General features: G+C 38.7%; 3 long non-coding RNA genes across 4 annotated transcripts; 1 reads left to right on the top strand and 2 right to left on the bottom strand.

The window, feature by feature from the left end:
* Positions 1–55,605: 55,605 nt before the first annotated feature.
* On the bottom strand, positions 55,606–102,197 carry LOC311443335. The gene is made up of 3 exons (XR_014697228.1): positions 102,117–102,197; positions 59,251–59,428; positions 55,606–57,113 (listed from the first exon to the last, which is right to left on the bottom strand). It is a non-coding gene; the product is annotated as an uncharacterized lncRNA (long non-coding RNA).
* On the top strand, positions 81,133–96,950 carry LOC311443331. 2 transcript variants are annotated; one of them, XR_014697223.1, is made up of 4 exons: positions 81,133–81,232; positions 83,477–83,557; positions 91,935–92,053; positions 96,902–96,950. It is a non-coding gene; the product is annotated as an uncharacterized lncRNA (long non-coding RNA). The 2 variants fall into 2 exon arrangements; XR_014697224.1 differs by lacking the exon at positions 96,902–96,950 and adding an exon at positions 92,990–94,094.
* Positions 102,198–105,174: 2,977 nt separating the features above from the next.
* LOC311443159 lies at positions 105,175–113,632 on the bottom strand. Its single transcript, XR_014697103.1, has 3 exons — positions 113,367–113,632; positions 113,170–113,208; positions 105,175–105,754 (listed from the first exon to the last, which is right to left on the bottom strand). It is a non-coding gene; the product is annotated as an uncharacterized lncRNA (long non-coding RNA).
* Positions 113,633–118,311: the final 4,679 nt, after the last annotated feature.

Below are 118,311 nucleotides of genomic sequence, written 5' to 3'. Positions count from 1 at the left end.
CAGAACAAAGGGTTGTCCAAGGTTATAAGCTTAACCTGACCAAGCTGAAGTGCATAGAAAAAAGACAACCTAATTCTTGTTTCTCTTTTTCAGTGATTAAGCAGCTACATGATAACTTCCTAAAGTCAACTTGCATGCGTGTTTTTAGTTTTTGCATGGGTTTTTGAGATGCTGTGACCACACATGTAGGTGCATTCTGCTAGCCAGGTCCCAGTGTGGCTTGCCTGAGTTTACCAGTAAACACCCACATGGATCTACACCTCATAAGATACTAGCATACATAACTCCCAAGGTCATTCAAGACAGAGTTTTGTCATGTAAATGCTAGATCTGCACATGTAAGTACTTCAGGAAAAAGAAATGTGGATTAGTTTCTTCCTTGTGACCTGCTTTTTTTTTTTTTTTTTTTAAGAAATATGAAGGTTGCTGGTGACAATAGCAAGATGCCAGTGATCCATCTGACTATGAAGTTACTGTTGGGAGGAACAGTAGAAAGATGAAAATAAATACATCTGGCCCACGAGAAACAGTCATACCACTGTCAAAAAGTAGGGCATGACTCCAGCTGGATGTTGCATAAGCCAAAATTTCAGAGTGAAAACTTTTAAGAGTGAGATCACAGAGTCAGAGAAAGCACAATCTGTGGTAAAACACAGAAGCAGACCATAGACTCAGAGGAATCTGCAAGACCATTCCCAGGAAGAAGAGAAAGAAGTCCTTTAGACCTCTTACCCCAACAAACTATTCCCGAGCACACTTGATTTTTTTGTTTTTGTTTGTTTGTTTTTCTGTAGGAATGAGTAAACAGGAGTTTTGGCAAAAAGCACTCACACATGAAACTACTTTCAAAAGATGAAGTTTTTAGGTTTCCCGGGGTTTGAAGAATAATCTAAGACCTTCTTTTAGGATACCATATCTTATCTCACAGCTTAGTGCAAGGATGAATCATGGTTTACTCTGGAGAAACTGCACCTGTAAGACAAGCCTCTAAAGATTTTACTGAATCCTGAAGAATGAAAAGCAATGAGCAAGGTAAATAGAAGAGATGCCAAAGCTCTCATCATGGTTCCTGCTGGAAACAGACAAAACTGTGCAGCAGTTACTTGTCGAGTGCTGTGTAGCATGACTGCAGCAACCTGATACATAACCCTAAACAGTTATGATCATTAATGACACATACTGTCAACTTCACCCATACAGATTCCTGGAGTCCTCTGGACTCTGGGTGTCATCGTACTTTTAAAAGAGGCAATCCCTGTGTGTTCCTAGGAAAAGGTTTATCAGGACGCAGGCAGCACTACATATTTCACTCCAGATACTTTGCACGGTTTATTATGTTCCATTTTCTAAATAAAACTGCCTGCTTTATTGTCACTGTCATCGTAGTGCTTCATTGTATTCCCACTGGCTTTGGGGTAAAGAATGACTGAAAAGGATAGCCAGGCCACTAAAGCAGAATTGCCCCTGTGCAATAACTACATAAATCTAGTTATCTGTGAGGATAGTTCTCTTTTGTAATCTGAGTCTTCTTAACCTCTTTAACTAACTGTACATATATATTGTTTTCCTCCTTTTCCCTTTTTCTGCTCCTCATACACAGTGACTCTGGAATAGTGAGGGTTACTTGATACTAACCCAGACACAGTCAATACTGCATCCAGTACTATTTTACCTTTTCAGCATCAAGTAGTCAGAACATTTTTCTAATGGGCTAATTTCCCAATACCATTTCAGAATATTTCTTGATATAAAACTTTCTAGATAAACACCAAAGCTGTTGATAGCAAAGTTATTGCACCTGCACATTTTAATTGGCTAGGGAGGCATATCTTCATAATTGGCATTTGCTGCCTTTCAAACAGAGGACTTTTCAATACAATGAATTTGGGAATTAATTCACACTAAAAATGCAAACATTCCGTGAAGTGAAATGTAGACAGAAATGATTAGCCAGTTGGGTTCAGCTCATGTGAGTGTAGAGGAGTCTATTTGTAACAGGGGTAAAACAGTCTGTATTGTTTCCATCTCTTCCCCAGCAAACACATCTGCATGATTCAGGGAAAATACATATGATTAGATGGCCATGAAAGAACACAGTCAACACAAGAAAACTTTTTTCTTTTTTCTCCTCTGTCCACAAGATTACAGTCTGGGGAGGCAATTAGTGCATTCACAGAATAGCACAAATACCCTGACTGCAAATTTCTGTGTGTGGTGTATGAGAGCCCAAGTCAGACAGACCTGGGAGGAGCATGTATCCAGATTCTGTCATTGTAGTGAGGCTCCTAAAGAAGGCCAGAAGGGTTTTAAACAAACACCACATTTTATTAGCTTAGAAGGAGTCTTGGAAATCTATTCAAGGGCTAGATACTTCTTTAAAATGAACCCTAATTCTAAACTTGCAGATGATCTATTCAGTATTCATGGACAGCAGCTAGCTAACATCATACATTCAAGATATCTTATGATGACCTTGCTTTGCTCCTGGCTCTATTCAACCAAAAGAGACTACTTTTACTCTTTTTGGATTCCAAAAATGACCTCTTTTGAAAAAAATATATAACAGCTTTAAAGGATTTATTTTGTATATAATTGCTTCATATATTGGTTTTTCCCTTTAATATTTCCTTTAATAGTGCATAACCAAAATACATTAATTCTGTAAAGTCATTTTTAAAACTATCAGGTCAATGTTCCTAACTCCAGTTGTAAATGTTCAATTTATAATAACAAGACTGAATATCACACATAAATAACCCCTGTTTCATAATGATTTGGTGGACAAAAATATAAAATTTTCAGATTATATTCATTCAGAGTTTACGTGCATTAGAAATAGTTCCCTTTTCTACTAATGCAAAGCTCTGCTATTAGATTTGATGAAAAAAGCACACAACCAGGAGAGGAATAAAGATGACACAATGAAAGCAAGACATCAGTTATTCCTCCTGTTATCTGTGCACTGCCTTGGTCATGTTAAGTCTCTGAACACTATTTCACAGAATCTCTGTGCAACACTTCTTGTGCACTGGCATTTTGGGCAGCTGTTCCCAGAACTTTAGAAGGCTATTTATGTTAAAGACATGTTTTCTGTAACTCAATTACATAACAAATTTGTTAATACCTAATTATTTGACCCCTTATTGTCACACACTTGTATGTCAGCTAGTCAGTATCGGGATAAAGCAAACTTATCTTGAATACTTCGCATTTTATAGTATGATACATCACTTTGTGATATTAAACAGACAAGTGGGGAAAAATGGAGATATTTATTATTACAAAGCATCAACGATGATAGATATGTATATTTAAAGAAAACTCTGACAACCAACCAGTAACCATTAAGCAATCTCTTTTGTGTTAAGTAGGTCACAGCTTCCACTGCAGAGAACCAGGAATCCATAGCAAAAAAAGAGAAAATATATCATTGGCACATTCCCCACATAAAATGATGTTTTTCTACATGTGGTACATGGACGGAGTGCAAACCTTTCTAAACACACCAAATTCTTGTTGCTACACATAAAACTTAAGTAAAAAGGATAGATCAGATGGTAAATGAATAATGAATCTTAGTCTTCCATATTTTTTCCCCTCCCATGGCTGCAAATGAAAAAAAAAATCAATGTGTCAATACTCTATGTTAGTCCCAGTTAGTCCATAATCTTTTCCCCCTCCTCCAAAATGACCAGGAATACAAGTCTGATCAGAAAAGATGCATAAAAACCAATCTAGAAGCAGGACGCTTCTCTTCATTGATAAGTTTGTATTATTTTGCAACCTTCTCACTGTTGTAGTGATTTGAATGGAGGACAGTCTGTTCTTACTTGATATCTATGCTGTCAGAGCAGCAGAACTTTCTTAAATAACGATTTATAACATTTCCTTAGTCTTGCATAGTGCTTTACAAAGGAGAGCAATATCATTATCCTCACTTCACAGACTGTTACATGCACATAAAGTGTTGTTGTTGTTGTTTGTTTTCATTGTTAAAAATAAATAAATAAGTAAATAAAGAGACATTAGAAAGCCCAGAACAGAACTGGAGGAGCACTGCAAGTTTCAAAATGGAGCGGGGCCTATGTTGCCCTATGTTATGTCTGCAGTCATAGAAATCCCACCCTGCATGTTTCTTGCATCTGGTCTTTCTCACTTGTATCATACTGGCTGTGATATTTTCAACTAATGTCAAGACCACATTAGATTACCGAACAGCACTTCTCTTGATGTAGTCAACATAAGACATAGGTGAGTACACCAGACAGCACATATCCCAGACTGTCTGTACCCTATAAAAACCAGGGACTTATGTTTATGCTCAAATCAGTGTTTTAAGTTAATCATAAACATCTGCAGCTCATGTTATATTTTCAGATTTCTTTAATAGAACAGACACATTTTGCAGGTAAGGTTTATGTAACAAAGAAAACTAAAATATTTAAGAGTTTAAACCCCTAGCCAGAAAGTTTCATCTAAATAACCTAGAAATATTGAAATGTTTATGGAGGGTTTTCCAAGGAGGACAAAAGATATTGCTTTTTTAAAGATACAAAACAAAGTACATTTTTGTGTCCCCTTCCCTCTGTTCACCCCCCCCCCCCCCCTTTTAAATACTTCTTGTCTGCATGCCCCAAGCCATAAGTTTCACACTACTTCTTGTCAATTCCCCTCCAAAACTAGTACTAGAACTTAAGTCCAAGATCTTGCGGGGCAAGAATCTGAGAGCCAGAAATACCTCAGCAAAATGGCAATTTTAGACAAGTTAGGACATATAAGTGGCTTTGATTTTCTTTATACAACATGTGAATTTACTTCAGCAATAAGAAAGTATGAGGCCTTTGCTACAATTACCTTCTCACATCCAGAGTGTTCCAGGGAAAGTCCTCACCAAGTCAGCCCTGATGCCAGGCTCAGCTTGTGGGACCTGTTTTCTCTGGAACTATAGAAAAGAGCCAATGTCTGAAGGACTGAAAGCCAAGGTAGAGGTAATCCAAATGGACACAACTTCCATTTGATCCATCCTTTAACATAACAGGGTGCCAACATGAGAATATTAATTCCCCATGAACAAGGTGAGGTCTTAAGTAATACATAGCTGTAGTCTCATGATTCATTTTAGGGAGGATAAGAATGGACAGTGTGAAATAACAACATGGGAGAAGCAGACAGAAGATTAAAATTTTTTGGCAAAATGGAAGAATCGGGACACAGGCAGGTAGGGGAAAACAGATTTTAGCAAAGAACTTTAAAGAAACAGATTTGAGGAGTACCTTCAGGAAGGTGACACATATTTGTGATGGAGAACGCTGAATCAATGGAAACTCAAAGCAGTATGGCACGAAGCAACAAAAAAAAATTTCTCAGTGACTGCAAATAGTGTGGGCATATATTCACCTGAGCCTCAGAATATATCATAGGAAAAAGGAAAAACAGTGAGTAAACCACAAGGAGAACATTGTGGGTTCTTGGATAACTCTTGCACTGCACAAAATGCAAGAAATAAATGTACCCTGGGCTGGCAGGAATTCTGTGGGAGAAGAGGAATGAATATCTGCAACCTGCTCAAAAACAGCTAAAGAACAAAACTGAAGAAACGTCAAGGAATTGGGAGTATCTAAAGGAAAATGCAGGACACTAATAAGGGTCACTGGGTTCAGAACAGGTCAAGTAAGTCATAATGATACAAAGAATAGATCTGTAGGAAATTCTTCAATACTGAACTAAGGCTATGCTGAACACTATTAGGAATAAAGTTTTTTTTGTTTGTTTGTTTGTTTTTAAATAAATAAACTACTAATACTTAAAATGCTCTTGACGCATACCAGAGAATTGAGAGAGAAATCTCAGTCTGATGAAAAATGTTGCCTTAAGTGTTTTGTGCATTTTACTATAGTATCTAGCATTTTTAAATAATCCAAATATAAAACTTCAACAAACAGAGATAGAAGGCTTACAGTACCCCAAATTTCCATGAAAATACAAGACTTCTGCCCATAATCAGCAAAATTATGAACAAATTTATTCAGATAAACCATTTTCATTCAAAATGACATTCCACTAAGTATACAAAGAGATGATCTTTGCATGCCATTCTGAATAAATTCTATTCAAATAAGTATTTGATCTGAATATAAAAGTTACTATGTATAACCAGCTGCAAACTGAATATTAACTTAGTGCTTAATACAGCACATGCCTTTAAAAAGGGTTCTGTTTGTTCTTAATGATGTATATACTGTCTTCTTCTTAAAATAATGCCAAAGACTAAGGTCTGATTGTGATCTCAAAACAAAACAACAGCAACAAAAAGAAATATGAAACCTCCTTACACATGTAAGTCAGAATCCATCCTCTTTTCTTTTTAAAAATTCATAGATACACACAATCATGACAAATTCTAGCCCTAGGGTTTGCAACCCTAGTGGCATCAAAGGCATTTGCATGCTTTGTTCATCTAATATTAAATATGAAAGTGTTTTTCTATATCTTCAGTCGGATTGATCATACATTTCAGAACAAGAACACTCATGAGAAGACACCACAGGTATTGTAAGAGATTACACTTTATATAAAGGTGCATTTTCACTTCCAGGATTGTTTAGTTTCTGTTTAGCTCATACCATTTGGGAGGACAGACGTGGGCTGTTGAAATTTTTGTAAGTGCGGCTGACATCTTCATCAGTTGTATCATCGTATCGAAGTGTCCATCAGCAAGAGTGCTGCAAAGAAATACTAAAGAAACCAAGAAGAATCTTACTGTACCATAGCCAGCTTAATTCCTGATTTATAGACGTACAATCCACAGATTTCAAAGACTGAATATGGTTCTCTGTTTGCATGTAAATCTCAATGAAAGCTAGTGTCACTATGAACAGAAGTACATTAGCTTCTATACGTAGTCCAGCCACTCAAGGGAGAAGAAATCCTCAGCTTTAGCCAAGTTACATGGACAACTAGGACAGATTCTTCTTCTTCATGTAAGTAAATCTACAGGTCATTGCTGGAATCAACAAGAGAACTTCCATTTTTGCCCAGTCAATCACGTCACTTACAGCAGTTTCCCATTCCCAAAGCCAAATTCTGTGTCTCCATTCAAAGAAAAGATTTCTAAATATAAAAAGCACACTTTAGTGGCTTCAGACATACCAGTTAAAGACAAAGATTTAAAAAAAAAAAAGTTATTGATAAAGAGAACTAAAAAAACTTTCTCATAGCAGAATAGAACAATACTCTTCTCAAAAAGTGTAACATGGAAAAAATGTTACAAAGATTTTCCCATCTCTGAAACATGCAAAAGTGGAACCAGATAACCAGATTCTGGTCATAAGCTAGTTTATATTGATCAATTCATTTTGATTTATTTTGGTTTCTAGAAAGAAATGAATAAATGAAGTATTCAGATGCTACAACACCAATGAAAGAAACGTCTCAATTTTCAATTTGAAATAATTTTTTCCTTTACTAGTGAAGAGGTGATTTTGCACCTCCTATTTTGAAGCTTTTTTTCTCCTAAATAAACGGAATAGGACTAAAATTTTAGACATACACAGTTCTTCAATTTCACAGAATCACAGAATTGAAGGGGTTGGAAGGGACCTTGAAAGGTCATCGGGTCCAACCTTCATGCCAAAACAGGTTCCTTAGAGCAGGCTGCCCAGGTAGGGCCTAAAATATCTCCAGATGAAACTCCACAACCTCCCTGGGCAGCCTGTTCCAGTGCTCTGTCACCCTCACAATGAAGAAGTTCTATCTCAAGTTGGTGCAGAACTTCCTACGCTCTGTCTTGTGGCCATTACCCCTTGCCCTGTCCCCACAAACCACTGAAAAGAGGTTGGCCAAATCCCTCTGTCTCCCACACCTCAGGTATTTATACACATTGATGAGATCCCCTCTCAGTCTTCTTTTCTCCAGGCTGAACAGACCAAAGGTCTCTCAGCCTTTCCTCATAAGGAAGATGCTCCAGGCCCCGTATCATCTTTGTGGCCCTCTGCTGGACTCTTTCCAGGAGATCCCTGTCTTTTTTGTACCGGGGAGCCCAGAACTGGACACAGTACTCTAGGTGAGGCCTGACCAGGGCAGAGTAGAGGGGGAGGATCACCTCCCTTGACCTGCTGGCCACACTCCTTTTAATGCATGCCAGGATCCCGTTGGCCCTCTTGGCCATCAGGGCACACTGCTGGCTCACGGTCAACCTGTTGTCCACCAGGACCCCCAGCTCCTTCTTCTCAGAGCTCCTCTCCAGGGGGTTGCCCCCCAGCCTGTACTGATACACGTGGTTGTTCCTTCCCAGGTGCAGAACTCTACACTTGCTCTTATTAAACCTCATTTGGTTTCTTCCTGCCCATCTCTCCAGCCTGTCCAGGTCTCACTGAATGGCAGCACAGCCTTCTGGCGTCAGCCACTCCTCCCAGCTTTGTGTCATCAGCGTACTTGCTGAGGGCAGACCCTATTCCCTCATCAAGGCCGTCAATGAAGATGTTGAACAGGACTGGACCCAGCACCGACTCCTGGGGAACACCGCTAGTCACAGGTCTCCAGCCAGACTCTGTGCCACCGATCACCACCCTGTGAGCTCGGCCAGTCAGTCAGTTCTCAACCCACCTTACTGTCCACTCCTCTACCCCACACTTTCTCAGCTTTGCTATCAGGATGTCATGGGAGACAGTATTGAAAGCCTTGTTAAAGTCAAGGTAGATGACATCCACTGCTCTCCCCTCATCTACCCATTTCATTGACATTGAGTCATGCTTTGAAAGGTGAAAGCAATTCTTGTTCCAAACATATACCTTAAAACTCTTCCACCCCTATTTCTATTAAATATTTTGATAAGACTTGCCCTAAAGACTGTTAGGACAGAAGCTATGTCACAGAATCATAGAATATCTTGAGTTGAGAAAGACCCAGGATGAATTTAGGCTGTCTAGAACATGGTATTTCAGCATGAAATGCTATGTAAAATAGTTTATTTTTAGAACTTGACAGAATTAATTGATCAACACATCATAAGTCTTCACAAAAGCAGTTAAACAGTTGCAAACCATGATAATATATGATAAAAGTATATAATATTTTCATAGGCAATAGAGATGACCTGGAGCAGAAACAGCTACTACTCAAATATAAGCATCAGCAATGGAAAAGTACTGGCTTCTAATGTGTAATCTGACTTGGTAATTGCTATTTCAGGTAGCAATCATTAAACAAGCAAAATAACCAGCCCGTAGTATAAAGATAAATATCTGTCTATATACAGTACACAAACACATAAAACTATATGCTGCATATTATTAGTTATGTGCCCTTCAACAGGACCAAATACCTCCGAAATTTCTGTTTCAAAATGATCTAAAAAAATTCTCTGGAGCTCTAAACATGATCATGTTATTTTCTGAACGTCAGTGTTACTTGGCAATATTACATTTTCTAACATTTAGTTTTCTAGCATTTTTCCATGACTATCTGTGTAGATTAGAAAGGTTCTTAACTGTTATCTGTAATAGATTTCGCCTGTAGCAAAATTCATGCAGGCATAATAGAAGAACAAAGTGTACTGTGATGAAATTGCAACCATAATTTCCAGATGCCTGACATTTATTGCTTATTGCTATTAGAATTCAAGTGCCTATTTGTTTTGTACTTTGCTTTTATTCTTGCATCACAAATGTATAATGGAAAAAAGATATTTTAAATGTTGGGTTAAGTATCACAGATCAACATGAGGCACCAGCATAATCAATATTACTTAAACACACTCCTAGGCAATTAATTCTTAAGGAATCAAATTGTTGTACCACATCAAAATTTACAACAATACAATAAAGGTTGTTACAGTCTTTATTGTTTAATTAAAAGCAACATTTAGCACGCATGTAGCTAACTGTTCACACATTACGACATAAAGTGTCCTGTTTGTCAGTGAGATATACAAACAGTACTTACTGTACATTTTATTACACAACGTTAATTAGACTTTATTAGGTTTCACATGCTTATCAAATTATCAAACATAAGCCTTCAGAACCATAGAGAAATGTGCTACTGTATGCCAAATATGTGTAACGCTTCAGCTTCTATGTTTAGTACAAAATAAGTTTTATTTACAGTACTTCAGCACACTCATAGAATCATTATGAGGCTATGTGCACTTGAAGAGATGGCCAGTACAGAAGGATATAAAGTACATGCTTGTTTTTTAAACTTAGGGAAAATGCATTAATTATATAAGCACCACCTCCTATGTATGCTTTGATTTTTATAGATGAACACAAGTGAAACTGCGGCAGGCTAATGCTATGGTAGGCCCAATACTCGTGTGCAACAACCACCTAACAGAAAAAAATTGTTCATTGCAGATTCTTGTCACACGTCTCAAGTGCAGCCTTTGGCCTCTCCCCCACTTTTCAGGCTCTCCTCTTGAAGTGTAACAGGGAATTAGGAAGGAAACACTAATAAAATCAAAACCAAACCACACCACACCACCGCACACAGAAGTAAACCCAGATCCCATTTCTGGCTCTGCCTTGAACCTTCAAGAGCTTGTGAGCTTTAGCTCTTTCTAATTTAAGTATCTGAAGCAAGGTCTGGCCTTTCAGAAGACTAATTAATTAATTAAATGGCAAGTGTTCTAGAAGCTTCAATACGTGACACCAAGAGTATAGTCAGGTTTACTAGTTCAATTTTTTCATGTTTTGTTAGGGGTCAGTAAGGTGCACATGCACTGAAGTTACTTCTACAACACCATGCTTATTTTTGCCCTTGAGCTGTTTTGGGCCCACATTCTCTGAAACATTCTCACACTAAGTGAATATCCTGAATGGGTATTGCTTTAAATAATTTTCTCAGCCCTCTGTAGTATTGATTTTTCATTTGTAGATTATTTAGGAATGTTTGATGAAACAAATTCACTCATATGGCATACCAGCAAACAACCCTATTCAAAAAAAAAAAAAAAAAAAAAAAAAAAAAAGCCTTGATCCTCTGCAATATACCAAACAAAAAGAAAGGAGATAAAAGTTTCTCTTGCAGGATTTTATTTTTCACATGCTTATTGGAGAAAGTCAGGGTCCCTTGATCAACATGGTGGACAAAGTAGTAGTGTTGTGCTGGTGATGCAACAGTGGCCTTTCATGGCTGAAAAAAATAATATCCATTCACAGACTAGTTTGGGCTTGGAGAGACCTTAAAGATCACATAATTCAAGGCCCCTGCCATGAGCAGGACACCTCCCACTAAACCAGGCTGCAAAAAGCCCCATCCATCCCTTGAACCTGTTTGGGGATGGGAAATCCACAGCTGTAACTGCAGCATTTTCAGCTACAGTAATCATAATCATTCTAAGAGGGTAAGAGCTATAGTAACTTACGCGTTTTTTGAATACCTGAATTATTTCCAAATCATGGGGCATATCTGTAACTCAGTATGTTCTTTGTCTACTCTTTTTTTGCAAAAGGAAACCAGAAGCAACCCTGTGCTCCCTGCCTTTCACCAAGCTGTGGGGGTGGTGTAACACCAAAGCAGATCTGTAATCCAGAGCTAGATGGGCATCCATAGTGTGAAAGGGTTTGTTCATAACTTGGGCTTTTCCTCCTGTCCCAAATTCCAGGAAGGACTTAGCCCTTCTCTTTGTACAGAAATCATATGTTTTTATGTGAAGAAAACCTCTACGGTTTTGTTTTACTTTGGATTGAGCACTTAATCCAAAAACCTTCTCTAGGTTCATTCTAGAGGCACTTACTGGGAGGTGAACAGCAATTCTGACTTTGGCCCTGGAGAGAGATGCCCTATAGCTAGAATGAAATAGCACACTCCTTCAAACATGAAAGTGCATTGTAAAAGCATAGTCAATCCCTGACATCTGCCTCTAGTCTTAGCAATAATTTGCAATCAGTGATTTTTAATTATTTCTCTTTTAAATAGAGGACATTTTATTCCATGTTAATATTCTACGTATATAGAGAGAAATATTGCTCCCCCTCTAAAAGAAACATCACCAAAAAAAAAGCTTGGGACAGGTAGGAAGAGAAAGTAGCTTATGACAGAAGCAGTAGCAGTCCTAGGTTTCTCAATAGGCTGTTTTTAAAAACATAAAGAACTGTAATGCGTCAGCTGTAGTAGTCACATTTTCCTGACAGATGGTTGATTAACCCTGAGGTATGGGTATGGAAAGTTTTCTTACTTTTAAACTTATAAACTTATCGGGCCATGTGTTAATACACAATTATTTTATCCAGTGATAATGCCTCAAAAGTGAGATGTCTCGAGTCAGCTCTGTTATGCAGTGCCTAACACCAAAACCTACCTAGCTCTACTTGAAAGCCATTACTCGTTTTCCTCCCAGCGGAAACAGATCAGTGGCAGTCCCCTTGGCTACATGGTACCGTGACCAAACCCAGCCTCTCACCCAAGTCATGGCTGTGATCAGGAGAGCACCCTCCACTGGTCAAATTCTCACTGCTCAATCTGATTTACTATTGTCAGATGCAGTCTGTTCCAGCAAAAGCAAGTACCAGAGCCAATCAAAAAGTCTGAAGTTTCTACACATCTCTTTTACCTCTTCCACTAACACCCCCCCCCCCCCCTCCCTCCACACACACAAACTTAGGACCAATAATTAAAACAGGAAGGGGTGAAACAACCCCTGCAATCCCTGAAGAGCAATAGCAAAGAGTTGCAGTCTTACAAGTTCTACAGAGGACAGACACCATCCCATCACATGTTATCAGGGCACAAAACAGGATGGGGGGAAAGACTGGGTGAGAACAACGTACTCTGTGCAAGTATGTATTGAATACTTCTATGTAGAAATTCAGAAGTGACTGACAGTTTGGAAGCCTTAATCTATAATTAATGCTCCTGCGATCTGAGTCAGAAATATGCTTTTATACGCTTGAAATATTGGCAGGTTATGGTGTAGTTATAGCTGTTATAGTGCACTTCAACCCCAAGTTGTATGCAAATGTATGTTCCTACCTTATAAGTAAAGGATAGAAATCTATGGTCTTTAAAAAGGGAAAGGTATAGCCATACCTCAGTGTAAATGCTGAGGCACGATCTACTGTCAGCAGAGGACGAGCAGTATTAGTAACTGCTGCCTCTAGGTGTAGGAGGTTTAAAGACCACCTATGGAAGGAAGTAAAAACTCTTTCACCTAAAGGCTGTGAACTGTGGAGGTGCCAGGGCAAATGAAACAGTCTTTGAGCTTTCTCTTCACTGAGGAACTTAGAACATTTTCATGCTATTTGTAAGTTCTTTGATCCTTTTGTATTAAAGATCCAGCTCTTGGAGGCAAGCAAATCTTATCCAAAGTTTCAGAACCTCTTTAAGAACATTGGTAGAAACAGGAGGATTTAAACTTGTTTTTAATATTAAATTTCAACACATGATGAAGTTCCACTTTCTCCACAGGTATTACAGTGGTCTGATTTGCAACTTGCATAAAGGTCTGCTTTAAGAAGGAAATTAAGAGCCATGGGAAATACTTTATTGCTACTCTATTCCTCTGGGCTTCTACATGAATGATGTTAAAAACCACAAGTTTTATATACTAAAATAGCAAGGTATAATAGCTGGAAGTCCAGCTAAAACTTCAAGCTCTATTTCTTTCAAGAGGCTTAAGAAAGAACCACATAAAACATAGTTCAGAACATTTTCTGCTGTTATTTTTCCTCAGTGCACAGAGTATATGAGGAGGCAATGCAAAAACCTAATGTTTAACAATATGTTGTGGACATTTAAAACCTTGAGCACTACCTCTAATGCCATGGCTCTTTAGAAAAGATACAGGCAGAAATGTAACATTAAAACAAAAGCCAGTGATAAACGCAGCCTTAGAGCTAAAAAAAACTTACTTGACAAAAATTAGAGTTACTCCACTAGTTAATTTTAATAAGTCTTGTATACATTATATGAAATATATATATATACACACAAATATATATATATATATATATATATATATATTCACACACACACACATATATATATATAAAGAAACTTCTCCAAAGTCAACCTAGACCACGGTGGATTCTAGTCCAAGCACACCTACGATGTCCAGATTTGATTCTCTCGTTTGCAATATTAGTCCGGCAGTGTATCTGTTTCTGTCTCTTCAGGTAAGCCTTGCCCAACCTTTCCCAATTACAGCACCAACCAAGTCCCTTCCTTCTTCCCCAGTGCTTCGTTCTTGTTTCCATGTCAGGCAACTGAAGGGAACACACCTCTTCTCCACCAAAATGCTCCCACAAAGCAGCTCAGGCTAAGTTTGGCTTTACCATTGCATATGTGTGGTAAGTTGTTACCTGAGACTGATCAGAAATGTCTTCTCATCAGCAGGAGCAGCTTTAGCCCACCAAAAAAAGTATGCAAAGCTGAAGCTCTAAGAAGCATACTCCACTCTCATAACATACACGAGACATTCTGAAAGCACTGGAGAAATATTATTCTGTAACGTACTCAATAGACTAGTGAGTTTTTGATCCATTCAATTAGCAGCACTCAAAATCATTAGTAATTCCTTTCTTCCTTTCTACCTAAGTTATTTTTCCCAAAACAAAACAACAACAACAAAAAATACCTCCTGAAAAAACATAAAGGTCTTTTCTCTGACTGGTAAATCATAGTTATTAAGCCATGATGTCTTTCTTTAAGACCAATTTTAAATCAAAGATCATGTACCACTGCCACTTACACAAGGTTGCTCATAATTGCTCCATGCAATGCTTTGATTAATTAAATTACTCTAGAGATTGTTTCTTGGTAACACACCTGGTACATTCTTTGTTGTTGGTGTTCATTAAAACACTTTTTCATGCTGCAAAATATCCTTTCATGCAAAACAGCATGAAAGGATATTAATCAGCTAAATTACCATTAAGAGTCATATCAATATTTGCTGCACACTGATTGTTTTTCTAAATCTTCAACAAAGGACATTTCACTGAAATCTCAGGTTGCTAACTAGCCATATGACAGTGAAGTCAAATTAAAACATTTTATTTTCTCTAGAAAAAAAAAGTCAACTAAAAAAATGAAGGGCAAAAATATTTTGCTATTTGTTTTGGACTGCTACTTTAAGGCAAGGAGTGGCATATTGAACAGTCTAAACATAATGTGTAGGAAAACTGAAAGAAAATAAAAAAGCAGCTCTCATTAATGTCTGTACCATTCCCTAAGCAGAAAAGGCTCCACTTTGTAATGCAGCATTGGTAATTAGGTTCGGTTTCAGAGCCTGAGCTGAAAAAGTGCCCAGGGAATCAAATGTTACTTTTCATTATTAATGTGAATGAGAAAATGTTTCCAAACATATATAAACAGCCCGTTGCTAGGAACAAGAAATATGATCAGCAAACGCATTGATAAATTGAAGGTGAGCCAATAAGAAAGGGAGTGGCTACCATGCTAATTACTTTTGCTTTCTCTATGATTTGCTATTAGATTCCTGCTTTAGTCAGGTCTCACTCATCAGCAAAAATGATTCTGTATGCCATTTACTTCTTATGTGCTGCATATTATTGCCATAAAGCATAGTCTAAGCTTTCTTATAGTCTTCACTACCTGTTATCAGAGAGCATACACACCTAGACAAGGCTGCTTCTGGAGCTGGCTCCTGGCTAGAAGACATGCTGTAGCAGTGGGAGAGCTCCAGTCTGCACTGGACTGGCAAGACCCCATTGATGGGCAGGAACATACCAATGGAAACAACAATTTGTTCCAAGCCATTTTCTTCCTCTAATTATAAAATTTCAAGGGAAGGGAAACACCCATTGTCCAACCTATCTTCTGAAAGAAATAAATTACTCAATAGTTAAAAGTTTTTCTGATCCAGAGGTCTCTTTTAAAGCATATTCAAAAAGATCGCAACACACCAGAATAATTCAGACATGTAGCTGTGAAAAATAATCAAGAAGTTATTTCAGTTTTATTATTAGTGTTTGTCATGAGCTTAATCTGGTTATTTTTACTGTGTTGTATTTTTTCCCAGAGCACTATCAGTATCTGTATGCTGATCGGCAACTGCACCACCTGGGATTGATTTCATCATTCCTGAAAGAACAGGAATCACTACTCTCCACAACAGGTCCACAGTCACCCTCTGGAACTGAACCTTGTCTTAATTCAGACAAAGTCTCCTGCTTCCCCTCCCCATGCAATTTAAATGAAAATTGCAAGTATCTGAAAGATATTTGCTCACTTCCAGCAGGTTCAAACTTCCAGCACAGAGCTACCTGCAGTTCCACACCACCCTGCTACCACTATAGCGATAGAACAGACAAGCTTAGACCCTCCCCTTGTAGCAGGGTCCCCAAGACTGAAAAGACTGAGAAAAAAAAAAAAAAAAAAAAAAAGTTTATTTCAGAATCAATTTTATTAGACTTGAACAAGTTAAGAGAAAAATCCTGCAGCGGGTAGGTCATGCAGAACAGGAAGATGTATGCTAGCATTTCACTCTCCTTCTGCACCCTCTCACATACACCCTTCTCTCCAGCCACCTCACCAGCATTTGAGATTTTAGGAAAAAAGAAATAAATCAATTTTAGATTGCAGAAAAATCCACACAGACACCTATGGGAAGTTCATTCTTCATTGAGGTCTTCTCTACTACCCTCCTGGTGTTGGAAAGAAATCCATAAAGTTCAAAAAGAACCAAGATAAGAGGTTTTTTGGTGTGGATTAAAGAATAGAACTCAGGATTCTTCTTCAACAACTGTACCTTATATAATCCAAAATCACTCGTGCCCTCCAGGAATGACCTTTTCTTTTGGGATCATATTTTATCACAGTTAGATTTCTTTGTTTCTTTAGAGAGAAGACTACTGTAAAGAGATGTCTTACACAACAGTGAGGAAGTCTATTACAGATAGATTTTTGTTAGATTTTAAGTGTACTTTTTTAGAGGTGTAAAAAAAAAAACCTTAAAGTTTTAGGGCTGCAACTTTGTTAAATCACAGCACAAGTAATAGAAAGGAAAGTTAGGAAAGTTAGAACTACCTACAATTCCAAAATTAACCAAATAATTAAATAAAGGGGACAATAATCTGACACTATATTGCCAAGTGCTGAAGCTCCCCACTTCCCAAAGGAGAAGTACTGTTTTCTACCCTTCACAGAGAATTGCTACTCATCTGTTTTCTGGCTTTTCTTAAGCATGTGAGTCAAGAAAAGTCATTTAGCTTGTAAAAATAGGTTATTATTTTGCAATATGATTTATATTTAGGTTGATTTAGTTGTAAATCACCAGTCTTGGAAAGTGTGTTCATTTTCTGGTTTTTAAAATATTCATAAACAACCCAAGCATCTTTTTATTATAAATAGAAAAAATGTAGACACCATCAGAGTTTTATATAAACCATGCAGAAAATAACATGTCTTCATAGCACTTTCTGCTTGCTTTCTTACACATGCCAGTTTGTTCTGCCTAGTTGTTTGCAGGAAGCAGCATAGCCACTAAATGATGAGGCATGCTTGAATTAGGGCTTGTAATTTCTCTTGCTGAAAAACATGATTGTGTCACTGACATTTATGAACCATAGTAAATACTGAAAATTTGCCCTGAAATGCAAATTCATTCTAAGAACTCCCACTACCATTCCTGGAAAAATATTTTGAAATATCTACAAATTCTAATGTATATGATGTTTTTACATCAGCAGAAAAAAAAAAAAATAATATATATATATATATGCACACACACACTTTAAGTACAGAAAGATAGAAATTATTTAGTAAACATTAAAGTTTTTGGAACATGAGGATGCTCAATTGTGGCTAAGAAGTAATTTTTGTTCACCTGGCAAAAGATTCAGGTTTTAGCCAACAATTGTGACCATCAGCAGCAGTTATTTATGTTTGGGCTGACATTAGAGATGCACAAGTTCCATGTACATGTGCTCTGCAATACGGCTATAAGAGAATTAAGCAATTCTCTAGGGTATTCTCTCCTTGGAGAAAGTATTTCTAGCTGGATAGTTTGTGGAAATCCAAATATCCTCAGTGGAAGCTGTATAGAGCAGAGCAATGAAAAGACTATGGTACACATTGCATGGTGTCCAGCATCCATTTTTACCTTTTCTCAAGAAGGCTACCAGTAGCAGAGTTTACTGTATCTCCTTCATAAGGCATATCATCAGTAGACACCCATGGAGGACAACTGCTGTTCCACCCATGGTGACTCCAGGACAGATTCCAGCATGTTGCCTGCACAGGCAGCACAGGGCCAGACCAGCAGGAAAACAAGGTATAAGCTCAGGTGTGCAAGGGGGAGCTTCTGTTCTGTGTTTTCAGGAAGATACAATAGTTGCAATGTACGACTGCAGTTCTTAATTTATCACAGAATCACTTGCGTATGCTAATGGCTAAATCCTAGCTTTGGGTAAAAACCTCCAAGATGTATCAAAGTGGTCCATCTCCAACCATTGTTTATTTAGTGTGAGGCAGGAAATAACACAACCATGTTCATACCTTAATTTGAGAATTGTCAAAAGACTCTCACTTGCAAAACTGTGTAAACATCCGAAGAACGGGCATCCAACTGACAGGTTGAAAGTTCATATGAATAAAGGAAGCATCCTCAGATGTTCCAGAAAGCTCACCTTAGCTCATTTTATTATAGAATTTCCAAAGATCAACCTTTCTGAGATGCTGCACATTCATTATTATTATTTTATACCCAGATAAATAATCTTAGATAATATTAAGGCTCTGAACAGTATATATTTTCTAAAAATCTGAATTTAAAATAAAACAAACAAACAAACAAACAAAAAAAACAACTGAAGAATAGCTTTAAAATGCTTTAACCTCCGTTTATTTATGGCTCAGTACTGTTCAGGGCTGCTAATAGCCATTATAAAGCAACAATGCCATGCATTTATTGATGTGCAGATTATTACTTCTAGTTTTTCTTATTAGTCCCTATATCACAAATGAGTAAATCACAGCCAGCCAAACCAAGGTTAAATTCAAAAGACACCTTTTAACAAGATCCTGAAAAAAATTAAAAATAACCTTCCATCTATGGAAAAGAGTTGTTAATTCATTGAATTTTGTGGATTCCATGAACTGATAAGCTCTGCAGCTCAGGCAACTCTGAAATTAAATTAGGTTTCAGAAATGAATATTTCATCTTTAAGATACTGTTGCTTGGAGACCTGGGAAAGGAAGGGTGATTTAACACAAAGACATGGGAGTTAGTTACAACAGGCATCGTTTTCCACTCTAACAGGCTCTGGAACATACCATAAAATGCCCAGAACAAAACACTATGTCACAAATATAAGAGAACGTATGTTGCATATTTATCTGAAAGTTTCCTTTGTAGACTGCCTACTATCAGCTCAAATGGTTCATTTTAACACTATTTAAATTATAATAATTATTATATATACAGCATAAAGGCACAAGTGCAGAAGTTGTTCAAGTCAAACTTCAGTTAACTCTTAGTGAAATCTCTCTCCAGACAGAAGTTTTCTAACCTTTCCTGATCCTACCATTCCTTTCAACACTAATTTTAGGGCATCTCCCATTGTTTCCAGAGCTCCTATTAAAGGACGATGGCATTCCTACATGTTCACTATACACACACATTACCATCTTTCAACCTTCATTTCCCCAAAATGCATTGCAATTAAAGAACAAGGGTGCAAGTTCATGGCCTATAAGCATGTCAGGAACAAAAGGAAAATCTTCTGGTGAGCCAGATGGGGGGGCAGGGGAATTCTGGCATTGTCCAATACCCTGGAAAACAAATGTGTGGAGTATCCCGCATTTGTTACAAGCCCTAGACTTGGGTCTTCTCCTAAGTGACCGTTACAATGCAGTTTAAATTTTATTTCCACTCAGCAGGATGCAATAGCTAATTTTAAGCAAAACCAGGCAGACGCACATACTCTCCTGCAAGTAATTCATGTTCTCTGTATAACATCGAGGGTAACCACCTTTAAAAAAAAAAAAAAAAAGAGGGGAGCAAAGAAGAGACTGAAAGAATTACTGTTCTCTGCTGTACATCTGAACATTAGGGGAGGAGGTGGATAAGTTATCTATTCACAAAGTGAATGTCATCTTACAGACTGGGTTTGATTATAGAATCAATCTTAGCTATCTAACTACATCATTTAAAAAAGAAATTGAAGAAGGGGGGCAGGAGGGAAAGGCAAGCACTTCTAAATTTAGAGTAGTGTGCTTCATGAGTCTTATGGAGATGGAAGTGAATGCCTGCATTAATGGGAATATGTTGTTTCCATATTGCAAATGTAGTGAACTGATCACAGAAGATAAGGCAGTCTCTTGGAATAAATGACAAACAGTAATTTTTCCTGGCAGAAGGCAACTTAATTTTTGCAAAATAAGATTTCAGCTGAAGAGGATTCAGGGACCAATACTGATGTGTGCATTTGCATGTACATTAGAAATCTCATAGTATTTTTTTCTCAATTGCTACACTGAAGTTCCTCAGGGAATATGGCCATTTTCCCAGTCTGCTATTTTCTCCCCACATTAGACTTCAATTTCAGTTCTCCCAAAATGAGTCCTAACCCCTGTGCAGTTGCAGTTGCTTGCTATATTTTATTTTCATTCTGCACCCTATACATTGGACACACTACTTACTGAAGCTTTCAGGCAGGAGAAATTTAAAATTCTTCAAGAACAGCTATAACAATTAGGGAAGGACTAAGGACAACATTAGATATGATCAATACCACTTCACACAAAGCCAAAAGGCAAGTTAAATGCAAATATGTGATTTCTAGGAAAAAGAGCCACGGCAAAAAAAGTCTCAGATCCCTATATCTTTTTTCAGATGTTTCTGCTGCCCTTCTGACACATAATACCAGAATCCAGCATTTAAATAAAAATGCAACCGATGCAGTATGTTTATAAACCATGCTAAAATAAGCATTAATATACGATACTTAAATGCCCAAATTAAGACCACGTACTGCCCATTCAACCTCCTACTAGGAAAACATAGCTGAAAACATAGCTGAGCCCAAAAGAAACCTTCTAATTACTCCTAGTTTTGCCTTAATTTGTGAATTCATAACACTTAGTAAGGCTATGTACTTATATTTGTACACACACACCTTAACTCCACACAGCCTAACCGGCATACAAATACCTAATATTTCTCTAATTCATGAGAAATGTTGCTACTAACACAGTATCGACTCAGCCCATTCTGTAGGTGTTATCTCAAAACATTAAACTATTGTGATATGCCAACAAAAGCAACTGAAGACACAATTCTGGCTTTAGACAGACTGTATTGAAACCAGCTGTCTCAGGGAGCCCAGATGGGATCTGTCAGTGCTTCATTCTTATTCTTTTCTTCTGCTGAAAACCGATAGGCAACCCCAGGCAAAAAGTGACCCCACATAACTCTACCCAGCCTCAGCTCTAATAAAGCTATTAAATTGAAGCAGTAGTTTACACTTTTATCAGTTTCAAGTATCGGGGCAAATTGCAAATCAATACACATTTTTAATAATAATCTACTAGTTAAAGCAAAAAATAAATCCTGTGGCGATTCTATTTAGTTTTTACTCTTTCTTCTTTGAATGTACTTTCTTTCCACTAATCTGAACAGAATTTCATTATAAATAGAAACCTAGGCAAGAAAGTCTATTATTGGGGCTTCTGATATTCATCTCTTTGCCATGAACCATTGAAGCCAGTAGAAATTGCTGTAAGTAGTCAGTATTCAGCCTCACTGTGATATCACCCTTGGGGATGTGCGGTAGTGTAATGGGTTACAACTCTCTTCCCTCTGATATGTCTTTATAATTGGAGATTTGACAGTGTAACTACTTCATAGTATATTTTTACTGCCATACTATACTTACTTCTAGTAGTTTGTGAATGACATACTGTTCACACTATTATGTCCATACCAACTTCAGCTCATAGACACAGTGGTTACACGGTTTTTCCTGATTTAGGCAAGTAACCTAGAATTATTATTATGTCTCTATATATACACATTCTAAATTTTACCTTGAAACTCATTGGATTACAAGTTCAAACTCAAGTCCACCAAACTCCTAGACCTAACAGCAGAGAACACGGCCCAAAAGAAATAAATAGCAATACTTTCATAGGTAGAAGAGATGAACCATATCGCAACTAGAACCAATTCTCAGAGTTAAAGTATTGTTCCCTAGATCCTTGATACTGCTTCAGTGATTCATTTCCAGAAATGCATCTATTTCAGTGCACTGTTGCTATGATAAACTAGCAAAAAGATCCCAGAGCTACGAAATGCTTTTCCCATCCACACAATTTCCTGTTCATCCTAACAACTCGACTTTGCTCTAAGAAGGCTAAATAATGTTCAACATCAGAAATTCTAGATTCATTTTTATAACCTAAAGGAGCCTTCACTGAGATACAGAAGACTTAGTTTTCAATTCCTGCTTTTTTTCACTTAGATTTCTGATTTGAAGCACAATCTGACAGTGATATAAAGCCAGATCATAACTACCCTACAGTGAGGTGCTGCTCTGCTTGTTGTTTTATCTGGACGTTGCAGGTGAACCTTGGAACATCTTTTCAAAGCCTGCAAAAGCTGCCCCTAAAAATAAACATGTATAAGTGCATCTATTAATGGTAGTGTGTCTTCCCATCCAGTTCTGTTCATTTCTTCACAAAAATTTGCAGTGGGTCTTGGTTTTCTCCTACTTCACCACTACCACCTCTTTCCAGAAGTTTGTATCGAGTTTGTATTTTCACAAAGCATACATCCCATTTCTGTCAAGACCCTGAAAGAATATTTTCAAAATGTAAAATACTGCACAATCATTATTGAAGAATGGCATTGTTTTCATCTGCTTTTGCTTACAGGATTATGGTTTCACATTGCCGAGTAATTCCTCTCAATGATACTGGAATTAATTTTATCAAAAAGCATCCTACACTGAAAAACATAGCTAGATCCAGTTTATTACTTGTTGAGACTGATTTGGCAACAGCTAATATTTCTGGCTTTTGCCCAGCAAAATACTTCCCTGGCTCAGCTCATAGGTTGGTTAAGCTTCTATCTGAATATACAATTTGAGTACACACCAAAAGGGGAATAAAGTGACAAGAAGCTGTTTTTTTTCATCTCAGTATTTTTTTCATGACTTTCCACAGAGACTTAAGTTGCCACCATTTACTCCACCCTGTTTCTAGGACTAAAAACAGGGAAAGAGGTGAATCACTTTCTCATTTTCCCATCCTGAAGTGTTTTTTATTTCACCTTAAAAAAAAAAAAAAAAAAAAAAAAGTTGCATTTAATTTATTAACCAACATCCAGTGCGACTTCCAGAACAGCAACATTTCATCAGTGAGAAACAAGGGAAATCTGAACTATCTTCACAAAAGAAAATGAAAATCTCAGAAGACCATTCCATGTTCTCATATAGTGTGATTCCACCAGGCCAAACTGTTTCTCTTTTGCACAATATTCTGAGGTTCTGGAGACACCTCACTGACTCTCTGATACGAGTCAGAGGTAAGAACAAATTAGGTTAAAGTGTGTTTCAATGAACCCTTTTACTAACACACTTCTGTTCCTGCAGATTATTTTTTAAGAAAAATGGATCAAGAATGGATTATTTATAAATATAACTGCACAAGTACATATTCCCCTCCTCCTTTCCAGGAAGGGCTGCTAGTTCATGTTAGGCTGTCATCTGATACTACCCATGCTCCTGCACCACGCTGCACTACTACACCACACAAATCCCATCCCTATCTCACCTTGTACCCATTAGATTGGTGATGTTGGGGAGTACAATGGGGAGCTGAACTGACTGCTAGGCTGGGATATCCGCCATACCTAGGAATGCTGCAGGATCACATACATCTTTTCTGAAAAGGATTTACTATTACATGCTAATTTGTTATGACCACTATTTTATCACTGCTTTTTCTCCCAACCCTACCCGGTCTTAAAAGAAAAGGATCCACCCTTTTTGGTGGCAGAGAACTGTCTGCTGCTGGCACTTTCTAGATGTTCATGGAATAGATTCCTGTCTCATACTTCAGTAAACCTCAGAAAATAAAATGAATTTATATAAACAGCTAACGTGATATAATCCAGCATGACTGATGAAACAGGGTATGCTGCCGTATAACCTACTATCTAGTCTTCTGAGATCAGCCCTGAAATGAATCTCTCTAGTCTGAAAGAAGGGGAAAATAAGAAAAAAAAAAAATCTCACAATACACTTGGATCTCTTTTCAGATTCTTTGTAAACTGGAATAATAACTACCAGGGCCCCAAAATGGTGAACAGTTATCTAAAATGAATATAAGGCAGAATATGCTGACAATACAGACAAGGAAAGTGATTTTTTGGTTGGTTGATTTGGTTTGGTTTTTGTTTTAGAGTCCGGACAAACCTGCAGTGCAAGGGCTGTGCCTCCTGTTTTGAGACCATTCAGATTTACAGTGAGGCCTAGGGTCACCTTAATTTTTAAAGGGACACAGAACATTCCCAGATGAAAAATATTTACCCTGAATAAGTCAGGCAAAGAAAAAGCAGTTTTAAAGATTGAATTGATTTCTTCTTAGACTTGTCAGCATGTGTATATTTTTCTAGTCTCCAAGAGTAGGACAATAGAAAGCAATCAACTCTGCTTCACTTCTCTCTCTACAGTGATTTTCACCTTTAGATTCTTACTAAAAGTAATATATGGTCTGCAAATAATACAAAGTTATCTACTCGTTGCTAAAAACAGTTTCTATTTTTAAATATCAAGGAAATAACTCTGTTGATCACCAGATTAATACCTTTCTACTAATCTCTGGACTATGTAGAAATTTGACAGCATTCATTTCATGAGGGTTTTGCATAATTTTTAAACAATATGATTGAGTTAAAATTAAATGACAAAGAAAAATAACTCCTCGTTGCCCTTTTTCATACATCACTGTAAGTGAAGGGAAGGGGTGAGAGAGCAACTACTGCTACAAAAAAAAAAAAAAAAAAAAAAAAGGGAGAGAAATCAAGAACTCCAGATATTTGTATTAGATATTTGTATTTTGGGTTTTACTGCAGGAGAAAAATTGAAGACAATTATCAAAATTCATGCATATTTCTGGACTATATTAATACAATCGTTAGTGAGCACCTATTAAGATTGATTTGATATTGTTAATGTAGGGCTTAAAAAGCAGAGGCCACCCTGTGACACTAGCAAAATTGTTGGTTTTTCACAGGCAGTAAGCTGACAAACTTGATTCAGTGTCTGTGAGAAGCATATATGAGAGCAGAGCACTAAAGCTTATTTCTGTCCCATATGACATTTTGTTGTATTTTTCCTGGTTATGGACCTACACTTCTGTTCCTTCTTTTTCCCTCAACACCTATCCTGATAACAGAGCAAGCCCAGTAGATTTACATATCTGCTTTGAGGAACCCACATGTTTAAGTTCAAACTTCCCTTTTCCTTCAGTTGACTTTTGGATTCAGTATTTTGAATCACGGCTGTGTGAAGCCAAACAGAATTAAAGCCCTAGTTAGGCTCATTGCAATGGGATGCACTGTTAAAGTTCATCTATACTTGCAAAATAATAGAACTACTCATCTTCAGCTTAAAGTTAGTATAATGTGCTGCTGTATCTCTAAGAGAAAGCTGATATTTGTTTTGGGAGGCAGACACGGTATTTGCTTAATTCCAAGCATAAATGGGAGTGGAGGAAACACAACACACACAGGGAAATACAGACTATTTTCTAATAGAACATTTTCACAGGCTCAGTGTTTCCACCTTTCAAGATAAACCTCTCGACTTTGCTTTGACATTAATTTCTGATAAATGCCTCAGGTTTACCTTGGCATTTAACAAAGCAGCAGGAGACCATTATCCTGTGACAACGCTCTATTCCACTGATACTATCTCTTAATTGGAGAAAATTTCTCTTCATCTGAAAATGTTTGGCAAGGTTCCCCATAAAAAAAACTATGGTATATCTAAGTTGTAAGCTTTAATAAGATAGGGAATAAAATACCCAGAGCAGATGTAAATCAAATCTTTCCTATCAAGTTGCAGAAAACAAGCCCATTGTTGCAGATACCATTATGAATCCCAGCTTTTAATTATTTATACAAATCACTTATACAATGGGATACTTGGATGGTCAGTACCATAGATAATGCAGATCATTTGTTTGTAAAGCAAAGCAAACAAGCACTAAAGTCATGATTGTCAGAACTGCTAAAATTATTTTAATTGCTTTTGCACAGAAGTAACATCAGTAGCCTCCCTGTCATAAGCAGGAGACACACAACAGGAGGCAGGGGGGAGGGGACATAAATCTAAAACAGCTGACTTAGATTTGCAGGAGATTTATACTCTAGTTCCCAGGTTCTGTCATTAATCTGCTTTGCTTCTACTTGGTTCTCAGCTAAGAACTTAATAACGTTCTTACCTCCGCACTCCTACTAGGCCCAAGAAAGCCAATTGCTCTGTCAATGTGGTTGAGTTCACAGCCAGCGTGGGCACCTCTGCCTGTACAATGCTGCTACACTACGTGGGTGAGCTTTAAGTCTTCATAAAGTATATATCTCCTTTTCTTGATTTCACTGCTGCTTCTATTACTTTCCTGCTCAAATGGCTGGTAAGTGCAACAGCCAGTATAATACCTTGTACAATTAACATTTTGCTCAGTGCAACCTAATATTTCATTGCATCAGTTCTGTATTTTGGAATCGTCTTTTCATTACCTAACGTATGTGGTCTTTCTCCACTCCTCTTCTGTGCAACAGGAGCACCTTACATATAAGGGTTTAAGTCGTCTTATTCTACCTGCTTAAAATTATGGTCACTTTTGGCCTTAATAATGCTTTCCCAGCTATGCCTCAACAAGCATCATCATCATGCTGTCATTTCCCCCCACCCACCCAAAAATCACAAACAAAAATACTAAATAGATTAGTTTTGAACCAGCAGACACCTTGGCATGCTCCACTAGCAACTCCCTTACATAAAAGCTCCATGCTGTTGTCCCTTCCCTACTCACCATCTATTTCCTCTACTAATCCCAATCTTCTACAGGTTAACTAATCATTTCCCAAGTGGTAGCTTATCAAATGCTGTGCAAAGTCCAGAAAATTAGATCTACTGCTCTCTATTGTCTAGATTATCACTTATCTTCAAGAGCAGCCTCTCTCACATTCCATTTAGGGAATGTGATTTTATCGGTGCTCATAAGGAAAGCAGGGCTTTACATCTATGTTATCCCCTTCCATAATGAAAAACAACGTACTTCAAAACATGTTGGTGACAATTAAGTATCTGCTGATAAGCAATTCAATCAACAACCACATCAGAGCCTGGGCTGGGTTTTAGTTAAAAACAGTAAAATTTTACGCTACATGTCCTGAAATCCAGGGTAAATTTCAGTCCCAGGGGCCAGCAGAAGCACACCCCACAACAATTGATTCAATTAATAAAACTAATTTTGTTCCTATCTTATTTTCCTTTTTGATGAATCTTTGAACTTCGCTTAAAACTGGATGGATTTTTAGTTGGCAAGATGTGCAAATGACAGTTGAGATTACACAAATGTCCTTGGGACAAGTACAATATTCTGATGTGAACAGATCTGTCCAGTGGCACGTTTTGCTCACACTGTGCGCCAAGTTACAAAAACTATGTTATAGGTACAAGGAACCAGCTCCTGGTTCCTCAAAGCAGCCCCATTTGTTGGGCCTGGATGAATCAGTGGGAAAAAGCCCTGCCATTCTGTTCTATCACAGCAACAACCCCCTGCCCATTCCTTTCTGCCATCAGCTACACCTCCCACTGAGAATGATAAGGAGGAATGTGAGGCACGACAAAAGCTACACAGCTGTGTGTGCACACTGCAGCTCTCCTCTTGCTTTGTTGGGGAAAGCAAATTTGATACATGGCCTCACATGCAAAAGCAGTGACACTGATAGTGCAATAGGTTATTCCGTATCTTCTAATATCAAGGACAAGTAGGATATAAATGGAAGTGAATATACTTGTTCCGCTACAACTACAAAGGCCTGTCTCTCCTGCAACTAAAGTAAGGGATCCATCTGGATTAATGGCATTTTTAAATAGCCACTCTGATATCTCTACACATATGTACACTGTTCTTCCTAACCTTTTCCCCTTGGAGAGATAGTTAATAACTGTATTAGTAAAAAAAATAAAAAATGTGGCCAATCTTCCATCCACCTGTTTCATCTTCCCTGTCCTCCAATCTCACCCTCTCTCTTTCTTATAAACAGGCTCATTAAAATGCTTTGAGCCAGTTGCTCAGTTTGTATGCTGATGAATTAGACTGTAAAATAGAAGAAGGATGATGAATATCCTACTTCCATTTGTTGCTAAATTCAGTTAGCACTTCAGTTTGCTGACCATATTATATATTATAGCATTTAGTACTATCTATGCCACTTTAAAGCGTATGATACTGTTCGCCTAAGAGTGCCATGGACATAGTATTTTATAATGAATGAACCGTATTCATAGCCAGACTCGGAGATATAATATTTCTATTCCAGTTACATTTAACAACCTGGTTTAGTTAATGTTCATATTTCAACAATGCTAAACAATGAAAAGCATGCTTACAGGAATTGGCAAAGATTTTTATTTGTGTGGGATACTTTAAAATCTTTAGCCCCCAAAACACTTCATTCTCAGTCAATTTATAGTCATTAAATATGTAATATTGAGCTCCTCAACTCTGGGAACTTCAATATAAGCAGTATAAATCCATGTTGCCACTGTGGGCATATGCAGCACAAACATTTTATCTAGACCAAAGTTTGTCGACTTAGCACATTGTACTTGATGCTGTGTGTCACCTGTCTCTTGTTTGTCTGTAGATTAGCACAAAAATGTCATTGCAAACTAAGTGAATAGGGCACAGACTAAGCACCTGCCACTTTTAAAACTCTTTAGAAGACTCTCTTGTTTATTTTGTAAGCACCCAGGGGTGCAGTTAAATAACTGCATTGAAACAAACAATACTGGTGATTATTAAGGAGGCTTTTCACATGAAAATTCACTTCAGAAAAAAAAAAAAAAAATGTTTTGCAGATGTAGAGAAGAAAACTGTATCACTAAGAACCACTCAAAATACTTTGGTGGACCAAAACACCTTTATTTTTCTCTTGGCAATCTGCCAAGTTCACTGTCGGTTTGAAAAGAATTCTATAGCTGGAGGCTAAAGCAGAAACTGCAATGATTTAAAAGAGAATTGGCTACAGTAAGAATGATAATGCACCATATCGTTAAAATGCAACTGGCATCTTAGCCTCCCTACAGCTCTTGAAAATGTGCTTACTCCTCAACTATTTACCAAGAAAGAAGCAGAAACAATTGAAATCACACAATATAGAAAAAGTGTTTAAAGAACTTAGAAAAGAAGTACATGCAGAATAATTTGCTGGCAGTGCTGTTAAAATAATGATGCATTATACATGGCTAGATTACAAAGAATAGCATATGGAAATACATAAATGAATATAGTACCATATTCATTCATCGCAAATATATAGCAAATGAATTAATAATGAAGGTCCACTTACATTTTGGAAATTAAAGCTTTAGTTGCAGCTCATGGATTAAACATTTAGATGTTGTAGGCCTGATAATATTCGCATTTTAATGCTTGGAGGATCATCAACTGTTTTCTAAATTGCTTGGGAAATTAGATTTAGAAAGACTTTGCATCAAAAGCTTTGTAGAGTGGTCTTCTCTGGAAGGCTGTTTTGCAAGACAGATTTACAGAAAATAGCAATAGTTTCACAGTGAAGGAAGAGTTCAGAAAGGCCTTCAGCAGTTTCAGACAGCAGAATTTGTTATTCAGATGTTGCTTACTCTAACAAGATAATAATATGCAGGCTTGAGTCAGAAAACTGTGCAACTGTTTCTCAGGTTCACAGGGAAGAATTTATTTATGACTAGATGCTTAACTTGCAAACTGTGTTGGTAAGATTTCTCTCACAAAATTCAGTTTGACAGATTTCATTTGTGCAGTAGTTGTGTCCAGTTCCCCAATTAAACAGAGCTGCTTCACTCAGCATTTGTAAGTGACATCAGGTGCCATAGCAACATGATTACAAGTTTCCATCAATTTGTAGAGCTGAGTAAATGATTATCAGTGAATAATTAACTAAGCAAAATTAGCCTCTTTTTCTGCTTCCAGCATGTCCACAAGCAGATTGTATTTTCTCAAATGTATTCCTTATTTAAACCACATGGAAACACTCCAGACCCCACAGAATCAGATCTTCAATATGCTCTAACTCCATATGAGGTAGATTACTAGCTAAAAAAAATGTGCAGAACTTCCCGTGGGAAGTGCAAAACAAGCAGGGTCAGGGGAAAAAAAAAATGTTCTACTGAAGAGGGGATTATGATTTAAGCATCTAAGTACTTTAACATTTTATTAATATATATATACACACCTCTGCATATATACATACATATATATTTATATGCAACAGTTGCTAATCATAAAAAAAATGTGATGTGACTGCACTGTGCTAACACTTCAGTCAGAAGTCACCAAATGGGGATTTTCAGGAGACCACTGGTGCAATGGGATGGTACTGACACCTGGATATTTTACTGACTTTAAAAATAAATAAATAAATAAATAAAATACCAAAATAAAAGAAGTTGTCCATCTTAGTTCTTGCCAAATCTTGTAATCTTTCTCCCCTCCTTCACCTCAAAAATAAGCAATGCCATAGTTCTAACATTACAGCCCCCCTAAAACTATCCCTAACTATTCTTTGGGCTAGGCCCATTAATAAGAAGCCTCTATATTCTATTTCTACAGAGAAATATTTATCACATCACAAGTCTGAGGCCAGAACAGAGTCCTGAACTATTGGCAAGAGCTGCAAGACTGGAACCATTAATTTGTATCCTTCTTGCAGCAAGCCCCAAATCCCCAGATTAGGAACTACTTAACAAAATTAGTCCCACAAGACAGGAGGAGACCGGATGTTTTAGTCCTGCAGACTGCATTGGCCAGGTCTCATTTCCTATCAGTATTTTACATGGGCACTAAAAGGCCGTGAGACAACAGATCTTGCATTTCTTTAAGAAAAGCACCCATCACAGAATGAAGGGAAGACAAATCAGTAGATGTTTTCCCTTTCTATCTTTAGTAGAGAAGAAAGATTCAACAAAGATTTTTTAAGAGTAGTGGCACCCGACAGGAACAGAAGCACAATGAGTAAAGCCTAGGACAAGTTTGCTAAAACAGTGGAAGGTACATTCCTGTAGTAACCTCTCAGGCCCATCTAAATAAGTGTTTGTTAGCCTTCCCTGAGATGTGTCAGTTATTGCCATCCCATCAAAGCTTCCATTGCCAAAATATTGCTTTTCACTGCTTGGTAGTTATTTTTCTACCTTTGTCACTAGGAAGTAGGGACGAGCTGTAGTAGGAACTTTTCATAACCAAGACACAGAGGCTGCTTTCTATGAGGGCAGAAGCAGTTTATATCTCATGTCTGCATTTCTGAAGTCTTGACTAGCTCCCCAAGAAGCATGTGTTTGGTTTCTTTTAAAGCCCTCCAATTTCCTTTCTAATGGGAGAATGCCAATAACAAACTGTAAACACTTAGATACAGGGAATCTGTGAAGTCATCTGGAATCCAATACTAAAGTGAATGTATATTGATATGTATGAAAAACAAAGATGAAGCCATAAAACATCCATTCTGATTTAATTGGTTTTTAACCACTTCCAAAAATTATGTTGCTCAAATCTTGAGTTGGCTGCTAATGTTACTAAAACATTTCACCTTCCAAGAGACTTTTACACCAACAGTGCTGAAATTCCAGCTCCAAGATCTAGCAGGAAAAGCTGGAAAATTTGACTTCCTCAGCATTATCACAGAAGGTAACTCTGGGCTTGATTTTCTTAGCTAAGGACTCTTTCCAGTGTGGTAACTAAAGAGGTTTCTGACTTTCCACATGTTTAATCCAGCAGGGGATGCAAGATATTTGGCCAATGATACTCCATTTCTTTTATATTAAGGCTGGTTTCCATCATCTGATTACTTTCCTGTTATCTGTCAGATTAATCTGAGTGAATATTAACTCACTGACTCACCCAGGATGAGATAGCAGCTATTTGCCAAATGAACAATGTAAAAGCAAAGGCAACAGACCTTTCACCACCTCTTGACAAGACCTACAGAGCACCGCTGCTCCCTCAGCCTACTGTGATGTTGCTTTCTGTCTGCATCTGGATCAGAGGCTCCAGCCAGGTTTCTCTAACAAATCCCCATAATGACCATTTTCTACATGTGTCATCTGGGTACTTTCTCCCTAGGCCTGCACCTGGAGCTAGCCCCAGGGCACAGGCACACAGCTTGGGAGTGGATCGAGGCACTACTAGTCTGTCTTCTAAAACATCTGCTCTCTTTCTACCTTTCTTTTCTTTCCAGGGGACAAATTAAATCATTGGTGAGCCTTTTCATGCATCCTAGCAACCCAAGAACCAGGTATCAGAGAGATCTAAGTCTTTGTAACAAACAGATGCACACAGAAACATTTGCTCATTGCTGCTTCAGAGGTAAAGGCCTCTTCCTGTCTATGATGCAAAGCTGTCTGGAGGCATTTCTACCAAAACTGCACTCTCCAGCAGCAATGCAAGCAAAACACTAACCCTTAAGATCTCCAGAGAAAGATACATTTACTCAGTTTAGCACGATTCACTGAACCTCTGTGTTTTTGGGTTTTGTTTTTGATTTTTTTTTTCCTCTTCCCTATTTTTCCTTCCCCCACCCTCCCCCCCCCAAAAAAAAAAAAAGCACACAGTTGTAATGCTTGTTTATGCTTGTGATTTAACACCCCATTACTACAGCAATTAGATATCAAATTGAAATTAATAAACAGATATAACTGCAACAGTCAAATATGTTACAAGCATTAATGACATTTTCCACAGAAAGAAATCTACGTGCTTTTTGCCTACCTCAATTTCTGACATATAGCCTCAGCCTAAACAATGTTCTCACAGAAGTTCAGAACAAATTTATCATGCCAGGTGTCATAAGCCCCTTCTCTTTATCAAGGGAGGAATGATTAAGTAAAAAGCACACGATTAAAATTACTTCAAGTTTTCAGGTCTGATGTCAAATTGGCTTTTGAGACCCAATTTCAAATGATACAGGTTAAATTCTCTGATTTAAATGGGCTTTGGACTGAGTCACCCTCTTTCATGCAAGAGGAAAATAAGACTTCCAGTTTCTCAAAGGCGTGTGGGAATGATGCGTCTTGACCAACGTGGTCACCTAATACCTGAATTAATATATTGGTCATTTTGTCAGAAGGAAGGCCACAAATAAGGTCAAATCTGCTGGACTATGTACAGCAGAACAAAGGAATCAGCACCCCAAAGTGTTCGTGGTGACAAGCATACCAGGAAAGAAATCCTATTTCTTAAAGTCCACAAAGAGCAAACTAATGCAGGTTTTGTTGTTGTTGTTTGTTTGTTTTGAGGTAGCTCTTCATAAACTCTTAACCTTGGGACCCTAGACATATGATTTGAACTGAATTACTTACATTATTATGTGCCTTTCCACATTTTCTGCGCACAAACATCCTCAAGTTCTACAATTATATTTGACATTCATAGTATTGATATTTAATTATTTTACAATATTTCAGTGTAATAGAGTTTTTCTGGAGTCTACTAGTAACAGAATTAGCTAACAGCAACAGAAATGATCCTTCTGATCTAATCTGGCCTGTTTTAAAGAAGCCCCACTAGCAATTATTTAGAACATCTTTCAGAGAAGTGAGCTGATCACAATTCCTTGTAAAAATATAATGATTTAGAAAAAATAAAAAATCACACTGATGTAAAGTTAGAGGTGTGGTAGGTTTAACTCTGTTATTTTCATTCTGCGTGCTCTACAAGTATTAAGAATAATTTCAAAACAGAAAATAAGTTCTAGCATACTGTATCATTTTAGATGTCTATAGGGAATATGTCTATGATAAATCTAACTGGATTTTACCACAGCTCCTCATAACAAGCCTGAAACCACTTTCACCAGTGATAATAAAAAAAAAAAAAAAAAAAAAAAAAAAAAAAGTACTCTTTACAAAGACATTTTAACTATGAACATATTGGCCAGTATAACGTCTGAAATCTCGATGTGTCATTGTAGATTGAGTCATTTTATATCTCCACTTAGGTGTTAAAAAACAACACACAAAAAAAAAAAAAAAACACGGCAGCTGTGAGAACTGAAGGGAGGTGAGGGCTACAGAGAAGCAACAATGACATGCTCAGAATAAGACAAAATGATTCAGAAATGTACACTGACCTCTACATCCACCTGCTACCAGAAAAAAGGTAGGCTTGGACAGGTTGTTAAAAAAGACTTTTTAGTCTTTAGTCATCTGAAAATAATAGAAAAACAGTTTCTGTCACCTGGAAGCATTATGAGAACATATAAAAAAAAAAAAAACAGGTAATAGCAGATCATTATCCATTAAGCACATTTTATTAAGATTTTTAATCAGATATCAGAGAAACAAAGCAACATTTGCTAGCTTGAATGCAGAGTCAAGAGTACATGGCTTAGATAGCAACTTCCTAAACAGAATTTGACTGGTCCTTAACCTTAACCCAGTTTCCCCATTCATGAAGTGGGGCCAGTGACATTTATCATGTATCAGGAAAGTGTTGTACTTAATATTTATTAAAGACACCAAGATCTGTGAATGCCGAGCATTAAAGTGTTATTACGTCCTATTAGTTCACAAAACCTTTCCTCTAAGTCCTCATCTTAGTGGAAAAGATCACACACACACAGACCACACCACAAGTAGATATTTCTCTAGCTCCTAAATGAAAGGAGAAGAGTAGCTCTTGGATGATGTAAGCTCTACAGGACATCATTACAGAGGCACTGAAGAATCAGTCCCCTCCCATTTTCTCCCCTTTTCAGGAGATGTAAAAACATCTTCAAGTAATCCCACAAGGCATTTTCCTTATTCACCATACAAACATGGTTCAGCAGACAAATTTAGCTTGTCATTCCTATAGTCCTCTGCAGGAAATGTTGTAGTCATCTCTGGTGTCCCTCCCTCTTCCCCCCCCTCCCTCCCTCCCCCCCAACCTTTTTGACTGCCAGTCTAAAAAATGAACTACTAGTTTCCTAAGAATGAAGACTAAAGCCCCCTCAACTCCTCAGGAATTCAAAATGAGGACAGGTTCATATACGCGCATACCCTTTAACGCTGTGAGCACTTTACAACTAGGAGCACATTTGCCCCATAATAAAGAAATATCAGTATTAAATTCTAAAAATAGCCCTTACCAGCTCACATGTACACAGGATCTGCACTCTATACCACAGAAACTGATTATAGGATAGAAATGAGAGCCAGAACTAGACTGTCTGAAGCGGCTGGTTCTCAACCAGAAAGCATCCTTCCTCTCAGTGCCCTGTCTTGCTCTAATTGTTTTACACTATTGCCCCAAAGACCCCACAGGATTTTCACAAGGAGCACCATATGCCTTGGTTTGAATAACACCATCCTATTTGGCTATTCAGGCCCTTTTCCAGTATTCAGTTCCAAATACTTTGTTCATAAAAAGCAAACTGCAAGGCCAAGCTATAGACGTTATTTTGAATTTTGCAGTGCTTTCTGATGGACTTCTACAATTCCTCCCATGACCTCTGCATCATCTGGGCATGGAAGTTGAGAGGAAGACTTATCAAAATCCACATACCTTTAGAGAACTCAGCATAACTTTTGAGAGTAACAAGGTCACAACTAAAGTATCTGTCAGCCTCATTTTCCAGTCATTTATGCTGGAACAAAGCAAAGTTCGCAAACAGCGGTACTAGGTGAATTTAGTGCAGCTATTGACTTGTCACCTAATTGTTTTTCTGGAAGAAATAAAACTGTTCACTCAGCAGCAATTCACTAGGGAAAACAAAGACTATCTTATTCTACTGAGTCAAATGGAGATCAAAATACAAAGCAACATAGTTCATTTTAGTTGGGATGTTACAGAATTTATGCCACAGATTTTTATTTTTAAAACAACCAAAACAATCCAGACCTCTGTTGTTCCAGTAGAGTTTGGATCCCCATTAAATTCACAGAATATTCCCAGAATCAGTACAAGATCTGCTCAAACATCACTGCAGCTCCTAGAAAACTGCTGTCACACAAGTGACAGTGCACACAAGCAGCATATGCATTTTTCATGCTATGCAGCAACACAGGCCTTTGTAGACAAGTTCAACACACAGTCCAAAGTGTTAAAAAGAAATGGGGAACAACACTTGGGTAGATGAAGATGCATTCCAATTTTGCTTTTTCTTTCAACCTTCCTTACCCCAAGACAAGCATACCAGATATATATGTAATGCAGAACAGTTAATACAGACAGCAGGAGATTGACATGGCACTTATCTAAATGGATACTGAGATTCCAGCATACCTATTGCACTCCAGCTGATAGAAACTTCAGAAGCTCTGAGTCAAAAATGACTTCACAAAACCACAACAGAACATCTCACCTTTGCCAATAGATATTGTGTAAGCTAGCTTAAAGTACTGTGCCAAGGGCATATCATCCAGACTTTTCTATTTCGGCTGAAAGAAAATCCACTATCTGATAAGCTAACATGATGAATGTTCCAAGGACTGCACAAATAAGTAGAAAAACTTAGACTTTCTGAAACAAACTTGCCTGTTTTTTTAAGTTTCCCTGAAGTTATCATGTGTAAACAAGTTAACAAGATTTGCAAAACATATATACATTATCCTGCCTATTATGAATACCCTAACAATTCTGAATAGTTGGAACACAAGTGTTCTATTTGAGTCTATTAGAAGTGAGCAAGAAAAAACTGTTGTACGTATTCTTAAAAAGTAAAAACTCAATATTGTGCAAATTGATTTTAAGACATAATCTTAAAAAAAGCTACTTAAGGACAGCTTTCCAAACATACTCACTTCAGAAACCACACAAAATGGGAATAAGGCCTTGTATCATCTATTCATTTGCCCTCATTCGTCCAGTGCTAAGACTCTATTGTCATAAATACTGTTTAGATATATTGACACTACAAAGCATACAAACAGCTCAGGAGTCCTGGGCGCTTTATTCACAGAATTAAAACCCACTCTCACTCACTCACCTGAAGAGTAATAAGGAGTATAAATTGATGACATTTATTTTTAAGATTTGTAGTTTGATATAGAAATATTTTAAGATCTCTGAAGCTCTCTCCCCTCTGTCTCCCTTGGGAGAATTGTATGAAGCACACACATTATTCGAAGCATCATTTCCACAGTCAAATTCTTTTGACAAAGGAAAAAGTCTTTGTGAAAAATAGACAAGTTACTCATATTTTTACCAGCCAGCAATATGTTAAAGAGATCAATCAATACAACAAGTAGAATTCTAATCTCCTTTAGATGCATTTCAATGTCTTAAAATTAAGTTTATTTTTTTTTATATAATAGGCTTCTTGAACCTTAGCAATTACAGTACCTTTAAAAGCAAAGGAGGTTGAACCACAAAAGAACTATAGCTACAGCTCCATGCAGTTAATTTCTGGTCAGCAATTCTCAATTCCTAGAGAATTATTAGATAAATTCTAGTTGGTTAGAAATTTCTAGTACCAGCTTCTAGTTGTTACTATGATACATAGCTTTCTTGTCACTATTTTTTTGCTTTTGTGCTTAGTTGAACAATAGAACATGCTTCCCCCCCCCAAAAAAAAAAAAAAAAAAAAAAAACTAGTAAAAAAATTATTAATAATAAATTAATAATAATAAAGCAGCTGTAGCCATACCTTTTGTCTTCACTATCTATTTGAACCAGTTCATCTAAGCCTACTTTAAACACTTTGAGATGCATCATGCTCTTTCGCAGGTCTCGATTGACAACAGAAGACAAGCACAGACTCTTAGAAGTGACAATACCTGTAAGACTTTGATGAAAGGAAAAAAGGAAAGGGATAAAGCATAGCTACAGCTTGGATAAGAACAAACATAAATAAAAATAAAAAATTGAATGGTGACTGAGAAAAATCCGCCAGGTACTAATAAGAATACATGTGGTTTTACAAGTGATAGAATTCTCAAAAGTCAAAGACTTAATTCCGCATGGGAAATCATTATGATCACAGACAAGTGATGCTTGTAAACTGGTAAGACCATTTCTTTCTAATTCAGAAAGAGAAAGTAGTTTGAAACAAGATACCAGTATCCAACAGATTAAGCGTTACACATACAAAGCTCCCCAAAGCAGACAGAAAATCTGATAAGATTTTTTTCCTATGCTTATTGAAAATCAACATAATCTATCAGAGAAAGAAAAGCATTATAGGGAATAATATAATTTTATAGAGAAAGACTTGTGTTCACATTGAAATGTGACATTTTTAGAAGCTAAATCAAATGACACCCACCCCCAAACATGCTTAATAAACCCGTCCATCTAGTTCCCTGTGAAAGAAAGCACCTCAATATTTTGTAAAGTTAGGTGAGTGGAAAGAAAAAACAATATAAAAACCTGAAAACCAAAGTTTATTTCTTCCTGTATCTCTAGACTGTTAATTGCTACTCTCATAAGATAAGCACATCTACAGAAACAGAAAAGCCACCACAGTGATGCCCCTTAGCTTGCCACCCATTGGACTGCAGTACTAAGAGAAGATATTTAATGGTGCAATAAAATGCAACTATTTCTTTGTTGTAGAACATCATAGCAGTCCAGGTGGAGGAGTTCTTTGTAGCATGAAAGTAGAGGCCAGGGAGAAGTAATTTGTCCTTTAACAACCCCAGCTGTTTTGGCATGCCTTCTTTTCCCTCATGTTTCCTGAGAATGGATTTTTACCTGTATGTGAACTGAGCCTAGAGCATAGTATTCTGCTCATCCCAGGCCCTTTCTTCTTACTCTTTTCCTAGAGATAGCTAGTACCAATTAAAATAGCTTAAACGGCAGCTTCAATTTGTCTTACTTTTTCAGGTGACTTTTGTAATCAGTCTTAATGTGAAAAGATTGTGCAAAGTGCTATCTTTTTTAGCCTCAAAGTAATTAATAACTAATTTACGTTAGTGCAAGAACATAATATAAGTCATAAATAAAGGGCGATTCATGCTTGTGGCCTTCTAGTTGTCATACTCTCACAATAAAAACAAACAAACAAACAAAAACGCTGAAGTTTGTGCTTACAAATAAGAAATTTTCTTTGTTTAGAACAAAGTATTATTTCCTTAGAAGTGGTCAGGATTTATCTTCCTCTGGGACAGCAGGACTCAGACAGAAGACTGATATTCCTATCTATCCCAGGAGAAAAAAAGAATTTAATTCCTATACTTTTCAAACTAAAAATAAAACCCTAAATGGAAAATACTAAGAATTTAATTCCTCCAGGCTTTTATTCATCTTCATAGATACAAATAGACTTTCATAACTCTACAAGCAAATTCTGTTCCCTGTTACCCCTTACTGAGTGGTTCTATAGCAGGCTGAATGGATAAACTCATCAGAGAAGAATCCTCTCTTCAACCAAATCAAAAAAGATGAAGATGAGAAGATGAGAAATAGTTTGTGATGAAGATTGTAGACTACTATGGACTGATTTGGTTTGAGTTTTATGAACCATAATACATTATGGTTGATTTTCTGGCCAGTGTGAGTTAAGTAAACTATAGCAAAGTAGCAGAGCAACAGAGCAACACCAAACATTGCATGAGCAAGAGAAGCCTTTTCTGCATTAACCATCAGCAGGTACAAAAAATCCAGAGGTTAACTTCTATTAAGACAACAGAAGCAAATACGTGTTGAAGAAATTACTTTCTCTGCTTCACTAAAGGAAAACAAAGAGGTCACTTATTTTAAGATCCAAATTATGTACTTTTATAGATTACAAATTAAGTATCTCTTCTGTTGCCTGTCAAAAAAAGCCACACAGATTATGCTGCCATCTTGTTCACAATCTAGTTAGCATACATCTGGAAACTGCTTAGCATTCCAGTATTCCCAACATAGCTATTCTTATTTGACATATTTTGATATGCAGTGTACTAAAACTTCTGCCACTTTAGGGTCTGTCATCCTCCCTTGCTATGGTCCAAATCAGATAATCTACATTGACAAAGAAGGTTTTTTTTTATCTGTGTTGAATCAGGAACTCAGCAACTAATCAGCTGAAGTATTTAATATAAATTTTATCAAAAATATATATTTTCTAAATGCTATGTTCTGAACCATTGAAAGGTTTTGTTTGAAATACCATGTGTCACAGAAATACTTATCATAAGTGTCTTCTGAACTACAAAGAACATTATGTTAGCTTGATAATGAAATACCAGAGGACAGATTCATCACATGCCAGCTTTGTCACACATTCTAAACCACTCAATTCACGCTTTGCTTCTGGAATTTCTGCCAAATTGTCAAGCAATTAAACAATTATTGATCTAAACTCATGAACAAATAGACAAACCTGAAAGTTTGAGAAATATAGTTTTACTGATTAGAACCATTAATAGTCTTTGTCACAGCAGTCAACAGTGTCGACATAGAACCATGCAACAGCAAGAAATTGAGAACTAAACACTAAAAGAATTCAGAAATATGGTACAGAAGTTTAGAAATTAAGCATATCACTCCTCAAAATAATAATTACTAAAGACAAAAGCTAAAAAATACATTATCCAACTGAATAGAAGAATAGTTCAGCTGTGTACGATATATGTTGCACATTTACACTCGCCTACAAGTTCTCTAGCACCACAAGTAGTACAGGCTCTTTTTTTTTTTTTCCCTCCCAAGTCACAGGATCACTGCTGTCCCCATGGCTACACAGAAGTTCTGGATAATCTTGGTCACTAAGGATTCTTTTCCAAATGTCATCATTATTTGCACACAGAACGGGGCTGACAAAGTTTTTAATGGGAAGGCAGTTCTGCTAAAGGAAGAACTGTACAGAGACCATCAAGTGAACTACAAAAATAAGGAAGTCATATATCACAGCACCCAGGAACTCATCATCAGCATTATCTCACTAATTATTTCGGCCAGGTGTTACATCCCACTAAGCAGGGACTGTTGCTAGTCAGTAAGTCTCAAGTATCACACAAAATTTGAAGGCAGGGATTTTATTTTTTACCCCCTCAAAAAATGTCTTTTAAAAGAAAACAATAAACACACAAGAACAAACAGTCATTGCATTTTGTGAAATCCCAATAGTCCATATCAAATAAATGCCAAGAATGCCAAGCAGGTAAGGACAGAGAACATGAAAGTTAAACGTTAGTTTGTTACTAACTTCTAAAATAGAAGTCTAGAGAACCATCGAATATATGCTTTGCAATTTAAAATAAATTTGATGAAGTTGCCTATTTCCTGCATCAAAAGCTTCAGAAGATGACAGTGGATATTACCCCCACCTTATCTGTTAGAAATCGTATTGACAATTGGCCATTTGCCGAGGCGATCGGCTCCGGGGGCAGACGCGTTCTGCAGCGGAGCGGGGGATCGGGCCAGGCAGGGCTAATTTTTTCCGGCATCGAGCCTACTTGAGGGAGCCGCCAGGACCCGGCAGCCCTCGTGAGGGAGGCTGACGAGGCGAAGGCGGAGCCAGCAGCGCCCCCTCCCCAGCCATTCAAAAGCAGCCCTTAGGGAGCGCGAGCGACCAGGGCGGGCAAACAGGGCGTGGCGCGGCAGTTCGCGCAGGAAGGGCAGAGCGCTCCCCCTACACACAAACAACACCTCGTTAACAACAGCCGTAACTAGGCGATAATGGTCGCCACCAGGCACGGCGCGCTCTCCAGAAAGTCGGTACACACGCAGACCGACTACCCGTTAAAAAATGCCGCAGTTCAGGTCACCGGATGCATGGAGTGTCTGAGCCTGTTGCTGTCATCGGCGGGAGGCAGAGAAACTGCGTGCGTGAGGTGCGAGCAGGTGGATGATCTGGTCCGCATGGTGGCGGAGCTCAAGGAGGAGGTGGAGAGGTTGAGGGCCATCAGGGAGTGTGAGCGGGAGATAGACTTCTGGAGTAACTCCCTGCAGGGCCTCAAGGGGAGGTGCCGAGGTGAGACTCCCCAGATGGGGGCGGACCCCCTGCCCTGTCCCCGTCGGGCAGAGGGAGGGGATCTGGGAGCTGAGGAGGAATGGAAACAGGTCCCTGCTCGACATCGCAGGCGATGCTCTCCCCTTCCGGCCCCACCTTCCCAGGTGCCCTTACACAACAGGTTTGAGGCCCTAGAGATTGAGAGGTCGGTGTGTGAGGAAGAGGTAGCAAATGTTCCCAGGAGGATGCCTGGGGCGAGGAGGTCGACTCCGCGCCTCAGGACTGCCTCCACCAAGAAAGACAGGAGGGTTATTGTTGTTGGTGACTCGATTCTTAGGGGAACAGAGGGCCCTATTTGTCGGCCTGACCCTACCCGTAGGGAAGTCTGCTGTCTCCCTGGGGCCAGGGTCAGGGACGTTGCCAGGAAGCTTCCTAACCTGGTACGCCCCTCTGACTATTACCCCCTTTTGATAGTCCAGGCGGGCAGTGATAACATCGAAGAGAGAAGCCTCAAGGCTATCAAAAGGGACTTTAGGGGACTGGGTCGGTTAGTGGATGGAGCGGGAGTGCAGGTGGTGTTTTCGTCCATCCCTATGGTGGCAGGGAGGAGTTCAGAGAGGACACGGAAAGCCCACCTGTTAAACACGTGGCTCCGGGGCTGGTGCCAACGCAGAAATCTTGGGTTTTTTGATCATGGGGCACTTTACTCAGCACCTGGCCTGATGGCCGCAGACGGGTCCCTATCTTTTAGGGGAAAAAGGATCCTGGGCCAGGAACTGGCAGGGCTCATTGAGAGGGCTTTAAACTAGGTAGGAAGGGGGATGGGGCTGAGGCTAGGATTGTTGGGGCTGTGCCAGGGGGAACAATGGCAAGGCCGGAGGATAAGGCAATGGCCCAGCTGAAGTGCATCTACACCAATGCACGCAGCATGGGTAACAAACAGGAGGAGCTGGAAGCCATCGTGCGGCAGGCAGGCTACGACTTGGTTGCCATCACGGAGACGTGGTGGGACCAGTCTCATGACTGGAGTGCTGCAATGCCTGGCTATAAGCTCTATAGAAGGGACAGGCAGCATAGAAGGGGTGGTGGTGTGGCTCTCTATATTAGAGAGTCTTTCGAGGTTGTAGAACTCGAGGTTGGGAATGACAAGGTCGAGTCCCTTTGGGTTAGGATCGGCAGGGACAACAAGGCTAGTGTCCTGGTCGGGGTCTGCTATAGACCGCCGAACCAGGATGAGGAGACGGATGAGGAATTCTACAGGCAGCTGACAGAGGTTGCAAAATCATCAGCTCTTGTACTCGTGGGGGACTTCAACTTCCCTGACATATCCTGGAAGCACAACACAGCCCTGAGAAAGCAGTCTAGGAGGTTTCTGGAGAGCGTGGAAGATAGCTTCCTGACGCAGCTGGTTAGTGAACCTACCAGGGGTGGTGCCCCGCTAGACCTTCTCTTCACAAACAGAGAAGGACTGGTGGAGGACGTGATCGTCGGGAGCTGTCTCGGGCAGAGTGACCACGCAATGGTGGAGTTCACTATTCTTGGCGAGGCCAGGAAGGGGACCAGTAAAACCGCTGTATTGGACTTTCGGAGGGCTGACTTTGAGCTGCTCAGGACACTGGTTGGTGGAGTCCCTTGGGAGGCGGTTCTGAAGGGCAGAGGGGTCCAGGAAGGCTGGGCGCTCTTCAAGAGGGAAGTCTTCATGGCGCAGGAACGGTCTGTACCCACGTGCCCAAAGACGAGCTGGCGGGGAAGAAGACCGGCCTGGCTCAACAGAGAATTGTGGCTTGATCTTAGGAGGAAAAAGAGGGTTTATAAGCTTTGGAAAAGTGGGCAGGCCACTAAGGAGGACTTTAAAGAAGTAGCGAGGCTGTGCAGGGACAAAATTAGGAAGGCCAAAGCTCATCTGGAGCTCAATCTGGCTACTGCCGTTAAAGATAACAAAAAATGTTTCTATAAATACATCAACACAAAAAGGAGGACTAAGGAGAATCTCCATCCTTTACTGGATGCGGGGGGAAACTTAGTTACAAGAGATGAGGAAAAGGCGGAGGTGCTCAATGCCTTCTTTGCCTCAGTCTTTAGCGGCAATACCGGATGTTCTCTGGATACCCAGTACCCTGAGCTGGTGGAAGGGGATGGGGAACAGGATGTGGCCCTCATTATCCATGAAGATCTGGTTGGTGACCTGCTACGGCACTTAGATGTGCACAAGTCGATGGGGCCGGATGGGATCCACCCAAGGGTACTGAGGGAACTGGCAGAGGAGCTGGCCAAGCCACTGTCCATCATTTATCAACAGTCCTGGCTATCGGGGGAGGTCCCAATCGACTGGCGGCTAGCAAACGTGACGCCCATCTACAAGAAGGGCCGGAGGGCAGACCCGGGAAACTACAGGCCTGTCAGTTTGACCTCAGTGCCAGGAAAGCTCATGGAGCAGATCCTCCTGAGAGTCATCACGCAGCACTTGCAGGGCAAGCAGGCGATCAGGCCCAGTCAGCATGGCTTTATGAAAGGCAGGTCATGCCTGACGAACCTGATCTCCTTCTATGACAGAGTGACGCGCTGGGTGGATGAGGGAAAGGCTGTGGATGTGGTCTACCTTGACTTCAGCAAGGCTTTTGACACTGTTTCCCACAGCATTCTCCTCAAGAAACTGGCTGCTCTTGGCTTGGACTGGCGCACGCTTCGTTGGGTTAGAAACTGGCTGGATAGCCGGGCCCAAAGAGTCGTGGTGAATGGAGTCAAGTCCAGTTGGAGGCCGGTCACTAGTGGCGTCCCCCAGGGCTCGGTGTTGGGGCCGGTCCTCTTTAATATCTTCATCGATGATCTGGATGAGGGCATCGAGTGCACCCTCAGTAAGTTTGCAGATGACACCAAGTTAGGTGCATGTGTCGATCTGCTTGAGGGTAGGAAAGCTCTGCAGGAGGATCTGGATAGGCTGCACCGATGGGCTGAGGTCAACTGCATGAAGTTCAACAAGGCCAAGTGCCGGGTCCTGCACCTGGGGCGCAATAACCCCAAGCAGAGCTACAGGCTGGGAGAGGAATGGTTGGAAAGCTGCCAGGCAGAGAAGGACCTGGGAGTGATGGTGGATAGTCGGCTGAATATGAGCCAGCAGTGTGCTCAGGTGGCCAAGAAGGCCAACGGCATCCTGGCTTGTATTAGGAACAGCGTGACCAGCAGGGCTAGGGAGGTGATTGTCCCCCTGTACTCAGCTCTGGTGAGGCCGCACCTCGAGTACTGTGTTCAGTTTTGGGCCCCTCGCTACAAGAAGGACATGGAGGTGCTTGAGCGGGTGCAGAGAAGGGCGACGAAGCTGGTGAGGGGCCTGGAGAACAAGTCCTACGAGGAGCGGCTGAGGGAGCTGGGCTTGTTCAGCCTGGAGAAGAGGAGGCTCAGGGGCGACCTTATCGCTCTTATTAGGTACCTCAAGGGAGGCTGTAGCGAGGTGGGGGTTGGCCTGTTCTCCCACGTGCCTGGTGACAGGACGAGGGGGAATGGGTTTAAGTTGAGCCAGGGGAGTTTTAGGTTAGATGTTAGGAAGAACTTCTTCACTGAAAGGGTTGTGAGGCACTGGAACAGGCTGCCCAGGGAAGTGGTGGAGTCACCATCCCTGGAAGTCTTCAAAAGACGTTTAGATGTAGAGCTTAGGGATATGGTTTAGTGGAGGGCTGTTAGCGTTAGGTTGGAGGTTGGACTCGATGACCTTGAGGTCTCTTCCAACCTAGGAAATTCTGTGATTCTGTGATTCTGTAACTTCAAGACCATAAAAATTACTCCCGTGAAACATTATTTTTGGAAAAATGAGCAAGAACAATCACCACCCTTACCATATCCCCGTGTCTGAAGAGAGAATGAAAAACAAACTTTAAACCTAAAATTTAGGTTTAAACCTAAAAAGTTTAGGTCACATTAGCAGTCATATGGCTAAGAAAATAACAGTAGTTGCTAATTTATCCTCAAGATGCAGCCTACGTCATCACAGTCTAGAGCATATTTGCCAGAAACTTCCCAGGAAATGGTAAAGCCATCCACATACTCTCCAGATGACAGAAATATCAAAACTTCAATTAGTGTTTACTACACTTTATAAATTAAGCTATTACACCATTTTTGTCCTTCAATGAGCTATTCCAAAAATATCTCTTATATGTAGAAGTGCAACACCTTGAGTAAAACACTTAACAGAGCTGCACACTATTCCATTTGTAGTCAGTGTTATTTTTAGGTATCAGCATGGAATATCAGAACGCAGAACTCATTGCGTATAAAGAGAAAATGAAAACTAAAAAGAAATTCAAAGTTTTAAAATTTATATTAATACCTAAAACAACTCATAATTAATAGTTAATTTCAATATTTTATATAGAGACTTACAACATGGAGAAACTCAAAAGTAGCTAACAGTTACCTGTATCTTTATTCCACATGTCTGTTTCATAAACGTGGAAAAGCTAGAAGAGCAGAAAATTCACTCATGACAAAGTACTCTAATACTAGAACAACTTGCACAGCAGATACTTGTACATAAGCCAACTCTTCAACAAGTATAACTGCACTGATGCTAAACTTGCAATGTCTCGATGAGGCTCTGCCAGGTAAAACACACCACAGCTTCTACAGGAAACTGCAGTATGAAGGGAAATCACTCCTTCTTTGCTCAGCTGGCAAAAAATAAAAAAATAAAAAAATTATCTGCCCATGTGTCCCATCACCTGGAATACTGCAGCAACGAGCATAAACTGCCTGACTGACAGAGACATAATTACAAATTCTGCCCATGTAACACACATCTGCAAGGGGGAAGGAGAGCAGGGAACAAAGAAGATCTGAAGCAGCTGCAATCAGATCTTCACCTGGTTCTAGGCAGTAATCGACTCAGTTTTAGGGCACCTAGTGTTTGATCACAAGTGCTGAATGATTCAAACTCCTGAAGTGTTCTAAGTTTTCTCAGCCAGTCTTTTTTTTTTCCCAAGCCTTACAGCAATAGATCCTAGTTCCAGGATCAGATATCCACACTGTTCTAACTTTGCAGTGGATTAACTCTATTTGTAGCATAAAGACATAAAGCTGCCATGAGCGCCTCAGCACTCACTGTGGAGACAATGAGTCTATCCAAGATAAAATGTGTACTGCAAGATGAGTCAACAGCAAAGTCACTAGCAATGAATATAGAACCATATTTCTAATTTCCTTCTATGATATGACTAAATATTACCATCAAACCCTAATTAGTTGGGAAACAAACAAACAAACAAACAAACAAATATTAGACTATGATAGATATTCCTCACAGTAACAATAACTTTTTCTCTGCTCCTGTGCAAAATAAGCCAGGTTTTCAAACTCACACTGAGCTGAAAGTTTAGTGCTGCATTAAAGCAATAGTGTCTAAGACAAAATTAAAAGCTTTTTAACCTTTTAGTGCTTGTTTTTATCCGAGTCCTTGTCAATTAAGCACTGGTATTGAGGGCTCAAACAAAGATTTAATGAAAGATGGTCACTCATTTTCTTCTTGTTATATATATTCAATATACAAAATGTGGAAGATTACTCTTCAAAATTAACCTATTCCCCCACAACCAAATTTTAGGTTACATTTAAGAAATGACCCTCTTCTCCTAAAAGAGTAATCAATATTTATGTTTTTCTTCCCTGCCCTCTGCAACTACTACCAGAAATCCATCTTACATAAAACCAAAGAACAGCAGCAGACATCTACTTAGAAACCTAAGTTTTATGAACTTTATTCCTTGTTTGTAGTGACTCCTCCCTCCATGCTAGTTCAATAGCTCACCTAAGCTAAAGTAAATATTTATAGTTGTTTGTTTGTTTGTTTTGTTTTGTTTTCTGACAGAAAACTAAATACAGGTAGCTCAAGTGACCTGCCACAGTTACAGCCAGCTCTCCTGCTTCCCTCAGAAGCCAGAGGAACCTTTCCCCACCCACCCTTTCTTCCTGCCTTCCCCCAAATAAACAGGTTGGCTGAGGGAAGCTTTAAACACCTCCAGGGATGGGGCATCCGCAACTTCTCTGGACAACTTGTTTCAGTGCATCATCACCCTCATAGTGAAGAATTTCTTCCTTATATAATCTAAACCTAGCCTCTTTTAGTTTAAGCCTGTAATCCCTTGTCCTTCAAAGAGGGAAGCATGCAAAACACCCTTGCATATGGCACAAATTCCAGCTCTTAGATTCTCTTTTTTACATCCCTTGCAATCTCTTTGCACTGATACAGAAAACACAAAAGCAAAGGAAGAAATATTACTTGTGAACAGTGGCCAATGGAAGGTACAGGCTGTGTATTTGTCTGTGTGTTCAGAACCTGGTTTTGCCACCCTGACTCACTGGCACAATGGTGGACGCCCTATCTGGTGAGGAGAACTCACTCTCCAGCTTGGGTTCTGGGACACATCCTGCCCTGAAATCTTTAAGCAGGGCAAGACCTAGGTGGTAGGAAAGCTGAGGGGCTTGTACTCATGGCTTGCATCCACTGCTCACCCAAAACATGCTTCTTGCAAACCATCCCCACTCCTTCCATGACAAGACAGGACACGCCTCCATCCTCACACTCACCCCTTGGCGCAGTGGGAAGGCCTGGGTACCACCTCAGGACACAGACTGAGGTGAAGTGCCTCGTCTGCCTCACATCCAGCAGTGGGGCAGTGCAGGGCTGAGGCAGCCCGGTAATGGCTGAGGTCTGACAGACACCTGGCAGGTGCCAGGGGACGGGTGTGCTCCCAGACAGCACCCTTGATTGCCTCAGCAGAGAGGACACGGCCACAGGTTCCCCCACACAGGCCTGGGCCTGAGCACACTGAGGGGACTGGGGGCAGGTGCTCCATTTCATGGTGCTGTAGCCATGCTCTCACAGGCCAGCAGCCTCCAAGTCCGCCCACTAGAAAACACCAGAGAATAACATAGAATCAGAGCAGGCCCCAAAACTATCTTTTCAAAAATCACCATTTTGTCTCATGGTAGTGTGTGCGTGGCCTGGCATATAGCAGCCCAAACACCAGTTTGCTGGAGCCTTGCTCTGGAAGACCATGTAATGTTGTTCATCCTGGTTATTCACTGAATTTATCTTCTTTTAGGTCAGCCAGGCTGAACAGTGTGCTGAGATTTATCAAGTTAGCTATTGTAGCTGGACACTTTCCATTCTCTCCATTAAGTCAATTTACATAGGAGTACATTAACATATTTCCAGGCATGCTAAGCACAAGTATCCAGCTCTTTTTCTGATTTCCATCCAATGCTTTTATGTAGTTTGCCTGCAAACCCCAGTTGAGAGGCTTGTCTGTTTTTATTAAAATTCACATGTATCTCAATGGAAATGACTGCATGACCAGCACACCTTTGCAGATCCCTTTCAGCAAACTACACAGCACCGAGGAGATGTTTTTTCTCCTGACATTTATATCTTCTTGAAATTACCTTCTTTATACGGTCTAGTCATCTAACATCACAATTTGGAAAGTTTTAGTTTTTGTAGTCACTCTGGACTGCTTAACCCACAACAAAAACACAGATACATATCTAGTGGTTTATTGCAGTGCAATCACATGTTTTTCCATCTCTGACATATCCTTGAGTAATGGAAATGAAATTGCCATGAAAAAGTGAATAGTAACGTGCAATTTTTGTTGTACAAAATAATAACAATGATAATAGACATCGATTATATCACATGCTGTTTATAGCAAAACATAACAGATATGATCAATCAGTGAAAACAATTAAAAAGTAACAGTAAACAAGTAATCTGGTTGATGAGAAAGCCAGGAGTTCATGGGATACATACCTAGATACAATACTAAAACATTACTGCCCGTACAAAAATAAGAACCACCTGCATGTGCTGTATATGCTTTATTGAATTACAAAGATACAATGATTAGCATGGTTTACAGGCTACTACACAATTATTTACCAAAGAAATGCTAATTTACAGTCTCAGCTAGTCCACAGACACTTTATTGTATCACAACCATTTAGAACCCACTTTTCTCATGCCATAGTCAGATATAGTGAAAAATCAAGTTCCATTTACAGCAGCCATTGTTAACCCACAAAGTAGCACTTCATGCTACTATTGATGTGTTACAGATGATTAACAGTAATTTAGTTTTAAATGCCAGTGCATGCCAAGTGTTCTGGATATGAATACTAAAAGGATGAAGTTATGCAGGTGTAGAAATAATAATAATAAACAAACAAACAAACAAAGACTGCCAGCTCTGTGACAGCACACAGAAGATGGGACTTGTTTCTTCACATTTTAGCTGGCTAAAGCTAGTTCCTCACCCCTCTCATCAGTGGAAATGTATCTTCCTCCAGGGGTGTCTGAAGATAGATGATAACAACCCGGCGGTATTTATACCTCTGCATTGATTGCAGAGAGAAATTAAATAATAATTCATGTTAGTTTCTTATCTGACAGATAGACAAGAACATAGCAATGGCATATTAGTGATCCTCACAGCTATACATGGTGCCTTAGAGGCCAAGGCATCCTACAGCCAGTAGAATCATAGAATCATAGAATATCCTGAGTTGGAAGGGACCCTTAAGGATCATCAAGTCCAACTCTCGACACCGCACAGGTCTACCCAAAAGTTCAGACCATGTGCCTAAGTTCACAGTCCAATCTCTTCTTAAATTCAGTACAATGAGGTCTGAAGTATGCTGAGATCTCTACTAACCAAACTGGGAACTTTGTCTTTCCTGGAATAACTTCTGTCTGTGTTTAACTGCTGCCTCTCATCTTCCACTTAGGTTGTTGTAATTCTTGATGAAAAGGGCCGTCTTTTTGTACCCTGTTGACATCCTAACTGAGTTCATTATCCACATATGTGAGCACATGATAATAATAAATGAACAAAAAATGCAAAATCAAATAAGTAAACTACCAGAGATCTGTGGAGGATGAATGGTCCCATTTATGTTTTTGTTTTGTTTTGTTTCCTTCTTTTAAGTCAGTAATCAACTGGCTAAATAATCCAGAGAAGAAGAGACTTGTACTCCACTGGATGACTATCCACCTATGAAATATGCTCATGCTCTTCCCAGTTCTTTCTGTATTCTCAAAATTTAGATGTGTTGAGAAATGTTTCAGTTAAAGTGTCCCAGGAACTGGATAAGAAACTGTTTAAATACTTAATCATCTTAATTAATTGATTTGGGTGGATAATAAAGAATAGACATAAACATAGTCTCTTTACCACTTCCTTTTGTTTTGTGTCTTCCTAGTTCTTTTTCTCTAAGAACTAGCTGAAAATAAGGTTTCTGACAGGCAAGATTTTCACAGTAGAACTGCAGGAAGAAGATTAACTGTTTGGCCTATGTACCCCTTTTTTTCTTTTAGCACTAGAAATAAAAGAGCAAGAAAATATTTTTATTAAACTGCGAAAGACTGTTGAGAGACTGCCAGCACTGAAATAGTTACTGTATCCTGAAATAGTTCTTCACCTTTTTGTTCAATGTGAAAGGCAAAAAAAATGATTCAAATATGAAGCAATGTGTCAGTTCTGCTAAATAAAAATGTGCACAGTAAAACTAAATCACATACATTGAAGTGTTATTTTGGTTTTATGGAAATGTAATCTGTGTTATGACATTTGCATTTCATATAACTGCTATGGATAAATAATCTTCCAATGCATTGCATACCATTTTGTCACCAAAAAAAAAAAAAAAAGTAATACTGTATCATCTGTTTCCACCTGTACACTAGAATATTCCATGACAAATGTATCAACATCAATTGTAAAAATTCACTCAAGAGCCACTGAAAGTTATGGATACATTTAATGGAAATATTTTTTCCCCATAAAAGCTACACACCTATTAGAGGACATCGTAGCTTGGAAGAAAAAAATAAAAATATAACTTTAAACAACAGAATATATGTATGTTTCTATGCATGCTAAGAGTTCTGAATTTTAAGTAAAAATTAAATACATCAATATAGACTACCAATATGGAAGCTAAACTGGAACCTTATGAAATTACGTCTCCCTTTCTATGCCCAAAATAATAGTTTCCAGGTCTAAGATAGCTGGAGTTATGCTTCATATGTGGGAGAATAAGACAGAAAAAATGTATTTAAATACAGGTGGCACTACAAAGTAAATTTGGAATTCATCATCCTATCACATTGCCTTCTCTGTTCCTTGCTTATATTTTTATATTTTCCTTTTGCTTACCTAAGTCATTATCAAATACCTCAACAAATCTCAACAAATGCCATAGGAGAAATTTTTGACAAAGGAGTCAAAAGCCTAGATACCTCAGCCTAGATTAGGCCTGTATTTCACAACACTACTACAAACCAAAAGACCCCAACTCACCCATTTTGGAAACCAGTTAAAACCAAGGGGACCCCAAGGGAGTACAGAAAGCCACATGCAAGAGTAGACTTGGCATTTACCTCCCAGCCCTTGAAATCATTAAAGCGCAAGGAGTATGCACTTCAGTATGTCCAGTCATTGACTTAACAGCCAACTTTTCACTGCCTTTCAATGAGATTTGTACTTCTTAGGTACTAAGGGACATTTCTTAAAACTAATAATAATAATAATAAACTAAAAAAAATAAATCTAAGCCCAGAATAAAGAGTGGCCTAATTTGCTGAAAGTTGAAAAACTTCATAAAAATCAAACTAGCAAATATGCAGCCATTTGATTATTTCTTAGTGTAATTAAGTAACATCACCTTTAAATGTGTTTGCTTCTTTTCTTGGGGAAAAAGATGTGTTTTCCTATCTCCTGTGAAAGCTGGGGGGGGGGGGGAGATGTCTGTTCACTAGAATGTGTTCGCTAGAATGTGGCTTTCTGCAGTGACATAGGTTTATTTGGGGTTCTTTTGTGTGCTACGTTAGAAGGAGTACAGCTTTTTAAGCTCGGATGTATAAATATCCCCACTATATCCCCACTTACACCCTAGCTCTGCAAAAAAAAAAAATAGATTTTTGTGCATATTGCAGTCAATATACACTCACAAAAGAGAAAAGCAAAATAGGAGAAATATAATTCTCATATTAGAAAACTGAGTACTTACCTTGTGATAGCAGCTGGAATGAAAATGGCTGAAAGCAATAAAAATCCATTTTACCATTTAGTACAGTTTGTCAGACTAGAGAAATGGGATTGAATTTCAAAGCCACAGGCAAGCTGGCAGAAATCTGTGGTTATGCAGTTGATGGGGTTTGTGTGTGTGTGTGTGTGTGTGCATGTTTTCTTCTTATTATTTACAACTCTTTTGATAAGCCTTCAGCAAGTTACATAGGTTGTTCTAGTTGTATCTCCTTTGACTGGATTAGAATACTTGATGACAGTTTGGATAAGTTTGAGGCAGATGGTTCTTGACATTTTTCATGCCATCAGTTACAAACCATGCAAGGAAACTCTTTCATCCTTTGTTTATCCTTCACTTAGAAGCCACTATAGTAGATCGTTAAACTTTCATTTTTCACAGTGCTGATTAAGGCATACTACAAGGCAGATGTTATGCAGCACCATTTTTAACAATTTACATTTAGCACCAAAGCTGGCTTTGTACTTGTTCCAGTGGATCAATTCGCATTTCAAAAACTTCAAGGTCAACCTCTAAGCATTGCTATTCTGTTGAACAACTAAATGTTTCATAAAGTTTTCCCTATGACTGTAGCACATGAAAATATGTGCTGGACACTCTGTTTACATGTTTGTAGCTGCCAAAATGAATACAAGTATCTATTGTTCATCTCTGCCACAATTAAATGACAGATATAGTTCTGTAAAAGCAAAAGACAAGCTAAATTGAACAAAAGATTACTATTTCAACACATAGTTACATCAAAAAAAAAGTCCTCATTTGTTTTCAGTATCATCATCTCAAAGCAACAAATAATTGCTATTCAAGTGGCAGTTGGTCTTAATTTACTTCAGGTCAGGCAATAACATCTCATGGATAAAAATGTTTACTGTTTTATTTCACATCTTCATGTGCATTCTTTATTTTATGATTATGTAAATTATATACTTCCTAGTACAAACTTTAATAATAGCTTTATATAAACAAAAATGGGTTAAGGCACTTTTAGAGAACAGCAGAATAATGACAATAATAACTACAAAAGGCAGTAAACAAAGTAATTCATGGCAACTTATTTTTTTGAGGACTTCGTGCTCTATAGAAAACTTTGAGTAGTTACAATATTTAGCTCATCTTTAGGTAATGTAACTTTTTTTTTTTTTTAACTGAAAATTATGAAAATAATCTATTTTAAATTGAGTTTATCTCTAGTCAATAGTAGCAGTAGAGTGGAAGGTTTTGTGCCAGTTTTACCAATGGACAGTAAATAGAAAACAAACTGTTGGTTACTGAAGAGTCCTTTTAATTCAGCTTCTCCAAATCAACATAGAAAGAGGATTGGGTGGTGGGTGGGGAGGAGTAAATAAGGAAATATAATATTTAAATACATATTTTCTTGAATGGCAGGACAGCTGGCCAACAGGAATTTTCAATAATTTTATATTAAAATAGTTGAAGGAATTTCAACTCCTCTCTCTCTGTCTCTTTGGTAAATTAAGCTGTAGCAATGTCTTATTATTATTGTCGTGAAGTTCTGTAGCAAAGATTAGCAGATTGAATTATAATTTCATCCTCTGATACCTCCTGATCCTCATCACACCCTTTTCTTATGCTCAATTTATTCTATTTTTTCCCTGATTCTGTGCCATAAGGACTTTTCCATCCTAGTCCTAACTCCCTCAAGACTTCCCATCTGTTACAGCTACTTCAGCCTTTAGATCTAAAACTATTTCCTATTTGTATCTGTACCTACTATTCTATTAAATAGATATACATTATTTTCCAAATTAAAAATGGTTTTCATCTGAGTAGTTCATTTGAGTAACGATCACAAGTCAATGAAAACTTGTTCTTGGATAAACATCTATGCCGTAGTGTAATACTGGATGCAAATATATCATTATTTATTTTTTCTTCTCTGATCCTATGAAATCTCAATCTCAGTAGTGCCTGGGAATGCCTTCTTTTCACTTGAAGAATTACAGACACTATAACTGTCAGTCATGCTAATGAAAACGTGAGGAATACATAGATAACACATGGTCACAACTCTTTGCCACAGAAACCATCCTGGAAATCTTATAAAGAAAAGGCTACTGAATCTCAAAAAAGGTTTGAAATAGTGCTGACTTGAGTTACATATGAGTCATAGATTTGATACTTTTCCCACCTAAACCATACACCAATCTATATTTATAAAACCTTGAGCAAATAAGACTCAGAGTAATGATGACTGTGTCATTCAGAAATGTATAATGGCCTTGCAAAAGCACTGCCACAGCCATTGTCTTCCTTTACAATAGCTGGATCAGCAAAAACAAATATAGAAGATGGATGCAAGTGGGAAAGGGTGGATTTCATCTTATTTTTGTTATATTATTATCCAGGCTTCCACCAATATTTATCATCCTGCAGTTTGATTTGCTATAATTTATGTTTACCTTTTATCTTCGAATAAAAGAGTATCATCCCTCCAAGGATAATGGAGAAGCAATGTTATTTAATTATTCCAAACTGCCTTGTGCTTTGGTACACAGAAGATAACAGTCAACATACTGCTACAAGTTTGCTGATATGCAAACTGTGGTCAAGATAAAATATTTAACAGTAGAAAAAATACACTTTATAGTGCAGCTGCTATAATGGGATTTTAAATAAGGAAAAACAATTCTGTTTACATTTGGTTTTGAAAATACATACAAAACTAAATACATTCATCCATAAATTAACTTGATAACAACTGGAGATAGGTGGATAATGGAACTTGAGCATTTAATATACACACACCAAACAGCTACAGGAGAGTGAGAGAAAGAACATGCAGGTAGCTGTGAGCAGCAATGCTATCAGCATATACCAAAAAGAACTGATGTTATCGTGGAAACTGTGAAAGTAAAGCTTAAAGAGATTGTACTATCGTAGAGCCCCAAGGTTCATCTCCAGTCTCAGCATAGTTTCCTGTGTAGCGTTACATGTATTTGAATGTTTGGGAAATAAGAAGAGTACAAAACAAAAGAATAACGTGGGGCAGATCTTTGTAAACTGGCATCACTCCATGGAAACAAATGCAGCAGTGCCAGCGTACGCCAGCTGAGGATGTCACATTACACACAAAAATCCTGAGGCACCTGCACTTCTGTGGGGGTGAATAATTTATGAATACACGAAATGTTCTGAATAGCATATTTCTGAATATTTTTCCATTATTCACTCCATTCTAATTCTTTCACAGGCCATGTTCTTTAAACGCATTTTTAGAAGCACACAGTAGAATTGTGACAATGACAGTTATTTGGCCAATCCCCACCCATTTTAGTTTCTTTGCCTCCTGCATTTTCACTGAGAGATGACTATTTTAGTATATTCTTCTTCTGATAGTTCTTCGAAAGTGATAGACAAAGGAGAGGCAGTAAATTCTTCCTGAATAAGAGGAGAAATACAGTCTCTGCTGGCTTCTCTAATTGCTTTGGCTGCACTATAAATATTTTTTCAGCCTTTTCTCCAATCTCCAATAAACCTGGCACCCATTAAATATTAGATAAGTTTCTCAACTCTACTGGCAAGTCAGATAAGTTGAAGTCTAGATATAGCATGTCTCTAACTTAGCACCTCACTAAAATCCTTCTTTTAGGAACACATATACAAAAAGCTTATATGCAATAAGTAAACAAAACACTGATGAACGGAACTGTTATAAACAACTGTGTAAGCTAGCCTAGAAATCAGTAACGGGAAAACAAGGACCACACTAAAATTCATGTGCTTTTGAAGGAAGGTCTACCTCCTGACTGTGTTAAGGAGCTAAGGAGCTGGCTCAGTCTGCCAGTGAAAGCATCATACTTCCAGGCAGGTCTTCACCACATAAAAAGTTCACACCCCAAATTCACAGCTTGTCAGCGCGGGCTGAAAGTCTGGGAAAGCCTGGATGTTTTTCCCCTCCAGGTACAACTTCTCCACAAGAATACTGCTTCATTCAGGGTGATGTTATCTGAAAAACATCCAAGAAACTCACTACAGAGGAGAAATAGCTTACTGCCTTTCCAGATGCACAGATACAACACAGTATGGTTCCAGACATGAACGCACATATGTAAAACTCTACCACAGCAAAAACATTCTGGTAGCAACATTTTCATACAGTTCATACGTGCAATACGTCTTCGGGGATGTCTGCAGTAATAAAGATGAAACATGGCATGAAGCTTCTTGAGACAGATGATGTCCAAACTGATGCCTCCCTGTAGTGGATTTGCCACCTCAGGTCCAGATGCAAGCAGGTTCCTAGACTCCCTCTGCCCTCTCTCACTGCAAGCACAAGGTCCTTGAAGAGGGTACTGTGCAGAGTTGGAGGAGGTACCTGCACCCCTGACATAAATTTCCTGTACAATTTGCATTGCAGGGACATATGCAGACATGCAGCAGAACCAAAAGTCAATGTTGGCCTTATTAATCCTAATTCAGCCCCATAAGGAGAAACTTTTATTCCTCTTGCCTGCATTTTGTCTAGAAATTCCATGTAGAGAATCAATCAGAATAATGAAGCATTGTGCATCAAACTGTTAAAAATGCTTCTGAACACTCTGTTCAATACACACAACTTGATTTCCAAAGCTACTCTGGACAGAAATGATTTAGAAAACAACTCACAAGTAAACTAAAGCTCTTCTAATAAAACAAATATTTCACAGTTCATTTAATCTAAGATATTGAAAAGAACTGCCAGTACTCAGGTACGTGACCTGAAGCACAGAACTTTATTGCTTTCTCCACCAGGGATTAGAACCGTTTGGAGTAAAACAGATGCTGCAAGGCAGGTATTTCTTTAACCTGACAGTCATATCTCAGAAACAATGATCCTTCCCTTAGAAGTAGATAAAAACAGCTGGGGCACCAAGGTCAAGATTTTACATCTTTTTTGGCTTTCATGTATTGCATTAGATAACAAATTCAAAATTCACACCTATATGGCTGAAATAAATGTTTGAATTTGGCAATACACAGAAAAAACTTTAAATTTTCTTACACTGTGATTTTTCTATGGAAATTATCTTCCATAGGACATGTTGCCTAATGGGTGTGCTCAGAGAGAGTGCATGGTTCCCTCTCCCCTATCTTATAAAAACTTTTCACACCCACACTTGTCCTCATGCATCGCTGTGTTCATTTCTCCATTTTGTGAAAAATGTCACAAGGTGCAAAAGGATAGAGAGTAAATAGGGTAGTTGGTCTGCAAAGAGAGACCGGCACAATATTCGCAGGAGAAGAAATCACATCACACAGATATCACATACAAGGTCATTCTGTTTTGTTCATTCTGGACAAAGAAATAACCCTATCTGAAGGACACTTAAAGACTTCTCCTCAGTTGCTGTTACTTGTGCTTTGCCTTCTAGTCAAAAGCTAATAATTTGACGAATGAAATTACATGAATCCACTAAGACCTAGTTCTTAGAACTCATGAAGATATTTAATTCCAGTTGAAATCAATGGGAGTTATGGGCCTAATTACCTGTGGGACTCTGAACCTTGGTATATACTTTACTACCATGTAATAATCAATAATTTTCAAGGCTAGAGCAATGCTCCCTTATGCAAGTGAGGGTACTGTTTAACAGATTTCCCTAAGGGAATTGAAAATGATTATTTTCTTTCTTACGGATCATCAGAAGAAATATTAAAAGTGAAATCAGTTTAACTTTTAATAAATACACGTGAACAAGTATCACCAAACTGACAGCCATTGATTTATTCATCTGTTTATCAGATACAGCAGTTGAACAAATCTGCCTTCCTAGAAGCCTGGCAGATAAGCAGACATCCATTGATGGCATATACTAACATAACATAAGTTACACTAGCTCTACTAGGGAGGAACACAGTGAAAATTCACTGAGATATTACATTAAAGGGGGAAAAAAAATAAATCTACTTGGGTTTCTGCTTGGCAAAAGCTTTGGAAACAATGTATTTTACTGAGCTAAAAGCAAAAGCAACTACTATGGCATACGGTAAACGTCTGTTATAACAGCTTGCTTACAAAACAGTGCAAAAATGCAGTATATAAGTAGGTATACAACATTTAAAAAAAAAAAAAAAAAGTAAATAATGGATTTAAATATATCTACCTGAGAGGAGTAATTCACTTCAATTTGCTCCACTACTGAGGTGATGGAAAGAAAATGGTAGACACCAACATGACAGGAATCATTTTACAGTGTCCATTTCCAAGGAAACCGAACTGAAATTCTGTCTTCAGTTAAAAAATGAAAGGCAAGGTTCAAACTTCAAAGTACCCAGCATTTTCTAGAAAAAGGACAGAAGAACATCATCATTTTTATGCTAGCAAAGGTAGAAATAATTCCTTTTCTCCTCTCATCTTCACATAAAGACACTGCCATTGTTGGTCCTATTGTGGATTTAACCTACATTTTGAGTGCTGGGCCAGTTCCATACTGACAAATAACCACTGCTCTTATCCCAGAAAAATCTGTGCCATGGTTTTCTCCTTGCATATTTCTTGGTGTGAGATGGTCATGGAGAGAATGAGCATTACCTTACTTCTTCCCGCAGTGGCCCTTGACTAACCTATCTTTAAAAAGCTATTCAATATTTCTAAGTTACCTACCTTTTCTTCTTCCTGTCCTGTAGGAGCCATGGTTACAATAAGGACCATTATTCTTACACAGCTTGCCTGATTTTTTCTTTTATTAGTTTGCAAAGAATAAAGCAGAGTAGTGGTGAGGAAAATCTGTTCTTTTTCAAATACTTTCCCTCTTATACTTCACCTGCTTGTGGCTTTGCAGTATTCTTAATGTTCAGTTTTGAGCTGGAAAGTTCTGGGTAAAGTGTGATCAAATTTGATGATACAAATTCCTTTCTACACAACTGCTATTCCTTAGCAATTATCTTTGCTAATCAATGTTCTGCTGCCTTTGGATGCAAAGTGCACATGAAGTTCTAACTGTCATACTGTAGACTCAAGATACTCTCGTTGATAATTGTCAAGACCCAGCAACATGTCTTGTAGGAAAATATGGACAGGTCAGGGACTGTGAGTGTGTTCTGATGTGGCTTGAGTTCACTGAGTAAAGGTGGCAGCTGATTTGCATTGACTTGCCACACATTGAGTATTGCAACAATTCACAGTTGAGCAAGCACCATTCCCTAAAAATCTGTCATTTTAATTAAGATCAAATTATCTGAATAAAATTAAATATCTTCACGTTGCCAAACCCTAGCTGTGTAGAGATTATGATCTCCCAGTAATTTCCTGTTTTATTATAGTTTCTAAAATGGCATGTTTGACAGTCACATACAATGACCTTACAAATATCTGAAGAATACAGACCATTTTATAATAGTTCTAGTAGTGATTGCAGTCCAATATTCTACTTCCATCACTGATCTGTGCCAGAAGCTACATCAAAAGTAGGACTCTATAACATGTCTCCTGAGGAAATGCCTATTTTAATAGACAATATGAGAACAAAAGAAAGGGAGCCATGGTCTTGCATTTTCCAGAGCTCTGCAGCAGTGAAGGCTTTTAGAGACTTGCAGGAATTAGTACCCTGTTGGTCAGTCAGCTGAAGTATTTACACAAAGGGAAATCGGGCCTGTTGACTTCTCTTCATGGGATGGAAAAAGAAAATGTGACAAGGAGGATCTATGCTTGGGCAACAAGGAAGACATTTCCTTCACTTCCTTCTGTGAAGTACTTCTATCCCAGCTTTGGTAATTTGAAATAGCTCCAAATTCCAAACCTCAGAGGAACAGCACTGAATTATACTACTACCTGTCACTTGAGAATTTCAGCATTAGATACTGATAAATTCGTGGTAAAATCTTGTATATATCTTCTTTCCATAGGTGGATTGCTAATACTAATTGGTGGATAACTTAAATATTCATGTCATTTAAGACAAAAACAGCTATTTGCATTTATTTTTTTTCTTGAAATACAGGCATAAGTGGTGAAACTCATCGTGTTAGGCACCCTATGCTCACTATTCTGTAAAATGATTAGGTTCATTTCCCATAAACGCATTCAATAAATCAACTTTAAGTAGTATCTCCGGCCATTTCTTACCATCAGCATAAAATGGTACAAAATGCTTGTCATTTGGTGAAATATTTTAAATAGTCAATAAACAACAGGCACATTTTTACTAATGCTACATGTCAAATAAAATTGCACTAGGAAACAGGAAAAAAATGTTATCTTTAGCTGCTAAGTGTTTCAAATGTGGTTGTGAACTCCTTTTATTTTACCAGAAAGAACTGTCCATTTCATGAAATATATAAATATATAACTTTATATATATATATTTATTATAGAGAGAGATAAAGTACATAGAAATGTATTTCTTTACTCCATTACAGTACAGCTGCTTTTATCTGTAATTGGTCTAAATTCTCTAAATAGTGGGGCTGATAATAGGTCAAATTAATTCTCGCTAGATTGGTTAGATTACTAGATAGGTTAGTCAGACACTTTCCAAAGTTACATCTTTTGGTTAATGTTTCTTATATTGCACCAAGGGATAAAACTAAGACTTACAGCATTTAATTTCAATTTGCAATTTTCTTTTAATGGATATTTAAGTATGTTTTTCTCCTGCTAAGAACATTTGCATTAAGAGTTCCTTCCAATTGCTCATAAAACTTTGATATATATCTGTGTATGTATATATATATATATATATATTTATTTATTTAAAAAAAATCAGAATTAAAAGTTGCTGAATTTTCAGTAGAGCTACCGGGCCAAATTCTCTCTGATGTAGATCTAGATAAATGGATTTACTGAAAAAACAATAGCCCACAGTAGTGTTTTATTTAGCCCATACATGCTTTGCCTCTCAATTGTATTCAACTTTTTATGCAACACTCTTAATAAAGGTACTACTTTTTTATGTTTTATGGATATTTTAAGGCCTTCTGGAAATATGAGAGTTTTAATACAAATTAATTCCCCATTGCTACTAATGATTGTATATATATAAAATCATATGAACACACCCACTGTATGTATGTAGAGACAGGAAATATCACAAGACTAAGTAAATCCTTTGCAAAGTACACAAATTAGCATAATTATGCAAAGATGCAATATGACACAAATGGATATTTACTCATGTACAGACACATCAAAACAGATTTTCGAAAGCAATTTCAGTTTGAAATTCTTTTACTCCTTGCGGGGAGGGGGAGGAGAACACGACAGCACCAAAACAAACAAAAATTAGACAAAGAGGAAGTTCATCACAATATAGATTTTATGCTTAGGACAGTGCACAGAGATATACCAGCTGCTCTTGCTACATACTTTCTAGTGACCTTAGTAGTTTAAATATTCTCCTGCACCTCATTCTTCACTTGTAAATAGAGAGCTTAGTCCCATTTCATCCATTTTCTGACCCATCTGTTTATTTCAGAGCAGTAAAAAGGATGTGTCAAAACCACAGATTTCAGGCAATATTACTCTGTTAGATATATAAGAAATACTATCCATAATCAAAATATCTATGGAAAAATAGATATTTCAGTATATTAGAAAGGTTTCCCAGATGTATCAAAAGAAGGCTAAAATAACACCCACAGAATTCTAATTAAGTCAAATAACTGACTGTAAGAGGGATTTTCAGAGGAGTCTGAAGAAACATGATACTTTCTCTGTTAAAAAGATTAAAAAACAAAAAACAAAAAACAGCACTAGCATGAAAATGGAACCAGACTGTTCCTCACTTCCATATAATTTTCATTCTTCTTTGCAACCTACTGACTAGTGCCATCTGGCCTTATTTACACTGCATACTGAATATTAGAAAAGCATTCAAAAAGTTCACATTCCAGTTTCAACCAACAGTAATGGAAAGAGTAACCTAAACTCTTTCCCAAAATCTACCTACCTTGCATCTATAGATAAATTAAACTAAAATTCTGAGAAACCTGTCTCCTGAATGCTATTGTTCAGAGCATGAAGTAAATCTGAGGCAGGAGCAGAGATGCAGTATATCACATTTGCATAAGGAAGATAGCTCCTTTGTAAACATTGATACAGAATGGCAAGTCTAGCAATGACTTTTTCCCCCCTAAACTCTCTCCCCTCTGACTTATACATCCTTGTAATATACACTGCTGTTTTGACTTGAGCTATGCACCCAAATAGACTATTTGTGGAGTATTTGTGATGCACAGATCTATTATGCACAGCTATCAGAGGTCAAACACAGAGCAATTCTATACCTCTGATGTCAGCCTGAACAGAAGCATTGTTCTTGGCAGTGACAGGAAAAAGGCACCACATCCAAATCACTGAAAGCCTTCTCATGGCAGAAGAAAAAGCTGTCAGTTTAACAGCTGAACACAGAAGGTTCAACCAGTATATATCCTTCTCATTCAAGTAACATGAAACCCTGGAGGAAAAAAAAAAAAAAATCAAGAAGAAGAAGGAGAAAAAAAGAAAGAATGAAAGAAAGAAAGGGGAAAAAAACCTGGAACTGTGTCAGATTTTTTAAGTTGTAAAAGCTCTTGTCAATGTTGAACAAAGAAAATCAGCCATTTCTGTTGCCAAGACAGTGCTAAAATAAAAGAGAAAGGGGAAGCCTCAATATAAATATATAACATGAGCGTCTGTATGTGTGAATTGAAACAGAAAATATTCTAAATTTACTACACTATTACGATTATACTATATGATAGAATATAAAATGTGTGAATATATATTAACATTCAGACACATACAGAGGTATATGCTGATCTATCATAAATTTATAAGGTTTGTCTCAGATGTATATTTCTGTCCTTTGTGTTTCAATAGTCATAACAAAAACAGTTCTAATTACCAGACTCTCATGTTATTTATGTTCAGTATATGTCTCTTGAATAGCATCTCCAAACTCCCTAATTCTGTACCTATGGTGTAGGGGCATATCTTCCCTGTTTGGGATGAATGACACCTTTGACAAAATAGACCTTAGCACATTAACAATAACAACATGAGAAAAGAATCTTACGACTCTGGGCTATATGAAATATAGGTGTAGGTTGTGTCTAGCCCGGTGGCCATAATCCCCTTACAATCCCCCCTCAAGAAATTATGCTCAGCATAAGGGAAAGACGTTTAGAACTACAACAACAGTAAGTGCTAGATCTTCACTTGTTGCTCAGTTTTAAAGCGTGCACTGGGCGAACAGCATGCGTTGTGCAAGCTAAGTATGTCATCCAGCTTACAGGCTGTGTTTCACTTTCTAATGTGTACGTAAGAGAAATTTAAAATGCCAACAAATAGTTTTAACCCAACTATATCACACAAGTGAAGCACTGGCTGGTGAATGTGCACACGTCATCTGAGCTGTCAGATAGCCCTTGAAGAAATATCAGTCCTGATATGTGCTTTACCAGTTTTGTTTTCCACTACCACAGGACAAGTAGTTTAAAAAGTGATGCTAATTTTGAGCAGAAGAACTATGTGAAGTAATATGAGAAGACAGGTGCACACAGTCACAGGATGAATTCAGAATATTAATATGTTTCTCTCTGACAACATTAAAGAAAGCATTGACTTTAATTTCATTGTTGTGGATTGCTGTTGCTTTTTTGTTATTACAAAGCAATTGTAGATCATTTTTGCTGATTAGCAGTTCCCATGCTCTTCTTATTTATCTCACACTTGAAGTCATAACACTCAGTTTTTGACAACATAATTGTCTCCATAGAAACTAATTGAGTTCTCACAAAATAGAACATTTGCACAATATTTGGACCCTGTTTACAGAAAACCCAGTAAATGCGTGTGCTGCACAAACTGTCACCACTGGCAAATTTCATAGAAACATGTGAACCATTTTAGTAGGAATTTGTTAAAACAATACTGTTTTCCTCTTCTAACCAGTCAAAAATAAACCAATCATTACGTTAGGGCCAAGTAAACTTCTCAGCTGTTCAGCTCCAGTACAGATACAGCAGTGATAATTTATACTTAGGTGTAATGATGTAGCACCTAAACTGTGCATTAGGTCTCTTATTCCTATGAATTGTTGACACCTGGCGCTGCCTTAGAAACAAAAGAACACATGGTGAATCCTCTACACTTTAAAATGGATTCTGAAGTTAAAACACCTATCAACTCTTCTGCTACCTTTAACTGACATTGGAGATCTCTTTAGGTAATGTATATCAACTTCGCTATCAAGTTAGATTCCCAAAAGCTTACAAAAGACTTTAGGAAAATCTGGACTTTTATTCTTTCATAAAATTTGACTGCAACAACTATTAAAATAGAGCTTTGTTACATCAATATCTGAAATTGCTTTTTTATGTGGCAGTGAGTGGGACAGAATCACTGAATCAATCATAGAATCATTGAGATTGGAAAAGACCTTCAGGATAAAGTCCAACCATCAACCCGGCCTAACAAGTCCCATCACTAAACCCTGTCCTTTAGTGCCACAGCTCAACTTCAGTTGTACTTTAGGCTCCCTTAAGGAATCAAGAGGTACTGCCAGTTAATGAGTATCTAAGAGTAAGATGTCTTCTGGCAATAAAGTCAATGAAAAAATTCTGATTAGCCTCAAAACTACAGCACGTCCCACTGCAATACCGACCCATGTATGACCCTGATCAGACAGCTGTGCACCACACTCCACATGCAGAAGTGGTGAGGACACTGCTTGCTGAAGTTTCCAGTATTTTAGAAAGCTGAATGTGAGAATAATTTAGCAAAACTCTTCTTGAACACACTACCTAAATTTTTCATCATCTCTTACAGGTAAATATTTACTGTCTCTCTCTCAAAGGGAAGAGTGTTACAGTTCTTACGTTGTGTTTTTAATTTTGTTTTGTCAGGCTACACAGTAGAATGAGGAGTAATGAAAAATAGAAGTTTTGAGCATCTGATGATCAGTACAACCTGAATACTTCAGGACTGGCCCACTTATATGTATGATATTACCATATGATGCTGTCTTAGATACTTGCCAGAAAAGAAACAGATGGTGCCAATAAAAGGCAAAAATGAACTTCATTCTTCCATAACAAGGCAATAAAACCCAGCATAATATAATTATTTTCCATTTGTTTGTCAAGTCAGGCCTTAACACATTGGGGGAAAAAAGATGGAAAATAAAACAAAAAATAAACCTTTTTATTTTGTTCCAAAGCCTTGATGTCATAACTTGTTTTCTAGAAAGGAGCTTGCAAAACTTCATAAATCCTTCTAGCCTTTAGGTTGCTGTGCTTAGGAATTTAAACAGGATGTCAGTGTAGGGTTACAGACCAGATTACAATTCTCTTTGCTGCCATGTGTATGTGGGCTGGAGGAATAAATAAGATGCATGGAGATGAAATTTATAGTTATCTCTTCTCCCTTATATTGACAGAATACATTTCACAAAGCACTGACTGAGTGTTTTTTCTCGCTCTCCGTTTCCTCCCTCTACCATCTCTAGGATCCCTTGGGTATGTGAATATTTTTCTTTCTCTCTCCAATTTCCCCATTCTGGCTTGCAGGTTTATCCCGCACACCTGCAAGAGCAGGAGCTTTCAGTCACAAAGGGCTGCCAAAGCTCTCATGTCAAGGAGGAGATATAATTTGGAGCATCTTTTTCAGCTTCATTAATAACAAAACACCTGTGAGAGAGGGAGTTTAAGAGATTGTGTCTTCATCATTTATGAATCTTCCTCCCTGCTGTGGCACTTATCTCTTTGCCAGCTCAACCTGGCACAATTCCTCAGCATCCAAAATTAAAAAAGGAAAAAGAAAAAAAAAAAATCTTTTGTCTCAAATGAAAGCAATGTGGATGGAGAAGGCATAGTGCTGGGAGAAAACAGCACCAGGAGCTGAAAGCCTAACCCTGCTAGAGCTGAAAAGAGTGACAAGCCTTGACATAGCTTCATATTTACTCTGTTTGTCATGGGTTTGTTAGATTTATTTTTTTAAAGAAAAATAATGGCCAAGAAAAAATATGATTCAAGCGCTGACATTGAAGCTGCTTCTTTCCTCCACACTCCCATTGCAAACTAAGCATAGTCCTTTGAATTTTTATTGGTAAGTAAAATAGCTGTGGCAAAAGCAGAGAACAGCTTCTAAGCCTAACTTTCCATATTAAGTTGCTAAAGGGAAGAACTGCCATTAACACATTCTCTACATGAAAGGTCAAACCCTATCAAAAAGATATTTTTTTTTAAATCACTGTCTTCACCAAGAAGCTTCAAGAAACACTTTCACAAAATGTTCCATTTGGATGCTCTACTAAATAAAGATCATTTGATTTGCAACCAAACTAACAGCAGGTATACAACACACTGTGGTAAATTTGACTTCTGAGGACACTGAAGCACTTTTCTAACTATTCCAGACTCCCAGTCAAAGAAATTTTCTTTTCATACATTCTGAATTATTGTCATCCTCTATGAAACTTTTGAAATTCTCTCAGTGCAATGACCTAGGATTCCTTTAATAGACTGTATAAATGCAAGCCAGCAGAGATCATTGAATAAATCAATTATTACATCTCATGGTGTGGTTCAATTGGATGAAATATCCTGAAGGTCTGATAGCTATCCCAATTTAACCATTGCAGATGCAAGAACGACCACCATTGGAGAATTTGAATTGATGCTATAGTATTAGCATCAAATCTTAGAAAGGAGAGTAAGCATATTTAAAAGCCAAAGAGTCTAGACAGTAAGCCATAGCAGTAAATGACCAAATCTCTTTCTTGCACAGTAAAGAATGAAATGGGGCTCCTACAATAATTCCTGATTTAGTTTGGGGAGGGGTCAGAAGAGGAAGGGAAAGAGGAAACAGGGTTCTCTGTCCACTCGCATCATGATACAATGCTCAGCATCTGTGGGCTCTTGTCTTTCATGATAAACGTGAAAAAAAAATAAATAAATCTGCGATACTTACAATCTAAGTACTTTAACTTTAGAATATATGAGTTTTATATGCAATATCTTCTAGGATGTACTCCTTACACAGTTAATGTAGTTGATGTACCACAGGTTTCTGCTAAGTTCTATTAATGGACCTCAGTACAACCTCAGGATATTTCCTTCTTTAACAAGGTATTGGTACTTGTGCTCAAGTTGTTGCTGTTCTATGATATAGCCACACTCTGCAAGCAGCAAAATCCATGCATCTGTTATCCATATCCTTGTGCTTTATCATATAATGATGACTTGAACCTGCCCTTGAGAGCTGCTGTGCTAGTTCATTAATAGATCGAGCAATACTTGTAACCCTGAAGTGAACAAGTGTCTCTATGGGACATTCCTGACTTCAAGATCAAATTCAAAGAAATTCAAATGTTCTTTGTTCTTTTCTCACATGGAAAGCACTGCAAACCCCACAGGAAATTCAGAAGGATATATTTTTTGCATGTTTCTGGAAGGGTGGGCCTGATTGTTTACCACCTGTGATTTGTGGAAGACCAAGTTTCAATAACCCACATGCACATTAGCTGATAACTTTGGAAATGTGTATATTAAAATATCACCACAGTAAAGAGAAAACATTATTATATGCATACTGTTCATAAATTCACACAGGTCTCATAAGGTTGGGGGCAGCTTGGGATGATGAGATGGTGGAGTTCAAGATGGAACTTGGTGGAAGAAGTAAGGCTAAAAGCAGGATTGTTACCCTGGACCTTCGGAGAGCCAACTTCGACTTCTTCCGGGACCTGCTTGGGAATATCTCATGGACTAGGTTGCTAGAAGACAAGGGTGCATGTGAGAGCTGGGCTACATTTAAACAGCACTTCTTCCAAGCTCAGGATCGGTGCATTTCTAAGAATAGGAAATCAGGGAAGGGGGGCAGGAAACCTGCATGGATGAGCAAGGAGCTCATTGAAAAGATTGAAAGGAAGAGGAAGATTTATGAAATGTGGAAAAAGGGCCTGTCCTCTTGGGAGGAGTATAGAAGTATTTTCAGGGCCTGCAGGGACATGACAAGGAAGACTGAAGCCCAGCTAGAGATGAGGCTTGCAAAAGAGATAAAAGATAATAGGAAGGGTTTTTTTTAAGTATGTAAACAGTAAAAGGAAGACTATGGATAATGTGGGTCCCTTGTTGAGTGAGGGGGATGTCCTGGTAACAGGAGACACCAAGAAGGTGGAGATACCGAATGCTTTCTTTGCTTCAGTCTTTGCTTAAAGTACTCCCCTCCACCGGGACTCCTTGACCCTGGAGGGAGGAGAAAGAGTCTGGGAAGTGGACATCTCCCCCCGTTGTTGACAAGGCAGTGGTTCGGGAGCGTCTGAGTGAACTGAATGCACACAGATCCATGGGTCCCAATGTGATGCATCCACATGTGCTAAGGGAGTTGGAAGAGGTGATAACCTAACTGCTCTCTATCATCTTTGAAAGGTCCTGGAGAAGAGGAGAGGTGCCTGAAGACTGGAGGATAGCCAATGTCACTCCGGTCTTCAAGAAGGGCAAGAAGGAGGATCCGGGAAACTACAGGCCAGTCAGTCTCACCTCTGTCCCTAGAAAGGTGTTGGAACAGCTTGTTCTGGATGCAATTGGAAGAGAAGAAGGTTATGAGAAGTAGTCAGCATGGATTCACCAAGGGGAAGTCGTGCTCAACCAGCCTCATTGCCTTCTATGATGGCATCACCAGCTGGGTAGATGAGGGGAGAGCAGTGGATGTCATCTACCTTGACTTCAGTAAGGCTTTTGATACTGTCTCCCATGACATCCTGATAGCAAAGCTGAGAAAGTGTGGGATAGAGGAGTGGACAGTAAGGTGGGTTGAGAACTGGCTGACTGGCCGAGCTCACAGGGTGGTGATCGGTGGCACAGAGTCTGGCTGGAGGGCTGTGACTAGCAGTGTTCCCCAGGGGTTGGTTCAGGGTCCAGTCTTGTTCAACATCTTCATCAACAACCTTGATGAGGGAATAGGGTCTGCCCTCAGCAAGTACGCCGATGACACAAAGCTGGGAGGAGTGGCTGACACGCCAAAAGGCTGTGCTGCCATTCAGTGAGACCTGGACAGGCTGGAGAGATGGGCAGGAAGAAACCAAATGAGGTTTAATAAGAGCAAGTGTAGAGTTCTGCACCTGGGAAAGAACAATCACGTGTATCAGTACAGGCTGGGGGGCAACCCCCTGGAGAGGAGCTCTGAGAAGAAGGAGCTGGGGGTCCTGGTGGACGACAGGTTGACCGTGAGTCAGCAGTGTGCCCTGGTGGCCAAGAGGGCCAACGGGATCCTGGCATGCATTAAAAGGAGTGTGGCCAGCAGGTCAAGGGAGGTGATCCTCCCCCTCTACTCTGCCCTGGTCAGGCCTCACCTAGAGTACTGTGTCCAGTTCTGGGCTCCCCGGTACAAAAAAGACAGGGATCTCCTGGAAAGAGTCCAGTGGAGGGCCACAAAGATGATACGGGGCCTGGAGCATCTTCCTTATGAGGAAAGGCTGAGAGACCTTTGGTCTGTTTAGCCTGGAGAAAAGAAGACTGAGAGGGGATCTCATCAATGTGTATAAATACCTGAGGTGTGGGAGACAGAGGGATTTGGCCAACCTCTTTTCAGTGGTTTGTGGGGACAGGACAAGGGGTAATGGCCACAAGACAGAGTGTAGGAAGTTCCGCACCAACATGAGAAAGAACTTCTTCACGGTGAGGGTGACAGAGCACTGGAACAGGCTGCCCAGGGAGGTTGTGGAGTTTCATCTGGAGATATTTTAGGCCCTACCTGGGCAGCCTGCTCTAAGGAACCTGTTTTGGCAGGGGGGTTGGACCTGATGACCTTTCAAGGTCCTTTCCAACCCCTTCTATTTTGTGGTTCTGTGATATGCTTGAATATTCCCAAGTCCAGTTTCACAGCACAAGCAATTTCTGGACAGAATGTCTTAATTGCTTTAAATGGCACGAATTTCCACTGCTGCACTGATTGACAGATATAATTCAGACAGCTCAGTGCTCAGTTCTGAGTCACTGTTTGAGTCTAGTTTGAAAAGTAAACCAAAAAATTTCTTAAAGTGTATTCTCTTGGAAAAAAATAAAAAATAAAAAAAATCACTGAAGGATGGAAACAGCAAGATCCTAGCCCAAAGGCTAAAATCAAGACATAATATTGAAGAAAGGACAGGGAAAAAAAAAAAAAAAAAAAAAAAAAAAAAAAAAAAAAAAAGGAGACATCTGCAGTGAAAAGAAGGTACAAGAAAAATAAGTATCAGTCAAAAACCCATAATGTGAAGGAATTTTCTGCTTATTATGTTGTTATTCTCTCATTACCATATACTTTGGAAGCTAGTAAGACAAAATAACCAGATGAGAGATCAACAAGAGCAATAAGCCTCACTCAGATTAAAAGCAGGTGGCAGAATGAGAGAATAACAAGAATGGGGGAGGGTTCCTGATTTGGAGGAGAAAGCCAATGTGGCTGCAGCTCGCTGAGGCCAAGGCTCCAGGCACAGCCCTGCCAAAGCCAGGACCATGTTTCTCCCACCAAGATCCTGCTCTCATGCAGCTGCACTGTCTGGGGCATCTTCCTTGCTCAAGTAACGTGAAACCACAGAAAGAAAGCTCCCTCAGATGGTTTAAGTTACAGAAGCTTTTGTCAGTCTTGAACAAAGCATACAATTGAGGCAGTGCCACTAAACTAATAAATGAAAGGCAAAGACTCAACACATATTTATAATCTAAGGATATAAAGCCTTCTACATACACCATGCACGTAATTCTCCTCACAGAAAGATATAACACACCTAATATTACCCAGGACTAATATATGTAATACATACATAAATGTTTTACAGAAAACCTAAATCATATGGGTACGTTATAGACCATATATGTAAAAATAATCTCCTTTGAAGAGCTTTTTTACATCGCAGCTTTTTTACTATCTTTCCAGTACACCCAAACAGCAGTTTTTGGAGGGTTTGTCATTTTTTTCCTTTAAATAACGTCTGCAGGTTTTGAAGACAATAAGAAAGGAAAACCATTCAGCACAAGGACGCAAAGTGGATTTCATCTGAAGGGTGAGATCTGGTTGCCTGAACACCAGCATTTAGTGTCATTTTAGGAAGGGTGAGCCATCCCACTTGACCTCTGGTTGCTGGTTTGGAGCATATGGACCTTCCTAAACCCAGCAGCAGCTCTACCACCTGCAAGATAAGCTGGCGCTGGGTGCCTGTGTTTAGGCAACCAAATTCTCAGTGTTTAGAACAACAATGTATCAAATATTTCTTTTGTGGTGGTATTGAGTAGATTTTAAATTTAAAAAGCTGAGCATACTACCAACTGAAAGTGGATATTCCTTGTTATCCCAATGTTGAATGTGACTTACAAGGCCAAAAAGTAGACAGCACAACCAATAACTAACTTATCCATAACAAACAAGTAGCTTTACAGATGACAAACATGCTTCAATTCACCTGCAGTTTATTTTTTAATATTCCTAGACATTTGGGCTTTAGTCAGACTCTTTCCCAGTGTTTCCATAGTCCAACATTAAAAAAAAAAAAAGAGAGCAATTTCTAGGAAGAGATTCTCATTCAATGCAAGCAGTCTAAGAAACATGACAGGCCCATGTGTTGAATGAGAATTTGTCATTACCTTATATAACTATAGCTATATGGGAAAGAAAAAAAAAAATAATGGGGTTTTGTCTTTACTAATCACCAGAAGGGTACCTCAAACACTAGAAGGGTAGTCTGCAGGATTTTCCAGCAAGGAAGTGGCTGGGTGACTGATAAGTTAGAAACTTCATCAAACTATTGTCTTGAGTAACTTGGAGGACTCATGGGAGCATCTAGATAGAGAGGGGGGAAGAAAGGAAAAAAATAATAATAATAAATCCATTGTGTTTCTTTCTTCTGTTGTTTATGTTATTGACCTGATCACTTGGCAGAGGAGGTGAACTATGTGAAGTCAAATTCTCAAATGGTTTAATTCAACACAACTTAATTCAGCTTTAATTTAGAGCTGTTTCACTGAGTTCAGTCCAGCTGGGCTGATTTATTCCTGCTAAAGAGTTGGCCCAATTCTACTGTAACTGGTGAAAACTATTATCTACTGAAAGCACTATCATAAAGAAAAAGGTATTGAGAGGCATAGTATGAAATGGAGGGTGTTGATATACTGAGCACTAACAATGTTTATAGCAAAGACAGCTCACTCTTTCATTGCTGTGATTACAGTTGCCTTTTGTTACTATGGAGCAAAAGAAGCATATCTTTGTTGCTTGGAGGTCCACGTGCTTCTCCTATTTATCTTACACTTGAAATCTTTACCCTTAGTTTGTGACAACATAATTATCTCCATGGAAACTAACCAAATTGTCATGAAATGGAACACTTACATAAAATTTGGACCCTTCTACTTACTGAGTAAGCATACATACTGTACAAACCACCACTGTGGATATATTTCATACAGACCCCCTTGTAAGGATGTTAGAACATAACGGTTTTCCTGTTTCCATTCATCCAAAATATATCATTTAAATGCATTAAGTTTTCATTAATGTCTTAATTGTTCAGTATAATGAAGAACTGCTCTGGTTTCAAATATGCATATTTCTACCTAACCTAGGTTTACGATGATTTATAGGGCAGTACAACATATGGAAGCTATCATCAAAAGCAAGGATGCTTCACAAAATTTAATTTTCAATTCTCCAACCTGAAAACACAAGTCTAGCAAGGAAAATGTTTCCTGATATGAGTTAGAAAAGAAGTTCATGTCATGGAAGCTTAGCAACAATGAGGTAATTCCTAGAAGAAGAAGATTAAGTATGGGAGTTCTATTAAAGTGTTTTTTCCTTTGGTGCTTTTGAAAATCCTACTGCATGCTATTAGTTGCAACTTTGCTGGGCCAATCCTATTAGCTATCTCCATTAAGTGTTCACAATTTCTGCTGAAAGATGTGTTCTTCCATTTCAGGACACATTTCATAAATTAATTGCAAGCTTTTTGCATTTAACTTGCATTCAGGTTTTGGTTGGGGTTTTTTGTTTGCTTGCTTCTTTGTTTTTAGTTCAGCACTCATTCATGCTTTGGATATTATATAGAAATCCTTTAAAACTTTGCAATAAAAATTAAAATACTAAAAAAAAAAATCATACATATATATTAGGGGGTAGAAGAGAAGAAAACGAGTTGTATGGTAATGCACTATACATCTGGAATATATTCCAGCTATCTAAAGGCCAAATTATTTTTAGCCCTCTCTTCTAAATAAATGATTCTCCAGTGATTGTGACTCTTTCTGTCCCTTTGAATTTGTTGTCCTATTACCCTCAACAGACAGGCAGCATTACCGGAGAGACTGTTGCTGAAGATTTTGTTAAAGGTTGGTTAGAGGCCAGAGTCAAATATTGTCCCCACTAAGGGGATGCTCAGAAGACTTTGTCCGTGTTTTTTTCAGTATTAGTACTGGCTGCATACGCTGAGGACAGGCTTACCCTGACTTCACAGCGATATATACTTTTGCCCCTCTAAATATATGACAACTTAGAAGCTGTTGGGGAAAGAGTAGGAAATATGAAATTATGCACCTTCAGTAGAAGGCGGGGTGAGAATATGGAAAAGACTTTTAGGTACTGTCATATAAAAGACAAAATGAGGAGAAATAAAGTTGATGAGATAACAGAAGGCATGAGGAAACCGGACAGAAGTCTGCAAGAAAACTTCATTAGGGAAGGTTCATAAGGGACTTGTTCCTGGAAAAACAAGTGTTCTTTTATGGTAAAGCAATTAACTGGAATTCACTGTTGAAGGTATTACAGTTTTGTAAATTATTTCAAGAGAACAATCATCTAAATATACTAATGCTTTCTGTTCCAGGTGAATACATAAGGCTTTTTTCCCCCTAAGCTACTCATTTCTAAAACTGTCCTGTGCTCCAACAACAGCAATTTCATCCCACATTGTATTTAGTAAATTGCACTGAAGTGCATGAAGTCTTCTCATAATCTCTGTAAACATGGCCGTATATCTAAAGGCAACTATTACATTTGGGTCATTACCTATTCTATTGCTCAATATCTCCTATTCATGACCATGTCATCTCAGTAAAAATGAAGTTGTTTTGCATTTAGATGCCAAGAAAGACACTCTAATATATATAAAATACAAATATTTCCATAAACATAATTTGCTATTCATATAGTGGATTATATCATTCATATAATGCCTTAAACACAAACAAAATATAAATTCCCAGATTTAAGCAGATCCACAAGCTTCAGAGATTTTGCTTTGAATGCATTATTACCTGTATCTATATTACCTTTTCCTGGGCAGTGGTTATGGTTGAATCTGAAATATTTTGGAGGTTTTGTCATCCACCTGAAGCTTAGACTAAACTAATTCAGGAAAACAAGAGGCCAGGCACAATGATTTTCCTGAAACTCAGGATCAGAAGTAACACAGCTTACACATATGGTGTGGCACCTGGTGCTTATTATGTACAAATCAAACAAGCTCATCATTCTTATAAAACATTTCTCCAATATGAGCCTGTTAAACCCTGTTTTCTTCTACTTCTCTGTAATTTTTAAACATCATGGTCAAAAGGTGACAACCACCCACAAGAACATACCAGTTTGTCATCAGGGAATAGACTGCAGCTGAATTCCCTGCTTTTAAAGACTTTCCTTTTGTGGTTCTTTCAGATTAGGGCACATAGTCCACCTACAACAGCTGACAGCACTTAGCAGTATATGCCTCCTTCATTTTATTTAAAAAATAAATAAATAACAGACAAGAAAAACAAACAAACAAACAAACAAACAAAATGTGTCTATAAGAAGTAGCAGAAAGTCTGTAAAATCAATGAAAAAAAATCAAATTGTTAACACCCTGCATTTGATTCAACCTAAGTAACATCTAGGTGACTGCAGTGGTTACCCCAGCGAAATACATAGCCATTGCAGAATATTCTCCAGTGCAGTTTAATAAAGTGTAACCCTGTAGCATAGGCCAGATTCAGTGATTTTTAACTTGTATAAAAGTTTGGATTCACTAAAGCTTCTTGAATGTAGAATAAAATTCGTAGAGTCAGGCAGAGAATACTAAAAAATAACTATAATTCAGAATAAAAATAAATAAATCAGAGCTGATAAATATATCTCTATAAGAATCCATTGTCCACATTTTATTGAAATAGTTCATTATGGTGCTATTTTGTGATATTTTCCAAATCTAATTATTTTCCTAAAACAAGTTTAACTTTTTTTTTCCCCTCCCCATAGTACACAGCTCATGATATTTAACTGTGACATGAGGGAAAGCAGTCATACATAAGTAATACATCATCAGTAGCAGATGAAGAGACTATCAGTGGTATCTAGCATTATAAAAAGATTTTGTGGGTAAGTGAACATATATTTAATCTCTGTTAACTTTTTTTTCCCCCTGCAATTTAGGGTAAAAGCTTCACTGTCATTGCAATACTAAAGCATCATCTATCATAAGAGGAACAAAAGACCAAAGCACTATTCAAAGATGATAACATGAAAGGCTTTGGGGGCTTTTCATGCTTTCAGTCACATGGCTCTGAATCTTCCCTTTCTCAATTATTTCTGTATATTACTAAATAAAACTGTGCATCTATCCAATGACAAATTTAATCTGGAGGTCAGGATTTAAAATAATACTCTTGCTAAAACACAAGTTGTGTGGATACTTTCTCAATATAAGCCTTATTTTTTTCTTCTAGCTTTCATAGCAATTTTACTACGTAGGTGAAGGTATGTGTCATAAAACAATTTATTCTTAGTGTCTGTGTATTCAGGTCCCATGGCTATTTATTTATTAAATCTTTATTAAATAGCACTTATTTTCATGTCTAATCATATATTTATTCTCATTTTACCAATAGAGAATAATAGTTTTTTTGGTGGTGGTGGTGGTTTTTGTTTGTTTGTTTTTTGTTGTTGTTGTTGTTTTTTTTCCCCATTTTTTTAAAAAATCTTACAATAAGCCTATGGCAGAGTTAAGAACAGAACCCATAATCAGAGATAACCAAACACGTTGCTCTGAACACAAAAGCATTATTTTAGAATACATCTTGTTTGGAACAATTTTCTAAGCTAGTCATTTTATAGACAAAATGCAGCAGAGCACTGAAGTGTCGGTGCTTTGTGTCTAGCCATAGGTACATGAAGTATTTATTCACATGTTGACATGAATTGTGTCTATGTAGCCTACGAGAATTCTTTCTTTTTCTGTTTTCTTTCTACTATGTCTTCAATTTTTCCACCTCTCATCAATCCTCCAGAAGTAAAGCACATGCATTTTAATGGGGAATACATCAAAGCTCCACAATGATGCTCAACAGAATGCCAAACTGGTGAATCGCATCTCTCAGACAAAACAAAGACCAGTCTAAACACTTTACGTATGTGCAATTTTTAATCTCTGCACACAGGAATACACTTGATGTGTTTTACTGGGTTCAACAGTATTCAGCTGTGCTTCTACTGTTCAGGCACAGTTTTTGCAGCCATCTAGAAATATCATCAAGATCTCTAACAGCTAGGTCTGTTAGAACTTTGTCTATGACAACAATCCTTAAAATGTCTTTAAATAACATATTAAAATTCTAGCTGAAAAATTAATGCTGAGAGAGAGAGAGAATGAGAGATTTGGATTCTTTTATTTGCAAAAGAGCATATATAGGGAAAACAATTTACTAAGTGGAAATAAGCCATATCTTAAATGGCATCAGCTCTATATAGTATTGCATATCTGCTAGAATCAGAGGCAAGGATGAAAGCTTGAGATGGCATGTAAGACAGTTCAAGAATTTCATCCATATCCAATATGCTCCATCCATGCAGGAGTGGTGGTGGTGTTGTTCAGTGCCTCTCCCTTCTGTAGGATCATTTCATTTTTAATGGAATAAATACATAAATTTAAAATCTGAAAGCTTGCCTGCAGCTATTAGCTGACTATTGACAATAGCCATATATTTTCCATGAAATATCCTTCCTTACATCTCTTAACACTGAAAAGTCAAAGGGCAGGATAAAATGAAGCCAAAAGCTGAAAACAAGTTCCTAAGACATGAAAATGTTGGGTTGCCTTTACTTTCTGTTGATTATTGTCCCTTTTTCACATGATATCTACTGTCAGAGCCTCCCAGTACTGAGGACAACAGCCAGCAGCAAATGAGATGACCAGCCTCTGCAGAATACAGCTCCAGTTGCACACCAGCTTGACTCCATGACAGCAGCAAAGCAGCTAGCAGTGCAAAGCTGGTGTGGAGCAACACCTCAGGCACCAAAATCTACTGTTATGGCCAACGGCAGAAGCCGTTACGGCTGTTTTACTTACACATAGATGTATTTCACCAAGGGTTAACACATAAGCAGCAATTGGTTGCATCAGCAACCAAAACCCAAAACCTTCTAATGCCAGCTTTACTGGAGGTGTGAAAGAGGGGCACCATTCTGCCCTGGACAGACCGTAGGAACAAGGATGCCCATGGATAGGGGACAAAGTCCTTCCTTATGTCCCTTGAGTGCCCTCATTATCACCACTGACCAGATCACAGAGGAAGCTGCCAGGATCTGATGGTGAACAGCTGGGCAGGTCTGTGGGACATCCCTCACAGGCTGCTAAGACACCTCATCAGAGAAGATCTAATAAATCTGAATCATCCAGCTTTATAGCAGCTTTTGTTTTCTTTAGCCAGAAATCCAACATTACCTACAAGAAAAGCAGAGCATTGATGTCATTTGTGCATCACACACTGCAGATTTCTGTTTTGCATTAAAAAGCTGAAGGATATTTAATTTTAGGTGCATAGCTTGTCAAAATGCTATTCGGACCTGGAGGCATGAAACATCTAAAGAAAAACTGAACTGTTCACAAATCTTAAAGCCTTTAGAGTCCAGGTAGACCCAAATCCAACCTCCCTCCTTGCAGAGAGCAAAGTAAGCTCACATTCATTCCCATTTTTGCACTGATACACAACTAAATTAACTGGGAGGTGAGAGGTGTAGCCACAGCTGAGTGGAGGCTACAAAAAACAAGCTTCAGAGTGGAGGAGTTTGTAAGAACTTGTCCTCCTGAGAAGACACAACTAAGTATGATATTGTCATGGAGACAGCATCCAAGCAAAATGAAAGTAAATAATACATTAGAAACAAGATAGCAGGAAAACAAATGGATTTTTTTTTTTTTAATTAAATACTCTTGCCTAGTTTTCCTTAGCTAATTAGCATCCCTTCTTAGCGGTTTAAGTAACTGCTCATTTAGATCAGTGAATGATTGCTCTGAGATTAGGGTGTGGGAAAAATCTTTCTGTTGGGAATAATCTACTTATGCTACTGTTTATTTGAAGCAGTGATAAACATAGAGATTTTCCTTCCATATGTGCCAAGTATAAGAGAAAGCAGAATGATTAATGAACCCGTGCATTTTGCCAATAAATTACAAACTTCAGACAGAAATTTATAGTTTTCATTAGTACAAGATATTACAAAAAATCATAACTAATTTAAATCAGTTTCATTGCAAGCTATTCTTGGGTTTTTAAGAATGTTTATATTATTTCCATTTGATCTGCTGGGAATGACATTTTGCACACCATTATTTATAATCTACAAAAATTAATTATGCTTCTAATTAACAGCATGCAAATAAATTATTGCTCAAGGAGTTATTTATTCAGTTGTAAAGCAGGAACTTTAAGACAGAATATATATATATACACACACACACATTTTAATCATGCTTCTAGGCTTTTTTTTTTTTTTTTTCATTTTACTTATTAATTTCTTCCCAGATTTCTAAGGTCCATTAAAGTTGGTCTTCTGTGAAAGTTTTTCAACGCTCAAAATTATTTATTCCTCAATAACCAAGAACTGGATAAGCTTCATGTGCATTTCCTTTCTGTGCAAAGGATAAGTCTAAGAAAAATAATAATGGGAAAGAAAAATGTGAAACTATATTGACCGCTAATACACTCCCTTCTCAGGGCTATTTAATGAAATTAGCAGCTGTGGAATATGCCAAAAATAGCTGTAGAGATGGACAGCTAATCCTCTTGAGAGTACATAAATTGGACAACCACAATGCAGAATGATTTCTTTTGCCCTAATGTCTTATCCAGGTGTAATTAGAAGGGGTCACCTTGTGACAAAGGGGGGACGCCCCGTCCCACCCTGCTCCCATCCCTTTTCTTAGGCTCTCGCAAAGCTGCAATTTGGTTTCTGTTCTCAAGTGCAGGTTGCAAGTGGACCTCGATAGCTTGGTTCTGTCCCCCTCTGTCTCTTTGCAGTCTCCTACCAGCTATTAGGTGACAGGAACTGTTACAAAAGAGGATGAGTGAATGCAGCCAAACAATTACTTTGTGCCTGCTTTCCATACATTTACAAGTCGATGGTAGAAACAGTCATAAAAATACTTTTAACTGATGTTGCAGAATATTCAGAGAAAATGCACTTTGCATCATAAATATTCATGCATCCCTATTTAAGAAGTAACTACTCCACAGAGGGTGTTAGGGAATTGTAGGTGGTGTTACGTCCAGGCAGAAGACCTCCAGTTTAGAAATGCAAACAACCAGGAAAGAATTTTAAAACATTTTATAGACTGCAATATGCTTGCAGAAATGATTTCAAACAAACAACCAAAACCAAACCAAACCACACACACACAAAAAAAAAAAAAAGGCTATTGACAAGCACAGGGTAGGGAAGGGAAAGAAGATAACCCTAAATGCAGAGATCCCCCTTCTGCAGCATCCAGCAACATCAGCTAGAGGCTGGAATTATGAGGAAGGTGAATTTATTCATTGAATTTATTCACCAGTGGTGTAAACCCATGTGTCAAACAGAGATCCCCTAAACACATTTTTTTTCTTTTTAAGTAATTGTACACACACTAAAAACCAAACACTCCTTCACCACAGGCTGTCTGTATTTCTCTCCTTTTCCTAACATCAGCTGAGGTCTCACACTCACAGAAGGATGAGCACACATGGCCCACACCCTGTGGACACCCTTACAGGCCTGCTTCTGAAAGCTCACTCCTCCTCTTTGCCACCAGAGGCAGGGTGGGGTGTACACAGTGGGTGCCCTGCTCTCTGTGGAGCTGCAGAGGCACAAGAGGGCCTGGGGACACAGCCGTGAGCTGAATGAATGAGGTAATTAAAATGAAAGAGATTTTTGAAGGACACAGACTCGTAGATGGAGGGAATGTTGAAAAAGAGTCTGTCACTGGTGAGAGTTGTGTGCCATGGCACCCGATCTGTTCCCTGGAAACACCTGCCACCTCCTGCTCTTCTCCTGGTGGAGCTGCTTGCTCCCTGTGGAATGGACTTGGTTGCAAACACGAGCTTTTTTATTAGCTGCCAGGGATATTTTTTCTTCAGCCACCCATCAGCTACGGTAGGCCTCCTGCCATCTTGTGCTGGAGCCTGTCAGGAGAAGGGAGCACAGGTTGTGGAACCATCAAAACCTCATTAACAGGGGGGCCAAACAGGGAATAAAAGAATGTAAAGTGGTACCAGCAACCCAATGTGACTACAAAGTCTTGACAAAGTGGGTCTTGTCAAACCACAGAATACCATGGAGCTAAGAGCATGCTGACTTGCAAACTTACGATAGCACTACAGCAGTTTTGCTTTAAACAAAAAGCACATACAGAAGAAGTCTTCATTTCAACACTGGTCCAGGGTCATCTGTTTTTCTCAGTAGTTGTCATGTGGGTCGTGTTGAAAACATAATGAGCATATCAAAAGGTATGTTGGACAGTTTAATAGAGAAGTCTAATAAACAGATGTTAGTAATGAACAGCTACCAAATATATTAACATATCTTCTTTCTAATAAAACGTAACATAAAGTAGATGGATTGTGATACTCAACAACCTCTGTAGTGGAGTTAAAATTGAATTATATGGAAGAAAAAACAGCTCTGTTCTGATTTCAAAATTATGATGATCTACTATTATGATCCATCACTAGCAGAGCAGTAGGTGAAACAATAATAAATCACTGTTATTTATAATGCAGCAAATCGTAAGAAGTATCATGAGGAGTTATAACTCATTTTCATTTCAGGTCATAATTAGACATCTATTGCATTATATTTTTGCATAGGTATATCAGTAGCATGGTAATTCATAATCCATCACACAAAATCAAAACAAATGCAAACTGAGTAAAAAAACTATTTTTCTCCCCAGCGTACCTAATTTATGTGTTAAGTAACTGGAGTGAGTACAAAGCACAAGTGAAATGCACAGTATTTTACCTATTATGGTGATATTTTAATACTTTGTAGAAAATTCAGTAATGGCTTTTGAATGAAGGAACTCAAAAAAACAAACAAACAAACAACAAATAAAAGCATGATTCCAAGTGTTACCAGTTTTTGCCATCCATATTAGTTAACTAACATGGATGATGATCTGCCAGCCAGATAGTGGCTGCTGGTTTCCTTCTTGGTTACTGAGTGCATGAATTTTCAATGAAGCTTAGTAGCAAACATTTGAGGGAGGAATTCAGTTAGTTTACCTCCTCTCTTTCCTTATTTTTTACCCCAGTAAATGAAATTTTGTTCCTTTGATGTTGCAGGAAGTGCAGTGTTGCTGAAAAGCAGCAACTGTGATATCCACCTGTTCAGATCAGTGGAGTTCATTATATCAGGGATTAGAGAGTCCTAGTTGTACTAACACAAAATTTCTCTCCAAAGCAGAATAAAGACCATGCAGCTTATTCTTCATACTTTCACTTATTTATTTTAGAAAGCAGCACAAGATTATTTTGACCACAAAGATGTCGAACTTTTCTTTGAGTTACTGTAAGAGAAGTCTGGCCCTCTGCAGCCAAGGTGCTATGTTCTGGGACCAACATTTTTTTTTGTTTGCTTGTTTATTTACCGTATACCCAGATTTCTTATAGGCAGGGTTTCTGATGCACAGGAACTGCCCATTACAGATGAAAGCAAGGCACTGTATGTTTCTTAGCAGCACAGCCCAGCAGCCACTGCTCAGAGGAAAACACAAGCCTGAGTGGCTCCAAGGCAATTGGAGATCATGCAAAAACCCAGCAAACACAAGAGATATGTGGGAAAAGCTACAGCAAACTACTTCAACCTCACGCTGATAGTGGTATTACGCCTGCCCGGTGATCCTCAACATGTCACGTCTCCATCCTGTCCTGCTATGACCTTTCACTTCAGCTCTGCCCCTGCACATGTGCTCCTGACACCTTGACCCATGCCAGCAGTGACAAACAACACATTTCAGTTGTGATTTACAGCTGGCTGGGGTCAGACTTTAACATCTCCAAGCATTATTTTACAATGCTGTTGATTATAGATTTATTTTGTGAGAACATCTGTCTTCCACTTAAAATGTATCCTGTCATTATTTCCCTCTTAAGGCCACAGCTGGAGAAAGGGGAAAGGAGCCATGCTGTGTCAAAACAAGGCAACTTTTGAAGAACATTGCAGGAAACACAAAGGTAAGCCACACAATAGAACAGCTACTTGTGCTTCACAACCTGCTACTCAAAAAAAAAATAAAAAATAATAATGATAATAAGATCAACCAATTTTTAGTGTGGTATCTCCTCATTCAGTGGGGCTCATTCACCCCACCCAGCCATTGGAGCCAGCAGGGTTAACCACATCCCCTCCCAGGCAGGCTGTAAATAGAGTGAGAGAGGCTCTGCCCCTCCGTGTCTACGTACTCCAGGTTTGGTAGAGACATCTGTCTGATAAATAGCTCATTTTGCAATCACTATCATATAATTTAGTATTTTGACAGGTGCATAAACTTAACATGAGCTTTATATAAATATTAAACAGCCTTTCTAAAAATGAAAGCTCTGAAATGAACACAGTTCCCTAGGCCTGCCTTAATAATTATTCTGAGGAAAGGTTTTTCTGAAGAAGAAAGGGAAAAGATTTCTCTAGTGAGAGAGTATTGGAGTAATTTGGTTATATTGTACCTGGGTTTTGTGAATATCAGTTTCAGGTGCTATCAGGCTGTACCAATGATGATAACTCTGTACCAAGCCTTGCTTCCTTCCCTTGTGTTGTTCTTTTTTTTTTTTTTTTTTCCTGTTTGCTTTTTTTTGCTGTTTGTTTTGGGTTTTATCTCCTTTTTTTTTTTTTTTTTTTTTTTTTTTTTTTTTTTTTTCCTTTTACAATTCACACTTATCTCTTTTTCACCATCCTGAAGGGAGATGTTTGCTATAAATCTGCACAGGTATCACAGAATGGGATCAAGGTTGAATGAACACACAAGAAGATTTAGGAAAGTAAATACATGATAAAATTAATGAAGATGTTCCCTCCCGATGCTCTTCCTGGTGCATTCCCCTTTCACCCTGCGATAGCCTTGCTATTGTCCACCTCCTTCCTCTGCAGCCTCTGCTCCTGTCCTTGCTGGGCACGTCTTTGTTCCCGGAGAGGCACTTAAAGGATAAATTTCTACGTCTTTGTGCTGCTTTTTCCCCCTCCTCTTTTTTTTTTTTTTTTTTTTCCCCCTGACAGACATTGATTTTTACACAGAATGCACTCTACTCTCAGCACTTATTGCAATCAACATGAAAATAGTGTGGTACCACTTCTCAGGACACCTTTCTTGTTTTGTCTCCTATTTTAAAAGGATCATTTAAAGAGAATGATACAGCTGAAACCTGCTGTTTAACTTCTCAAACATATTCTCTTTTTTTGTCCTTAAATACACAATTAAAAATAACCTTTTTGAAGGTATTCCTTTTTTGCATAGGAAGACTTCTAAAAACTAGTGGTCTAAATATTCTCTGCTCTGTCCTAACGATGACAAGTTGCACCAACTGCATGATTTATTTTAAAGGTCCAATCTCTGTAAAGATAATTAAGTAACCTGTTACTGCCTTCAAATAATAAGGAAAATGCATCTGAGCAGTTATGAGTTGTCCAGCATAACTGAAGGAGCCAGTGTCAGGGCTAAAAATTAAGAGCCAGGAGCTCCTGGCCCATAATTCTTCTCCATGGCTAAATCTAACGTCTTTTCCCAGCCGAATATCATGTGCATTCCTTGAGAACCTGTCAGAGGCACACCATGCTAGACACCAAAATCTTAATGAGTTCTGCAATGTAAACCATATCATCTCTGACCCTTCTACCTCCCATTACTTTCACATACATTTGTTTTTAAACATCACATTTATCTATCTGCTTATAACCTTTTTTTTTTTTTTTTTAAATAGATGACAACTTTGAGAAACACCATACATGCTATACATATACTCCACTAGTTTGTTTTTGGTTATCTGCTATTTTTGTACTATGACAAAACACTTTTAGAGTAAATTTAGCTTTGTGATGGAGATTTTTTGTTGTTTTTTGTTTGTTTTTTTCACACATCACCCACATTTCAGTCTTTTATGTCCATATTGTCCCCTGTCAATATGCAGATACAAAGAGAAAAAATATCCATGCATCATTTCTATTAAGGACTAAATTCTGCTGGGTTTGACATTGAAGGGGAAGTTTTGAAACAATAAACTTTCCCACAGGAGAGAATGACAATTTAAAAAATGTTCTTAAAATGGCAATTTATTAATAATTTGTGCATTAATGCATACATTATGCATACACAATTACCGTACACAATTGTGTAACCTTATGCATACACAATTACCATGGAACTGATTTTTGTGACATATCAGAAGTAAAGCAAGCAAATAAAATCAGATTGCCCAGAATGTTCATTTAATTTATTCTTTAGTATTCCAGTACTGAATATGTTTTATTGTCTTGTTTTATTTTAGACTGGTGAGTTAATCAGATAAGCTCTGATTCATGATATCGGACTAGCAGTTATCTTCCTTTAATATGCTCAGTACTGCTTTATGTATGAGCTGGATACCTGGTTCTGCGACTCTGTGTCATGATACTAACAAAGCAGATGAGGAAAGCCAGCCTGAACTCTGCTCAAAAGTCTAGTCAAATAAATCTGATATTTAATCAATTTCATTTATTATTTAAATGAAGGTGCTCACCTCAGGTTTAGGTCTAGTCTGTGCTATTTATATGCAGTTTTTATATTTATATTTAGTGATCTCATCTGTGGAAAGGGGTGAATTAACTTTAAATATTCACTGCAATAAGTTAATATGCATAACTTCTCTTAGCAATATATGTAATATTCCAACACCAGAAAACACAGCCACAGGCACATGAGCTGAAACTTCAGACCAACACTAAATATAAAATACTTTGAGTTCAAAATCCAGTTGATTAAATGCAAATTCCAAGAACATTTACCAGAAGTTTTCATGAAAACTAAATCTATTTCCTGTCTGCTATATTGAATCGATTCTAAATCCTACAAACCTTTATTTGACTATTGCTATACCACGTTCCTTTGCTTTCTTCCTTGCATGAATAAATCCCCCAAAGACCCTCATTATTACTTTGCTAGAATGACTCAAACTAAATAGGATATTTAGTCTGTGTCGAAGAACAGATTTTTAAGGACCAATTTTTCCACTAAAATATGGGCCTCACTTAAGTAAGAGAACTCCCAAAATATTTAGCAGCAGTTATTCTTCAGACCCATCTGAATTTCATGGACAAGTTTTATCATGTGTGATTTCCATTCCATTTTCTTCATCTCTGTTATAGCGTAAAATTTCATCAAGTGTAAATGTCAGATCTTTTCTTTATTATTTGCTAATGTCATAAAAAGCTGAATTGTTTGCTTTGTTAAAGGGCTTACTGAGCATTGACTTTTCTTTATTTGTATTTTACTACCAAAAATGTTTTAAAAAATAAAATAATAAAAAATCCCATCTGAAATGGGATTTAAATAACAGAGCAAGGTTTGCCATTATCATAAATGTATAAAGTGCTTTGTGAGTAATAAAATGGATCATGGATTCTGGATAATTCAAACTGAAATGTTATGTTCAGTATCAAGATTAGATTACATTAATGTAGTTCATTTTAAATGGTTTAAAGGCCATCAGATGCATGTGAAAAGAATCTGTATCATAACTTAGAATAAATAGACTGAGACATTTGTTTATAATGTCAGTGCTAAACAAATCTATTACTACATTTCTGCATGTAACATTATGTTACCACTGTTATTAAACAAGCAGAGCATGAAGATAAATTATAGCTTTAATTATAAACATTACCTTTGCATATTTATTAATTTAAAATGAAACAATGTTCATGAACCTTAGATTATTTATATTTGCTAACATTTTAATTAACTTTGTTTTATTTATGTTACTTCTTTGCTGCTGGTGGTCATACATAGCTACTTAACTTGTGCAATCTAATTTATCATACTTCATATTACCCAGGAAATCAGACAATGCTGTTTTGGCTACTTTTGGTACAAGATACACATAAAAAGCAGAGCTAATGACTGATGGGAAAACCCCTCGAAGCTCACTCACAGGCAAAAACTCCAGCCTTGCTTTTTTAAATTACATCCATCTAGCCAAGATGCCAGCCATAACTCAAAGAAAACTCTCTGCTTACCCTGAAATGATTCCGTTTGACAATATGTCCTTGATTCGATATTGCGAGTGTTCTTTCTTAAAGTGATTTGGGAAGAAGAAAGTACTTCAAGGACTCCATGTTTATTATAGCTCAATAATGAGCAGATAATGGGCTGCATGGAAGTATTAAGGTCATAGTACAGCCTGAAAATTTCCTTTGCCTGGTTCAAGTGTATCAGAAGAAGAGAAACTGCTGAAGTTTTAAATCTCTGGATGAGTTTCAAATCCCTCCAACTTCCAGCTAGAAAGTGGGAAAACAAGCTTAACAGTGAAGCCCTTGCTGCTGCTTTATGATGAACTTCTTTATAACTTTCCATCACTCAAGCTCAGCTGAAGTCAAAGTAAGACTCAGCTGATTTCCACTGCCTTTGCCAGCACCTCCCCAGGCAGCAGAGGGGCAGCCCCACTCTGAGCAGCACAGGCTCTGCTCAGCTGTAACCCTGATGGCCTAGCAGAGGGCGGTTATACCAGAGTTTGCCTTAGGACAGAGGTTTATGTACAGCTGGTGATGTGGATAAGGCACAAAGGCATTCCCACACAGCTGCTTTTAAAACTTATGCTAAATTCTGCTATTAAACACTTGCTTCTCCTTACATGGATTCTCTTTGTCCCACACATCTGGGAGAAAATCTGTGTAATGTTGTCTTTGGTTTAAACACTAAACCAGGATTAACACCATCATTGTGTTTTGCATAATTAATTTTTTTATATATAAATTTTATAACTAAAATGCAATAAGTATCTTTAATATCAATAAATATCTTTTAAAACAAATGTCTTTAAATTTAAATAAATAACAAATGTTCTACTGTAGTCCTCCCTCTAAGGCCAGAGTTGCCTTAGTAACTGCAAGTCAGAGGAACTAAAAAGAACCAACTATACAGGCCTTAGAGAGGAATGAAATACTAATAAAATTTTAATATTAAATAGAAAGCTTAAATTAAGTTTTATAAAGGATTTACACTCTGTGATCCTTATCTTTATTATGCTACAGCATCATATATTCTGAAAAATGAGGAAGCTCAGTATGTCCCATCTTCCACTGGTTACCACACCAGGACCCAATCCTGCAAAATTTTATTCCCCAAAGGGCTGAAGATTACTTGAAATCAGCAGAAGCAGTCCAATGCAGTGAGTGCTCTGCAAGAAGTCGCCGGTGTCTTCCCTAATGCAGCTTGGGGCAAAGCTGGGGTTTAGGATTCTGGCCTAGCCCTGTCCTATCTGAAACAAAATAAATTGACATGCAGGTCACTCTTTCCCTTCTGTTAGAGTAACAGAACAAAGTATAGGTTGTTTTGAAGTCTCTCCTTGGCACAGAGGAGTTGGACTTCGTGGACAATTCCCCAGAAACTCAGTTCCCCAGCTATAATGTAGCTGTCTAACTAACCATTTGCCATACTGCTGCTTTAGAAAATTATTTATTTTTACTCTGAGCCCCCAAAAAAGGATTACACCTTTTTAACAGATGTCTTAATTCCAAAAAAGTGCCCCCCTAATGGTGGCACTTTCCTACTTTACACATCCCAAACCAAAACTGTCTCCAACTTTATCTAGGACAACCTACATTTGTGTCCTTAAGTCATATATACCACACTGAACAGCAGTCCCACAAATGTCAAAAAAATATCCTTATTAATTGTTAACTGCCCCTTTTTCAAAACCTTATCAGTAATCCCATCTAAGAGCAGTTGAAACTCTTCAGTGAGATCACATGTTAATTTCTGATAATCATCACTAAAACTGTCTAATTATTCCAACTCATTATTCATTATGACTACTGAAACCTCCTTTATCAGCTGTTTTGACCTCTACAGTTTTATTATTCTTTAAATCATTTACAGCATGTCTCTTGCCATAGCTGAAATTGTAATTAACCTCAGCGATATCATCAAACATTTTATCAAGTTCTTCACCCAAAACTTTAGAAAAGGTCAAGAAGAGTAGGCAGAACTAAAAATAGAGCTTGACCACATAAAATAACCTTAGTGGTAGACTGTATTCATTCAAGATACAGGACGTGAAGGAAAATAATAAATAAATAAATAAGTTAAATTAAAGTTATATACAAATGAAAAAGTTACAATAATCATTCTTCCTTTAAAAATATATTGTCTTAGTTCCTGCATTAAAACAGTATTTTTAATTATGTCCAATTAAACTCAATAAAACAATTAACATTAACTCTCAGGGTAACTACATCTCCCAGCTTGACAAAGATCATACTTCAACCAACATGCTAGCAAAGCTTGGAGACTAAATAAATGTGTGGCATACCTTGTAAGGTCATCTCCCTGATGTTATCATCACTGACAAAGCAGTGAGCACTGCAAGAGCAGAGCAAGATGGCAAATGAACACACTTGTCTGATCACGCTTGTGCCCAATTTTCTTGATAGTCAAGAAACATCTCCTGGCAAAGCTTAGCAGAACTCTACACCATTCTATCCCCTCTTAACAAAAATGGAGGAGAAAAGCAATCTAGCCATGCAGAAATTAAGATAGGAAGTGCCAAGATAATGCAATTTTACTTTGTATATGCTGGAAAGGCTGGCAGAGCAGAAACAAAAGCCATCCGTGCGTGTTGTACCTGGGGAGATGCTGCAACTCTGATGCTCTTGTTTCTGCTTTGGAAACGGTGAGTTACAGAAATCTTGGGGCAGATTTCCCTCTATTCCAGCAATTTTACTCCTGTGCAAATGTCTTAGGAAGGGTAAAGGACCTATCAAAATCTTTTTTCACTCAAGAAAACGTTCTAAAGTTTATAATATCATATTCAAATGTCTCAGAACATGCTTGAAGACTAAGCAATTGATGATATCACTTAATCTAGTTACAATTTCAAACAAAAGCATTTTGTTTAGATTTGATTAGCTTGGGTTCTGTAGAATCAGTCTCCTACTAATCCAAATATGTAAAATTTTATTAGGAAAGGACAAAAAGAAAACATGATGTTATTCTGATCCATTTTTTCTGGTGGACAAAACCCCACAAGAATGATATACCACACCAAATTATAATGCCTCCTACTGATGTTAACAGAAGTCTCAAAGTGCAAAACTGGAACAAGGTGCTATGATTTTATTATTGTGATGTGTAAAATTTATTTCTGATTCAAGTATTTATCCACAATTTAGTTAGATTTTTCTTAATTACTTCACTTTTCCCCACTATCTTCATTAGTTCACATCAAGAAAACCTTAGGAAAAGAATTTGAGAAGAGATCATACTATTTCTGCTGTGACACATTTAATATTGTTCCAGATTTGACAGTTTGAAAAAAAAATTAAATCCACTATTACCAGCATAAATCTTTCCATTGTACCTTAAGTACAGGACTTGAGTAAGGATTTTAAAAGTTATATTTGAACTTCTATTGTGAGAGCTTCCTGTTTGGGAAAATAGAGAGATGAAGCAGTGCTCATGCTTGTGAACCCCTGAACATCTAGGGCTAAATCTTGCTCTGCAATAAGGCAAGCACTGCTTTTAAAGGTTCATCATCTCCCTGACTTCGGTGAGCATTTTCCCAGGCAGGGCCACATCTGGCTGCATTTGAGAAGAAAAGGGGAATAACTGCACCTAAGCTTGGTGCAATTGGGTCTCCTGCCCTTCCCCTTGGTGGCAACTGGTACAAATAATGACAAGGAGATGCTGATCATCTCGGTTGGTGGGATAACTTGCAGGTCCTTTCAGACCAGACCAGGTAGTTCCAGGGTGCAGTGCCCTTATTTGACATAGGGGAGCCACGTCTGGGTGTCTGGGACCTCTGTGAACATCCTCTTCACTTTCACAGCCCATACCTGTGGTGTTCCACAGATGGTGTGTATATCATCTTAATAACACACCAATTTAATCAGGTCTGCCACAGTACCTTGTCAATCATTTAATTGACTGTGGCTTATATCATGTGTATTTAATAGTTGTATGATTTATCCACTTAACCAAAAAAAGACAAATATTAATAAATATTAAACAGTAAACTCAAATAAGATAGTTTTATTCCTCTGGATTTTTTATTGTACAAAATAAAGCTCACAAGACACATTTGTAGAGGAAAAATATGTTCCTAATTATACCTTTCCAGTCTCTTACAAGGAAATCGAAGCATCATTGCTGATACAGCTAAAAAAGATCTCATTACATCTTTAGGACCAGGTCTTTTCCTAGTAGTAGGCGATCTTTTGATCTCCCCCTCTTTCTTCCAGGTTGGCTGCATACAGCATTTGTCCGAAAGGCTGCAACATGTCTCATGACATTTCATAAGCTTTATAAATTCCATTTTTCCCTTTAGCTGTTTCCTCTAGTAGTTTAAAATCAGTTTCTCTCTCCCACAGTGCAGAGGTCCTGACCTGACATGGACCTTTGACCGTCACAGCGCTAACACAAGAGCTCACTTATCAGATCCGAGTGCCTTGGAAACCCAAAGACAGCTGGCACTTACAGAGAACGGGAGGTTAGTAAAATGAATGATGTTGTACTGAAATGCACAAGGTAAATATTTTGATATGTTAGAAGAGCATATATACCCTTAAACCTCATCCATATGGACACCGCACACACATGGGGCTTGATCCAGAAAAGGAGCTGAAAAGTGGCTGATCCCCATCCAAAAAAGTTGGGTTTTTCCCTCCCACATTTCTATTTCCTATAATTGAGTTTCAAAATGAAAGGGAGGTTACTCTGCTCATCCTTAGGCATCCTGGAAAATTATTGGAAGTCAGAGAGGTGTGACCTCTTTCAGACACCCTATGAAGGGGCAACCAGGTACAATTCTTAACTCAATTTTCCATCTAACACTTATAACAAACATCTGAAATAAAATATTTTGGGGATATCTGTAATAATATTTTGATATTAAATGGTTAGCATAGGTAGATGTCATTTTACCAACAATATCAATTTGATCATTTTCAGGAAAATTAGCCTTCTTTTTTTTTGCCTAGAAAAAGATCTTCAGTAATTTGGGATTTACTGAAGGTCTTACAAAAATAAAGAATACAGAGCATGAGTGATGTTTCCTTCAGAAATTCACTCAGCTTTCACCACTGGTGAAAAATATAGAATATCTATGGAACAACCCCTATTTAAATTGTAGCCCTGTATGTGTTCAAGGTTGCTATTGCTGCCATGTTCTTTTGCTAAAATGTTTTTTTGACTATCCAAAGGAAACTCCTGAATAATTATGTGATCTATGCTATCAGAAATAGAATAGGGAGAATTCACTGCCTCCAAAATTAGACCACTCTCAGGAAACATCTGGAATGACAGAAGATAATTAATTTGGAGTTTAATGGAGTAAGTTTAAAGGCATAAGTTAGGTAATCAGCCTTCTTTACTGCATTAGTTTCACTTGATATTTCATGTTCCTGACTTCCTTCACCATCTCTAGGTCTATGCTGAGCCCAAGACAAAAAATCACCAGTTCAGGTTTGGATTTAGAGCAGAGGAAGTAAAACTGTTGTCCCACTCTGCACAGCCTCATCCCAGCACAGATGTACCAAAAAAACAGAATACCCATTATCAAGATGGAAAAGGGACCTCGGGCATAAGAGTCGCATTCCTTTTCATGTTCTTTGGGATTCCTCATATATATATATATATATATATGTATGTATATGTATATATATACACATATATCTGAAGAGTGACACAGTTATCTGGATAACAAGCAAACTACTTCCTAAAAGCTGTGAAACAGCTATAGCTAAGGTTTCCAAACTCATTTTTGTAATTGTGAGCAGAACAGAGACCACCAAATCTCACCCAGTAATTCACAGTTTGCATCTATACTTGGAGATATGCTGTGATTTAAAGACATTAAAGAATGGACAGATTACTGCATCTTGTTAATCATTTCTGCTCTTTAATTATCCTTATTATATCCTGCTGAGATGTGGCATCTCAGCTGGGTTTAAATTCCACTCACTCCAAGAAGGAAAATTAGCCTCTTAAGAGTAATATGCAATGGCTCTCCCTGCTAATGTTTTTGTGGACAGATTCAAAAACATCTGTTGGGAAAGAAAAAACTAAACCCTTGGCCTTATGTGTCTGCCCTTATAACTGGACCAGGTGACCACTTCAGGGATCTTTCCACTATAAACTTGTGTCATGCTTCATTTTAAATTTTGGTGTTCAGCTGTTGCTGGATGTCTTGGTTTGGTTTGCTGGTTGTGTGAGCCTTATAGTGTCAGGTCTCTGCTGATATACTGACACCTATATTATGTTTTAAACTTTCAAAAATCATACAGTTACAGCATTCCTTACCTTAGTGTACTCTTACCAAAAACACTCCTCACTTTCAGGAACAGCCCTAGCAGTATCAATGGGAGAGTTTCCACAAGATTATGCAAACTGGTTCTTTGCTCTTAAACCCTGATTATTCCAATGAAAACTAACTTAGCAGATATTAAAAGTAGTACTATAAACATGTTAATAGGAATATTAGTATTACTAACACTAATAAAAACAATGTTTTCTCCACCAAAAGGAAATAACTGCCTGCCATTTACAACAAGTTGTGTATGTACTTGTATATATTCCTTTTCTCTAAGCACGGAAAAAAAAAAAATAATCAGGCCCTGATGTTAATAGCTAATGCCCTGGCTTTACTAAAGACACTGTTAGTTTTGCAATGGGCTTCAGCAAAAAATAATCACAATTCCAGTCCAGTCCTTACACGTCCATTCTGATTTTCCTTCTTGCTTTTGTAATTAAGCATGTTATAGCTTGCTCAATACTGTTGATATTATTTTACTAAGCAATCTTTCAGTAGCACTATTCTAGAGAAATGGACTACACTTGATTTAGAATATATTTATGCTCCCATAATTTAAGAGAGCTTCTCTTTTCCTCCCTTGTTCCATCTTCAGGTTTGACTTTGATTGGAATGGGATTGCCAGTAGCGTTGGATAGTTTACAAGCTGTCCCCAAAATCCTGAATGATGTGTTTCTTGCTGAGTCTATGCCCCACAGGATCTGCCAAGCAGCCATCACACTAATCCAGTATTGAACTAGTCAAGCATGTGGGAGTTTGAGCTGTCAAGAACTGTAAGAATCATACGTAAAAACCTCCACTTTTTTCCTTTTCTTGCCCAGTTCATATATGTAACTACATTTATCAATATGTTATGTGTTCATCTCACCACTAGCCTATTTTGATTTCTTGCTTTGAAGAAGCTGCTATAATCAATCTAAACCAATCTAAACAATTCAGTGTCTCATATGTTCACTTCAGAAAGAGCTTCTGTGAAGAAACAGTTTTCAAAATTCAAACAAAACATGAATGCAGGGGTAGATTTGCCTGGTTCCAGTTACCTAAGTGGATATAGACTTTCCCTGAATCCTGAACAGTTCTTCAGAATAACCATCTGAGCATCTTTTCTCCCCCTTATCAGCAAACATTTCCAATGTGGTCTCCAAAATCAGTAGATAGTTTGAAAATAAATCTATGCAAAACATTGGCAATCACAGATTTCACCCATACTTAAAGACAGGGGGGAAGAAACAGGCTCATCCATCATAGTGGGATTTCTTGGCTGAGAGCAGCACTCCTGTTCAGGCTCACACCCATACTGAATGTATGAAACAGCATGATTTGCTTTAAATACAGGGTTTAGTTTGGCTTCAAGGGTATGATATACATTCTGAGCACCTCTTCAGAAATGCCTTGACACAGATTTGTTCCTAGTTTACACAGCTTAATTGACCTTATGTTTCCAAGTACTTCAAGAAGGAAGAAAAAACTAAAAATTTTGATTCAGTCTGGGGATCCACTGTTGCAAACAACTCAAAAAAAGAGTGAGAAAAACAGATGAAGAAAGCAAGCATTCCTCAGAGTTACATGACCTCATGAATGGAAAAGATCCCAGCTTGAGTTCTCTGTAGCAGAGTGGGCGATATCTATTTCAAGAAAATGTTTTTATCATTTATTATGTCATAAGCAAAAGAGTAAAATAAACTGTTTATTATCATGTATAAAATGCTTTTGACCAGTCAACTGAAAAACTAATTTCATTTTCTCATTACACTGCCTCAGGCATCTTTTAACGTCAATTTTTATTACAAAGAAGGAAAATTAAAATGATCCGTTACAGTGGAAGAAAAAACAAATGTTTCAGAATTTTAAGATGACTAATAAGCACTGAACCTGCTAATCATTCTTGGTAATTACTATTAATTTTGCAAGAAACAGAAGATAGGTCCTAGGGATCTGTGTTTTTGTGTCCCAGAAGGAATTCTCCTGAGTGGAAGCATTAAGGTTTCTAAGAAAACTTGGAACAGTAAAACCATGAGTCTCTGCAGAGACTTCTGGGTCTCATTGCTCTGAAATAGGAAAGTTAGTTATAGAGATGCTCCCTAAAGGAGAATTAGAGGCATTTTTCTTGCTTCTAGGTGGAATTGATTGTTCTCCTCTGGGTACGATTAAACCAACTTCACCAGTACAGTCATATGTCTTAACATCTTTTATATGTCTAAAGTGCATCAGATTGCAACAGCTTTATGGGCTTACACTTGTGGGCATTCTCTTGTTTTGTTTGGTATGGGGGTGGGGGGGGGGCTGTCACTCAGAGCCCCCCCACCCCTACCCCTTCTCCGGGTCATCTCAGCACTTTTGCTCCATAAAGGAATCATGCTAGAGCTGTGCCAGGCTGGAAGCGTGCCCCATGGTGATCCCAAAAAATTTAAAAAAAATCTTAAGTGGGCCAGTAACTCATTGTGTAGTACAGCATTTCACCAAGTGTAAAGTTCTTCTGGAGATGTGGCCAGGAATTCAATAAGCTATCAAACGCAGCAAGGCTGAAACAGTTGATGTAAGGTTAAGTATTTACTATTTTGTGGTATTTTTTTCCTATGCCTTGAAAGATTCTAAGAGAGCTATCAAGCTCATCACCATTTGCCTGGCAGAACCTGTAGCAAAATACTTAGTCATTTGGGTTCCTGCAAGACTTTCCAAGTACTCCAGCTGCTGGGGGATCAGCAGGAGGGACAAATTTAATGGATCTAACATCCGCTATCTGCACAATGGTAGCAAAGGCAAAGGGCTCCTTTGCATGAGTTTCTGCCATAAACTACACCAAAGCAGCATGTTCCAATGAGTCAACAGTACAGTGAAAAGTTTCATAGGGAAAGAATTTCATGTAATTTGTGCAACACTTCTGTAGGCATGTCCAATCCTTTTCCCAGGTTACTCACAGGTGTACAAAATCAGACTCTTCATTTTCCTGGGACAGCTTTAGGAGCCATCTTGTTTTCTTCCCTTCTTTCTTCTCTTCCTTTCCCATCATTTTCCTTCTCTTCACAGAACACCCTGGACTTGAACGTGGAGGACAGGTTTCAAATGATGACAAAACACTTCATTAAATGACCATTGCTGTCTTCCACAGGAAAGACTCCAGGGAAGTATATTTATAAATAAATGAAGTTTCAATTCAACTACATACTGAAAAATCACCTAAAGATAATGGAGTTAGTGATGAACAAAGGGCAAAAGTGGAAGTGTCCGCTATGATTGCGGTCAGCTTGGTCATTTTCTGGAGCCAAACTATAGGGAATTGATCCTTTCCTATCCACAAAAGTCAAGTTAAAGCCCTTTAAACTCTGCTAACATGTTAATTCTGAGGTCAAGTTTACTTTCTGTACATCCTCCAGTACAGCCCTGCCCGGGAACCATGTGAGATAGATTGCTACAGTCAGCTAGTTCAGGCCTGATTCTCACATATTGTGCTTTGGGGGAGTTGCTCTAATTTCTTCAGTAATTAGGCCAGTTGATATCAGTTCAGAATATAGCTTGTACATGCCTGTTTCCCGTGATATATGCTGTGTCAGACACAAGACAAAAATTTACACATTTAGATGTGAGCCCTAGACAGGTGTTTGTCTCATGTCCCAAAAATTGTTTAAATATTTCAGGCAGGTGCTTGAATGATTGCCATTAAAAGCTAACTTACCATTTATCTCCTTTCTAAATGACATGTTGATTTAGTACTGCATGCACATTAGTGACATGACTGAGCCTGTCTTAATTATTCTTTTATTTAAGTCTACAAATTATCATTAGTTGTTTCTCTGTCAGGTTAACACAGATTGTGGCAAGTATCCTTCAGTTTAAAGTTCTGGATTTTATCAAGCAAAAACAATGTTATTATTGAGTTGCTGAATCTTAACATAATTCCTCTTAAAAAGAAACAGCAGCAAACAATTAATACATAGGTATGATGAGCAACGCTTGCTCTTAATAAGCTCCCAGAAACCTACCACCAGCTAATAGCATGCAAAGCAGTTTGCTTGGTTCTGTAAAACAATCCACATTTTCATGGCATAAAAGTAATAGAATATTGGATTAAGGATGCAAGGGGTGCTAGAATAATATTTGCAGAAAGCAGGAAAGACAGTTAGAAGAAAGTTAAAACAGAATGCAATCATCATACTGAAGTAAATACAGTATTTTGAGAATACCTTCTATTATTCTTGTGAATATTCTCAGGGGCATAACAAGGCTTTATATCACAGATAATTAAATGCAGTCTCTTTACTATTATATCTGTTGTATTCCAGAGAGCAGTAGGTTATAGGGCAATAGACTGAAATTAGATTTTAGCAGAACATGTGTCCTGACCTTTCTTTAAAGCAGATCTATTTACTTTATAATGCAGTTCATCTTGTAGGAACTGATGTACTCATAGCCAATGTAAAGGTTAAAACATATGTGACTCTTAAACCTCCTTGCTTCTAACTCTAACACAATTCTTTGTTTATATTGTGCAAAGAGATATTTTAAATAGCTAGTATTGAAAATAACCTTCTTTGTGGCAATGTTAATTTCAGCTATCCTAACGTTTATACATGCAGCAGAGCAAATGCGTTTCTAAATTGCAAATCTAATGGGCCTGATCTTCTCAGCGTAAATCAGAATAGCTCCAGTGAATCAAACACTGAAGCCAATGAAATTTCACTGATTTATATCTAGGTACCTAACTCAGAGCTTAAAAGGATTAAAGCCAGATTTACATGATTGTAAGTGATAAGACCTTGGCCTCACGTATTTTGATACATTATGGGCCAGATTGGGAAACCCTTATGTCAGTGGCACAACTTGCATGACTAAGTGCTCACTGATGTGACTGTGGGCTGCACAATCTGGCTCTGTATTACACAGATGTAAACAAGTAACCAAGAGAAAGTTATTAAGTGGCTTTGATGATCTCATAAATAAACACGTCATGACACTTAAGTAGCTTTAATAGTATCAGAAGCACAAGAAATATGTACAGCCTTATATTACAGATGCCCTGTGCTGTGGTCTTTAAACATAATGGATGAGAGATGGTTCAACTATATCACGCCATGATTCTAGATAACATTTGATTTGCAGAGAAAAAAAGTCACATAAAATAGGACAATGATGCACTATGCAATGCAAATAGGAGGTTTTGCACATTCCTTACTGCTCTTACCATTGTTGTCTATTGATCACCAAGATCTTTTTCCCTTGCCCCATGATCTGTTTTCCTCCTCCTTTCCCCCTTGTTTTTATTTTCTCTTCCTTTGTGTATTCTGTTTTTCTAGCAAGACCTTCACATTTAAAGCACTATGTTTTTTTCCCACCAGGTAAATTTGTGCATTAATACCACTTGTAATTTAATGCTAATGCACATAATAGACATTTTGTATGTGCATGCATACACATTTCAGATGCTAATATAGGTATATGTATTAATAAGTGGAGATTCTATGTACATCACATAGGCTAATTTGCAAGGAAATCATAAATTTGTGTTGACAGCATCCAAACTCTCAAGGCAGTTCCTACGTAGCCCATCTCCTGAAACACATGTCCACTTATACAGATAGATACAGACAGGTACCAGCAGAGCAACACATCATGGAATGACATGGTAAAGGACCTGGATGAACAAATTCTCGTAACATCTCAGATGGCAAGAGATTATTGAATTAGCTCATTGACGATACCTAGCTGTAGTAAAAGAGTTTCCCATAAAGTTGAAGTAATCTGAACAAACAAAATACAAGGATACAAGTGTAAAATCTATTGTCTATCTATATAACACCAAGCTCTGCCTTAATCTTCTTAAGAAATATAGATATGATTTTATGCCTTAGAGATATTTTTTTTATTATTTTCCACATGTTAGTTACTTTTATAATCCCTGCTTTTGTCATTCCTTGCATTTGACATGTGGAATTCACATGAATTACAAATTCCAATCTTATAAACCACAGTAAAAAGTGCAATAAGTAGTAATAAATAAATAAATAAATAAAGAGATTTCAAGGGAAAAAAAACTGGGCCAATAGCTCTGTTCAGCCATGATATGATAAATATTGATTCACCTGGCTGTTAGGCCTTTCTACAGGATTATCCCGAGCCTGTTTTTATTACCGTGCGCACAAGCAGGTAGCAAGCGGCAGGTTGAACACAGGGGCAGCCTGGGCTCCCAGGGCAGGGGTTGCAGCTGGGGCAGCAGCACAATCAGGGGCCCTATGAGCCTGCTCCCTGCAGCTCTGCTGGGCTTTGACACTGGAGGCTTAAGACCAGAAAATTCTTCTAGAAGATGCAAGCTCAAATACAGAGACCCTGCAATCATACCATTGGCTAGCATCGAGTCATCTCTGTCAGGGTATAGAGATAAAAGAAGGGGAAGGGGAAGGTGCTGGACAGGAGTATTTCCTCAGTGGACTTTTTCCTCTGAGCACCAGGGAGCACAAAATGTCATTCTAAGGGTTCTCAGCTGCATGGGCAATGGGGGAGAGCAAGCACCTCAGTGCCTGTGGTACCCCCTCTGTCCTGCACCCAGTCTTCCCCTGTTCTCTGGCTTCCCAAGTGAAGGAGTGCATCTTGCTAACAGCACTCAAGGAATAAAAAAGAAACCCTTATATATTTTGATATAGCAGCACTTGTTACCAGCAACAGCACCATGAAAAAACAAAAGAGGTTTCAATGGCTAATAAATACAGCTGCATCCTGACCACTATCACAGCTGCTCCAGAACTGGGAGTTTGGAGGGCCGCAGTCACTAACACTACTCATAGGAACAGGAGGAGCTGAAGAAGGGGCCTCACAGCAATGCAGCAGTACAGGGGGACCTCTGCAGCATCGTCTGGGGGTGCCTGGAGACTTCAGGGCCCCCAGCATAACCATAAACCTTTCTCCTGCTATGGGTATCAAAACAGTAAAGAGAAGCTTTCCTTTATCTTCAAAGCATAGCCCTCCTGTGAGAGGGATGGTCTGTCTTACAGCGCACAAACTGCTTGGAAATGAGGGAGCTGGTACAATGGCTGCTACACACAGTCCTCTTACAAAGCAGGAGGGAGCTGAGAGGCTGCAGCAGCCCATGCAGCATGCTCAGCACCTCAAAGTGCTCCCTGCAACTCCAACACGCACACAGCTCCCTAGGCATAGGCACTTGCAGCCCTGGCAAGAGCACCTTGCCCCTTCTTCTCTCTGTTTCTTCACCTTTGTGACATTTCCTTCAAGTTTCTAAACTCACATTCCTGCTCCTCTCTTAGATGAGCACATGCAAGGGCACCAGTATGCACAGAGGGTTGAGGGAAACGGCGAATCACGAAAAAGAGCAATTAATGTGAAAATGTTACATGCAGTACTTTTTCTTTTTTTTAAGCACATTACATGAATTCAGTGTCTTATAGGGATTATTTTTTTCCCCTCAAACAAGAGGCCAAGCTATCTTTCATAACTAAAATAAAAGTAAACTATGAAACAGCACAGGCTTGGTGACCATCCTCGGTAATGCAATTTAAAGCCCCACAAAAATACACTTACACTGGGATAAATCTCAAAGCCTGAGGAACAATTACTGCCAGAATAATAAGGGATATCAACACTGATTTTAACATGAACAAAATGGCTTTTTCAGTGTTCTTAGAGGAAAAGTAGAAATATTATGGGAAAGGCCTTACATAATAACCTTTTTGTAAAGCTTGGATGGCAAGATGATTCTGTAAGACACTGAAGTCACATGTCATTAATCAGAAATGACAGTCTTTATTCATGTATATTTGACTGAAACTGCATAATTTTAGCCTCCAATAGCCCTGGATAAATGACCCTAAGTATAGTACTTTTTCAAATTGACAATGATTGATGATGGAGAAGAAATTATGAACACAGAAGAAGTAAACATGAAAAATAGACAAACCCTTTAGTATCAAACAGATTTCTTGTTTTCACTTCTCCAACTCCTTCCATCTCATTTTTTATCTCTATAACCTTGCTCATCATGTTTTAATCATTTTTATGCTACTGCATTTTTTACATTTTGCCTGCGGTGCCCCCACACTAAATCCAGAGCTTGCTGAAAGATTCATTCAGATAAATGGAATTGATTTCATATTTTCCCGTTCATGAAAAGAGTCTTTAAAGTTGGAAACTCTTTATGCAGAACAAAACTAAGGAAACTGATTACTTCTAGGAAGCATTTATCTACATCTCTTGACAAAACTGCATAGCACGTCCTCACGTGAGCAGCATTACTTACATGACACATGGTGAACCAGCCGCACTGCTCTATAGAAGCAGTCCTACAGCTTTCAAGTCCCTTTTATAAACACAAGCCACCTGGCTGACCATGGGATAAATAATGTTCTTAAGTGATTAAAACCCCACCCTATTGATTGTTTTACAAACCAGTATGTGCTTGCACTAATTGATGAAACAGTGAAGAGAAACCAGCACCTAATTAAATTTGTTGGGATTTAACAAGTCCTCCTCCACAGCAATACCTACTGCTGGAATTAATGACTGCAGCAGTTGGGTTTTAAAAAGAAAATAAAAGAAAATAAAAAGCAAACCCTGCCTTGGCACCAGCTGATGCTCTGTGCATGGGCAGAATGTGGGTTGGAGCCTCGAATACTGTTCATTGTATGCCTTCCTCAAGGTGTCTGCTTGTACATGAGCTTGAATTTATGGCAGGATATCAGAACGGGGGGAAGCACACAGTGGTAGAGGGTTCAGCTCCCTGCTGGCAGGGCTGGATCCCTTGCTGTGACCCACTGGGATGGGGCCAGTGGTGAGACATAGGCAGGCAGGGAGCTGCCCCACACACAGTCCCTCTGCTCCAGCAACCCACTGTCTGTCCAGGCGAGGCTTCCCATTTCAGCTGGGATCGTGTGGTGCAGCCTACAGAACAAGTTTTATACCACAAGCAAAGCAATCAAGCAAGAGGAAAGCCAGTAGCTCGCAAAATGCACAAATGTTTGGGCTTATTTCATAATATATCTTCGTATAAAAAGCTTTAAGATCTGAAGATGAAATCAGAAATAGGTGGCAGCCCATTTTTCTATTCAGATTGAAGACTGGCCGAGCCCACAGAGCCCCACAGCCCTGATCCCTGGTTTGTCAGCAAGGCCCATGACCTTCATGTTCATCCCCTGTACTCCAAAGCTTTGAACTGACTCTGTGAGAACAGAATTCTGCATCCCGTCACTAAGGGCACACAAGTGAACATAGCCTGTACAAAATAAAAGACTTTTATTGGCACTTTCCTCTGTCATAAGAGCGACTCTCATATTGGATTAATAAGGCTAATATTGCCCCTGTGTTACCACTTTATGAAAATTTGCTAATGGGATTTAGACTTGCTTAATGGAAATTTCCTGGTTCTTCCAAACACCTATGCTGCTGCTCGCCATCCGAAAGCTGACCTGTGCCGCCACAGTGGGAACCGGCAGCAAGTGGTTGATGCCAGGAGAGGCCAAGTTGGCTTTTCTCACACAGTGCATCATGTAACATCATCCCACATCAAGTTACACCACATTAGGGCTCCATGCAGCATAGTAGGAGGCGACATCCAAAGGAATAAGCTCGAAGAAGCCCACCACTTCACTAAGGTGCTTGTGCAGCAGAAGTGGGTGCTGCCACAACCAATAATCCTGGTCTGCCGAGCCCTGCACCCTGATTTGGGAAGGGACAGCATGGACCCAGCACCAGTCTCCAAAACAAGGTAGCCAGAATACACTGCAAACACTTTCCCAGCAGTCCTGGGCAGGGGGACTGGAGGGAGCACCATGGGCACATGCCCTGTCACGGTCTGGCTGGCAATTCTCATATTTAAAAATAATAATTTAATAGCATCAACAGAAGTTATTCCCTGCTGTTTGCTTTGAATAAATTCTGCCTGTTGGGTTGGTGCTTTACCAGACATGTAGTTTTAAGTTTAGCTTGTCCCGTTTGTTTTCACTTGCACCGACAAGGCATAGCGATGGTCTGGACTTCTGCAGGAAGGCACGGCAACTGTTGATTTGCAAGTGGGAAGATGCTGGAGGCATTTACAGAGAGCCCCAGGGAGCACTTCTAGGCTAGGAGAACAATCACTATAGATAGGCTGACCAAGTCAATGGCTTTGCTATAGATCCATTAAGAGCACCAGTTCTCACTTCTTACAACAATTGTAGAAGGGCCATCTGACTAGTCCAGAAAGCAATAAAGCTCCATTTTTCCTCACTTACAGCTGTCACAATTTTCTGCTGGGCCATGAAGACAACAAGGAGGAAAGCTGGAAAAGTCTCGGTCATAATTCTGCATTCCCTGGCACATTTCTCAGCTGCGGAATTATGCAACAGAGGAATCTGTCCTCGGGTGTCTGCTTTTCTCCTGCCATAAGTCATGGCTTGTAACGTTGCATTCAATACCCAACGAAACAAAAAGAGCCCCTCTCTGTAGGAGGCATTTGGGTCAACTTTAACAGTGTGAAGGGCTCCATGCAGGGAGCAGTGTGCTGTGCTCCAGGAAGCGATGAATGCCAGTGTTTATCCAGCAGGAATCTGGAGCATCTGAAGTTCTCTTTTGTGTTTTGTTTTGTTTTTTTTCCTCCTTTACTATCTTTTCATCCAAGTGAAAGGCTTATGGGGAAGAGCCACTACACAGTTTAAAAACAGATTAGTGAGCAGATGTTCTTCTAAACCAAGTACTCACCATGATTTTTGTTTATTATTACACCATGTTTACACCACGAAGCTGTGATGAGAGTGTGCACACTTGTGCTGTTCATCAGGGCCATCCTGCTGCAGGGTCTAGTGCAGAAAACCCAACCTTGGCAACACAGCCACGATGCCATTAAAAGGTAGTCACTGGATCAAGCTGTTCTACCTTCATAGCAAGCTCCTGGTGCCCCAACTGAGAGTCACTAGCACTACAGAGTCATATATTTCACTACTGTCACTACGAAGTGTGGTTTCCATCACACAAGGGCCAGATTACTGTTACATAAGCCTTACTATGTACTGCAGCATTGACTGGACTGGACAGACTTTTCTAGGCACTGGGAACAACCTCCCGGCACATGGTCCTCTGATGCTGACCGATGTCCAGCTGTGGGTCATTAGAACTCATTTCCAAGCTTATAGTCCTTACCAGTTTACTCTATGACTTCTTTTCACTCCTCAGGTGGGTACTATATCATATAACACCTGAGAAACGTGTATACCCTGATTTTAGCCAAATGCAGGTGGATTGGCTTATGTCAGTAATTAGTCAATCCTCAGCACAAAAGGCATAAGCAAAGTGAATTGATGTTAATAAAATATTAAAACAAGGACTCCCAAACAGTCTACATGTATTGATCATACAAGGAAAACCACAGAAATGAGCAGAACCCCAGCCCCTGAGCCAGCTTCCACCCTGGCAATCCAGGGCCGTGGAGCTCCTCATTCTCATTCACACAAAGGTTACCGAGGCATCACTCTGGCAACATAAAGATACCTCAAAGGGGATATAAATATTCAAACCTTAAGGTCCATTTATATAGCTAGAGAGAGGTAAAACAGCCTCAGGGTAAATGAGAATTAAGATAATAGATTTTAAGGCCAGAAGGGATCACTGTGATTATCTAGTCTGATCATAGTTTTACTCAATAATTCATTTATCAAGCTGATGCCTTCTCTTCACAGGAGTGCATCTCTGTGCCACAGGTATTTACTGCACAGTGAGCCCAAAGAATACTTTGCAATGCATATGTCAAGTAGTGAAGCACTTTTGTGGTATTCAGGTGTCCTGTTTTAAGTTCTGGGTTCCTTGGGTTTGGGATGGGTCACAACAGGTTGGGAACCCTCAGGCTCATAGCTTTGCTTCAGCATTTCAGATGGGGTGCAGCAGCACAGACAGTGGTGAGGAGTTATTCTGGAAAAGAAAAAAAAAAAAAAAGAAGAGTTGTTAAGAGGAAACTTCTGGTTAAGACAAATGCCAGAAACCACAGATCATACTTATATTAATCCCATGTCCCATCATAGTCATGGTCATTGGCGGAAAGAAACGCTTCTGAGAAACAGCTTTGGCAAAAATGAGGAGGTAGGAAGACTTCAGACTTCAGCTCTAAGGGGGATGCAATAGTCTCAGCCTGAAACATGGAAAATGCAGCCACTGACCTCTGGGCTCATCTCCTATCCTCCTAGGGACAGAAGTTCATATGCACTGTGCTTGAGCAAACTCTTTGTGCTCTAGATGACCTACTTGCAAAAAAAAAAAAAAAAAAAAAAAAAAAAAGGAGGGGGGTCAAAAGTAGGCCCTTGCAGAAAAACAGATGCTGAAAGTGAGCTGAACAATCTTGGGTAATTAAATTGTAATAAAAAAAATCGCTTCATTCATTAACTATGGTAATTGACCAAAAAAAAACAGTATGACACCTGCTATTTTCATTATAACTGCCCCAAAATAATTCAGGGTGCAATCTCTATGTGGAACAGGTCATTTAGGTTTAACATGGCTTCAGATTATCATATTAAACAGCTCATAAATGTCCTCACCTTTTATTTCCAATGACTGATTCCAACAGAGTTTGACCAAAGAAGAATACTTAGCTCAGGATTTATAACAAAGTGTTTCACCATGTTACTAGAAGATTCATCTCCTTTTGTATTTGTTTCTTTGCTTCCAATTCCTTTAGGCCCTATTTAGTATGAAATGCAGTCTTTATAGATCTCTCAAAGTTTCATGGATTTTTCTTCCTATTTTCTTTTTTTACTATTTAAATGTGATAACATACAATCCTATTGTCATTTTTATGTATTATTTGTGTTGTGTCAATGTATGGAAATGTGTTCCCTGCAAAGTACAGTCAGACAGATGTACTGGAGGTGAAAAAAAAAAAAAAAAGAAAAAAAAAAAAGACTATTTTTCAGTAGAGCTTTCTTTCTTGTTCCCCCCCTTTTTTTTTTTTTTTTTTTTTTTTTTTTTTCCTTTTATTTATTTACATCTTGCACAATAAAGATTTATTGTCTAACTGCACAGATGTCAATACTGGGCTAATTCCATGTCTCACTCAAACAAGGCTCTTACTACAATAATGTACTTACCAAGATTACAACCACTGTGGAAATCGGTTGCAAGCATCCAACAAAACATATTTCTCCCAGTTTTAATTTAAGTAGTGGAAAGCAAAAAGGAAAAGAAAGAAGATGAATTCATATAAAGTAACAACTTCAGTTTGTTTTTGTCCTGTCAAAACTACCCCAAAGCTTTTAACTCATGTCTAGAGAATTTTAGCCAAGCTTCTTCTTGGCTGTGTGTTGTAAGGGCTCTGCTTATTTTCAGTTTCAGCTGTACAACTTGTACAGCACATTGAATGATTTAACCAAGCAGATTTAGAGTTCAGTAGACAGTGTTCTTTGTTAGATTTTAGTCACATACCAAATTCAATAGACTCTCTGCTGCAGGCGTACGTCAAAATGCCAGGAAGGCATGAGACATTGTTGAATATGTTGGAGTTTATTGTTTAGAAAAAAATTAAACTTGGTCTCTCATTCAATCTTTAATTAAATAGTCATACTCTAAAGCTCAAGGGACAAAGGAGAAGAGAGAATAAAGACAGTTGTTCTGTAAAACACAACAGATATTTCTTTATAGCTGTATTGAACAAGTCAGTATATGTCATCCTCTCTGAAAATAAATATAAGTATGTTGGGTAAATGTGTTCCAAGCAATAAATTACCATCACTACTGCTAGCTATTACCTACATAAGATCATTAACGAACAGACAGCTTTTCTGCATAAATAGAGCTGTGTTTGTTTCCTAATAAGAACTGCCATCATATTCTCAGCTGGTGAGTTTTGGAAAACAAGTCTTAGATCTCTGTGCAAAGACCTCACACAAAAACTGAACAGCCATATGTGATAGCTAGCTAAAAAACAAGTCATTTCACTGCTCCCTGTCTGCACATTTGTCCTTAAATATGAACACAGAGCAGACTGCACGTTAGATCCTGGGCATCAGGCGTCAGGCTTGCATTGCCTAAGACCGAAGAACAGCCAGCAGTCTGCCAAGCCCCCGATTTCAAGGAACCCATTCAAAGGCCACTGTTAGTGGTCTGACCACAAATCCGCCCAAATTGATTCAGAGTGGGAATGCTTGAGAAGTGCTCAAAGTGTGGAGAACCACACCACAGAAACCCAGGAGCCATTAATTATGTCAGCCCCACCATGCTGCAAGTATTTGCCTTCCCCGGGGTTGTGGTGGGAAGCATCCAGAAGATTTCTTCTTTAATTTCTGTATATCATTTAAGGGAGTTTTCGTTTCATATATCCATCACATACCCATCCACGGGACGTGGTTCTTACAACTGTATGCCATGTATATGACAATATACATGTCCAGACAATAAAGCATGCCATTAACCTACATTAAATAAAAATAAAAATAAAAATAAAAATAAAAATAAAAATAAAAATAAAAATAAAAATAAAAATAAAAATAAAAATAAAAATAAAAATAAAAATAAAAAAGCTTTGGCTGCTTTCTGTCTTTGATTGTATGATCATCAAAATATCATCAACTGAAAAAATAAGTCTTTTACCCTAGTAATTGTTAAAGAATGTGTGACAGAAGTCCTTTATTCCCGCTAATGTAATGAGAATGGGAAACAGTACAAATTCTAACCCATTTAATTATAATGTTTAAATTGTAAGCTTGTTTTCCTCCTTGCAAGCTTATTCACAGTAACTTGCAACAAATCCGTCGGCAGCACATTAAACTTGTTTTCTTAATATTCATATTCCTAATTAATCTATTTAATGTGGATAGCAGAAGTCAATTATTCCTGTTCTTGGAATAATTGACTCCAAATATTTTAAAATACAACTAAAATTTTACAGGGTTATGACCAAAATTGTCTTACTCTGATGTGTGAAGGTCACTAAAATCATCCAATTTGAGGTGACTAGCTGCTGGTCAGTGCTTGGCAACTGGACTTATTGTTCAGAAGAGACTAATGTAATTCAGATGAGTACATTTTCACATCTTCTTCAACTCCCATTTTCACAGATTTTGCCTATAGAATTTGTTCATGTTGTGGTTTCAGCAGCGTGTTATTGCTATGTCTCCTGACTGCACTTCTGATTTTGTTTAAGGTTAAACAACTACTTAGGAATGCCATCCAGAGATCTGTCCTGAGGCAGGATAGTTACGAGTGGCAGGGAGTGTGGAAGGATATGGGCAGGCATACAGAGCTGTGGGCACCTTCAGTGCTTTGAAAATTCACCCCTGAACAACCGCAAAAAAAAACAACAACAAAAAAAAAAAAACTGTTAGAATGCTTGAAAAAGGTGTATCATCAACCTGGCAATACCAGAGAGACACTGCAATGTGCCAGGGACTGGCCTATGCCTATCGAGCTGCAATCGATGGCACTATAACCCTAGTGACAGACCCTGCACGTACTACAAGTCCTGTGATAGGCCCAATGGCCACTCCAACCCCTACCATGGACCCTGCGGTCACTCCAGTCCCTGTGACGGTCCCAGTGGCTGTTCTGACCACTGTAACGGTCCCAGTGGTCATTCCAACCCCTGTGACAGGCCCTGTGCCTGTTCCAACTCCTGTATTGGGCCCTGTGGCTATTCCAACCCCCTGTGACAGGCCCTGCGGCTATTACAACCCCTGTATTGGGCCTTGTGGCTGTTCCAAACCCTGTGTTGGGCTCTACGGCTGTTCCGACCCCTGTGACGGTCCCAGTGGCTGTTCCAACCCCTGTGACAGGCCCTGTGCCTGTTCCAAACTCTGTGACAGGCCCTGAGGCTGTTACAACCCCTGTATTGGGCCCTGTAGCTGTTCTATGCCATGATGGGCCCTGCAGCTGTTCCAACCCCTGTGACAGGCCCTACAGCTGTTCCAACCTCTGTGACATACTCAATGGTCATTCCAACCCCTGTGACAAGGCCTGTGGCTGTTGCAACTCCTGTGAGAGGCCCAGTAGCCCTTCCAACCCGTGACAGGCCCTGTGGCTGTTCTAACCCCTTTGTTGGGCACTTTGGCTCTGCCAACACCTGTGTCTGGCCCTGTGTCTGTTCCAACCCCGTGACAGGACCTGTGGCTGTTGCAACCCCAGTGACAGGCCCTGCGGCTGGGTCAGGGAAACAGACTGTAGCAGTGCAAGCTGTCTCTGTAACCAAGACGAAACAACGGATGAGAAAGTCAGGTTGTTTAGAATGCAGAGGAACTCCTACTCAGATGGGGGAGGAAGATGATGACATGATAGCTACTCCACAGTGGCTGGGCCATCATACAAACAGGAAGATGAAGAGGAAGATATCATAAAAGTATCAATAACTACCCAAGGCCTAGCCCAGCGTGAGCTACGAGATACGCGAAAGGATTTTGGTCATTGTCATTTCAATTGTTGTGCTTCAGTTCATTTAAATTTTGCAGTGATTTTAAATTGAGTCCTCCAAACTTCAGATCTACAAATAGTCATGGCAAAGGTTTACCTGGCCCATTCTCCAGTGTCCAAAACAGGCTGCGACAGCGTGGGAAGCAGAAGACAATCACAACATGACATTTTACCAGATTGCCTTCCAGAATGCAACAAATCTCTTCTAGAGGCTTCCCAAGCCAGAAATTTCATCTTTGTATTGAATGAGGAAACAATCATTTTCCTTGAGAAGTCTGACCAGTACACCCTTTGAACCCACATACACTTCCAGCATCGTGCAGGAGGAGTCCAGCAGTTTAAGAACATATTCTGCAAAGCACAATGGGATGGCAGTCAGAGGTGCTTTACAGACAAGTAGTGCAGGATTTGACCTTGCTCATAAATATGTCATTACAGGTCTTCAGTTGAGAGTACAAGTAGCTATTTGGAAGTTTTCTTCTCTTTCTTGCCTTTTTTTTTTTTTTTTTTTTTTTTTTTTTTTTGAGCAGAAGTTAACTTTTTTTTTTAGTTCAACAGGCTTGAGGCAAATTCTGCCAACTTCCATCTTCAAACTACAATGGCCAATAATCACTTACAATAATCACTTACAACCCAGGTGCCAGGGAGGTGTGCAAGAACCTTTTTAAATGTAAAGTAACACGATTCTGTGACGAATAGAAGGCAAATCATTCTCAATCTAAAAGCAGTTGGAAAATTCATGATGTGTACTCATTAAAAGTGCCTTCAAGATACCAAGATAGGCTCTCTCTATAAATGCAAGTTGAATAAAAATGGTAAGCAGCATCTATGATGTACAAAACACTTCAATGAACACAGTTGTTTTTGTTTCATGCTGCTGGTGGTTTTAGTTTTTTGTTTTGTTTTGTTTTTAAGCAAACCTGTATTGCTTTAGAGAGCTGAATGTGGACTAAAAGTAAGAACAGGAGTAGGGAAAGCTGAATGCCACAGCAACGTGAAGAGGCACAGGAAGGGCTCTACAGCACTAGGTGTGCTGGGGCAATGCCATCAGGAGGAAGAGAGGGGTTCACTGGACAAAAACATAGCAAGATTGATTTGGCTTTGTGACCAAATACCGGGACAGTGTCCTTTTTGTAACGAATAGCTGCTTAACTGCCTCAGAACATGAGGCACCACGCATACCAAGATGTGAATCAAACCATGCTTCTGGAGGAAACAATGTTGAGACATCAGCTCTTTCAGCACCAACCACATCCCCACATTTTCTCCATGTCCAACATTGCTAACTACCATCCAGGCAGGGCTGCAAGGCTAAGCAGAGCTGCAAAGGTGCAGGGCTGCAGTGCTGCACGCAGGGGGTGCAGAGCAGGGCAGGAGCACCCAAGCCCTCCTAACACATCCCCAGACAGCATCAGGCTCCCAGCCAGAGGAGCCTGAGCCTTACTGAGGCACAGCTCCAAGTTAGGGTAATTCTTCTATTTCATAAAGATAGCAGAGCCCCTCTGTCAGGATTTGGTCCGGTAGCACCAGAGCCACCGAGGGCTTTACACTGAATATCAGGAGGTGAGGGCTAAAATGCCACTGGCGCTAAACTATAAGACAGAAATGCTCTATGTGACACCATAACGAGTTAATGAATACAATATAAGTAATTCACTTGCTGTTTAACTCCCAGAGGAATCATCTATCAATGTTTCACTTTAGCAGAACTGCTTCAAGGACTGAGTTCCTCTCCATACCTGACCAGCAAATCTCACTCCCAGCTATACCTGCCCAAGCTGCAGGGGATTCACCATTCACCCTCTGCTTTTCCCCACATGAAACCCAGGAGGGCATTTTTAAAGAAACAGGTGGAGTTATCAGCACATAAACACCCCAAACTCTAATTAATCACCAAGAATAACAGCAACCTGGTTCAGCTGTTCATGAAGTCACCTGTTTAATCTGCTGCTTCAGTTTTAACAAAAAAATAATAAATAAATAAATAAATAAAAATCAACAAACTTGCCTTCACACTTCACTTTCATGGAGCAAAATCTTTAGCAGTATCAAAAACCTAAATAAAACATAAATCCTTTGGGAATTCTCATTATTTCTGTTCCCAAGGCCTGAAGGAAGATGTGATGGATTATGAGCAGTTACAGGCTTCTCTACTGTTCCCAAATCTTAATTATCTTTCCTGTTCAGGAACATACTTTATAAGCAGCTTAACTTTAAGCACGTACTTAAGAATCATTGAATCCAAGAAGCAGAAGGTAGGGTCAGGATGCAGGACACCAGAAATGGTCTCTTAGTGAGCTACAGACAGCATTCACTTCTCCCTAGGTTGAAAAAGCACCTGAGGCCACTGGTGCCCGTGAAATATTTAGATAACTTAGATGAGGTGTGGGCTTTTATTAATGTCTGCAGTTTTTCTTCAATAAAGTCTATGAAATTCAAGCAGACTTGTACTCATAAACTCATGTCAAATCAATATCAATAGGCCTGAACATATGCTTTTGCACTGTACAAAAAGGGCTCAGATGTAATTACGCCAGCCTGCAGAGGTTAGCGTCCCATCCTCAACCCCAATCCCCACTTCCGTCACAAAATCAGCCAGCAGAACGTGCCTGTTAGCTACACCCTTCTTCTCACTGATCCAAATACACCACCAGGGAAGTTGGCTGTGATCTGTTGCCTTTTTCTAGACATTTCCAATCAATTACACTCAGTAGCTGCCTTTTTCCACGTTTGTTTCCCTTTATTTTTTCAGTAACATCCAAAGGCCCCAGGACAGATCTGTGCCACACCACAGGACGCACCGTCTCCAGAAAAGACTGCCCATGACCCAAAGACACTGCAATTCAAACAGCTAACGATCTGCAACAGAAATAGAAAAAACATCAACCAGCCCACGTTTTCAAGAATGCAGGATTCCAGGCTAAACAGCACACCTCTCCTGTCCCTTCCTTCTCCTCCCAAGGCTTTTAATCCTGCAGAAGACAAAAAATATTTTTTTGCATGTGCATTGAACTAGTCCTTTGCAATAAATTCATAGATCTGGATCCTCCAGTGGACGTGTCTGAAGGCAAAAAACAGCCAGCCACCACCTGGTTTTCTGCTTGCCCAAGGATGCTGCCATGCAGCTTACATGCTTTGTGGTGCTTTGCTGCCTTGGGTTGGGCTCACAGCCACAGCCAGCTCCCCTCCTCAAATGACGGTCCCCAGAGGCTGCAAACACTGCAAGCAGCAGCTCAACACACAGCGTTCCAACTCAGGACAGCTCTTCTTTTTTTTTTTTCTTTTTTCTTCTTTTCCCTATGTTACCCTGCTCACATGACACTTCCAAGCAGATGGACAGGAACCTTTAAATGAGCTCCCAAGCTGAAGTGCTCAGTGGAGACCTGCAAAGCAGGTGCAGCTCCCAGCTCCTTCCTACTTTTACACACCTGACTCAGCCAGCAGCCAACATGCCACCAGGACTGACCCAGCGCAGGGCCAGCATGCAGCCTACCCTCCCTGTTTCACAGGTGAGGGTTGTTTGTGTCTCAGGGACTTCCTGGGATGATCTTGAAAATCACTTTGCCATCCACATTGCCTGGTTGGGACCGTCTGCTTGCTGAAAACAGGCATCAGAGACTGATGATATGGCCTCAAGTCTGCATAAAGAATGAGAGCGCTGAACCAACAGGAATAACCACAAAGTAACATTTGCCCCCAAGAACGTAGCTTGGATAGTGCCTACATGTGCGTTGTACCCTGCAGGGACTCCTTGAGTCTGTCATGTTTATTCTGAGTTTTATGAGCACCAAACACAATTCTGGAGGAATTCTTGCTGCACATAAAAGCTCATAATTTTGAGAGCAAAAGGAAAGTTTGGGTTTCTGGTATTTTCAAGGAACCTGAAAGCTACTTCTCTATATGGTTTCTTGGCTTATTCAACTTTTATTTGCCTGAGTGCTCAGCTGAGATGCTGCCATGTGAAATGCTGCTGGTTTGCTAAACCAGACGATGCTGCCACAGTGTGCTACCCTTATATTTCCTTGGCTACTGAACCCTAGCTGGTGATTTGTGTAATTAAAGCCAGGCATGCCCCTACAAATGCTTATTTGCAGTCTCTGCTCTGGGTAGGGCAGCAACTGTTCCTTGTTAGGGTCTCTTAAGGGTGCAATCTATCCCAGAAAATATACTGTACATAGTCTATCCCAAGACGTGTAGAGGAGGCAATACACACTTGGTTCTTTCTCCTGGGCTCACTCCTGTGCTGTGCCCTCACTAGCAGGGGTAAGGGCTGGTGTCGTCCCCTCCCCATGATGCCCTCGAGCCCCATGCAGGCAGTGCCCAGAGCAACCCCTGTCATGGGAAGGCTGGACCAAGGGCTGTGTAACTTCCAAGAGGTGACCTTCCTCTGCTGCCTGGGTCTGTGTTATCGCAGCCCATCTGTTTGTGCTGTCCTCTTGTGCTCCTGGCTCCCCTGGAATGGCCCTGGAGAGCTAGGAGCTACTGCTGGAGATAAAGCAGATAAGGCCAGCAGTCTTGCCAAGTGGGATGGAAAGGACTTGAAATCCACCTTTACTACAGATATATGTTAGATGAAACTCACGTTCAGTTAGAACACTACATGCATCTTGCATTTTTTACAAAAGAGGCACCTCATATTGTTAACAACTGTTACCAAGGATAATTGCACTGTAATTCTATAAAATAACATGTAATATAGTACTTGCACTTTCCAATTACACAATAGAAATTGTGAATAATTAAACAAAAACCTCAGGCTTTTTTATGGCTCGTTCTAACACTGAGTTTGCATTCACTGTATAAGCACCATCTGTAGGAAATGTAAGGCACAGCTATGTAAAACTGTATCACCAACTTTCCAGTGAGCACCCAGTTAAAGTTATTGGTTGCATCTTCCTCTAGACTACCTTCATTCAACAACTTACCCTTTTCTATTCAAGGTCCTGCTTCTTTGCATTCATGCTTACTCACCTGAAGGACTTCTGCTCGCTGCACAATGCTCCGTGCAGATACCTCGTGTCTGTGACCCTGCTTCCACGGGGTCTTCCCTTGGCTCCATTCTGTGCCTGCCCCACCATGCTCTGCCCGCACCCTCAGTGCACAGTTACAATAGTGCACCTGAGGTAGGTACAGGGTGATAGTTTCCAAATTCTTGCAGTGCTTTTGAGGTGTTTCAGCAGAAGGCTGCTCGCAGTGAATACCAAAGCAGGGTCTTTTCCCTCTGCAGAGGCCCCATCTTAAGTATAAAGTGCAAACAATGAAAATGAAAAGCAATAAAAAAAGAGATCCGGGCTTTCAATGCTTCTTAGGGTCAAGCACTAAAACCTCTTTTGACAGCTACACTTGTTCTCCTCAAGAGAATTTGACCTCGAGTAAGGCATTGAACAAAGTGCATATTTTGTCTACACAGGATGAATATGTTGTTCTAAAGCAACAAACAAACCTCAGATAAAACATACAGATAATGTCAGGAAATAAAAAAGACCCTCCCAGAAGTGAAACCCCCACTGTAAGTGATGCAAACTTTAAAAAAAAAGAAAAAGTATTTCTGATTTCATTGACTTTGTGTTGTATGGCAGAAGGTTAATCAAACTAAAGTGTTACATTTCTCCTCTGTTATTGATTAACCAAAGTCAAATAACATTATCATTTTTCTTAATGCATTTAAATCATGACTGGTCTCCCAGATGCTCTGCACAGTCACTTTGCAGATTTCAGTGGAAGTTGTTTACATGCTGAAGCACTGAGCGTGGATAGAAACACTTTGCTGTGATAGCAACACATACCCAACAGTTTTCATTTTCTCAATTCAGGAGGAAAATTGCTGTCCCTCCCTCTCCTTAGAATTATCTCTCTTTGTACAAGACTCATTCCAACATCACTGGAGAAAATAATAAGCCTGCTCGAGATAGCTGCATTTCTGTGCCCATCTTCAGCTAAGCCCTGACCCAAAGTCCCCTCAAATCACCGGGATTATTTCTCCTGACTTCATGACCTCTTATTTATCCCCAAGGTTGCTACAAAGCTGGTTCTAATTTTTAATAGGATATTAAAAATTGCTCAGTGGAGTCACTTATGCAGAGAATTTGGCCTAATAGCATAGAAGTGAAATCCTGTCCCACTGAAGTGACTGCAGCCATGCCACCAACTGTGACAGGGCCAAGGAGATAGAGTAGTCCAAAACTGGCTGCTCTTTCTCCCTTTGGAATTGTCAGGGGAAAAATCTTGCTTTGGTTTTTAACACTAAACAGAGGCGAGTTGAGAATGGAGCCTGTGCTGATGGGGCTGCACTCACCACCTGCAGCATCTCACAGCCATCCAGTGGACGCTGCTCCTGGCACGGGTTCCCAGAGGGTATCTGTGAGTGCAGCTGGACTGCCAGAGATGCACAATCATGGATCAATTAATTTTTGCTGATCAGCAGCTTTGAAAATGGAATTAATTTATCTGAACAAATTCAGCCTGGATTTAAAGCCAAGTATAGCTTCAGCAGACTTAAACAGAACTGAACATGATTTTGACTAGATTTTCACTACTATTTTTGTTCAAAGACGTTTAATTTGTCCAAAGCTGCTAGCAAGCTCTGTCTGTTTTCTGCAGTGAAGGATAAGGATTTTATTTGCATTAGGATAAAACAAAACAAAACAAAAAAGCGCACACACACATACACACACACCAAAAAAAAAAAAAAAAAAAAAAAAAAAAACCTGCTGATTCCTTATAGAAGCACAAGTATCTGTAAATTGACGCTCAGAATTACATGGATTTCACCTGAAGCTCAAGAGCTTCCTTAATACACTATCTGCTGTAAAAGGCCCAAACACTTAGATTTATCTGCCACAACACTGTAAAGGAGAAAACTATGTTTATAAAATTATATTTGTCATCATCTATATTCTGCCAATGCCTCAGTGTGCTAAGTAGTAACCAAATCCTACAGTAGCCCTTGCTACAAAGCACCTAGAAAATTACCCCCAAGATCCCTAAATGTATGCCTAATTTTTACATGTGTTATGTACATATCTGGACATCTCTCCATTTAAACACCTATCACATTTGGGCTGCCTATTATTCATTTTCTCGTGACTATGAGGAACAGGAGGGACAAGAAGGGGTAAGGAAGAGGAGAAGCTCTTCAGGAGGAGATTCCACCACTGGCTGCTCCTGTGATTAGCAGAGCAGAGAGGAATGTGGCAAGGGACAATAAGAGAGACGAGGCTGGGGGGATACAATTTGGTTGATGCCACAGTGCAGCTCCACAGATGTTTGGTCCCATATCACTGAAGTCAATAGCACAATACTTGTTAGTAATGGAACACACATTTAGGCCTGGAACACATCGATGGATTGCTTGCATATCCAACTTACATATGCACACATACATATGGTGCAGCAGTGAGAATCACCTGGTCAACAGCTGATGAGGCAGAATTTTCAAAAGGAACCTCTGATTTTCAGATGCTGAATATTTAGTATTCCCAGAAATCGGGAGTAAGAAAGAAATTAAGCAATGTTACTTATCAATTTTAAATATCCATGTTGTGTGGTCATCATGATGCATAGAACAGCAATTCCAAAATTAAGTACCTATAACCACCAGTAAGAGAAGTACAACACATGGGATTTATTATTTATTTGCTTTGTGTTAATGCAATGTGTACGTTTGTTATCAGTACACTCTGGGATCTAGCATTAAAAATAAACCAGTCTCAAGTAACTATACCCTTTAGGTTTCACAAATATTGCCAATAGGTATAATGCTGCTTTGTTTGCCTGCATTTACTTCTCTGTTTTGTAAATACAAATATTTGGTCAAGGCATCTGCTTAGTCAAGAACTGTGACTGCTGATCCAGGTGCACATTTTCAGACCTGTGCACAGTAGAAACACATCTAAACGACTGAGTATGCAAATTACCAATCAGGTGGTTAATTCTTTACACATCTATGATGATGTGCAGTCAGTGAACCAGCACAAAGGTTAGATACCTGTACTTGAAAATCAGACCTGTGGTTTGTTCAGAGTAGAATTTAATAAACGGCAATGCAGAAAATGTAAGTTTGGTTATGTTAGTTT

This window comes from Aythya ferina (genome assembly GCF_964211825.1).
Source record: "Aythya ferina genome assembly, chromosome: 12".
NCBI lineage: Eukaryota > Metazoa > Chordata > Aves > Anseriformes > Anatidae > Aythya > Aythya ferina.
The sequence above is the reverse complement of the archived record's forward strand: the minus strand, read 5'-3'. Positions and strand labels throughout refer to the sequence as shown.